Source organism: Homalodisca vitripennis, chromosome 5 (assembly GCF_021130785.1).
Source record: "Homalodisca vitripennis isolate AUS2020 chromosome 5, UT_GWSS_2.1, whole genome shotgun sequence".
Taxonomy (NCBI): Eukaryota; Metazoa; Arthropoda; class Insecta; order Hemiptera; family Cicadellidae; genus Homalodisca; species Homalodisca vitripennis.
Window position 1 is genome coordinate 180,380,670 of NC_060211.1, and position 144,179 is coordinate 180,524,848.

Genomic DNA, 144,179 nt, shown 5'->3' on the forward strand with positions numbered 1-144,179 from the left:
AATTATTCATGAATGATTATTGATTCCATATTATTCTATTTTTTTCTAATAAAATTCCATCTCATATCCAATTGAATGCTTCTAATAAGCCATATAGCAACCCTGAAACGATTGCCCGGTTTGCAAATTTATTTATAAACGAAGAGCCGATTATATGAAATAGATGGCCTTGAATTTTTCACCATAACAGCTGTAACCTTAGGGAGTGTTTACCCTTACATTTGATAAAAGGGTTTCGGGAAATGTTTTATTTTAAAGATATAACTAGTACGCTGTTATATTATATTATATATTATATAAATTATATCGTCTCAATAGACGCTTTATAAATTTTGTGTTAAGTCTACAAGAAACCCGTCGACTGAAAGTAAGGGCGTAAAACTGCATGAGGTTTTTTTATATTGTTTTAGTAGGGAAAAATTCAAGAGCATTTTATTATAGGTTGTAAGGCTCTTATTACTGTACATCCGTTACCTTTTTTACCGAAAATTTAATGGATAACCAGTTGTTTTTTTACAGTTTATTTTTATTTTATTTTCTTCTTGATAACCAGTGATTAAATTGTTTGAAAAAATATATTTATTTATAGTATAATATTAACCGTAAACAACCACTACTGAGCGAAAGGCAGAGCCAACTCAACTCGCAAATTGTATACCATTTGCGAACCTACCTTATCAAGTTCGTGTCAGGATATACGCTTCCTGAATGCATTAAACGAACGCTCGGGATCGAATAAAGCGTCTTCTAGTAGTACATGCTGGGAAGTGCCTTAACTCTGGCTCTGGGTGTGAAATCGTGTGTGACAGATCGGCTGGAAGTTTGAATGAGGACCAACACTTAAACTAAGCAATGAAATAGAATGTGCAGTTGTCCAACTCCATCAAATCATAATGATCAGTGTCTATTATTTAATGCTTAAACGTTTTTGAAAACATATGAAATCATCAGGTCGATAGTTTTCAGACCTAAGACAATATCCGTCACGTGAACAAGATATTACAAGCACAAAAGGTTCGAAAACAATTTCAATAATTTTGTTTATAATGTGATTCGATAATCATTAGTTGTAATATTTCAGAATTATGATAAATTTTCAGTTACCTCTTCAGGAGTGATGTCCCACTTCGCAACCTACAGTTTTTGTGGACCATCAGATGATGTATCACAATTATTTACAACTTAAGTGTCAGCGTCTATGTCTGCTTTGTGCGTGTGTGTGTGTGTGTGTGTGTGTGTGTGTGTGTGTGTGTGTGTGTGTGTGTGTGTGTGTGTGTGTGTGTGTGTGTTGTGTGTGTGTGTGTGTGTGTGTGATGGTGTATTTTCTTTATAAAAGACATTTCAAGGGGTTTTACACTTATATCTAGTTTTCCACATTTTCTATCTACTTTTCGCATTCTTACTTTGTTTCTTGGTTAGAATAAGTACAGTTTTGTAATTTATTTCATGTGCTTCAATACTGTATTTATGAGCACCCTGAGTTGACGTAAACTTAAACACAAACTTGTATACACTGGAAATACGATTACATAAATTTTCTAACTGTAGTGTACATAACTTAATAACCTAAATACTGATTACATGGGTGATTTCCAAGCTACAATGTATTTGATTACTGTAGATCAGATACTGGTTCTGAAGTTCCAGTGATTGGTTTTGCGAGCTAATTAATACTGATCTACTCTTGCTAAGGGATTGGTGCTTTGGTAGTAGAATGCAAGTCATTGTAGACAAGACCAAATACATTTTTTTACTTTCATAGTTTTGATATACATTTTTCTCTAAAATCTCATTTGAAATCTTGTGATTTACAAAATGGTATCTGTCAACCTTTAGAAAGAGTAAACAACATTAAATATTTGGGAATTAAATTAGACGAGAGATTGAACGACACATTGCGAATGTTCACATTAAAGTAGGGTTAGCGATAAGAAAGTTTCATTTTTTGAGAATTTGTTTGACACAAGCCTCTTAAGACAACTCTACTTTGCACTCCTACAGATCGTTGAGGTAGAACATATAAATATTTGATAAAAAAATTGAGAACAACACAACACTATTATTTACGTATGATTTTAAACAAACCGAAAAAAGAAAGCTCTTTCCCTCCTTTTCAAGTAATGCTTATTTTACCAATTCAACATCTTTTGATCTTTAAGGAACTTACGGTCTTTTTTTAACAGAAGTAGAAACAAGGGACACAATCACTCGTATTAATTATAATTATAAGTGTATTAACGCGATACCTTCTCAATAAAAACGTTTGGCTCCCCAAAGTAAATAAGTCAGTATTTCGTCATTCAGTTAACTGAAATAAAAAATAGTTTTTCTTCCAACAATTTTTGTAAAATCGCTTTTACTTGGCTGTCGTCCTATGTAGGATTTTAAGATTTTATTTGATGTTCTCTCATGATTTTTGTAACTGTCATATTGTTTTATATTATCATATTTTTACATTTTAGTCTATATTTATTTATAACTTGCAATATTTTCCTGGTAATGTTTACTTTTTAAAATACGTTACTATACAGGGCGGCATATAAGTTTATATTTTTTTCAATGTTAGACTCATAATTTTTATTATGTTCTTTTAAATACTAATTTCTTTAACTTGGTTAAGTTATTTGTAGAAGTGGCCATTAAATCTTCAAACGAATTGTACTATATTGTAAAAGATTATCATAATAGGAAAAAAAATCATTTATCATTATTTGTAAACTTTAGCTCTAAATGTGGATTCCACTCTACTTGTTCTTGCAGCTTCTCCAACAAACCTCACAATATTCGCGAGGAACTTCGAACGTAAATATACGTAAAATATTAAATAAGTCTTATTTAATTATTTTACTAGAATATGTTACATTATCATTGACTTACACTGAACTGAAGGGAAGCGATCCTCCTCAGTCATATATAGACTATTTCAAATTTTAAAACCTGTAACCGCATAACTATCTGGTCGCCCTGAACATTACTGATCATTTTTAAGTACTGTTTACGGTGTTCAGCGAAGACTGGTCTGCGTATTGTTCATATATTGTGTGCGACATATAAGCGAGCTGATCACCCCGAACATTATTGATCATTTTTAAGTACTGTTTACGGTGTTCAGCGAAGACTGGTCTGCGTATTGTTCATATATTGTGTGCGACATATAAGCGAGCTGATCACCCCGAACATTATTGATCATTTTTAAGTACTGTTTACGGTGTTCAGCGAAGACTGGTCTGCGTATTGTTCATAATATATTGTGTGCGACATATAAGCGAGCTGATGACCCCGAACATTATTGATCATTTTTAAGTACTGTTTACGGTGTTCAGCGAAGACTGGTCTGCGTATTGTTCATATATTGTGTGCGACATATAAGCGAGCTGATCACCCGGAACATTATTGATCATTTTTAAGTACTGTTTACGGTGTTCAGCGAAGACTGGTCTGCGTATTGTTCATATATTGTGTGCGACATATAAGCGAGCTGATGACCCCGAACATTATTGATCATTTTTAAGTACTGTTTACGGTGTTCAGCGAAGACTGGTCTGCGTATTGTTCATATATTGTGTGCGACATATAAGCGAGCTGATCACCCGGAACATTATTGATCATTTTTAAGTACTGTTTACGGTGTTCAGCGAAGACTGGTCTGCGTATTGTTCATATATTATGTGCGACATATAAGCGAACTGATCACCCCGAATATTATTGATCATTTTTAAGTACTGTTTACGGTGTTCAGCGAAGACTGGTCTGCGTATTGTTCATATATTGTGTGCGACATATAAGCGAGCTGATCACCCCGAACATTATTGATCATTTTTAAGTACTGTTTACGGTGTTCAGCGAAGACTGGTCTGCGTATTGTTCATATATTGTGTGCGACATATAAGCGAGCTGATCACCCCGAACATTATTGATCATTTTTAAGTACTGTTTACGGTGTTCAGCGAAGACTGGTCTGCGTATTGTTCATATATTGTGTGCGACATATAAGCGAGCTGATCACCCCGAACATTATTGATCATTTTTAAGTACTGTTTACGGTGTTCAGCGAAGACTGGTCTGCGTATTGTTCATATATTGTGTGCGACATATAAGCGAGCTGATCACCCCGAACATTATTGATCATTTTTAAGTACTGTTTACGGTGTTCAGCGAAGACTGGTCTGCGTATTGTTCATATATTGTGTGCGACATATAAGCAAGCTGATCACCCCGAACATTATTGGTCATTTTTAAGTACTGTTTACGGTGTTTACCGAAGACTGGTCTGCGTATTGTTACAAGAAGGCCTCCTAGATTTGTTACTTATCGTGACTTCTCCCGATTTGACATTGACAAGATGATACATTGTACGTCCAGTATTAGGTGGGAAGATGCTATGTCTATGAACAATGTAGATGACATTCTAGATTTTATTAATTCTGCTATTATTCAAGTTTTTAATGAAAATGCACCTCTAGTACATAAGAGAGTGACCAGAAAGAAATCTCCATGGAGAAATAAACAAATCATTCAACTAACCATAGAAAAAGATTATTATAAGAATAAAATGCTATCTACAGGAAATGAAACTTGTAAAAAAACATATTGTAAAGTTAGAAATATGCTCAACAATGAAATAAGACGATCAAAACAAAATTATTTTAGAACTGAAATGGAGAAATGTAAAAGCTCTAGAGACTTTTGGACTAAAATAAGGACAAGTGGTGTCACTGATCCATTCGATCCAGCCATACCCAACTTTGTAAAAGATTTGGAAGAAATCAATAAGTATTTCGTTAGTATGGGCTTAGGTATCATGGCAAATGATGATTGCGTACATTTCTATGAAAGAAACAAATCAGAGAGTGTCACTTGTGATTTCTATTTCAGGAGTGTTACAAGGAGAGAAGTGCAGGAGGCTTTGAATAGCATCACATCAGAGGCAGTTGGAGCTGATGGCATATCAATAAAAATGATTAAAATGATAAGTCCGTATTGTATTGATGCCATAACACATTTAGCTAACCAGTCATTGGCCACTTCCACTTTTCCGGATGCATGGAAGGAGGCAATTGTACTGCCTCTCCCCAAAGTCAAAGCACCTTCATCTGTATCCGAGCTGCGTCCAATTTCGGTATTGCCTGCCCTGTCGAAGATAATGGAGAAGCTGGTTGTTTCACAAATGGTACAATTTCTGGAGTCGGAGAATATCCTTCCAGCCTTACAGTATGGGTTCAGGAAGGACCATAGTACTGCAACTGCGCTTTTGCTCGTTTGTGACGAGTTGCTTCACGCAAGGGCGGATAAGAAAGCATCTCTTCTTGCAATGCTGGACTTTTCACATGCATTCGACTCAATAGACCACAGGATGTTGTTGGCTGTTATGCATTTTTATGGTTTTCGACCAGAGGTGGTTTCTTGGTTTGATTCCTATTTGGTGAATAGGAGACAAAAGGTTAAAATTGGGATGGATTTCTCCTCATCTTTAAGTAGAGTTGCTGGTGTTCCACAGGGAAGTTGCCTTGGGCCCATTCTATTCACCCTGTTTTCCGCCACTATGGGTTCAGACTTGCAACATAGTCGCTTGTATTCATACGCCGATGATGCTCAACTGTGTGTTTCATATGAAGCCGGAAGAGCTGACTCAGCAGTTTCCATTTTGAATGCTGACTTAAGCATTGTCCATGATTGGTCTGAGAGGCATGGGATTAAACTGAACAAGGAAAAGTGTAGTGTGTTGTCGATTCCTTCCAATGTGGGTTCGGAGACAGTGGGTGAGGTGTTGCTTGGCAGTGTCAGACTGAAGGAGTGTGAATCCTCAAAGCTCTTGGGCCTCATGCTTGATAGTGGCCTCACACTATCTGGTCATGTAAGTGCTGTTTGTCGGCGAACACTTGGTCGACTGAGAATGCTATACAAGCATAGGCACATGTTTCCTAGAGAGACCAGGCTTCGCCTTGTCCGGGCTCTTGTGCTCTCTGTGATCGATTATTGCCTCCCTGTCTATGGCAACATTGTGTCTAAAGGAGATTTAGAAAAATTACAGAGGGTCCAAAATATGTGTGTAAGGTATGTATGTGGTTTAAGAAGGTTTGACCATGTTTCGGAGGCTCGACGATCGCTGGGTTTGTTGACTGTAGCTGATACTTGTACCCTGCGCTCCTCATGCCTGGTTTACAGAATCCTGACCACTGGCAGGCCGGGATATCTGAGAGAAAAACTAAAAAGCAGGTCTCAAGTCCGATCTCGCAGTACTAGACAGGATCAAGTGTTGGAGATGCCTCGCGTTCGCCGTGAATTTGAAAGAAAGCGATTTGCGTACTTTGCTCCCAAATTATATAATGAACTGTCCTCCAGCGTAACAGGCCAGGGTGTATCTGAAACGACATACAAAGAAAATATATACAAGTATTTAATGTACAATACAAGGTGATATAGCCATATATAACTGTATGTCTAATATTATGTTTTATTTATTAATAACTATAAAATAAGCTTTTAATTTTTTAAGAACTATAATAAGACATGAGTCGTTTTGTAAACCAGCAATTATTGTTGAAAACCGCTCCAAAATAAAGTCCTTATTTATTTATTTATTTATTTATTGTATATATATTGTGGGCGATATATAAGCGAGCTGATCATCATGACCTTCAAGTGCATCATCGTAAGCCATTTATTGATATAATTCTAATCCGTAGAGAAATTAGTGATAGTATTATTAATTCAAAATTTGTTTCCATTTTAGATATGATAACAACAAACCTATTCAACTTCGTATCAGAATTTAAAACTACTTAAACAAATTACTCACCACATTTTAGTAAATTCAGTTCTAATGTTCTTATAGCCCTAACACAGTCATATGTCTTCCAGGATGTGTTTTACCTTAGCCACGTCAACTACAACGATCTCAAACCACTTTTATCAATTTCTTAAAATTATATAATTTTATTCCCAGAAAGAATTTTTACGCGGTCTCGATCCATGACGTTTTTTCTTATGTGCCCTCAGTCTTGTTCCTCCTTCTCGACATTTTTGTAATTGATAAATTTTCTGCGTTCAAAATAAAGACGTTGTGCTTTGTGTTTCGGCGCCGCCATCAGCAATTTTGTGTTCAGCTTTCTTCAGTAAAGTTTGGTCCTCGGAAGATTTGAAGCAGAACAATGGAAGTACCTTCACCAAATAGTGAAGTGGTAGAACCTGTGATTAATGTGTGCAGTGGGGGAATTAAAATTCGTCCTTTTTAGTCCTTTTAAACGGGTTCGAATGTGTAAAATGTAGCGGCCATTGGCTCTAGCTGAGGACACACTGTTTGCTGTTATTTTATTTTATTTCCAATTTGTATACCATTTTACAATGTGAGAAAAAAAAGAAAGAAAAAACCACTATCTACCACTAGTTTTAAAGTTCATGTATTTTTCTCAATAACAGTGCGAACGTCTTACAAACCAGAAAACAGAAACACCATAATTTTATCCTAATTATAGAACTGAAAAATATAACTATAATATGTGTATGAGTAATATACAGACCCAAATAAGGTAAAATATAGCAAAAAGATCTCATGTAAGTATCACAGTTTTGAAGCAAAATTTAGAAAAACAACAATAACACTACAGTAAACTCTTAAAATCGGTAACAACTTATAAATTATACAACAAGGATAGATATACTGTATATGCAATAACAATAACATACTTGAAGTAGAGAGACCGCTGTTTGAGGAACCGCTATCACCATTCGCTTCTACATCGCGCCATAATCGACTCCGCGGCAGCCACCCTGAAGGTAGGTAGGGGGCTCCATGTTGATTGTAGGACTGTAGGTCCACGCCTAATTTTGACGAAGGTGGCTGACGTCACTTTTCTGCAGGGTAGGACAGTTAGTCCACGCCGATACCCGTGGACTAACTGTCCTACTTTTCAAAACTGACCTGGCCGTGCAATAATGTTTCTACCTGCGCTCATTCTTCATTCTGTGGAAGAATGTGAGTGATACTTCCACTTCACACGCACAGCGTACTGCTTAGGCAGTAAATAAACAACAGCTTACTTAAACCAAAACTCAAGGTATCACATATGAAGTGGGTTGCTAATTGGGATTAAATTTGAACAAATTCCATACATCACTACATTACTGTCTGAGTAATTCGGCAATATCCCGATGAATGTTAAACATATACAGTAAGTTTGTTTTAATTATACCTTATCTTGGTCCATCGTTAGTATAATACGGTATATGCGAGTAGACACGTCGCTCATAGTACACGTTAATTGAAATGGATAGTTGATTGTTTTATTATTACTGTTATTAGTTAAAACAACACTTTAGATCATATTAAATACATCACATTTTTAATTGTATTCACATTGTGTACCACGGAATATTGCTCTAGAATACTCCACCAGTTCCACAAAGTCGTCTACCGTTTGATTTTGTCACTGTGAACACGAGAATGCTAGTTGTGGTGCTGAGATCTGGCACCGGACAGTTGGCCAGACTGTCGAGTGACAGCTGTTAGATCGAGGCTGCAGTTGGCACAAACAAGAGCCAGCAGTCCGAACATCGCTGTCAGTCGGATATAAATAGCATCGGGTCCCCTAACACGGAGAGGGGAAAGGCCCCGGTTAAACATTTTCCGAATTAGAAAGGCCGAGATGTGGGCGCTTCTCCATCGCGATGAATGTGCTCGGCTCGCGAGCGTGACGTCGAGGCCGCCGATTGGTCGAGCTCGGGAGGGGAGGGATATCGGGCGCTGGAGGGGGTACCGAGGAGCAGGAGGGGGATAACGGCGCAAGACCGAGGGACGGAAACGTTGAACTGAGCACTCCGTGTCAGTCGAGCAGTGGATGTGGGACGTGATGGTTGTTGTGTGTGTCCCGTCCTTCACTACAGTGATTTTATAGTGAATTCGGTTCTTATTCTGCAAACAAACTAGTGATCTGATAACATTAGGTTCTGATCGAGTGTCGGCCTAGGTGACTTAGTGAAGTGGAGTGTTGACTTTCCAAGTCGTGTGTTTGGGGGACCAACGTGGCGACTATTCAAACACTGCTGACTTATTATAGATAAAATATCTCCAACTATTGATTATAACAAGTGAAGACAAAGTGTTACATGTTAAACCTACTTTTTATGAGTGATCTTTACTATTGCCAATTTTTTAGTAATGATTCTCTGTAATCAATAGTTAAATTATTAATTTATTTTTTGAGAAAACGATAACTAATTATTTTACCTTATTAAGTAAACATCACCATTTTTTACTTTTTCAGTTAAAACACGATATTGTTCAAAACTATCCTACATGATAAGTAACTCCTTGGAGAAATTGAGTTTTTCGTGCTGTGCCCGCTTGCGTTGGTACGCCTGGCGAGTAGCTTTTGTGCGTCCCTCCCCTCTCCCCTCGCTGTAATTCTAACCTAGCCTCGGTCGGCCCTTTTGTCGAGTGCGTGTGTGTGTAGTGGAAAGTTGACATCCGGAGTTTCGTGTCGGTTGACGGTAGTGAAGTAGTGTCTGGTGATGTCATGGGATTAACTGGATAAATTTGGATATTTTGGATATTCTCTCAATCAGGTAATTGCACAGTGATTTTGAAAAATTTATTATTGTAGTTTTAAGTTATTTTTCAATTCCAGGTGTGTAGGCCTACTTTTGCAATGTTCTTAAATAAAATGACGCTAATACAATTATGTAAGAATAGTTTTAGACTCTTACTGTAATATGGAAAATTGAGTTGAATCACTTTCAAAGTTAGTAAAATTTAAAACGGTACAATAGGCCTACGGTATTTAATTGTTAACTTATAAATCTAGCATTTCTTAATGTTATTATCAAAATGGAGGAAAGTCAATTGATTATTCTTTGGAAAACATTTTCAGCAATTTAATTTCAAATACAGTACATTTTTTGTTCGATCCGTGTAAAATAATAATAAAGTAGACTTAGGTAGGCCTACTCTAAGTTTTTATCATTATTCGTACTTGTAAGTTTAGACCTGCAGATTTTTCGGTACAATATTACTATAACTAATATAAATAAAAACTGCTTTCATTCCGTTTGTCTGATCCAATCATTGATTCGTAAACGCACACTTCAAGTCAACAAACAAGACTTATTACAATCAGCTGGTGTGTTTATGCGCCGGCCCGGCGGATCAGCTGTAGTGTAAACAGCTGATTGTAAACAGGATAGGCCTTACACAGTAGTAGTCACTCTGTCGTTGTCTCCTCAAACTATATAACTATGTAATCACATGTTGTTTGAAACGATCACTCTTCTCGAAAGAACCGGTAAAGTTAATGGATATTTTTGAGTGTAGGCCTTCATTGTGTTTAAAACTTATCTCAGAATCAGGACATATACCGGTACCTATGTAAATTGAAAGCAAGGCGTAGAAACGATTTAGACAAAACCTCGGTTAGATTATCGATTGAGGAAGTTTGGACAACTATAAATTACGTGAAGCAATTTTTATCATTTACACGATCTTAAATTGTATTTAAACAATATATAACACTTTATTTATTCCTATTAAAAAATCATAAATATAATAAGCAATATATTTTATTTGTAAAAAAAAAAACAGATTGAAGATACATTTTATATTTTTTAAAACACTGTAAGAAAATATGCAAATCACGATTTGTAATGAAAAATGCTCATCACATAAAAATAAACAGTGAATGCATCATATAACCATATCGCGTGTACGCCCAGGTAAAAAAACAGATAATTTAAAAGATTTAAAAACAGATAGTATTGGCCCCCTTCATTTTCCAAGAACTGGCGTTTGGATAATACGTAGGCCAATGATAAAATATTTCTAAATCTAGTACTTAGGCCATCTGCTCGATGTTTTGTTCTTGTATCGCTTCTGCCACCGGGTAACACAGTTCCAGTACAGTCGCCCGATGCTCGCAGCTTGTGTACATTCCAGGGCCCGGTTATATTTGTTCTTGTATCGCTTCTGCCACCGGGTAACACAGTTCCAGTACAGTCGCCCGATGCTCGCAGCTTGTGTACATTCCAGGGCCCGGTTATATTTGTTCTTGTATCGCTTCTGCCACCGGGTAACACAGTTCCAGTACAGTCGCCCGATGCTCGCAGCTTGTGTACATTCCAGGGCCCGGTTATATTTGTTCTTGTATCGCTTCTGCCACCGGGTAACACAGTTCCAGTACAGTCGCCCGATGCTCGCAGCTTGTGTACATTCCAGGGCCCGGTTATATTTGTTCTTGTATCGCTTCTGCCACCGGGTAACACAGTTCCAGTACAGTCGCCCGATGCTCGCAGCTTGTGTACATTCCAGGGCCCGGTTATATTTGTTCTTGTATCGCTTCTGCCACCGGGTAACACAGTTCCAGTACAGTCGCCCGATGCTCGCAGCTTGTGTACATTCCAGGGCCCGGTTATATTTGTTCTTGTATCGCTTCTGCCACCGGGTAACACAGTTCCAGTACAGTCGCCCGATGCTCGCAGCTTGTGTACATTCCAGGGCCCGGTTATATTTGTTCTTGTATCGCTTCTGCCACCGGGTAACACAGTTCCAGTACAGTCGCCCGATGCTCGCAGCTTGTGTACATTCCAGGGCCCGGTTATATTTGTTCTTGTATCGCTTCTGCCACCGGGTAACACAGTTCCAGTACAGTCGCCCGATGCTCGCAGCTTGTGTACATTCCAGGGCCCGGTTATATTTGTTCTTGTATCGGTTCTGCCACCGGGTAACACAGTTCCAGTACAGTCGCCCGATGCTCGCAGCTTGTGTACATTCCAGGGCCCGGTTATATTTGTTCTTGTATCGGTTCTGCCACCGGGTAACACAGTTCCAGTACAGTCGCCCGATGCTCGCAGCTTGTGTACATTCCAGGGCCCGGTTATATTTGTTCTTGTATCGCTTCTGCCACCGGGTAACACAGTTCCAGTACAGTCGCCCGATGCTCGCAGCTTGTGTACATTCCAGGGCCCGGTTATATTTGTTCTTGTATCGCTTCTGCCACCGGGTAACACAGTTCCAGTACAGTCGCCCGATGCTCGCAGCTTGTGTACATTCCAGGGCCCGGTTATATTTGTTCTTGTATCGCTTCTGCCACCGGGTAACACAGTTCCAGTACAGTCGCCCGATGCTCGCAGCTTGTGTACATTCCAGGGCCCGGTTATATTTGTTCTTGTATCGCTTCTGCCACCGGGTAACACAGTTCCAGTACAGTCGCCCGATGCTCGCAGCTTGTGTACATTCCAGGGCCCGGTTATATTTGTTCTTGTATCGCTTCTGCCACCGGGTAACACAGTTCCAGTACAGTCGCCCGATGCTCGCAGCTTGTGTACATTCCAGGGCCCGGTTATATTTGTTCTCCCGGTTCCAAGAAGTGCCCGGCCGTCCGCCTGGCCGACGCTCTCGCTCGCTTCGCTCCCGGCTCCACTACCTGGCTCTGGCCCCACAGCCGTACTACACACTGTCATTATTTAACCGCATAATGAATGCTTCTGATTTAATTCCAGCCTTGTTATTCATTACGCCCCGTTAATGTCCTTATAATTCTGGGTTGTTCGGTCCTCCATTGTAACGGATGAGGACAGATGTCCTGTTCGAGAGGTTCTGGCGCATCCTTGGGGCGTGTTCTTGTTAGTATCACTTTTCTGGGCTCAAGACTGTTTTAAACAATACTTAGGAGGGATGTCCTTGTCCTGATACGCGTAAACTCAGTCAGTTTTAAAAGAAATCCCGATACATATTAATGCTTTATATAATGCTCTTTACTGCAATCCCTTGGGGAGCAATTGACAAGCTGTAGGCTTACATATTATTCTAGGCGGCCTGTAGTTAAAAGATAGTTTGTTTTAACACACACATACATTAAACAGATAATCATTACAAACAAACAGCTGTACCTTTCGTAGTTACTTAGTCTAAGCAGTAATTAATAGTCTAAGTTAAATATTTGTGTTCTAACATTCTGTAAACGAGAGTGTGTTCTGAATTGATATTTTAGCGATGTTCGGCCAATGGAATCTGGTTCTACGAGGGGTAAGTAAAGTTTTTTTTTTCATTGTAAAGTAATATATTGTTTTTGACGGTGAAGTGTCCGAGTTGGAAGGAGTCCCTTGTAACATAGGGGGTAGTAGGCCTACCATCATTGGTACAGTTGTTACTTTATCCAAAAAGTACTCAAAGTGTCTGTCCTCCACAGCCTGGATATCACATGTTAGGCGTTGATCCATAGTTGCCCAGGCAACAAGTCACCGTCAACTGATTTGCAAAATAATTTTGATACTCGAGACTGAATGTGTGACGTATATACTGTATATACATAGTCCAGTGTGGGTAGGCCTACAAGTCATCGTTCAATGTCATAATTCAACATTCCTGAATTTTATTTATGGAGGGTACACAGAACATTTCAGTTTTTGTTAAAATACTGGATGACATGATAAAAGTAGTATCCTTGGATTGAGTTTATGAAGACCCATGACGTTGTATTTTTAACCAAATTAACGTATGAAAGATTAGTAAAACATTTGTGGTTGAGAGCTTTATTTAGGCTTCAGCCTGCCTTGTTCAAATTTTGGTTCCAAGAACACAGATTTATTTATTGGGCTTATTGGGGATTTTCCACTATACTAAAATTAAGCTTGCCTTCGCAATTATGCTCCCTGTGGAATATATTGTAGGCTTATATTAAAGAATATATGTACAACGTTCTAATCAACAACACCATAAAGTCAGGTAAGAACAACTTGTAAAGCTATGGGGGAAGGGTTGATTCAATGGGAATGCTGAGTTTAGCTCTAGTTTCAGAGCTTCATCGTCGCCAACTTGTTTTGGATCTGTTCACACAAACAAGACTCCAGATACCAGACGTTGCACTGAGAGTGGAAGGTGAACTGGAGCTAAACCCAACATTCACAACTTGAAAAGTTTATACTGTAATGTGCACGTAGGCTACCTATTTGTAGGGCGACAGTCTGCAGATTGTCTGCCGACTTGTTTGTGTCCACACCAGGCAGCTAGTTATTGTCGATACGGTAACTCACTCACAGAGGACGTGGTTTAGCTGATGATGGAACCCGACAGTTTCTTGAAGAAAGATCGCTCTGTGGTGAAAGCTCACTATCGGATTTACGATTAGAAGATGTGAAGGTTTCAGAATCTTTACAAGAATGATCCCTTCAGATTTTGAGATTCTATTGAGGTTTGTTGAGCCAAAGATGACAAACAAGTGTACACGCTTGTTACTGGCAAGTGGTGAATTTGTTGTATCCGGTCTCTTATCAACAGACACGTCCACACCTGTACACTCAATATAAAATACTTGTATGGACACGTCGGTTGACAATTTTTCCGTAGACAAGTCTTACAAGTGTGGGCGATGCATAATACAATTTAAAGTTTAAAACACAATAGACCTCACATCCACATGAGGGTTGTGTAACACAAATTGTGTCAGGTGAAGCTAGTTCTGTGCGGCGATTAATAGATAGCGCGCGTTTCAACATTTTGTAGAGTTGCAATCCATTGGGATCTTGCAGTAATGATCTCCATTAACTGAGTCGCCCATGTTTTATTATTAACACGTTAATGTTAGCCGCGAGATAGGTAACAACCACAATGTCTCAGGTAGCCTCAGATATGCATTGGGTAAAACCACAAAGAGTCGTGCAAAGACGCCTTCAGGAGTCTTCGATTACTGACTTTACCCTGTCTCTTTATTTTAGAGGTTAGCCTGTACTGTCGACTCAAATGTGAGTTGGAACGGGGCAGGGATGTCCACCAGTACGGGACTAGAGGCAGGGACAACTTCCGACTCGATCAGCACAGAACGACGGCTTATGGACGCTTACCGTCCCAAGTTGGTGTCAGGCTAATCAACAGGCTCCCTGAGGGTATTAAAAATTTAAACGATCCCAATCAATTTAAAGCTCGACTAAAACACTTCCTGGTGTCAAAGGCATTCTACTCTATTGATGAGTTCATAATGGGCCGCTGGGATGAAAACATTAGAAATTAATGAAGTTATTCAAGATTATTAACACATAACCCGGTTCTGATATAGATAAATAAAGACCGAATGCCATAAAGTGATAAAGCCATTTTTGTGGTTCAGTCACTGTTTCAGAGTAGCCGGCGGGGTCGCTTTCATAGAAATTATCAGTGAATTGAGGGCATCAGTTTTACATGTTCTGTGCATGCTACTAGTCCGAGGCCTAACACTCATATTCCCACTTTGTATTAATTAGGTAGGCCTAACTCTGTTTCTCTGTCATACCCTGTATGAATCTCGCTTCACACACCGTGAAGATAAAATTGTTACGATAACGTACAAAACCACTAGCGGCACTTGGCCTGAATGATCCAAGGTAATTCTTGGTCAGGCTCTGCCTTATTTGGTCAGTTAGGTTGTTGGCTATTTTTGGATATAATAAAACTGTAGATATCCGAGAGCGAGTAGCCTACTTCTGTCGCATTGGTTCATAGCGACTGACCCTGTATACTAATTGTGTTAAATGTGGAAACCTTATGTTATAGTTTAGGGTTTTTTCAACATATGTTTGAATGACGAGTCGTAGTTATGTTGCAGTTGATTCTTTTGTGTAATAAACTTCGAGAGCACCATTCTACTAAAGACAACAATAATAGTACAATTGTATATCTAAAACGGAGACCTCATTCAGAGACTTCAAATTTTGCACGAAGTTTCATTTCTACACAGACAAGAATGTGTTCTATGATGGCGCATGTCCAACCATGAAGTTTCGCAGAGCCTCCTTTTTGTGTCAATTTCTGTTCTTTACGGTTGTGTGTCTGTCCGTCTCGCTGCATGACATTTCGAGTTAAAAAATATTAATAATTTAGCTTACAACCACCAGGAGCCTTGGTGTGGCGCAACCCTACCTTGTTATTGAAATCCGCTCATCAAATTTCAAAATATTACCTTTCACTGAAGAAACATCTGGGTGAATTTCGCAAATATATTCTGGGAACATGCAAGGCAGTACATCTATAATTGTGCCAAAGAGCGTGGTGGAAGTATGTGGGTAATTTTCTTTCTTGGGACGAAACACAATAAACACTACCATTGTAGTTGTAACTACCCTCTATCAATCAACCGGAAATGAAGCGAAGTGTACGCCCCTGGCCGTGCATGCGGGTCGATAGGCAACTGGCTCTGTTATAATGTTTAATAATACTGTAATAGTGATAGGCTGCGATTAATTCCTGTGGTTTCTCAGTTAGCAGCAGTAGCAGCTGTCATAGTCCTGCTCTCCTCTTTTACTTTAGTTTGTTGTTCTGGCCGCCACGCCGCGCTGTAATATTGTACGCCTAGGCCTTAAAAAACTTCATTTGATTACGACGAAAAAAACGTAAAGTTAAAAATTGTTCAGTTAATACAAAATTATCATATTAGGTTATGGATTAATTCGATTTTGCGCGTATCGCGTGGAAAATATATTTGTATGTCAAATTTATAGCCCTTTAGGATATTCCTGAATACAAAAAAATTTATCAATTATATTAATTGGTCACTTTACGTGATAGGCCATTTGGGTCATTTTGTTGGGACCAGTCAATCAAAAATCAAAACGAGTAAATATAAAAAGTAAAACTTGTCATTATGTGACTTTATTAAATTCTTTATGATAATATTATCTACCTACTTTAAATGTTTATAGATAAAAAGATGAAATTAATAGATTTAAAGTGGTATTTTTGTAGTGTTTTGTCAATGGCGCAGTGTAGCGGGTACGAAGGTTATCGTCAGATAACCGGATCAAGTAACGTCGAGCGTGGCTGTTGCTTGGATGGGTGACCGCTGAGCGATCCTGTCCTTGCAAGCAGCCCGTCTGCCCGGCCGTTGGTGGTGATTCGGAAGTCACCTTTAAGCCGTTGGTCCCCAGGTTAAGTGTTAGATAGACCTAACTTCGCCTGGTTAAATAAGACATCTTTACTTTACTTTTAATTTTTTCGTGCATTGGTAAAAATTATGCTTTTTGTATTCAGGAATGTTATTGAATTTAAATTTGCCTACCCAAAACCGACTACACCACCTTCGATAATAATTCCGAGGACGGCGATCGTCAACTGAGTTTCAGGCCACATCGAACGTAGACTTAAATATTGTGAGTTTCCCGATTCACAATTCGCCGACACTTTGCTAGCACAATTATTTAAAGTGTTGATCCATTTAAGAGTCTACGATGAGTCAGCATCGTATCGGTTCAACACATTTGTGCCGAAGATGAGTCACCATAAAATACCGAAGTTTTCCAATAAAGTTATTTGTCTTTGAAACGATTCTAAATTAGGTTTCACTCCTTATTTTATTACACGAAACCGATTTATCTGAGCGAACAAACCAGACAAGGAGTCAGCAGGTCAGCAGCAGACACAGATAAGATGAACAAACCTGACATGGAGTCAGCAGGTCAGCAGCAGACACAGATAAGATGAACAAACCTGACAAGGAGTCAGCAGCAGACACAGATAAGATGAACAAACCTGACAAGGAGTCAGCAGGTGAGCAGCAGACACAGATAAGATGAACAAACCTGACCAGGAGTCAGCAGGTCAGCAGCAGACACAGATAAGATGAACAAACCTGACAAGGAGTCAGCAGGTCAGCGGCAGACACAGATAAGATGAACAAACCTGACAAGGAGTCAGCAGGTCAGCGGCAGACACAGATAAGATGAACAAACCTGACAAGGAGTCAGCAGGTGAGCAGCAGACACAGATAAGATGAACAAACCTGACCAGGAGTCAGCAGGTCAGCAGCAGACACAGATAAGATGAACAAACCTGACAAGGAGTCAGCAGGTCAGCGGCAGACACAGATAAGATGAACAAACCTGACAAGGAGTCAGCAGGTCAGCGGCAGACACAGATAATATGAACAAACCTGACAAGGAGTCAGCAGGTCAGCGGCAGACACAGATAAGATGAACAAACCTGACAAGGAGTCAGCAGGTCAGCAGCAGACACAGATAAGATGCCGCTTCTGTAAGAACATTTCATCTCGCCGAGTTACCGCGCTGATACAATTGTCCCGTTGTCATGGCGACGCTGCCGACATCATTTTTTTGTCGTCCGTAAACCTATCCGGCTCAATAAGTATCGTAAATTTGGCGACAGTAAACTGAACCAGAGGCTGGACATTTTATCAACTGACCATTTTAATAATTTTCATATAAACCGATTGATACACTGCGATTTGGAACCAGTAACCAGATCAGGTGTCGATTTTGAAACAAATTTGTGTCCACCAAAGTCCTCAAATAATTCAATTATGCTTAGAATCCGACATACGGAAACCTTTTTATGTAGGTTAGGACATTACGTCTACACCCTGATGACTGTATAAGAAAGGCAGATTTGATATCCCTCTGGCAAGGCGAGTACAGTGTCTAGGTTTATAAACATGCGTAATTGTGTTTTATTGAATACAAGCAGTTACACGCGGCTTTCCATGTAATTTCGCATCTTTTGTACCTTATGTCTCTGGTTTACGTGATTTTTATTTACGATGTCCATGTTGAGTTTGCCTTGTTGCCATTATCAAGAAAATACGTCAAAGTTTATATTTATGGCCATTGTAATTTATTTTGGTTTTTAGAGTGTTTTGTCCATAGGCCTACTGATTGATTTCCCCTTGTTTCCCGATCAAGAAAATATATATTACAGTGAGGACAATGAGTGAAGCCTACTTATGTCAAAAGTGAAAATATGGATCTTTAAATTTACAGATAGTAACACTGTCTTTTAGATCTAATACTTCATATGTGATAATAATGTGAACTTAAAACTGCATTAACGATGACACTAAGCCTTTTTTCTTCATAAACTGAAAAATATTGTTAATATTTTAAAACATTTAGAGCTGGAATTGGTACATTAGTTCACAGTCCAGCGAACTCATCTAACATAGCTCTTGCCGACTGCTTCAAAGGGAGTTTTCGGTGTCGAATTCTATTTTATGCTTTAGGACATTTTCTAAGGTAGATAAGAACTTACCTAATCGCTGAAATCTAAAATGACGTTAAAAATATTTGTTATCCTTCAAAGAATTTACTCACTATAAATGCAAACAAATTGAAAATAATAAACAGTGGTTATACAGAAATGTTCTCTTTTGATTAGTATTTCACAACTTTAGAGACCAAGATGGGATCTTTCGTAATTTTAAGGCCAGTGAGGCGTAGCCCGGAGTGTTTTTCAAAATTAGAATGAGAATTTTATTCATACCATGGTCCGTAAAAGTGGCAATAGGCTACACAATTTAAGTACAATCGGTTGATTAGTTTATATGTGACAGCAAAACAAACAATCAGAGACACTTTCGCATTTGTAATATTATTAGGATAAAATTATAATATGAAACATTCGTAGTCTTTCATACATTTTAGTATTCTTTTCTTAAATTCAGAACAAATCAAAACGGTACGTAATTACAATAAAAACTGTTACAATACTACAGGTAAAATACCGATCTTGGTCCACGGTAAACTTTCCATTGTATTGGCTGAGCGGACTGGCGCATATTTATACAAGAAAGACTTGTCAGGTGATGTGTGCACCCTAGCCAACCCCTTCCCCTCTCCCCCCTCCCGTCACCGGTGAAATATGTGTTAATGACGACGTAACAGCGTAACAGCTCTTTTATAATCATTGCGTTTTGTTTCTTCATGAGTGGGCTGTCTAATCGATCCGTTGTCTTTATTATCGCGTAGTCTAATGGTATTCAACTGCCTATTACACCAAATATCTACCTTTAGTGACAGGATGGGACTTTATGTACACCTAACCATTAACAAAATTAAAATATATTCATATGTGTTTATTTATTGCAATTACACTTACGAATGTGGGTAGAGGTCAATATAGGCCTTATAACAATAATTACAAATCTAATGGTTTCTTTTAAACATTATTTTGGAATATTGCAAACCACAACACAAGTCGAAAATTTATTGTTGATTGAAAAAAGCGAAGTTCCACCATTGCGTTACGGTGAACAATCAAATTAATTTCGACTGGTGTTAATTTGAAAATATTTCATCTTATAGGATGAAAATAAACACAAAAAACGAAATAATGGATAATGTTATAAGGGTTTATTTAGATTTCAAAATTCAATAAGTATTTCATGAAGCATTCATTCATTTACCAATCCATTTTATATGTTGGAAAGTTTTTTTAATATTTACAGCATAGTGTTACAGCATTAGGCTACTACAACAAGATTAAGTTGGTTCAGACAGTTTTCTGTTTTAATTTGTTCGATTAATAGTGTATAATTGTTTATAATAAACTTCGATATATTCAGCTATTGTTTTAGTCTGGTTACATAATTACCGACACTTCTATAACTTTCTACAAACGTCTATAATTCGTAGTACAGTAATGAAATTGATTCTGTTATTCTTGTGTTCAAAGAAGTTACATTTAACAATGTTACTGTGATATTTGATATATTACATATAACAAGCAAAGACCAAATATGCCATGTTTGATTTTATGTTACTTGCCCATTGTTTATGCATTTTGAAAAACTATACTTTAAAAACAGTATTTTTTGTTTTGTAAAATTATTTACTGACATATTCTAGAGAAATAAATAATTTCAATCAAAAAATTAGAACATAGCCTATTAAAAAACCTACAATTACAGTCCACAATTATTCGAACTGTAATCCACCCACAGCGACACACTGATAACACTTGCACTTAAGAGCACTTAACAAATGAATCGTCAGCGCTTACAAGAAATTCTGCGTATCCGGAGAAGTTCCTCTTCAATTGATTGTTTAATTCATCGTCATTATTGAAACGACGAGTATAAACTTGTACCTTTAAGTAACCCCATAGAAAGAAATCACACACAGTAAAATCTGGGGATCGGGTGGCCAATCTAAAAATTCACCTCTACGACCAATCCAACGGTCATGAAGGTTGTCATTTAGTACTCGCTTGGCAGGATTTGCGAAATGAGGAGGAGCACCATAGGCCTACTGTTGGAAGATTGCTTGATCCATTTCTAAAACGTAAAATAAGGCATGATATGTGCAGATATTTCTCTTCTGTATGACAATAAATAATCTTGCAAAAGCAAAACAATTATGGTTTATAAAGTATAGTTTTTCAAAATGCCACAATTTTGGTTTAACAAATGCTAGGGACCTGAAATTTTCACAGAATATTTTTTATCCCTGTTTAATAAATTGTGTAGAGTTGAAATGTTCGATGCATAAATGGGCGAGTAATAAAAATGAAACTTTTAAACCTCTTCGTGGGACACCCGGTATATTGTGTGATAGTGTGACTGAAGAACCTGGAGTCGGCCAGCACGAGCGAGTTTGAGAGAGAGGAGTGTGAGGGTTCGGCAAAGTTCGGGCACGCTCGGGGAATGTCGGCTCCAATTAAGATCGCGTGTAACGAGCGCTGACTCGCTCGCCGCTATCGTGTCTGACTCCTCAATCGGCGATATCTTGACTGCCGTTTCCTTCCTTGTCGTTGTTTGTCACATAATAACACGTAGTTATCCTCTTATCAGGGTCAAGGCGGGAGCGTCTCATGTCGACCCGTAGGCTACAACGGTTCCACAGGCTACGCTACAATGCATAGCCTACAAGAGTGACATGGAGAATGTAGGCCCAATGTAATAAAACTGTGAAAAACTACCGAGCACGTGACTTGCTCGGTGTGTAGAATTGGAATTCCGGTTTTATTCCAAATTATGAAAATGAAGTAGAAGAAAGTAGCCATTGTTACGCAAACCGTTTAGGCTACGGGCAGTAAAGATTTACTCGAAATTCTGTTTGCTGTCGATAAAGATCTTGCAATTGTGCACAATATTTTTGTGAGTTTACGAGTTATTTGCGCAAACCTAGAGGTAACATCTTTAATGGAAAACGATGATTTAATAATTCGTAGTTCAATAAGTTTTAAATTGTGTAGTAGGGACTCACAAGTGTTTTGGCGAGTCAGTAGTCTAAACTACTCAATATTCATTTCTTAATGGTTATAGATTTCATAAAGAACCAAACAGACTATTTAATTTTTTGTTATTTCAAAAAAATATATATTGATATAGTGTCTTTTGAACAACACACAGAATACTGCTTAAAATTTGATGGAAGGAATAAACAAATATATGGAAAAATGTTCTTATGTATATATATATATAATGATTCTAGACTTTTTCAGAAAAGTTATTCTATAATACACGTCTGCTATAATGAATGTTTAAAAACATCAAATAAGTCTCATGTTACAATAATATGTGTCTAAAACCTTTATCTCTTGTGTTATAAAACAGTTTCTCCGTGTAGTTTAAATAAATAAAATCTGAAATATAAATTAGACTTGAAAACGTCCACGAAATCAGGTTAACGAACTACGATAAAGCCCGTTTAAGCTTAACGACCACAGTTATCTGGTTGTCGTGGTCCGCGTGTAATTCCTGCGGTGGTGAACGCTGCCGTGATGCCTTGCTAAAGTGATTAGACAATTTTTGTTCTTCTTCTTGTGTGTGTTTAACTACTTAATATTATCTGTAAATATTTTCTCGTTGTTAATAAATAGGTATTGCGGGGTTGTCACGATATCAATGGCACATCACATAGAATAGTAGCCTATAATTAATTTGTTCACGTTGTTAATAAATAGGTATTGCGGGGTTGTCACGATATCAATGGCACATCACATAGAATAATAGCCTATAATTAATTTGTTCACGTTGTTAATAAATAGGTATTGCGGGGTTGTCACGATATCAATGGCACATCACATAGAATAGTAGCCTATAATTAATTTGTTCACGTTGTTAATAAATAGGTATTGCGGGGTTACGATATCAATGGCACATCACATAGAATAGTAGCCTATAATTAATTTGTTCACGTTGTTAATAAATAGGTATTGCGGGGTTACGATATCAATGGCACATCACATAGAATAGTAGCCTATAATTAATTTGTTCACGTTGTTAATAAATAGGTATTGCGGGGTTACGATATCAATGGCACATCACATAGAATAGTAGCCTATAATTAATTTGTTCACGTTGTTAATAAATAGGTATTGCGGGGTTGTCACGATATCAATGGCACATCACATAGAATAGTAGCCTATAATTAATTTGTTCACGTTGTTAATAAATAGGTATTGCGGGGTTGTCACGATATCAATGGCACATCACATAGAATAGTAGCCTATACTTAATTTGTTCACGTTGTTAATAAATAGGTATTGCGGGGTTGTCACGATATCAATGGCACATCACATAGAATAGTAGCCTATACTTAATTTGTTCACGTTGTTAATAAATAGGTATTGCGGGGTTGTCACGATATCAATGGCACATCACATAGAACAGTAGCCTATAATTAATTTGTTCACGTTGTTAATAAATAGGTATTGCGGGGTTGTCACGATATCAATGGCACATCACATAGAATAGTAGCCTATAATTAATTTGTTCACGTTGTTAATAAAGAGGTATTGCGGGGTTGTCACGATATCAATGGCACATCACATAGAACAGTAGCCTATACTTAATTTGTTCACGTTGTTAATAAATAGGTATTGCGGGGTTGTCACGATATCAATGGCACATCACATAGAATAGTAGCCTATAATTAATTTGTTCACGTTGTTAATAAATAGGTATTGCGGGGTTGTCACGATATCAATGGCACATCACATAGAATAGTAGCCTATAATTAATTTGTTCACGTTGTGTTGTACAGGAATTGTTATCGTACTTGTGATTTGGCTCGGGACTTTGTTGTTGTACAGAATTCTCTCTTCCGTCAAAGCGACGAAAATTGAAAAAAATTATGTATCCATCTATCTATTAACTACACTAGCCATTTAAACTTTACTCCCCGATTACACTCCTCGGTGTCTAATTCACAGCAGTAACCCATTCGTCCCCCAATACAACCCTTTCTGGGTACGCCCCTGCTACATGCACTTTCATCGTTACATCGTATATTATAAACCGGTAACCAATAACCTAATGGCAATGTTTTGCTTGGAGGGGGGGGGGGTTGCTTATGATCGCTGTTTCAAGACACTCTCCGGAACAGCACTTCACAATTATAAACAACTCTCTATTTATGAATGAACTACTTTACACTTTACCACGGCAACAATGCAGCGATACCATTCACACCCCATTCGCCTCCCACCACTCCACCGGCCACCCTAATTAATTCCTATTCCGTTCACAGCACATTCGTCCCTTTTGCCCAACCCCTCATTGTGTGCCATTGAATCACAATTTTTTTTGTTTCTAGTTAGCAGAACCAAAAGACAGAGTTCGGAAGTCTGCGGTACAGACATGCAACTGAAAAGCTCACTTCAGGAGGAAACTGTTTCACACTTTGTCTAGACTGTAGACAGACTCCTGCAGTGCCAGACAATGCACGGACGGAGGGGGGGGAGATGTCCACTCCCCCATCCCCCCACACTGATTACATCCCCCAGTATTTTCCGGCCTCCGCGCTAGGGGAGACGGCCACTCTCCCCCCTCGCAGTTTCCTGTTGGGCTTCTCTGTCTTTGATCTGTGTCTGCTCCGAGTGTAGAGTGGCTTGCCAATATCTCGCGTCATCTGTCTATCATAGTCTGCGGGACCTCGGAACTATTGTCTTCGTGTATATAAATAACTCACTGCTTTGGTGTCTGCATCTAAATTCTCAGAACACCACTTTGCTTCCATTGACAAACTAATAATTCTACGGTATACTGTTGATCGGGGTAATAATCGACGGTATACTGTTGATCTGGGTAATAATTCTACGGTATACTGTTGATCGGGGTAATAATTCTACGGTATACTGTTGATCGGGGTAATAATTCTACGGTATACTGTTGATCGGGGTAATAATTCTACGGTATACTGTTGATCGGGGTTATAGTAAGACAAGTTAGTACCGCTTCTTGGCCCTCTTGTTAGTAATTTCTCCGCATATTTAAAAAGAACAAATAAATATGTTGTATTTTATTGAATTTAAAAAATAATTTCCTTGAAAAATATTCCTAAGTTGTATTTAACTAAAATATATAATTTTGCGTAAGTAAAAAATGAATAAAAAATTACTCCCTACAATTATACCTCGTGTTCGTACGGAAAACATTATTCCTAATGTTATCAGCAGCTGTTTTCAATCGGGCCTTGTAACAGAATTTCTCATTTTAAACGCCTGTACAGTTTCACGTGCACTCTTGGTAGTCAAAGTCACACTATACTGTTTTGTACTACAGAGAGACCGCACTAGCAGTGTGGTAGGTTCAGTTTAGAATACAATAACCATTCGGATACCGTATTTAATTACACTCACTGTCTCTCGACAACAGAGAACTGTGACGTAGCTCGAGTAGCTAGCTGTACGAGTGTGACGTCACGCACACAGCAACACGTGTGTCCGTACATTGTCGTCGTTATGTACTTGGCGTTGTCCACTTCAACAATGTGTTATACTTATTGCTGTACGGAATAGTCGCCACCAACCAAAGACAGTTCTTGTTTCCCCACAGATATTGATTTAACAACCCTTCGCTCTTTGGTAGCTAAGTAACAAGTGGCTACTCCGATCTAGGCATAACGTATTTCACAGTGAAGAAGTAAATCATGTGCAGAGGACTAGGCTACTACAAACCTCGCTTCTCCCGTGTTCATAACGCATTGACTGAGTTATAAGTGACAGCACTTGACTTTATTACATTCAGACAGACCTGACTAAGGAGATACCGGCTACTACTACTACAGAGCTGTGAGCCCAATGTATGGATTGAGTTACAGAGATACAGAGACGGTTGTCGGGAGGTATTTTATAAAGAATTGTTTACCATCACTGTTTATCTGCTTGTATACCTTTAAACAATTTAAGCACAATTTTCCAGTTCACCAACGTCTGTATCCAACCTGGATCTTTCCATCATACCGAGTCATGACACCAATATGTTTGTGAAATCCAACGCATTCTTGGGTCCAAAATATTGTAATAATCTTCCGGACAGGATTGATTAATATATTACCCTTATACTGTTAAATGTTGACCATGTCTTAAACTGTAAAAGTACTATGGACAATAAAGGTGTATTATTATTATTATTATTATTATTATTATTATTATTATAGGTCAACTGTTATAGTCCTGTCGTCAATGTCGAGTTCGGTTATCTCTCACCATTGGTCCCTTGTTCCTTGTCCTGTTGGCTTGAAGGCAGATTCACACCAATCACGAGTTGCAAGTAACTACATTGTTCTAGGACCCATCAAGAATGTTAAATTTTCGATTTATGTATTTATTTATGTCTGGATTTGCAATATCATCAAGTTCTTTTTCTGCAAGGAGGTCTGACGCACTGCTCAACGCTGAAGTAATATTGCTAAGTAAGACGAGAACCCCAACAGTCTTCGGGTCCGTATCGGTAGAGAAGTCTGCAGTTCTTATCTGGTTCTTGACGGGAAATTTTTAAATTTTATAGGTCAGAAAAAGAGAATTGGCGATATATTGGCCAAATGAATCACGTCTATGAGCCTGATGATCTATTTGGTGGGACGGCTTCAAGCAGTCCCACCTCCGCCTCTTGAGTGTATGTGCTATCCTACTGGCGTACTGGTGTTCCCACGGAACAAAAGTTGAGAGTATCTTCCACGTGAAGTGTGGACAGTGCTGCCTATCGACCTCCTAGCCTAAGAGCAGCGATCCTTGTTCAGAGGATGAAGCTGAGTTGGAAGCCCTCAAAGAGTGGTAGAGAGAGAGAGCATGGGGCGAGAAGACAAAGCCTGATGTTGAGACTTTCTTCTCGGACATCATGCCGCAGCTGTATCTGACACAAGGTAGGATCGGGTACTAAGTGACTATTATCAAATAGGCTTAGGCTTAGGTCGGCAGATCACTTTCCGAGTGTCTGTTCTGTCCTGCTGAGGTTGACAGTAGGTGATCATTTCCGCTCTGAGACCATAGTTACAGTAATGCTCCAGGAGAAGAAGGTACATCATTACGAATGAACCATTATATTCGGGTAGTGCTGAAGAGGTTGATCGTGATTGCTTTCGAAGACACATCATTACGAATGAACCATTATATTCGGGTAGTGCTGAAGAGGTTGATCATGATTGCTTTTGAAGATACATCATTACGAATGAAACATTATATTCGGGTAGTGCTGAAGAGGTTGATCGTGATTGCTTTTGAAGATACATCATTACGAATGAAACATTATATTCGGGTAGTGCTGAAGAGGTTGATCATGATTGCTTTTGAAGATACATCATTACGAATGAAACATTATATTCGGGTACTGCTGAAGAGGTTGATCATGATTGCTTTTGAAGATACATCATTACGAATGAACCATTATATTCGGGTAGTGCTGAAGAGGTTGATCATGATTGCTTTTGAAGATACATCATTACGAATGAAACATTATATTCGGGTAGTGCTGAAGAGGTTGATCATGATTGCTTTTGAAGATACATCATAACGAATGAAACATTATATTCGGGTAGTGCTGAAGAGGTTGATCATGATTGCTTTTGAAGATACATCATTACGAATGAAACATTATATTCGGGTACTGCTGAAGAGGTTGATCATGATTGCTTTTGAAGATACATCATTACGAATGAACCATTATATTCGGGTAGTGCTGAAGAGGTTGATCGTGATTGCTTTTGAAGATACATCATTACGAATGAAACATTATATTCGGGTAGTGCTGAAGAGGTTGATCATGATTGCTTTTGAAGATACATCATTACGAATGAAACATTATATTCGGGTAGTGCTGAAGAGGTTGATCATGATTGCTTTTGAAGATACATCATTACGAATGAAACATTATATTCGGGTACTGCTGAAGAGGTTGATCATGATTGCTTTTGAAGATACATCATTACGAATGAAACATTATATTCGGGTAGTGCTGAAGAGGTTGATCGTGATTGCTTTTGAAGACACATCATTACGAATGAAACATTATATTCGGGTACTGCTGAAGAGGTTGATCATGATTGCTTTTGAAGATACATCATTACGAATGAAACATTATATTCGGGTAGTGCTGAAGAGGTTGATCGTGATTGCTTTTGAAGACACATCATTACGAATGAAACATAATATTCGGATAGTACTGAAGAGGTTATTCGTGATTGCCTTTTAAGAACGATTTTAGCCAACAGTTCTCACGCGTAGAGGAGCTGAAAACAACAGTCCTGCGTCGACCGGTGCAAGCGTAATGTGACTGTCACATATGTGTCAGTATGTGATAGTCCCGTAACTGCCTCACAAGCAATATCTGCAAGTGATCATTAGTTGACATTGAGTGGTAAGCGAGTTTGAGTGTTAATTAAAATACCATTTCCCATACAAACAGATTGAGTACCAGAAATAATGAGATGTCTTATCGGAACGGAACTCTTGGAAATAAACTCGTCGTAAAATGAACAAGACTAAACCCTAATTGACTTCGTTACCGCAGTTTAATGTAGGCTAGAGCCCGAGTCTCAGGGGTACTGTTGCATTACTTACAGCCCGTTTTGTCGTAATAACGCGATGCCCCTGCACTCTGCAGGCGTCCGGTGGAACATGACGGGTCATTAGTGAAATGACGCGTAGTGTGGAGCCCATCAGCTGTCTCGCGCAGTATTGTACTAGCGTGCGGCGGCTCCACTGCCGGCTCATGAATATGCGATGGCGGAAGGTCTGGCTGGCTCTTGCGCAAATTTGGGTCTCAGCCGTCCGTAGTTTATCTATCAAGCGCGGCGCCTGACCGTCCATCGAGTTCCTGCTCGCAGCCCAGATGCGTGGTGGGGATCTCGAAATCTTGGCTTGGCCAATTTATGTCAGTTTCATGTAGTAGCGGTCGCAGGCCTACATATTATATTCATATTAATTCCGAACGAGTTGCAAATCATTACTAACCTAAACTATATTTTGTAGGATTGTGCATATTTTCTGAAAATTCTAAACAATATTTTACATCGGTTGTGTGTGTCCAGGAATGAAAAGGTTTAAGAACCGCCTGAAGGAGAAGTTGCCTGTAACTGTCAGTCAGTTCGGAACCGAAAAGAAAGTTGTCAATGGATTTACGAGCAGTCGGCACCGTACCTGACTCGGGGCCAAATTGTAAGGAAAGGTCCGGCCGATGTTTGCCAGTCCTGAACCCTTTGTGACACCTAATCCCGGGGCCCGGGCAGATGTCGGAGAGGCCTCCATCGGCAGCCGCGGCACGGGAAAGGTTACCGCAGAAGGAACGGAGACGCGAGTAAAAAGCGGAGTCGGGCCGACAATGAAGCAGTGGTACCAACTGCACGCGGTGACGGCCGGCAGCTGCTCCCCTTGCAGGCGTGCCAACTGTGACTGTCTCTCCTCGGCCTCGCCTACCAGTGTTGCCAACTACACGGCAGGATAACAGAGCGGTTCCAGTTCACTTCCTTCCTGCTCCTCTCCTTTCTCTGTAATGTCTTATCCCTTGGCAATGTTCACCTGCACAAAACGGGAGATAATAATATGTATCTCCTGCTTGTGACTCCCCCCCCCCAACATTTCTTAGTATTTAATTGATTCTTCATCAAGTGATAAGACGTATCAGTGTAAGTTACCGATAATTAGCATACTTATTATCAGAAATGTGACTCGTACATAGGCTGATACAGATTATATTTTATTAAACTTTGAAATAGTTTATTAAACTATACTAGCAATGTAGCCTATTGAAACTAAATTCTGCTTGTAATTTTTACATTCCTGCGGTCCAAACAGATAGCTTCACGTTTCATGTTCCTAAACAATGTAAAGGGACAAACAAATATTACTGTTTGTACGGGTATTACTATAAACCAATTAATTGTTATTAATGTTATATTATACATTATATTTAATATTACAGGATTAATTAGACATTCATACACGACTGTTATTATTTTATGGATTATATTACTGGGGTTGAGACGGAATCTTGCTCGTATAATGTCGCATCATAAACTGTCTTTTAAAAATAACCACTAGTACCTGTCTGTTTGTGTTCTTTTAGAAATGTCTATGTTTCAATTGAATAAAGCATACCATTCGAACATTTTATACATTTTTAGTACCATTAAGTAAAAGTGAAATGTCGTTGTTTTCAAATTGTTGGCCATAACTTAATAATGGAAGATTGTATGGAAACATGTACAAGACAGTGAAGTGTGAGGTACTACTAGACAACAGATAAACGTTATAATACCGACTTTATTTCGTTGTGATACATAATAATGGCGCAGTGAAGGTTTTACAGAGAGCCAACCAAAATTTAAGTAGTAAATTAATTTAGTTATTAATGTTGTTTAACTCCCGATTTATAATAAGGTGATAGTTACTGAAATTACTGTCTCATTGTAATTTTTATCTTTTTTTAAAGTTTGTTATTGACGGTGGAAGGTTTGAAGGATACAGGATTTTGAATATTTGCCATCGTTAAATCCTGTGGAGTGATAACGCTTGGACTGCACTCCAAGCAGATTTTGGGTTTGTTTGAACCCTTTTCTTTCCCTTCTTTACATCATTCTGGTATTTATTTTTGTATGCATTACCTAACACCTCCCCCACCTGACGAAGAGTATAGATTCCAATGCTCGAAACGTTGTGTTATACCTTTTATCGCCTATAACGATGGCAAATGTCCGAATTCCTGTTATCGTTTTATCTATTTCTATGAAATTTATTTTTATTTTTCACATTTTTTATGTACATCACTTATTATTAAACACACAGCTTATTGGTTTGTTTATACACTTGTATTATTAGCGTATATTTGATTTTACTTTGAATGAGTTGAGTTGTCTACTAAATAAAATCAAGTAAATTAAACTCGTATTACTTAAATTTTTACGGAATCATTTAATAGCAAACCTAAACATTTTGAGGAACATGAGAAAGTTTACTCCAATGATTGATCACATGTAAAATAGAAGTGTTTAAGCTACTGGAGTGTTCTTACTTGCGGCTACTCCAGTTTTCCAGAGTAATTTTCGTTGTAGTTACACAAAATATTTCCCCTGAAACAAGTCGGAACTTTGTAATACAGTTTCACAAACAATGCTAATGAAAAGATAAAAAGCAGAAACAGAACACCAAACTGAACTCTGTCAGCTTCAGCAAAAATGTTGGCTACTTCGCAACTCTCATCAAAGGGATTGGTAGATCTTGTAATACAGTTTCACAAACAATGCTAATGAAAAGGTAAAAAGCAGAAACAGAACACCAAACTGAACTCTGTCAGCTTCAGCAAAAATGTTGGCTACTTCGCAACTCTCATCAAAGGGATTGGTAGATCTTGTAATACAGTTTCACAAACAATGCTAATGAAAAGGTAAAAAGCAGAAACAGAACACCGAACTGAACTCTGTCAGCTTCAGCAAAAATGTTGGCTACTTCGCAACTCTCATCAAAGGGATTGGTAGATCTTGTAATACAGTTTCACAAACAATGCTAATGAAAAGTGCAGTAAAAAGCAGAAACAGAACACCAAACTGAACTCTGTCAGCTTCAGCAAAAATGTTGGCTACTTCGCAACTCTCATCAAAGGGATTGGTAGATCTTGTAATACAGTTTCACAAACAATGCTAATGAAAAGGTAAAAAGCAGAAACAGAACACCGAACTGAACTCTGTCAGCTTCAGCAAAAATGTTGGCTACTTCGCAACTCTCATCAAAGGGATTGGTAGATCAAAGACAGCGCCGCTGTGCTCTGCCCAGCTTAGGACAGACTGTATTTTCCTGTGCACGTTTATGTTGCATTAGGCTGTGCACACAACATCACCGAGTCGCCATTAATGTGTGTCACTTGTACATCTATACTTACCGTCCTCAGCCTTGCAGCACCCCGGCGTGACTGTAGTCCATACGCAGACGGACTGTCCTCAGCCTTGCAGCACCCCGGCGTGACTGTAGTCCATACGCAGACGGACTGTCCTCAGCCTTGCAGCACCCCGGCGTGACTGTAGTCCATACGCAGACGGACCTGTCCTCAGCCTTGCAGCACCCCGGCGTGACTGTAGTCCATACGCAGACGGACCTGTCCTCAGCCTTGCAGCACCCCGGCGTGACTGTAGTCCATACGCAGACGGACTGTCCTCAGCCTTGCAGCACCCCGGCGTGACTGTAGTCCATACGCAGACGGACTGTCCTCAGCCTTGCAGCACCCCGGCGTGACTGTAGTCCATACGCAGACGGACCGTCCTCAGCCTTGCAGCACCCCGGCGTGACTGTAGTCCATACGCAGACGGACTGTCCTCAAGCCTTGCAGCACCCCGGCGTGACTGTAGTCCATACGCAGACTGCAGACGTGACTGTAGTCCATACGCAGACGGACCGTCCTCAGCCTTGCAGCACCCCGGCGTGACTGTAGTCCATACGCAGACGGACTGTCCTCAGCCTTGCAGCACCCCGGCGTGACTGTAGTCCATACGCAGACGGACTGTAACTCAGCTGTTAGCTCTCAAAATTATTTGAACACTACAATTCAGATCATATCATTGTTGAACAGCTACTTCTTGTATTGCAAACTTGTGAAATAAAATAATCCCGTAAAAATCATTCTGTTTTTAAATTAAATTAAGTCAAGCCGTACAGTAGGTCAGCAGCTCTTGAATGCACTGACTTCTGTAATCAATCTACTCTATAAAATAATTTTTCGTTTAAAAATTGAAATTTACAATTTCTTAGTAGAAATTTATTTTGTGTAATGGGTAATTAGCAAAGTTATTGTCAGTAAAATACGAATGGCGTGTTGTACTGTTATGAATAAAGATTAATTTAATGAAACACTTATTATTTGATTTCTGCGCACTTTGTTCACACAGTTTTGTTCAGAATAAAGTTTAATACAAGTTCTATTAAAAATTTCAATCTGTTTCTTGGCGAAACAACAAAGTTAATTTGACCCAAAGATGAAAAATGTATTTTTCTCTCCAGGTTCTGGGATTTGTTTTATTACATTTATCAGGTAAAAACCCATACAAAACTATTGAATTCGCCCCTTAATCTACCTTACCAAATTTTCAGGAAGACTTTTACATGGTGAGCTGAAATCCGGGAGAAATCTTCTGCGTGCCGTAGCTCGCTAACCAAGCATTTCCAGACCAATATTTATATAAAAGTTGTTCATTATATTAACATGTAGAATGAGCTCCCACAGTTTCTGCACATCTTCGTGAATCACCCTGTATATAAACAAGAATAAGTTCTGTGATGGAGAATGCCCAAACATGGAATTTGGCTAAACGTTATTGAAGGCTATGTATGACTCAGTCTGTCTACCTGATCGCAAGGACATCGAGAATTGTTGCGAGGATTGTAGACTCTGACATTCTGTAGTAGACTTGACAATATTGCGTGCAACCACAGACAAGCCTGGTTACGAGGCGTGCTCCTGCCTTGTATCTGGCTGTGATCTTGATGTACTGAAGCGGACAATTGTTCAGATTTAATGAGAATTGTTTGTTGCTGTGGGAGCGCCTCAGTTTCAGTAGCACCTGTTAGATACTAGTTAGCATTAGTTAGTTTTGGTAAACGCAATAGAACAGTAATATTGTTAGACATCTGTAAGGACTAGATTTATTTATTTTAAATGTTGAAATAATATAGACTTTCGAATGTTGAGTTTAGCTCCATTTTCACCTCCCCCTTAGTCACACACTCAACTTCTAGATTCTGGAGTCATGTTCGTCTGAAGATATCCACAAAAAGACGCCGACCAAGAAACTCAAAATTAACCCTTTACCAGATTTAGGAGTCAAGTACTGTGTCCCTGCACCATCCTAAGGAAGGTGAACTACGAGTATAATAGCTATGCTGTGTAAAATATTAACTTAAAATTGTTATTTCTCTATTACATTCCAACTGGCTGTATGATGGCGGTTGTGCTGGCAATCGTTTTCACGTGTATTTCCACTTTGAACATTGAGATAATAAAAACCCGCAGATAACGGTAACGCTGTTTCCGTAACGCGCTGGATTCCCGTACAAATGTGTCATTGCAGTACGAAATTTCCGAATTTACGTCAGAAGCGGCCGTGCCGGCGTGGGCATGTTATGGACATTACGACAGCTGGCTGTGCAGGCGTGCCAACTGTGGCGCGGCGGCTCACGAAATTCCCTCCCTGGAGACTCGCGCCGCACCGTTTTGACAGTCAGTGATTGAATCGCCCCTCGTTCTCGCCAGAGGGTGCGCGCGGCTGTTAGCTCGTGTCACGTGACCCCTTACATCCCCGTCTGTCTGTCTGTCTGTCCCCGGCTAGCTTCACACGGAACTATTAACGGCTTTTAATACAGTTGTCTCACCCAGAATGTATAATAATTATGATCGCATTTTTTATTTTTGAATTCTATCATTAATGTAATATAATTTTGTTGTGAACACTGTATAGGTATCTGGCATTGTTAAATTACAAAATAGTAAAAAATCTATAACATTATACTTCAGAAACAGAAAGTCTAATTTACTGAGCATCAATTTAGTTTTTGAAGTAAAGCATTAATATTTTCTTAATACTTACAAAATAGGACTGTACTGGTTAGTGGTTATGGTTAATCTTCTGTACAAAAACATTTGACTTCTACTTGAGCAATAAATACAATGTCGAATGCATATTGCTGGAGGATTATGTGGTTGTATATGTTACATGGGCTTTGTTGCTCCTAATATTACGCCTCTGAAAATTAAAATCTATTTCCTCACCTGACAAGCAATTTATACATCTTACGATAAAGGCAATTTATACATCTTACGATAAATAAAGTGGCGTTGATGTAATCATATTGGCCAGCTGTATTAAAAGAAACAAAACTGGTTCCAGTACGCTTCCTTGCAGTACTCCTGGTTTTATTTTAAACGACTCTTATAATAAATCCCTGCGATCCTCTAATTTGATTGATCTACAATAAGATTTTAATATGCTTGGATTTTTTAATATTGTAGGATTTGTTATAAATAACAACAAACAGTTGTACCAAACGTTGCCAATGGCATGATCAGTTGCTAGATGTAGGCTAAGCGTGCTGCTGAACAGTACGGCTTCTAACTGATGACATTAATATTGTAGGATTTGTTATAAATAACAACAAACAGTTGTACCAAACTATCAGTTGCTAGATGTAGGCTAAGCATGCTGCTGAACAGTACGGCTTCTAACTGATGACATTAATAATAGTCTATTCCTATGTACAAAGATTTTCTTGCGAAATCCAAACATAATCTGGGATTAGTTCATGAACAGTGTTTCAAACAAATTCGATGTCATGGTACGAAGTAAAGTCGTTTGAAAGGGTCGGTTGAAATAATCTTGACCAATTGTCAAGTAAACGGATTTGGAGTTAGTGAGCGAACCGTGTACGAAAGCGTGGTTGATGTTTCGAGTCGATACAGACTGTTCGATGAAATACACACTTGAGATCACAGCTTGTATAAATATAAATGATGTCATCAGAATTTTAAGCTAGGATATGAAATTACCAGCAATGGGCCGCGGAAGTGCACACCTTTTCTTGTGTAATCTGCCTTATACTAAAAATCAAACTCGTGAAGAGGTATAAAATAACGCGGTTAAAATCAGTTATATACTTGGAACTCTTAATCTTTTTCAATACTTTACGCTAAAACAATTAATAATGACTATAGAGAATCAGTGTTATCAGTGAAACTATCAGACGTTTATCACTGTGCCGAAGATAACGATTTTGGAACTGGTCAGCCGAGGTTCGAATTTCTACTTTTTTTGTACAGAATACATTTTTGCAAATGAAATTATAATATTTGCTAACCCTCTCCAACACTTCTGATCAGACCCTCCAGAGTTTTATTTTGTTATTCTGACACGACATCGAGGGGTGTTTTTTTGTTCGTCGGAAGGCCCGGCACCGATGGTCGGAGGTATTAGTATCTGATATAAAACCTCTGTTATAGTAATGAAAACCAAAGAAACAGTCTTTATGGTCATTTAAACAATATTAGTAAGTACTTTTAGTTTTCATGAATTAAGAGCATCCTTTGAGACAATTCCTGTCACATAACAGAATACAATTATAGAGGGCGATCACGAAAGCCTGATAACACATCGTTTTAGTGTTCAGTGTCTGAATAGTTTTAAGAGTTGGCGACAATAACGGATAAACTTTGGAAGACTTTATCACCGTAAGAAGTACACAATCGTGTATCATTTGATGTCGATAAATGCCCGGACATCGTATAAAGAAATAATTAACTATCGTGTTAGTGAAGGCCTAATTAATTAGATGAGAATCAGGCCGCCCGTTACGCCGGGAGTCCACAGTGAACGAGAAGGCCCGAGAGGGCACGGAATTATCCGAAGTTGGCCGAACGTGTGTGTACAGTATGACCAACCTGCCGCCACTAATACTCATACCCGTACTATTTGCCTGTCCGCCGGTTTGTATTTGTTAACGTTACCCAGATTGGCGTCACGGTGACCCTGATTAGTTGGCATGTAACTTCTGCTCTTCCCGCCAAATTTGTCCGCCTTGTGAAACTCTCAAAGTTGGATCAATATCGATTGGAAATTGGCAGTTATGGCTTTCTTCATCGGTTTTGTATGCAATGTCCTCTTAGTGCATAAACATGTTCTAAAGTTATTTAAACGTAATGAATTAATTTCTTCATAGCACTTCACTTATTTAGAATTTATGTGGATAAGAGAAGCAGGGAGATAATAACAATAAACGCCTTCAACCATTTGGAAATTGAAGTATGCCTAAAATGATACAGAAGTATGCCTAAAATGATACAGAAGTATGCCTAAAATGATATTGAAGTATACCTACAATGATACTACAATGATTCATGTACGTCATGTTATTGCTCAACTCAACTCATTATTATTATAACGAACATTTATAGTCCGGTGTCCAGTGATACTAAGTTACCTCCAGTTTAACTCGGTATCAGTTTACATATAATGCTCCACATTTCTCTACTTCTGTTTTCACGAGCAGTTTGCAATGTCAACTCTGTCAGCTCAGTCTGATCCATGGTGTAAAATTTAACCACTTGTTTCGGTTTCATATTTTGCTCCATGGGCCAAGCGGTCTGAGCGTAAAATTACGCTATTTGGTACAAGAAAATGTAATTTTTGTGGTTTTTCGTTTCAAACAGTAGAAAAGATTTACTGAAATTCCTAACGATCCAAAATGATTTTAAATTAAGACAAAAATCTCTTGAAAGATCTCTCTGATCAAGGTTTTATATGTTAATTCAGTTAATCGACAGAAGGACAAATCTGTGATAAGAATCAGGAGTGTCGAGATATCCGCTACAATATTTGTTACTGTTTACTTCGCTCGTCCTCACGCGTGGATATGAGGCAGAATGTTTGTAAAAGTGGGTTGAGATGATTTCAGTATTGTATATTATTGTCCGGAGTTTGAAAGGTATTGAAATCTATCTTGCCACCGCATATACAAGGAGGTTGGCAATCAAGGGTATTGTTGTTAAGACCGGTATATCCCCGTTGTTCAGAATGTATGATTGCCTTTTGCCAGTATAAAAGTATAAAATCACAATTTATTTCAAGAGCTGTATTTTCAAGTATTTATAATATCGTAATGAATTATGAGGACATGCTGTATGCAGTGAGCGCCGCAGTAACATTGTCAACAATAAGGAAATGTTATAATGTTGTCTACTACGATCGGACGTGTGTGGCCGACTGTATACACAACTCCACGCTGTTTAATTTGTTTGTCAACACGGAACAAGCTGAAGTGGGCTTTAAAACCGGGGCGGCCAGTCAATTCCAGGAACGGGCCGTGATAAATGACAGGTCTAATCCCTTTTGGCCGTGAGGCCGTCTGGACCCTGGGTACTCGAGTAGAGGGGGGGGGGTGATTCACTGACGCACGCACACACGCACGCACGCTCGCCACCTGATAACGGCGATAGCTTTATCTGCTTCGCGCCAGCGCGGGTGTTTAATACTCTCGATATCGGCTACAGTCTTTCCTGTCTTCATCAACCAGATTTATTGTTTGTTTGTGGAATTCGCGTAAACGCCCGTTTAAGTTTACAATAAAAATGACTGCTTCAGTTCTCATTATTATAAAACAATACTTTTATACGGAAAATATAATTTTTAATTAGGTGAAAAACTTTAGACAAAACAATTGTTTATAAATAAATAATACCTACAAAAACGAATTTTAAAGGTTAACACTATTCCAAATTATCCGGTTCTTTTTTGTTAACTGTCACCAATTCACCCAACCTTTGATATGGTTCTGTAAGCATTATATTAGTTGACTGCTCTATCAAGCATCTGTGACCAGACTCTGTAAGTTTATTCCATTACCTAGTAAGCGTTATCTCAAGGGATGTTTTTCTCTCGTCGCCGCAGCTGCCGCCGCATTCCGCACAAGTAGATAAGATAAGATAAGAACTTTACCTGACCCCCAACCTTGTAAACAAGACAATTTATACATCTGCAGACTATAACCTCTCATTAATAAATAACAAATACAGTTTGACTGTTTCGTGTGTAATACTTTACAAGGTATGGTGTGGGCTAACAAAATTATTGATTGACGGGTAAACATATTAAGTAATTCCATGCTACTAATATTAGGATTACATTGTTTAACAGTGAATTATTATTTTTTGTTGTTTTATTGTATCTACAATGTAATATCGGTTAACACACATATTTTATGTTAATAACAGAAAATGTATTTCTAAATTCCGTCTAAATAAAAAAATCTGACTGTACAAGGTGCGAGTATAAATATTTTGGTATTTTATTTGACTAATTTAAAAATATTGTAACCCTCCTGAGATTTTGTAGAACACCGAAATACAACACAATCCAGCACCACCACGTGAAGTTTTATATTGTGCGGTGCGGCGCGGCGGGACCAGTGTGGGCGATCTCATGTGTCATCAACTCATGAATAAAATATCCCTCCCCCTCCACAGCCTGTCGTTTACTTCCCCGGAGGTTTTGTGATTGCTGCCCGATACATTATAATGTTCTACCTTCACATGTAGTAGCCTACAGTAGTACAACACAATCCAGCACCACCACGTGAAGTTTTATATTGTGCGGTGCGGCGCGGCGGGACCAGTGTGGGCGATCTTCATGTGTCATCAACTCATGAATAAAATATCCCTCCCCCTCCACAGCCTGTCGTTTACTTCCCCGGAGGTTTTTGTGATTGCTGCCCGATACATTATAATGTCTACCCCTCACATGTAGTAGCCTACAGTAGTACAACACAATCCAGCACCACCACGTGAAGTTTTATATTGTGCGGTGCGGCGCGGCGGGACCAGTGTGGGCGATCTCATGTGTCATCAACTCATGAATAAAATATCCCTCCCCCTCCACAGCCTGTCGTTTACTTCCCCGGAGGTTTTGTGATTGCTGCCCGATACATTTATAATGTCTACCTTCACATGTAGTAGCCTACAGTAGTACAACACAAATCCAGCAACCACCACGTGAAGTTTTATATTGTGCGGTGCGGCGCGGCGGGACCAGTGTGGGCGATCTCATGTGTCATCAACTCATGAATAAAAATATCCCTCCCCCTCCACAGCCTGTCGTTTACTTCCCCGGAGGTTTTGTGATTGCTGCCCGATACATTATAATGTCTACCCCTCACACGTAGTAGCCTACAGTAGTACAAACACAATCCAGCACCACCACGTGAAGTTTTATATTGTGCGGTGCGGCGCGGCGGGACCAGTGTGGGCGATCTCATGTGTCATCAACTCATGAATAAAATATCCCTCCCCCTCCACAGCCTGTCGTTTACTTCCCCGGAGGTTTTGTGATTGCTGCCCGATACATTATAATGTCTACCTTCACATGTAGTAGCCTACAGTAGTACAACACAATCCAGCACCACCACGTGAAGTTTTATATTGTGCGGTGCGGCGCGGCGGGACCAGTGTGGGCGATCTCATGTGTCATCAACTCATGAATAAAATATCCCTCCCCCTCCACAGCCTGTCGTTTACTTCCCCGGAGGTTTTGTGATTGCCTGCCCGATACATTATAATGTCTACCCCTCACATGTAGTAGCCTACAGTAGTACAACACAATCCAGCACCACCACGTGAAGTTTTATATTGTGCGGTGCGGCGCGGCGGGACCAGTGTGGGCGATCTCATGTGTCATCAACTCATGAATAAAATATCCCTCCCCCTCCACAGCCTGTCGTTTACTTCCCCGGAGGTTTTTGTGATTGCTGCCCGATACATTATAATGTCTACCCCTCACATGTAGTAGCCTACAGTAGTACAAACACAATCCAGCACCACCACGTGAAGTTTTATATTGTGCGGTGCGGCGCGGCGGGACCAGTGTGGGCGATCTCATGTGTCATCAACTCATGAAATAAAATATCCCTCCCCCTCCACAGCCTGTCGGTTTACTTCCCCGGAGGTTTTGTGATTGCCTGCCCGATACATTATAATGTCTACCCCTCACATGTAGTAGCCTACAGTAGTACAACACAATCCAGCACCACCACGTGAAGTTTTATATTGTGCTGTGCGGCGCGGGCGGGACCAGGTGTGGGCGATCTCATGTGTCATCAACTCATGAATAAATATCCCTCCCCACTCCCACAGCCTGTCGTTTACTTCCCCGGAGGTTTTTGTGATTGCTGCCCGATACATTATAATGTCTACCTTCACGTGTAGTTGTAGTACATCAGTACAACACACCACCACGTGAAGTTTTATATTGTGCGGTGCGGGCGCGGCGGGACCAGTGTGGGCGATCTCATGTGTCATCAACTCATGAATAAAATATCCCTCCCCCTCCACAGCCTGTCGTTTACTTCCCCGGAGGTTTTGTGATTGCTGCCCGATACATTATAATGTCTACCTTCACATGTAGTAGCCTACAGTAGTACAACACAATCCAGCACCACCACGTGAAGTTTTATATTGTGCGGTGCGGCGCGGCGGGACCAGTGTGGGGCGATCTCATGTGTCATCAACTCATGAATAAAATATCCCTCCCCCTCCACAGCCTGTCGTTTACTTCCCCGGAGGTTTTGTGATTGCTGCCCGATACATTATAATGTCTACCTTCACATGTAGTAGCCTACAGTAGTACAACACAATCCAGCACCACCACGTGAAGTTTTATATTGTGCGGTGCGGCGCGGCGGGACCAGTGTGGGCGATCTCATGTGTCATCATCTCATGAAATAAAATATCCCTCCCCCTCCACAGCCTGTCGTTTACTTCCCCGGAGGGTTTTGTGATTGCTGCCCGATACACTATAATGTCTACCCCTCACATGTAGTAGCCTACAGTAGTGAGTAATTTCATGTGTTGTAGGCCTACTATTACCCAGTCTAGCTGATACATTAGGAAGATGACAACCCATGTTAGAGGAAGTATTTGGCTTTCAGACTGTCCGTCTCCTTGTGCACATTCAGAGGTGGCACCGTTTTAGCGTGCAAGTAAATTTTCCCACGGACGCCGGCTGTCGGGGCAGACAATGTTCGAGGTCTCGGTAAGGGTAGTAATTCTGAGAAGTTCGCCCGAGTAGGTTCAGGCCCGCAGAAGGACCTCTCCTTGAGGTCCAACTCCTCAGACCCTCCACTGCATTCCTTTACTCAGCGGTTGTCTCTGCGAAGTTTTCTTTAGACGGCTAACGGTTAATTTTACAACTCCATGGTAGAGAGGCTTGATAGCCGTGACTCCGTCTCTTTAATAAAGGCATTTTTCATTCATTATTGGACTGAGTTTTCCTTAACGGACTAAAAGATTTGTTTTATGATACGGTACATTAACTGAAAAGGTTAAACATAAACGTGGAAAGAAGAGAGACAAACCTTCAGAGGAACTTAGACAATAATTGGTATCGATGACGCTTTTATTCCCACGTCAACCTCCAGTATTCTACAGTAGACTTCTAATAATTTTGCAATTAATTAACGAGGTACACGTCATTAACTCATTACACGATGTTGTATCGCCAATTATACCGTCTTATAGGTCTATGAGCTTTAAAACGTTCTCCGAGTTGTGAGTGTGCAGAAATAATACACAAGTCCGGTAGTTATGTCGCCTGAGTGTTGCCGACATCCAGGGTGGCTCTGGGGAGTGACTGGGAGATGCTCAGGATTGAAAACTTTATTCTATCAACTAAACCTTGGCAGATCCTGGGATTGGTGAAGTGTGCTTTGTCATTGGTACTGTAATGGCAAAATTAGGAATGCGAAGTAGATTTCAAAAGAAAACTTCGTCAAATGCCCGTGGATGGAGTTCAACGGGGTTGTAAATGACAAAACATTATGCAGATACCCCGCGTACGCCATGGTTGTAAGGAAGGGATTCTTCATTTTCTTGGACTTTTAAAAGAGTACCAGCGGATCAATTATTTGTGGTCTTTGCCAAAGGATCTCCTCTCGTTTCGGACTCGAAGTAGGAGCATCATTCAACACTGCGTATGTTTTAGTACGCGGCGACAGCGAAGTTAGCCAGTTGCAAAGTTTGTCTCTTTCCTCGCTTGACAGATTTAAGAAACTTTCTACGATAAGTCTTGGAAGTCGAACCGGGAGCGTAAAAAGTGGATGAATACGTATAATCTTGTATGGAACCCCAACAGCGCTGAAACATTTCCCCGCCTGTATAGATCACAGTTTCCAGGATGAACAACAAGATTGGGTAACGGTGTAGGCTCACCAGAGAACGCGCGTGACGGCTGGCCGAACTCTCTCTCGCATTTGTTTATCCGGCCCGGTCGATCTCTGCAGGTCGCCAAGCATTGTAGACACCATCGTCCGCTACACCAGTTGCACGTTCCGAGTTGTTGAAGAGCAATTGTGCAAATTGTCACGAGCAAAAATACATTCTCTTACTGGTGACGGTGAAGAATTGGTGATTCAGGACACTGCAAAATTCATCGGGGATTTCAACTGAATCAAAACATTTCATGACCTCAACAGCCTTCGTGGTTCTAATTCTCTTAGAAACTTTTGGGGCAAAATTTGTAACACTTCATTGGTACTCAAACCAATAAGCTCGCTACAAGAATACGTCCTGCAGAGGAAGACAACTATGGACTTGCAGTGCCGATGGTGTTTGGACAGTGTCAGTAGAGCAGCGCAACAGATGACTACTACTCGTGTCTGATACTTCCAGGAAACGGGATGACCGGACATTGTTCTCAGAAGAACAGTGTAAAACCGACGACATCCCCTCTCGGCCGAGCGTTCGTGTTCTTAAGTTAAGATTGGATCTCCCGTCTCGGCCAGCATCATCAGTATGTAGGGTTCTCCTGGGTAGCAATACTTGTCTTTTTAGATGAGCACCAGAGCAGCGCCACCGTCCATCCATCGGTCTTTCTATAACTTATTTCCTCTCTTATTCCCATCTCCCTCCCCCTTACCATTTATATGTGCTCACAAAGTAGTGACTGATCAAGAAAGTTATTTACCGGCAGCTCTCGATGGGTCTCAAGTAATTAATTAGTAAGGTCAATTGACCCTAAAATTGAGCAGTAATTAGTAGTCCAGAGCAAGCTAATTGGATGCTGCTCGGTTTCATTGATAAATTAACCATAACCAGACAATGTCTGGCCCACGTACTAAAAGAATATGCATCCTACCCACCGGTACCTCGGCGTGCATACCTAGATACATCCATCTGCATATACCTGTCTGTTGGCGGCTGTGCGTCATCACACAGTGAGAGTGTGTATTCACCCCTCAGACCCGCAACATTACTGCTGCTCCCCTGGGATTGGAAGTGAGACTGTGTTATCGCCACATATAATAACACTGACGTTTCAAGTAGTGGGAAGATCTGTCACTCTTATTTCTGTATTTTTGGTATACCAAACCTGATGTCGTCAACACGTATCTGGATATGTAAAAGTGAAGATGTCATATATTATCAGGTGAAGTTAGAGCTAAGAAGCCCTCTCTAACACTTAACCTGGGGACCAACGGCTTAAAGGTGACTTCCAAACCACCACCAAAGGCCCCTGCCCGCAGGCGGGCTGCTCGCAAGGACAGGATCGCTCAGCGGTCACCCATCCAAGCAGCAGCCACGCTCGACGTTGCTAGATGCGGTTGTCTCGCGATAACTGTTGTACCCGCTACACTGCGCCATTGGCAAGCTCCTAATTATTTCACCCTTACCTCTCCTTGAAACCACCCCTTCACCTGCTATTACAATACCCCAATTACGTTGTTTGCTCCAAAGTCCCTCCTACTTCCACTTCTTTTCACCTTATCAGAGTAGTGTAGAACGTATCAGGGTAGACGTGCGGTGTGTTGCTCGCTGTATTATTGATGGGCGAGGATGCATAAGAGATGGGCGAGAATGCACAAGAGATTGGCGAGGATGCGGCCACGGTTCAGAGGTGACCAGAGGCCGGTGAGCGGTTCGGCCATTCTCCGCTCTCCTTGCTCACTGGGGCAGATACTCCAGCGACTTTTGGGTTAGTAAAACTGAGCGTAGAGTAGCTGCACTATAAACAGTGCTATATGACACAATAGACGTGAACTTATGTTCCGGGCTGCTCTTCGAGTCCGTCAGCGATCTGTAACAGACTCAATGTGGGCTTACTGAATTCTGCAGACAGGATCACACCGTTGTATGTCTATAAACACCGTTGCGCACACAATCCTAGAGTACAACTACAAACATTTACTTGTCATTTTACTTTAGCGTTCAAGATTTTAATATTGTAACAACTTGAAAAATAATTCGCCAAATAGTGTCTTAAAATTGTAATTTTGTATAATGTTAGATGTAAAAGTGAACGAAGTCAACAGTTGATTGAAGTCATTAGTGAATGAAGAATGTAAGAATGTGATATAAAAAGGAAAATGTTATTATGCGACATGCCCGGCCCAGCGCCAGACGCAGCCGTGTCATGCAAGTATCTGGATATGCCACATAGACACATAAGTATATATATAGTTTATTTTATTCGTAAATCATGCGAGTAGCTGGATATGCCACATAGACACATAAGTATGTATAGTTTATTTTATTCGTAAATCATCCCAATTAGATTGAGGTATTACATGTAAATAATTTACGCTGGAAGAATAACTGGTTTAATTCCTATTTTTTCCTTTGATAATTTTATGTTATATAATTTAAATGTCTATAAGTATAGCCTATAGTTACGTATTATTTCGTGTCTCGACACTTTAAAAATGTACGCATTAAATGACATATCATTAACTTAACGAATTATAGGTATTGTTTTGATTTCCAATTCATAATGATGGTGTTAACATTATTTTTTCAATATAAAAAGAATTAAAATCGTAAAATTCTTCATTTTGGTATTTTGTTTTGAACAAATTTAAACAATGTATGATTTTCACAAATTACCAAAACGACGCTGCGTTACTTCCTGGATGAACGCTACAAATAAACTTGTAATTAAATGACACCCTATATTACGTTTAGTGACCATAACAAAACGCCAGTACGCCGATACTAACTCGTATGTGAGGTAAACAAGACAGTATACGTGAAAACGACTGTGAGCTGTATTTATTACTCATCCATAACAGTTGTGTCCAGCGGCCTCCTAGAGAACACGTGTTGTGGCGCTCTGTCTGTGTAATCAGCAACCGTCTGCTGATTGCTGACTCTTACCACACGTCTGCCGTATTCCTGCTCAGTTGTTCTACAAATATGTACAAGTGTACTACAAGTGTATCAGCACTCGGCAGCAGCGGGCACGGTTATCAGCTGTGTGTCAACAACCGTCTGCTGATTACTGACTCTTACCACACGTCTGCCGTATTCCTGCTGAGTTGTTCTACAAATATGTACAAGTGTACTACAAGTGTATCAGCACTCGGCAGCAGCGGGCACAGTTATCAGCTGTGTGTCAGCAACCGTCTGCTGATTACTGACTCTTACCACACACGTCTGCCGTATTCCTGCTGAGTTGTTCTACAAATATGTACAAGTGTACTACAAGTGTATCAGCACTCGGCAGCAGCGGGCACAGTTATCAGCTGTGTGTCAACAACCGTCTGCTGATTGCTGACTCTTACCACACGTCTGCCGTATTCCTGCTGAGTTGTTCTACAAATATGTACAAGTGTATCAGCACTCGGCCAGCAGCGGGCACGGTTATCAGCTGTGTGTCAGCAACCGTCTGCTGATTGCTGACTCTTACCACACGTCTGCCGTATTCCTGCTGAGTTGTTCAAATATGTACAAGTGTATCAGCACTCGGCAGCAGCGGGCACAGTTATCAGCTGTGTGTCAGCAACCGTCTGCTGATTGCTGACTCTTACCACACGTCTGCCGTATTCCTGCTGAGTTGTTCTACAAATATGTACAAGTGTATCAGCACTCGGCAGCAGCGGGCACGGTTGTTCCACAAGTCTTTACAGATCTCTTCACATGATTCAAAATTGAAGAGACCGTCTCTCCGTGTTTCGACACTTCCTTTCCTTTTAAAATTAGAAAATATTAACACTTTTCTATGTATTTTCGTGTATAGACTTCATAATTGGGCAGTAACTCCAGTTGGTTTTCCAAATTTCTAATATCTGCTTCATGTATATTTATGAAGGAAATACTGTAATGCACACGTATACAATGTACTCTTGGAAATTTAACGACGGTTTTTAACAAATTTCAAATATACACATTTATTTAAAAGGTAGTTATTATGTAGGCTGAAAGTGGAAATAAATTCTGAGTCATCTTTTAGCACATCCTAAACTACTCAGACTCTTCTATAGAAACTTCTCAGACATTTGTGATCATATTCTCTACGCTGATTGTATTCTGTTACGCGATAAGCGCTATCTCGAGGGCTGATCTCTTTCTTCGCCATCTTTGTGGGGTAGCACTTGATGCACTGATGGCCGGAAGCAGTAATAGATAAGATAAGATAGGAATGTTACCCGACCCCCAACCTTGTAAAACAAAGTGTGTTTATACTTCCGCAGAAGCCTAATCGGCAATATTTGTGTTACGAATCGAAGTACAGTTGTGTGGGAGAGCTCACCGAGCCTAATGTACTGGCGGTGTTACGGTGTTACTCTAATTGAACAATCGCTAGCCGCGGCTCGAGTCACACAGTTGGTAAACCTGTAGCCGCGACGTCACCGGCCAGTGGTGCCAACCACGCGGGTCACGTGGGCCGGCGTCGGCGCTTGTTTGTGCTCTGTGGCCCGTTCCTGTCTCTGTATCACACCGTCTCCTTGTGTATACTGAGTTTGGCTAAGTTCTGTCTCTGTATCACACGGTCTCCTTGTGTATGCTGAGTTTGGCTAAGTTCTGTCTCTGTATCACACCGTCTCCTTGTGTATGCTGAGTTTGGCTAAGTTCTGTCTCTGTATCACACCGTCTCCTTGTGTATGCTGAGTTTGGCTAAGTTCTGTCTCTGTATCACACCGTCTCCTTGTGTATGCTGAGTTTGGCTAAGTTCTGTCTCTGTATCACTCCGTCTCCTTGTGTGTGCTGAGTTTGGCTAAGTTCTGTCTCTGTATCACACCGTCTCCTTGTGTGTGCTGAGTTTGGCTAAGTTCTGTCTCTGTATCACACCGTCTCCTTGTGTATGCTGAGTTTGTCTAAGTTCTGTCTCTGTATCACACCGTCTCCTTGTGTATGCTGAGTTTGGCTAAGTTCTGTCTCTGTATCACACCGTCTCCTTGTGTATGCTGAGTTTGGCTAAGTTCTGTCTCTGTATCACACCGTCTCCTTGTGTATGCTGAGTTTGGCTAAGTTCTGTCTCTGTATCACACCGTCTCCTTGTGTATGCTGAGTTTGGCTAAGTTCTGTCTCTGTATCACACCGTCTCCTTGTGTATGCTGAGTTTGGCTAAGTTCTGTCTCTGTATCACACCGTCTCCTTGTGTATGCTGAGTTTGGCTAAGTTCTGTCTCTGTATCACACCGTCTCCTTGTGTATGCTGAGTTTGGCTAAGTTCTGTCTCTGTATCACACCGTCTCCTTGTGTATGCTGAGTTTGGCTAAGTTCTGTCTCTGTATCACTCCGTCTCCTTGTGTATGCTGAGTTTGGCTAAGTTCTGTCTCTGTATCACTCCGTCTCCTTGTGTGTGCTGAGTTTGGCTAAGTTCTGTCTCTGTATCACACCGTCTCCTTGTGTGTGCTGAGTTTGGCTAAGTTCTGTCTCTGTATCACACCGTCTCCTTGTGTATGCTGAGTTTGTCTAAGTTCTGTCTCTGTATCACACCGTCTCCTTGTGTATGCTGAGTTTGGCTAAGTTCTGTCTCTGTATCACACCGTCTCCTTGTGTATGCTGAGTTTGGCTAAGTTCTGTCTCTGTATCACACCGTCTCCTTGTGTATGCTGAGTTTGGCTAAGTTCTGTCTCTGTATCACACCGTCTCCTTGTGTATGCTGAGTTTGGCTAAGTTCTGTCTCTGTATCACACCGTCTCCTTGTGTATGCTGAGTTTGGCTAAGTTCTGTCTCTGTATCACACCGTCTCCTTGTGTATGCTGAGTTTGGCTAAGTTCTGTCTCTGTATCACACCGTCTCCTTGTGTATGCTGAGTTTGGCTAAGTTCTGTCTCTGTATCACACCGTCTCCTTGTGTATGCTGAGTTTGTCTAAGTTCTGTCTCTGTATCACTCCGTCTCCTTGTGTGTGCTGAGTTTGGCTAAGTTCTGTCTCTGTATCACACCGTCTCCTTGTGTGTGCTGAGTTTGGCTAAGTTCTGTCTCTGTATCACACCGTCTCCTTGTGTATGCTGAGTTTGTCTAAGTTCTGTCTCTGTATCACACCGTCTCCTTGTGTATGCTGAGTTTGGCTAAGTTCTGTCTCTGTATCACACCGTCTCCTTGTGTATGCTGAGTTTGGCTAAGTTCTGTCTCTGTATCACACCGTCTCCTTGTGTATGCTGAGTTTGGCTAAGTTCTGTCTCTGTATCACACGGTCTCCTTGTGTATGCTGAGTTTGGCTAAGTTCTGTCTCTGTATCACACCGTCTCCTTGTGTGTGCTGAGTTTGGCTAAGTTCTGTCTCTGTATCACACCGTCTCCTTGTGTGTGCTGAGTTTGGCTAAGTTCTGTCTCTGTATCACACGGTCTCCTTGTGTATGCTGAGTTTGGCTAAGTTCTGTCTCTGTATCACACGGTCTCCTTGTGTATGCTGAGTTTGGCTAAGTTCTGTCTCTGTATCACACGGTCTCCTTGTGTATGCTGAGTTTGGCTAAGTTCTGTCTCTGTATCACACGGTCTCCTTGTGTGTGCTGAGTTTGGCTAAGTTCTGTCTCTGTATCACACCGTCTCCTTGTGTGTGCTGAGTTTGGCTAAGTTCTGTCTATGTATCACACCGTCTCCTTGTGTGTGCTGAGTTTGGCTAAGTTCTGTCTCTGTATCACACCATCTCCTTGTGTATGCTGAATTTGGCTAAGTTCTGTCTCTGTATCACACGGTCTCCTTGTGTATGCTGAGTTTGGCTAAGTTCTGTCTGTATACGGTTTAGTTATATTGAGATTTCATTTATTCCATAGGCAATTCAATAAACCATCCTAAACAGTGACGTCAACAATAGTAAGTTGCGCTGTACAGTTCTATACGTTTCTGATGATTTTTTAATTGATTTGCAATCACCTATGGAACAATGCCCGGAAATTATACGTTAAATACGAAAAGCCGTCTTTAGCGAAAAAGGATTTATTTGTAAGGTGTGAAAGTAAATGTTATACAGTACCTGAAACCAACTCAAATAAAGCCTTTTTACTCCTATTCATTTGACTGCGAAGTCAAGAGAGGGTATGTCTTACAGGAATTGTAAGGTGTTTTGTGACAGGTACCAAGCTATTGTTTAGAAGTAACACGAAGGAACTTGGGTCTAGTATGTAAATCGCCTGAACATAGTGGCAATAGTTCACTGTGACAGATTAGGGTTTCTCATTGTTTGGCGAAAGATTCGCCTTTGTTTGAATATCTCCATAGCTGACGTAACGTACTGTCTGTAAGAGAAGTTTCAGCCGTAACTCTCAGTTCATCGTTTAGAGGTAAGCCTGTACAGCAAACTGTGTATCAGTCAAGTTCAGGGCTGAAGATCTCAGGCTCACTTTTCTGACCAAAGATACCTTCGTAAACCCTAAGGGATTATTAAGGGAAATAATCTGGCAACCCTGTATGTTTCCATAGTAGACTAATAATAAAATACTCCAACCTTTTTGTTATAATCCAAGTATAACGTGACAAACAATATTACACATTTGGACTCTCGGTGGTCGACAGCAGTCTTGGACTCTCGATGGTCGACAGCAGTCTTGGACTCTCGGTGGTCGACAGCAGTCTTGGACTCTCGGTGGTCGACAGCAGTCTTGGACTCTCGGTGGTCGGCAGCAGTCTTGGACTCTCTTGGACTCTCGGTGGTCGACAGCAGTCTTGGACTCTGGGTGGTCGACAGCAGTCTTGGACTCTCGGTGGTCGGACAGCAGTCTTGGACTCTCGGTGGTCGACAGCAGTCTTGGACTCTCGGTGGTCGACAGCAGTCTTGGACTCTCGGTGGTCGACAGCAGTCTTGGACTCTTGGTGGTCGACAGCAGTCTTGGACTCTCGGTGGTCGACAGCAGTCTTGGACTCTCGGTGGTCGACAGCAGTCTTGGACTCTCGGTGGTCGACAGCAGTCTTGGACTCTCGGTGGTCGACAGCAGTCTTGGACTCTCGGTGGTCGACAGCAGTCTTGGACTCTCGGTGGTCGACAGCAGTCTTGGACTCTCGGTGGTCGACAGCAGTCTTGGACTCTCGGTGGTCGACAGCAGTCTTGGAACTCTCGGTGGTCGGCAGCAGTCTTGGACTCTCGGTGGTCGACAGCAGTCGTACGAGCTTGTAGGGATGTTTTGTTCATAAATCTCAACCTCTGCTTTGTTTTCTAGTTAATTCCTATTCATGAAGTAAATATTTCAAACCCTTCTAAAATTCAAATCAATAAATTTAATGAAAGCTAAGACCACTTTACCGATTTCCATTTATGGATGTTAGATTTCTCAGATTGATCGCCCAACAGGCATGCTCAAGTCCGGTTACCTGTGTATGAGGAAAATACTTACCGTAACTATGACACGCGTGGAATCAATGTAAACAAGTATGAAAGATTGATCAGCCCGGTCTTGGAGGAGTCGGTGATGGTGTGGGGAGGGGGGGTAATGGCACGGTAGGAGTCGGAATTTATTTATGGAGCGGCTAAAGTCGCGTGTGCCTGTGCGTGTGCGTGCCTGCGGGGCGTTCCCCACTGAACCGTCGTGTCTGTGGTCCCGTCCACGAATTGAATATTGCGACCTCTGTTGGCCGGATTCAATTATAGAATCGTTTCAGGCATTGGGGAACATAACCGTTACTAGGTTAGGTATCAACCCACGAGACCTGATTCGAACACGTGAAACTTTGAAATTGAAATCACTGCATTTCATTTGAAACGTGATAAGTTATGCTACTGAAGCAGGACATTTGGAATTCAATTCAACATTACATTCAATGCTGACAGGGCTTATTGAAGAATCTTGTGTAGTTTGAAGGTCTGGTAGCTGAGTGTTCAGATAGTTCTTACACTGTTTCACGCCACGAGGATGGAAGAGGCCCTTTGGCACATTCACTGTAGCCGACTCTGATGGACAATCAAGGCTTACATTTTTGTAGTTTTACGAAGCAGTTACAGTTGAAACTAGAGGATCGACAGATCTGCAGGGATTAAAAAGCTAATCTTAAATTCTCAGCTAAGGATCTCTACATTTACGTTGCACCAAATTACTGTTTACTATAAATCACCCAACTGTGGTCAACAGTGTAAAAAAAAAAATTGAATAGGATCAAATCCCTTTTCATACCCACCAAACCTTATCTTTTTCTGTTTACAAATAAAAATTTAAACTATATATTCGTTATTCTACATTGTTAACGAATACTAACAACCAGTTTTACGCGTTATCAGTAAAACTATCAAAAGTCTTATCGCTATAAAGACAACAACGGGCTTGCAACTATTTCCTGTTTGTTGAGGACAAATATTTTTGTAAAACTCTCTCAGGCATTTATGGTGAGTCTCTAGAATTGTATTATGTTACGATTTAATTTATCTTCAACACACTACAATTTAAATATTATATTGTTAACTGATAACAACATTTAACACGCACCATACGAGTACAGGCTATTTCCAGTAAAATATCGTGTAGGTGTATTTGTTCCAAGAACCGAACACGTTTTATTTCAAAAGTTTCACTGTGTTTATTCTACTAATCCACCCCACACCGATCTGGAATCGTTGTCAGATTCAACTTACACGAATCTGTATGTTTTTAATACAGTGACTCACCAGTAGTAGTCGGTGAACAATGCAAGCCGGTGCAGCAGAAGAAACTGCGGCCGGCGTACCGGAAGTAGGGCTGCGTCAACGCTACGTGTCGTTATTTGTCACTTCCGGTCCGGTATCGGGGAGTCGATATCGTGTCGATCTTGTCAAAGCGGGACCACATTTATTGGCCGCGCAGAACCCGCGTCCGTCCTGCGGATTTGATCTCTATTCGAGATAGTCCCGGAGAAAAAACTCACTTCGCTTTGATGTTAATTTTATGGCGCCTTAAAGAGCCGGTATCTGATGGAGTTGGGGCCAGGAAATGCATTACATCTGGGAGGCGTTGCGTGTTTCAGATACTTACTTCTTTTTATTCTCTATAATCTACAGCGACTTTCAAAAACAAACGATTAGTGAGTGATGGGTTGTCATTTTTAATTCGGCAACTCATTTCCTCACCGAGCTGACGAGTGTTCTATATTTTCTCATGTTTCCAACATATGTATATGGACCAGTATTATGTAGGGTACGTTCATAACCTTATACATTCTTTACTAATGCAACTTAAAGAATAGGCTAATATAATAAGTTAGAAAGGTTAAGTTCTTCCATAAACCACTGCCATATCGGACAGTAGGTCCAACTACTGTGAGTTATGCCCCACAACAGTTAATACGATTTACATAGGAATCCCCCTTCCCCTCTCGACCCCCCCCCCACAAATGAAAGCTCACCTAATAAACTGTCGGTCGACATCAGATCTAGGATGATTTTCGTGGTTATTAGTTTCCGATCATTTCTAGTGGTCACACTGTAATACCCGCGGCTGTATTTACAGAGCCGCGGTCACGAAACAACCCCGACTAGAAATACAGTTCAGTGGTGCCAACCCCTTCCAACTGGCACTCCCCCGTTATTATCTGTGAGTCACCCCTCCCCCCCACCCCTGGACTCCGCAATTAATTGTAATCGTTTTACCATCCGGACAAACACAGCCAGCTGTTCACTTTTCCACTCCTCCCGCGCACATTTTTCAGTCGTTATTTAATCGGTTTTGTTTGGTTCGCATGGATCTTGAATTGTGCAGGAATTGTTTTGAGTTCCGCATGCGCGCATTTCTCGCAGTACAAACATTCTGTGATACAATTGTGGTAAGATACACACAGGAATATAAACTGTAACATGTAGAGTTACGATGTCCCATTCCTGTCATTTCAACGCATAAACGTATTTTCATTCACAAAATTCTTCCTCTTGTGTGGTCGGTAAGATAGGAAGATGCGTACGGTTGTTTTATACTCGCTTGGTCTGTAGTGAAAAATATTTAAATTTGTAATTAGAAGTATTACTTTGGCTGTCATATCTTGTTATAAACATTGACTAATAAACTAACATTTAAAGTACTTAGAATTTAAGTTAGTAACTATGCAGATTTTACAAGAACAAATATTTTTTATTGTTTTTTTTACTTTGTATTATTATCGATTTTTCGTTATGATCAATGTGCTATAGAAATCTGAACCGCGAGGTACAGTCGTGGAACTGTAATCAAATGAGCGTTAACGGTATGTAGCGCATCTTCCATCTCAACTTCCGGAATACAACAAAACTTGGCGAGCACTTAGTCTTCCCCCCCCCCACCACCACCCCCTCATACTTGCCACTCTAGGGGGAGAGAGAGAGAGAGAGAGAGAGAACGTTTGCACCGTGAAGAATCACTCTGTGAATCGGTTCCCCGTTTATCGTATTTTCACATATCGCTATCGAAGTCCTAAATTTATTCATATAAATCATTGAGTTTTGGTAACATAATTGTTTTTATAAGACTTGTCCACAAGACTATCCTGCGGGTGTTTGCACGGCGAGTATCTTTTCCGATTTTTATCAAAATTTCCTTTATAAAAGGCAAGTCATATTTTCTTCGCTATCATATATGCCTCGGCCAATTTAGTGACAGTATATTTACATACATTATTAGACGAGGTAAAAAGACAAAATTATACACTAAAAGTTATATAATAGTTGTGTAACTACGCTTTAAAATAATTGCAAATGGAAGAGTATTACGCATCGTTGCCAAAAAGCTCTACATTTCTACTTTGATTTGTAAAATACTCAACTCACACCTTCGTAATGTTAGCACATTCCAGTCCTTCACTTGTCCCAGACTGTAGGCCTACTAGTCGAGTCACCTCTTAAAGCTCAAATAAAATTATCAAATTCTCTCAAAACACAAAGCGTAAAATTTAGCAGTAAAGTTTATTAGCGTATAAAATTATAAATATATTTAGTTGATTCAATCCTTCAAGAGTTTCACTTAAAGAAGGTAACATTGCCACTGAGACCGCTAGGTTAGATTGAACCCTTTACGCGTGTCTATAAAACTTCTATGTAAGTTGTTTGGAATGATTTTAGTTCAATTTCGAGATTGAAGGAACTCATTTGGATTCAAATACAAATGTATTTACCAAAACCCCAGAAAGGCCTCAATTTACCTGAAGAACAAACTGTTAAAGTAATTTCTCTAAAAAAAAGTGACTTCCAAAAATATTAACCAATACGAGTCTTGGCTTTCCTGGGCATCTGTAACCCTACGCTTCAACGCACTATATATCGAGTGTATCGTATGCCTAACGTTTAAAACTCAAACAATGTTCTGTATTGGTCATATATTACTGCGGTTTCATTTCAATATATTTACAACTAAAAAGCCAAACAAGCTGAAATAAACAATGGTCACCAATCTGTGCCAACCGAGTGCAGGATAGACTATCCTGAAGTCTGCACGGAAGTCTACGAGTATATGATTGTACGACTAGTTCTCTATGTAAAGATTTCAACATTGGTGGATCAATCTTATCAATGATATTATGATCATTTATCTAATAGCCCTACAGTTGACAAAGTAGGTGTGTAAACGTCATACGTTGTTTGTGAAGGGTTCTTTTTACACTGAGACCTGAAACTAACGAGAAACACCGCGTCGTTACGCCCTTAGTACGCGCCAGAAATAATAATAATAATAATAATAATATTCCTTTATTGCATAAAAAACAATTTACAACAATTGCATTGCAAGCGTCAGTAATGGTACACAAAATACATCAGTTATTTGATGATTTGTCAACTCAAATTATTATTTAATGAAAGGCAATAATCAGAACCAGGGATTTTTTCTCGTTGCTCTTAATTTTCAAAATTTTCATCCCAGCGGCCCATCATGAACTCATCAACAGAATAAAATGCCTTTGATACCAGGAGGTGTTTTAGACGAGCTTTGAATTTTTCTGGATCATCGAGTTGTTTGATAACTTCAGGGAGCCTATTGATTATTCTGACACCAACTTGTGACGGCAAGTGTTCAAAAGCAATTGTTCTGTGTTGGTCGATTCTAAAGTTGTCCCTGCCTCTAGTCTCGTACTGATGGACATCCCTACCCTGCAGCAACTCACATTTGAGTCTACAGTACAGGGCGACATCGAGAATATAGAGGCAGGGTAAAGTCAGCAATCCAAGCTCCCTAAAGGAATCTTTACACGACTCTCTGGGTTCAATTTTGAAAGAATTCTGACAGCTTTCTTTTGAGTTCTAAATACTCTTTCGAATTTGTACTTAGAACAGCTGCCCCACAGTCTCAAGCCGTAAGTCAAATGTGGATGTATCAGGCCAAAATATGCCGTTTTCAATACATCCAAAGAACAAAATTTTGCAAGATTGCGCAGGACAAAAATGCCCGAGGCAACCTTGGAGCAAACCTTTTCAATGTGATCGTCCCATGTCAGTCCTCGGTCAAGGTGCATTCCAAGGAACTTAATGGATTCAGCTTCATCAAGAAGAACATCGTCCACCATCACTGCAGGCCGTAGTTCTTGGTCTTGTTGCTGCCGGAGGCAAAAATTCATGACGTTTGATTTCGAGCTGTTTGTTTTCAGATTGAGTTTTGAGAAATGCTCGATGCATGAATTCAACTCAATAAATGCCTTCACTTCGAGATCGTGTTTTGATTTTGATCTGAACAGAAAGGGATCATTTGTCGTCCTGTAGCAACGATGCCGATATCCAAGGTATAACACAACGTTTCGAGGGTTGGAATCTATCTTCGTCAGGTGGGGGAGGTAGTAATACAAACAAAAATAACGAACAGAAAGAAGTAAAGAAGGGGTAAAAAGGGGGTTCGAACATACCCAACAGCTCCAGTCCAGACGTTGTTACTGCCCGGGACGCAAGTCCCTAGCACAAATCATTTGTCGTTACAGCACCGAAAGTTCGTTATTCATGTATGTATTAATACCTCCCCCCCCCCACCTGCCGAAGAGGAACGTTGTGTTACACGTTTTATAACCTATAACGATGGCATACATGTCCGAAATCCGGCTTTCCTTTCAAACCTTCCATAATCAATAACAAACTTTTAACAAAGAACCGATATCTAGCTTATTTATACATATAATGATAGTTTATCTTTAGTAATTTTACAATTTAAAGGTGTTTTGGAGCCTACTGTATGGTTTATTTTAATTTTATTTCAGAAAGCTGAAACTAATTCAGATGTGTAAAAGAATTTTGTGTTTGAAGCAAAGTCAAGATTGAATATAATAATATTCATATATAATTTATTTTTTTGAATTATTTTATTTGCAATGAACTGCAATAACTCTGGCAGACTAAAAGTGAGGTGGGTACTAATATTGAGATAGATCAGCTGATCGTTATATCTCACTTCGAACTAGCAATCAACCAATAAAACAAAATTGTGATAGAAATAAATAATAAAGAGCCTAATAATATTTTGTCGTGTTTTGAAATGTTTATATAAACTGCGCACCAAAAAACTGTTCATAACCAATAATGTATTTATTTATTACCCTATATCCATGTATATTTTCAAAGTTGTTAAAATCACATTAAACTGTAGACAAACTTGCGTGTTTAATATGTTTATATGTTTATTAGCGTTTTTACGCGTCATAGATATTTTGTTATTTAATAGTTTCGCCTAGTTCTGTTATGTATGAATATAGACCATCTGTTTTATGTTTTAATACCTGAAGCCTGCAATGCTATGAACAGTTTTGCGTCTAAAACCGAAATGGGGTGGGATTTATTAGAAGCTCACTACAAGACAGCATCAGCGGAGGGGTGGAGGAGGGGTATCGATTGTTATCACCCCTGACTGTACCCCCCCCCTCACACACTCTCTCTCTCTCTCTCTCACTCTCTCACACCCACATGTTTCGCACTGGCGCAATTTTGTGACCTTAAGTTACATTTAACTCGGGTAAACTGCAAGCTCCACTTGTTAAGTTACATTTAACTCGGGTAAACTGTAAGCTCCACTTGTTAAGTTACATTTAACTCGGGTAAACTGCAAGCTCCACTTGTTAAGTTACATTTAACTCGGGTAAACTGCAAGCTCCACTTGTTAAGTTACATTTAACTCGGGTAAAACTGCAAGCTCCACTTGTTAAGTTACATTTAACTCGGGTAAACTGCAAGCTCCACTTGTTAAGTTACATTTAACTCGGGTAAACTGCAAGCTCCACTTGTTAAGTTACATCGACAAACTTGGTTACAGTTTCTTACGTTAGCTATTGTTTTCTTTGCTTTAGCTCTGTTTGGTTGGCATTACTGTAGGTACCTGATTAAAGCACGGGCTTTGACAAGTCCATTTTAGCAATTGAGTTGGAAAATGTATTACATAAGCTTACAGTTATTTTGAAAGTCGTTTGTAAATAAATGATTCATTTTCACTGTTCCGTTGTTACATAATTGTGAAGAAAGTTGGAATCGGACTTGCACTGTCTGACTAAACTTGCGATAAGTCAGTGCTAATTGGTTTGTTGATATTTTTTTTACAGTTACTTTTGTTGTTTCCTTGTAGAATTAGTACTTTAAACAATAATGTACTGCAATTATTTTTAATGATCGCCATTTTAACATTTAATTAGCATATTGTACCAAACTTTTTGGCAGATCTATTTAGTATAAAGAGTTTAGATAAAGTTGATCGATTAGTTCCAAAAATGTGATCTTTTTTTTTAAAAAACAAAACGCGAGTTTATTGACTGTACATTGCATGCATTTACTGTAGTCCTAAAGTTAGTACTGGGAACGTGTAACACCATGTATAATATAGACAAGGATGGAATATGTATTAGAGCGGTTGGAAGGGACAAATAATGGCAGCAGACCGCAGTTTTGTTGTAATCTTTTCAAAATACTCAAAAATCGTCAATTAGACATAAATAGTGGTACCCCCCGCGAATGTTTTGTCTGGTTACGCCCCTGAACCGGATATTTTACATGATGTACCTACCTCGACACTCCAGCCTTCACGAGAACATGTGTTTTCCCAGTTTTAATTAATTAAGCTGTAATCAAAAATTATTTTAAGCTGTTCATTTAGTAAGAATACGATAATTTTCAACTGTTTTTGTAATCTTAATTTCGACTGGAATTGTGCTTTTGTGAGTGGGAGATTCATTAAAAATAGTTAATGAAGTGTAAGATTAATTATATCAAATACCGAGTTGAAATGTGACTTAATTATGACATTCAAAAGAAATGTGAATGAAAAATGACTGTTATGTAAATGGAAATACTCTGACAGTAACATTATCAAGTGTCAGTAATCGTTAATCAAGTGACTGCAGCAAGCGAAGGAAATCACATTTTTGTGTATCTAGTGTAGATCGTAATCGCCGTGGGTATCAACAAACCCAACACCCCATGCCTGCTCAACTAACTATACACCGAAATGAGCGCGAGGCTACCCTCTGCCAAATTAAAATATCACCTTCCACCCCGTAGATAACGGCACAGGGGGATGGAATGTCAGCCCCTGCTCGACTACTCGCCCTCCAGGCCTGTTCAACTTCTCTTCGGTTTACTTCGTGGCCGCAACTTAGTTCCATTGTGACAATGTTTTAGAAAGGTTTTATTGTAAATGGGCGCATCATTGTACATAGAAGTATATAAAAATCTAGTATGTTTATGTCAAAGACTACATCTGTTCTGTAGACATGATTCTCATCTTACAATTAGTATATGAGCTGCCAATGGCGCAGTGTAGCGGGTACAACAGTTATCGCGAGGTAATCAGATCAAACAACGTCGAGCGTGGCTGCTGCTTGGATGGGTGACCGCTGAGCGGTCTGCCCGGCCATTGGTGGTGGTTCAAAAGTCACCTCTAAACTGTTGGTCCCCAAGTTAAGTGTTAGAGAGGGCTTCTTAGACCTAACTTCGCCTGGTAAAATAATCTTTACTTTACTTCATTTTAGTATTGAACAGTTAATTTTTAAACCTCTTTGAGGACATTTACATGAAAAACCCCTTTTAATTTTGTACTGTGGTTGATATTGTATTGACTATTGGTTTAATGTTTGTCTTGATAGTTTAATAAGTTATGGCCAAAATTGTGCCAAACTGGTATAAAAGAGAAGATTTTCATGTTTAATCATCCTGAATGCAACCTTTACGTTTACATGCTTGATATTTTTATTTGGAACTACTTATATGTGAAAATGAAAATTCTAAATAGAGGATAAAAGGATAGAGTGTACTTTCTGTAATAAAGTGTATATGATAAGAGAACTCGGTAAATTTTCTCATTTGACTTCGAGCAGCACCTGCAGATCTGGTCAGAAATATTGTGGAAGTACTGTAAAATAAATTGAGTAACATGTTGAGACGTGCTGACGGCACTGACGATTGATGTCGGCTCTATAATAACATTCCTACCCCTCCCTCCCCTCACCCCTCGTAGTGGGCGGGGAGGTTTATTTGTTTTGTTTCAACTAAACTCAAATATATTTATGTCGCTAGGGAACTTCTGAGGCAGCAGTTTACTGCAAGTTCTCCACCTTGGAATTCTCTTTGTTATGCAAAACGCTCGACTGTCGTTTTATCATTTTTGCAAGAAACGACAATTTGTTTATAAATGAATAGCTTTAGGGTTGATCCGAATATTTCCGTATTTTGACAACTTTTTTGTTTCCTTGTCGTTCTCTTTAACTTGAAAAATATTTGGAAAGTCCATAATTTAAAACCGCTTTTAACATATCATGTTTATAGTTGGCATGTGATGGTCGCAGCAGCAAGCCTCACACCACCGAGCATCGTACAAAGCTGAAACTCGCAATGTTTAACTATAGATTCACGATTTGTAAACAATTGCTCTCCTTTTGGAAAAATTAATTGTCAAGTGAGTGTGTTTTATAATGAAACCGTTTTTAAAATTTGTGTTTTTTGTAGGTCCAGTAGCATTTTCTCCATTTACTCCCTAGCGTTTTTACCCCCTTTTATATTATGCGCACTGGTACAACTTTGATAGAAATCAAAATACAAACTAAACTCATTATTAAGGTTTACGCTAATTTGTATATTTGCAAGTTGTAAGAGAATGGCATAAAATAAATACAAGTGGGCGGGTGTCTCGTAGTCTAATGAATTCACCAAAAGTTTCTGAGACAAACTGCTAATATCTCGGGTCCCTCCCCCCCCCCCACCAATACTCCACCCCGCAGCTACTTCCGGCGGGCGCTGCATATGGAAGTTATATGTAGCAGATCACCAGTCAAAGATTCGCTGCGCTGCATTGTTTGAAGACAAGAAATAAATTGGTAATAACGTTAGTTTTTAGTATTTTTGTAATTAAAAAAATAATCATTCATTCCGTACATTTTATCTTCAGCAAGTTTGCCACTTTTAAAATTGCAAGAATCAAAACTGACAGCAAAATTATATCACACAATGGTTATTATAAAAACTCTTCTGAAAGTTTCCATTATTTTTCTTTTAACCTTTTTTAGTCCGAGAGCGCTCTGCCAGAAGCGTACCTACTTATAGAAGCGATTGTGAGGTTTTCACCTGTAACACACACATTAGCGCTGTACCTTGCAGTGTACACCTTGCCTACAGTTTATGCGTTTCAGTGAATTATTTAAAAGCCATGAAAGATTGTAACTTTCAAATTGTTTCCACTAGTTCAATCAAAAGCTGTTCATCTAATATAATTCGTCAAGGACTGACATAAAGTAGTTAAATAACTTTAAATCGTCATTTCTCAGGTCTTCACAAATAACACGTAGAAGGTGCCGACTTCCCTCACGTCTCTGACTAACTGGACGAGCAGAGTCGATTGTGGTGACGATACAGTAGCCAGGACTGATGGAATAGTGCAGTGTGAGCGAAGCGAGCTTGTGTGCGGAAGACTCGTGGCAGAGCTGACGCGGCTCTCGCTGCTACATTTTCGACTAATTATAACGACATGGAGGGGGAGGGGGAGGGGGTAAATAAATAAGCACTCCATTACGTGGAGCCGCGCGCGTACGCACGCACGCACACCTCATTAATCGTGCGGGAGGCTTCTGTCTAGACCGCCATTGTGTAATAACCGTATCGCTATCGCCCACTCTTCTTCCTGTCTTCCTGCTTGTACCGTCCGTGGAGACGTAGGAGATATAAGAACTCATGACCAAAGAGAAACAATGTTAGCCATAGTACAATATTGAAATCTGAAAGTCAGTGTATATATAATATAATTGTTGTTAATATAATTCTAGTTTCTTCTAACTATATGATGTCCAGAAGACTATTAAGCTATACAGTATTTTTATTTTCATTTTTTTTATGTTCTCTGTAAATATTTTTTCATTATCCTTTTAACAGCCATGTTTTATATCTACTGGTGATACCCACAGGCCGGGTTTTTTTTAGCAAAATGACATAAAAACTTGTTTTTGTCTTATGGTTTTATAAAATTACATATTTACCTTGTTTGGTTTTAAGGTGTTCACTAGGACTAAATATAGTAAAAAAATGAGTTTTTGTATTTTATTTATTTATTTTTACATTGTAATACATTTTATTTTACATGGAAATTGTAACCTAACATTGATCAAAGTAAGCAAATTTAGGCAAACCTAAGAAATCTTTGTAAGCTAAAATAAAGAAGACAAATTAAACCTATTGATGAATTAGGTCAAAATGAAATAGGTACGTAGAGATATTGTTGTCATGTTCCCATGGAAACACAATCTTGTGTTTAGGCCTAGTTCTGTTAGTTTGTTCCGTTGTAGGCCTAGGTAATTGGTGAGTTTGAGTTAGGTTATGTTCAGCAGGTCTAATTGTTTCAAGGGCCGGAGAGATGTTTTCAACAATACATATGTTATTTTCAATTAAAGTGATATTATTACTTTCATATAACTTAGGTTCATTTGTAATGGATCTGTCGCCGCTTGGTTCTGGAATGATGTCAAAGTCGCTCACCTCACTTACAACATTTGGTAAACTATCTGACTCTATTTCACCATCACTGTCACACTCTCCATCATCTTCTGACAATTCACTTCAGTTATCACGACTAAAGTATTCATTTATGTCGTCTTCTTTCAGTTTTCGTGAAGACATTTTACTTTGTTTACAAACAAACTCATCAATACACAGCAAACTATGCAACAGCAGTTGTGACAGCTGGTGGACCACAAGAAAATTGATACTTGCAGTGATGCAACCATATTGAGACAAAAACAAAATATATCACGAGAATCGCCGAAATTTCCCGAAGATTTCCGTACCAAACACGAAGTATTTCCGATCGTCTATGACGGAGTAAGACGCGAAATTCAAAACCTTTACACTCGCTCGCATATATGCGGGCGTGGCCCGCGGGAAGGACACGCTGCTGTTAACATTGTCAGTGAGTAAATGTGGTTATAACTGGTTTACAAGTTGCCGAGATATACAACATTCTAACGAAATGGATGTACACAAATAATTATTTGATCGTATAATTTTATTTGAATTGACTGAATTTGATTTAGAATTTATTAACACCTTACAAAAATCGCATGTTGGCTTGTTACAAGGTTTTCATGCGTTACGTTTGATTTTATTACTTTTTGTATTGCTTTCAAAGTTTAATTTCGGTATGGAGGGAATGTTTGGTAAATTTAGAGGTCTTTTAAAGATTACTTTGGGGGCTTAGAAAATAAATTTATAGTTTCAGGAAAAGATTCTAAAATATATCAAAAACCTTTCAGAGTTGGTTGGTTTTATGGAGGGAAGGAAAACATTTAATAATACATAAATAGTACATATATGTGATAAACTCTAATTAGCAAACAACAACTAATGAATGCTGTGGAGACCACGTCTAGTGTTCGACTACACACACATGGATGGACCATAGTGTCCGAGTTAGAGGGGTACAGTGATCCTTGTGATATTGTTTCTGAACACATTTAAAATATAATTATTTATTTTTACTTAAGGAGTTGGAGGAATTCGAAGCAAAATTTTGGGGATTAAAGTTATGACCACGCAGTAACTTTTAAAGATAGGGAGCGTTATACACTTGTTATAGTATTAAAGATCACTGGAAGCAGTGATATATTTTAGTAATAAATAAATGTAACAAAATGTAGAATAGTGATTTAACAATTTGTAATTTATGAATTAGTCTTCTTAAAAACAAATAACACTTCATCCATTCATAAATGAATTACAAGCTGTAATCCGTGGACGTACTGTAACAATTTCCTACTTATATGTTCATTTCCTATTATTTAAGGGAAGGAACAACAACAATTAACAATGCGTGATGAGATCACCTAGGCTACAGAATATTATTTGTTTTGCCTCAGTTGAAAGTTAGTTTAAACGCAAGGTAATGTTTAGTATTTGTAATCAGGATTTTATCGACTAAAATAATGCATTGTTTTATTTTAAACATGAATAAAATTGAGATAGTGTAGCCTATAGTTTAAATTTCACTAAGTGAAGTTAAGTTTTGATTGTTTCATACATAATAATCTTGTACTAATTTCGTGAGATAATATTGAATCGTTCTCTCAGATCTTTGAATTGTTAAATTTTAAATTTTCTTATACAGTTTTACCATTTATACGTTCTATAAAACGTTCATCGCATTAAACATGTAAATCCTTAAGGGATGTCCGTAACCTACTATAATTATTATGACTCTTTTTAAATTAATTTTTTTGTTACACATGAAGACGTTAATGAATACTAGTATTATAAGATTATAATTGTTTTCAATTTGTTCTAGTGACGTTTGACACACGAAGCCTTGCTAGAGCCGCCTTATTCTTATTGTGATATGCGACAGACGACGATCAGACGAGTCAGACGGTGTCTACTGCTGTAGGTTTAGCGGGAGAGGTGACGCGCCTACCGCAGCCTACCGTGGACCCACACTTGTCTCGTACTATGCGTGACCATGACGGTCCATGGCCATGTTCAGACATCACTCGGCCTCACTTCACTTACAAGATCTCTCCGAGTTCATAGTGTAGTTCTTATCATCGCTGTGCAGTTGGTGGTTCCTGCTTTTAGTAATTCACTAAGCGGCTTTGTTACGACGGGAAATCGTTAAGGTTTTTACAGAAAATATTTAATAGCAAAAGTTTCGTCAACAATATGTTAAAGATGTTATTATGCGTGAACATATAGACGGATGTGCCGGCCACAAGGCGCGAGGGTGTGAAGGTGTGAGAAGTGAAGGATTGGCGCTCGAGGCGGGCGGTCGTGGCGCCATTAAAAAGCAATCAGTAAAAATGAGTGGGTCGGTGGGCGAGTATCGGTCAATCGTGTCAGGCTCGGCTGATGAATGAGGAAGCGATCGGCATCTCGTACTACTTACTATACTGTTCGCTACTCTCACTACTACTGTTACTACTACTACTACTACTGTTACTACTACTACTACTACTACTACCGCTATTACTACTACTACTGTTACTACTACCGCTATTACTACTACTACTACTGCTGCTGCTGCTGTTGCTGCTGCTGGCGGCATTATACCAGAAAGGTTTACTATCTGTGAATATAATATAAAATTCTAAATTGATTTAATTCTACAACAATTTTGCAGATATCAATATGTGGAAGAAGTTTCGTGGCTCTTATTCTTCATCCTTTTTATATTTTGCCTGTCACTAAACATTTTATTAATATATTTCGTTGTGAATCATTTGAAACCGACTAGAAAACTGCTGTGCCTAATTAATTATTTTGTAACATAACCATTATTTCAGTGACGTCTGAATTGTGGAAGCGCCAGTTCGAGGTCTTGCTTGACACATTGAGAACTGCAGTTTCTCTCGAAAACCAACAGAATAAAACGGTTCCATGTTATAATTATTTTTAATGTTGTTTTCCACTAAGGTGGTTAAGCCGGACGTCTCACAGGAATTGGTAGTACTCTGGATTATTAAACCTTCGGAGGTGTCATAATCAGGGCTAGTAGGAGTTCTAGGTCTGGCCGTCGGATCGCGCTATTGCAATCATTCCAGTGACACTTCTCAGTTTCACCTTTTTCTTTGATGTTATCGTACCGCCTACCATTTGTGGAGGCTGATATACCAAATGCAATGTCTTTTTGTTAAATGAGTGAGATTTCTGTAAGGAATAGGACTCGGTCTGAGTGGTATTCCGTGGGAATTGTAAACCGCCAGGAAGTGTAGACCGTTTTCTAGAGTCCTGAAATCCACTTTCAATGCCGAATTCAGTTCTTTCACCGGAAATTTAACTTGGTCAAATGTTTTAAGTTCACGTCATCAAAGATTAAATGCGGAAGTCCGATGATAAACACATCCGGACAGTTCCACCGGGGTTCAAAATTGGCTTCTCTCTTCATCAGAAATGAAACCTGGAACCTAACGTTTGTGCTTTATAAATAAAAAATACTAAGCACTGGTATAAAGAATATGTAATACTGTTTTTAAAACTATATGCTTAGAGCTACTTAGTATAATACTCGAACTGTGATACACATCAGTGTACAGTATACACATCATATATAGTATAATACATCGTATTTTTTCTTCTTCATCATATTATGAAGAGATTTTCTGAAAGAGAAGCTGTTTCAGATAATCGCTGTACGATCGTGTCCGACTGTTGTCCACTTTGAGTGTCGGAAGTCTGTCAAACTTCCTCACCCCCCCCCCTGCACCTCACACCACATCGCACCCTTCCCTCTGTGACCCTTCCGTTCCAAAATCCGGTCCAATTTGTGCCAGTCTGGCTGTTATTGTATACCGCTAATTGGCTGGTGATTGATACGGAGAGCCGATATTCTATGTCGCCGCTTCCCATGCTGTTTATAAGTGCGAATTATGGTGTTTTAAAAACATAAATAATTAAATTGGCAGACGAAATATTTTCTATCCAATAGGATAAATGTTATTCTTTACATGCACATGGTGTTCTTACTCTGAAAAATTGACAATCGATTGATTGGTTCATGAATTTGCGTCATCATAGCCTAAAATCTTGCAGTTTATTCTGAATTATGTTATATGATGAATGTTACACGTTCTTGACACTTTATATTATTTTTATTTTATTTTACCTTTATTACTTGATTCAAGTATAGTCCTTCAAGTATTCGCTTTACCACTATCGGAGGTTCCTTTCCTACTATATTTTTAATGTTTCGTCTAAAGTTGTAGGTAGAAGAGTAGAAAAGCCCATAATAAATTTTTCTTACCAGACGATTAGATACAAAGTTCAAATATGTTTTCCATTTCCTTGCATTGTACAGTATTTGTGTTGTGTTAGAAATTCAGCTCATTCGTTCAATGTACATCCCATAACTACAAATTATACGATCAAATAATTATTTATGTACATCCATTTCGTTAGAATGTTGTATATCTCGGCAACTTGTAAACCAGTTATAACCACATTTACGACTCACTGACAATGTATATAATGAAAAAATATTTACAGAGAACATTAAAAAAAATGAAAATAAAAATACTGTATAGCTTAATAGTCTTCTGGACATCATATAGTTAGAAGAAACTAGAATTATATTAACAACAAAAACTAGAACTATTATTCAAAAACAGATGATTAAAACTTGATATGTTAAATTTTTAAAAGATAATCACCATAATGTTTTAACATTTAATCAATAAAACAATGGAATAGCAATAGTCAATGTATACTTGCACATTGGTAACATTGTTTGTACATTCCGGCATTTGGATTGGGTTTAAGACGTTATCAATTACGCAGAAGACTAGTTGAACCGGTTATAGGCAGGACATTAAAAACATAAATACTCCGAAGTTAGGAAGCTAAAATTTGTTAAACCTAAGGAAAGCTTTCAATAGTTATTAAATTTACAGTGGAATTCCGTCAATAAAGTAACGGCTATGAATAAATTATTCATTTTCCACAGATGGGGCTTGATGTTCAAGACAATCCTCGTTCAGATATTGTTAAACAGGATTTCATGTTCAGGACTATAGATGTTTATCCGGTACTAGAGATGGGCACTGGCCAGAGGCGACAGAAGATTAGAGTAGTACATCCACCGTGGAGCGGGCAGCAGTGGATGGAGGTGTCATCATCATCAGTCGGCGATTTGGAGGAAGTGCGATGATGACGTTATTACGGCGGAACCGGAAGCTATGTGAGGCGGAAACTGTTATGGTTATTGCAGTGAGGGGAGGCTTGTCCACGCTCAGACATCTTGCTCGGGCTGTTGTCACGACAAAGGTGTTCATGAGTGTGTGAATCACTCAGGTTCCCAGATCTCGATCATCAATTTCCCAGTAAGGTTGAGAATAATTAAAACGGTTTGATCTAAACATTTTCGTATTTGAATAGAAAATTCGCAGAGAAAATGTTTCAAAAGCTGATAGACAGGCGTCTCTTATAGTTGTTTTTTCTATCGATTCTAAGAAGAGACAGGTCGTGTGCTTATACATTGGAAATTGGCCTCGGCTTGTGGTCTGTGTGGGGAGATTGAGCTTGATATTTCCCGTATATAACATCATTTCGCATTAACAGATTGGCCCTCGGCTTGTGGTCTGTGTGGGGAGATTGAGTTTGATATTTCCCGTATATAACATCATTTCGCATTAACAAATTGGCCCTCGGCTTGTGGTCTGTGTGGGGAGATTGAGCTTGATATTTCCCGTATATAACATCATTTCGCATTAACAGATTGGCCCTCGGCTTGTGGTCTGTGTGGGGAGATTGAGCTTGATATTTCCCGTATATAACATCATTTCGCATTAACAGATTGGCCCTCGGCTTGTGGTCTGTGTGGGGAGATTGAGCTTGATATTTCCCGTATATAACATCATTTCGCATTAACAAATTGGCCCTCGGCTTGTGGTCTGTGTGGGGAGATTGAGCTTGATATTTCCCGTATATAACATCATTTCGCATTAACAAATTGGCCCTCGGCTTGTGGTCTGTGTGGGGAGATTGAGTTTGATATTTCCCGTATATAACATCATTTCGCATTAACAGATTGGCCCTCGGCTTGTGGTCTGTGTGGGGAGATTGAGCTTGATATTTCCCGTATATAACATCATTTCGCATTAACAGATTGGCCCTCGGCTTGTGGTCTGTGTGGGGAGATTGAGATTGAGCTTGATATTTCCCGTATATAACATCATTTCGCATTAACAGATTGGCCCTCGGCTTGTGGTCTGTGTGGGGAGATTGAGCTTGATATTTCCCGTATATAACATCATTTCGCATTAACAGATTGGCCCTCGGCTTGTGGTCTGTGTGGGGAGATTGAGTTTGATATTTCCCGTATATAACATCATTTCGCATTAACAAATTGGCCCTCGGCTTGTGGTCTGTGTGGGGAGATTGAGCTTGATATTTCCCGTATATAACATCATTTCGCATTAACAGATTGGCCCTCGGCTTGTGGTCTGTGTGGGGAGATTGAGCTTGATATTTCCCGTATATAACATCATTTCGCATTAACAAATTGGCCCTCGGCTTGTGGTCTGTGTGGGGAGATTGAGCTTGATATTTCCCGTATATAACATCATTTCGCATTAACAAATTGGCCCTCGGCTTGTGGTCTGTGTGGGGAGATTGAGCTTGATATTTCCCGTATATAACATCATTTCGCATTAACAAATTGGCCCTCGGCTTGTGGTCTGTGTGGGGAGATTGAGCTTGATATTTCCCGTATATAACATCATTTCGCATTAACAAATTGGCCCTCGGCTTGTGGTCTGTGTGGGGAGATTGAGCTTGATATTTCCCGTATATAACATCATTTCGCATTAACAAATTGGCCCTCGGCTTGTGGTCTGTGTGGGGAGATTGAGCTTGATATTTCCCGTATATAACATCATTTCGCATTAACAAATTGGCCCTCGGCTTGTGGTCTGTGTGGGGAGATTGAGCTTGATATTTCCCGTATATAACATCATTTCGCATTAACAAATTGGCCCTCGGCTTGTGGTCTGTGTGGGGAGATTGAGCTTGATATTTCCCGTATATAACATCATTTCGCATTAACAAATTGGTTCATATGATGTAAAATAATTGAAAGCACGTATCGTTAAAAAAGCTTCAAGCTTTTTGTACTTAGCTTAACACACAGCTTTTTGTCTGACCGTTCTTTTGCTACTTTTTTCAAAACAAGTGCCATATGGAGCTCTGTCCTTGATTACAAAAAAATATTTAAAATGATTTTTTATTTTGCGTAATTGCATTTTTATTAAATTTATTTGATTTTTTAGCCTATTTGTCTAGCTACAACTTAAGCAAGTAAGGCGATTGTAATGCACGCGTAATACAAAGAGCGGAGCGTCGTGACCGTAATTGTGCGGTGAACCAAAGCTTGTTGTGTAGTTCACAAGTTCAATGTGTCACGGAGCTGGAGGGGTGCGGGGGGGAGGTCGGATGTTTAATTGATTGACCCAACAGACGGATTTGTCGCCGGGATTAGTCAAATCCTGCGGTGATGATGCTGTGGGGAGGGGAGGTGGGGGACTGTAAACTCACTTAGGGCTCGACTTGCCACTGTGAGCTGTGACTCCTGCCCTTAGATGTGTTAATTGTGCAAGGAACTGCTACAACCTCTTCTCATATCAATACAGAGTGATAGTGTTTCAAATCTGCCTATAACTACGGTCATCTCTACTCTAGAAACACTTTCAATAGACCTACATATTTTAACCAGCCAGCATCAACGGGGAAGTTGTAAGAATGTTTTAGTAGATTTAGCTCTCCTTGAGTCCTAACATAACCTCTTTCTAGGTGGAATTCCCTCGGGCGTGGAAAATTACTAATCTCTCTCACATCTCCACAATTGTTTTAAAATATTAAAATTTTAGGCATGTTTATTGTAATTTTACTAACAGGATTTCTTGGGTACCCGTGTTCGCGCCCTACACGCTATTCATAGGGTGTTACGAGTGACACACTCGTCACAGGGTGGTGAGCCTCTGACGTCATGACCCACGATATATAAACAAGACTGACTAGTTTGTGAGAGAAACCAGGAAAAGTTCACGTGGACTGCGTAGATTCCGAATATTTCAGAGCCAGGGACTTTATAACAACCGATCCTCCGGATATAACAGGTTGCGCAGACTGCTGCGCATGTGAATCGGCCTGGCATTACGTCACGACAGTGGTGGGCGGCGCATCGCTCTCAACTCTCGATGAATCGACTTCAGAGCGTGACGGACGGTGAGGACAGGTCCTCAGTACTCGCGCACGTTTGTACCAACAGGAGCACAGGTTTAAATGTTAGTTTGCTCTCCTCTCCCCCCCCCCGATATTTGATGATGACGTAATGTGTGTCACATCTAGATGTAACATTCCCACACATTACCGTCCTGGTGTGTGCTCGCTGAGATCGACTATTAATTTTGTAAATACCATACCGCTATCCCGTGTTCGCTGGCATTTCTGCTATAAATTACATTCCCGTAACCGTGACAACAGTAACAAATGGTATATTCCAACTGTACTTTAAGAGAACCCTAATGTTCTTGGATATTGTATGGGTATTAAAAGTATTTAGATATAACATTCTGCTATGCAATATACTATATGGAATTACTAAATTTGCAGAACTACGTTTTGCAAAATGTATAACCAAACTTCCTTTGTTCCTCCGTAGATTATTTCAACTGGTAGCAATAAAAGAGGTCAGTCGTACGCCAACCCCTCACTCCCGCACAATTGGAATATCGGAAATTATAATTGAGCGTTGTCTGCGCCATCGGTCTCACTTCACTTACAGCCACCACCTCCCCCTCCCCCTCCATCACTCTCCCTCCCACCCATTTACCAAATTAAACCGACCATCTGTTGTCTCTCTCTCGCTCGCTCCACACAGACACACACTCTCTCTCTCACTCTGTTCTCGCGGTCTGGGCCATGCCACTGTACAAATACACTGCGCCCCGCGCTGTGTGGTCAAAGTCCACTCACTCTCTGTGGGGGATAATACAAAGGTGTTCATCATTCACAGTGTTTTGCACTGAGAGGTGTTGTTAAAAGGTTTATGGAATTAGGGAAAATTTTATGACAGCGTATTATGAAGTTACCGGTACCGAGTAGCAATTGTAGCTTTGGTATCTACCCCGTTCTTATCGTAGGTACGAGCGGTGGGCTGGCGTATTTAGAAATTTATTCAAAAGGGGATTGAGACGCTGGGTGGCGTACTAGGTATAAAATATACCATAATATCAGTGGATTGAAAATCTTTCCCCGGGTAATGCAATTGTCTGTTATTTTCTCAGAATGACATCCCATTTCCTAAAGTTAAGAGGTAAGGATACTTGTCTTGTCTGAATTAGAATCATTTTTAAACATTAGAAATCGTCAAAATGTTCAAAAAGCAAACTATACCGTGTCATAAATTATATTAGATGTCTATAACAAATAAATTCACAAGTGTTGTTGGCTGAGCGAAGCCCGTTCCGTCATTTGTTGGTGAATGAAATTATTTCTGTCTGTGCGCACGATAAGTATCAAACATCGACCTTGACGGTTGATTAGGTGTGAAATTCTACACCTACAACCTCTAAATACGTATTCAACATGGTAAACATCGGGAGCTTTGATTATAAGACCCCATAAATATGTTCTGGCTTAAATAAAACTACTACAATTTCAACATTTCTGGGAGGGGGGAGCTTTAGCCCCCTGAGCCCCACCCTTATATACCCCATGGACACAACTACGCCACTGGCCGGAAATATACTTCCTCACTTGAGTTTCTCAATATTTCAACCACTAAAATTATGAATCACAATCATAACATGTTTTTAGATGAGTTTGTATCATTATTTGACACAATGATGTATCGTGTCATATCGCGTTGTATCGCAACCATCGATATAAACTGCACTATTATACCGATAGTCTCACCCAAGTACTCCATGTAAAAAGATCAGTCCTGGGTATCTCGCGACTTGGTAGCTACGGCGTAAAGTTATCGTAAACGTATCGATATAAACTGCACTATTATACCGATAGTCTCACCCAAGTACTCCGTGTAAAAAGATCAGTCCTGGGTATCTCGCGACTTGGTAGCTACGGCGTAAAGTTATCGTAAACGTATCGATATAAACTGCACTATTATACCGATAGTCTCACCCAAGTACTCCGTGTAAAAAGATCAGTCCTGGGTATCTCGCGACTTGGTAGCTACGGCGTAAAGTTATCGTAAACGTATCGATATAAACTGCACTATTATACCGATAGTCTCACCCAAGTACTCCGTGTAAAAAGATCAGTCCTGGGTATCTCGCGACTTGGTAGCTACGGCGTAAAGTTATCGTAAACGTATCGATATAAACTGCACTATTATACCGATAGTCTCACCCAAGTACTCCATGTAAAAAGATCAGTCCTGGGTATCTCGCGACTTGGTAGCTACGGCGTAAAGTTATCGTAAACGTATCGATATAAACTGCACTATTATACCGATAGTCTCACCCAAGTACTCCGTGTAAAAAGATCAGTCCTGGGTATCTCGCGACTTGGTAGCTACGGCGTAAAGTTATCGTAAACGTATCGATATAAACTGCACTATTATACCGATAGTCTCACCCAAGTACTCCGTGCAAAAAGATCAGTCCTGGGTATCTCGCGACTTGGTAGCTACGGCTTAAAGTTATCGTAAACGTATCGATATAAACTGCACTATTATACCGATAGTCTCACCCAAGTACTCCGTGCAAAAAGATCAGTCCTGGGTATCTCGCGACTTGGTAGCTACGGCTTAAAGTTATCGTAAACGTATCGATATAAACTGCACTATTATACCGATAGTCTCACCCAAGTACTCCGTGCAAAAAGATCAGTCCTGGGTATCTCGCGACTTGGTAGCTACGGCGTAAAGTTATCGTAAACGTATCGATATAAACTGCACTATTATACCGATAGTCTCACCCAAGTACTCCGTGCAAAAAGATCAGTCCTGGGTATCTCGCGACTTGGTAGCTACGGCGTAAAGTTATCGTAAACGTATCGATATAAACTGCACTATTATACCGATAGTCTCACCCAAGTACTCCGTGCAAAAAGATCAGTCCTGGGTATCTCGCGACTTGGTAGCTACGGCGTAAAGTTATCGTAAACGTATCGATATAAACTGCACTATTATACCGATAGTCTCACCCAAGTACTCCGTGCAAAAAGATCAGTCCTGGGTATCTCGCGACTTGGTAGCTACAGCGTAAAGTTATCGTACGTATCGTGCACTATTATACCGATAGTCTCACCCAAGCATCAGTCCTGGGTATCTCGCGACTTGGTAGCTACGGCGTAAAGTTATCGTAAACGTATCGATAATCCAAACTAATGTTTATAATATTAATAATAGTCATTCCTTCAACTACAGAGAAATGTATGAAAGTCAATTCGTAAGTTAGATTCTATAAAGACACGTCAAGTACGTCCATAGATCAGCAATAATTTTATAATTTACCTTCATAGTATTAGAAAAATAATTGCATTATAACAACGCTATGGATAATCAATTAGCCTGTGTAATAAACGAATGTTGAATCAATTGTTGAGGTATGCCAATGAACACAACGAGGCGTAGTCTACGCTGTCTCGGAGTGATGAGAAGTCACTGAATGTATTATTAATTATATTTCCTAATTAATTACGTTTAATGAAATTTAGGTTACACTAATTATCCCAAGTATTTGTTAACCCAAACAATATTTGATTCATATCATTTAATATTAATTCTAGGAATGGAAGGAAACGTCTGAATGTATATGGAACTAAATATAACTGTTTTATCCTGAAATATGCAACCAGTTCTTTGACATTGAGCACGGAGACAAATTTTGAAATTTGTAGGGGTTTTTAACGAAACTGGCTTGGACTTCCCTTGTACGTTAATACAGTAAGAAGTTCAGCCGCGAAGCAATAATATCGTCTATCTGATATTTGTATACACATTTTCATAATTTTGCGTCATCTCGTCCACACTGTAAGAGGTCAGAACAATTTAAAAGTTCTCGTTTCCAAGGTTACGCTGTCACAAACGAGGGGGTGAAGCAGAAGGAAGAAGTAGGGGAAACGCTACATCGTTCCTCAAGGAGCGGAATAAAACCGTTCTAACACAATCAGTTGAGTGGTGGTGTGCGTGAGGGGGAGGGGGAGGATCCAATCTGTGTTTAAATCTGACAGTTTCAATTCAGAAACACGTTGTAAACCGTACACAGGTTGTAAAATGCTGACCCGTTTAGCTCGTTGCCGCTCCGCGCCGCTTCCATTGTTGGCAGTTAGCTTGTTACTCGTACCTGCACACTTGCGAACTGTACATTAGTTCTTCACAATGTAATGTTTGCGGCTACCCTCTGTTTCAACGATACATTGTCGTTTCCACGGTATTTAGTGCCCACACTTTGTATAGCCCAAAAACACGTTAAAACGATCTGATTAGTTTCAATAAAACTTTTTTATTAATACTTATGGTATTTTTTTGCAATAAAGTGCTGTAAAAACACAATACTATGCTATAATTTTAACTCGCATTACCATATTCACCTTCATATATGGGACATTGTGATGTTTCTTGATTAGATTGTTTTTGTATCCGTAATTAAAACACGAATGTAAAGCTGCCAGTGTCTCTGTAGTATGGTAGTAGTGCTCTGTGTCTCTGTAGTATTTCTGATGTAAACACGTCGCGTCGTGGTAAAAGTACAAATCTATCATTACGTTATACATTTCTTTATTATTTTTTTACTTTTTACAAACGAGCAGCGGCTGCAATCTTGACATCCTCGTACATCTAGTTCTGATCGTAGTCCCTCGCGAGACGAATGCTTAATATCGCAAAAACACTCAACAGGACAATCGAGTTCGAAAAATCACACTTAGTTTAAAAACGTCTGTTTAACCTTGCCTTTTGTATTGAGATCTCGCTTTGGACAATCGATACCACACGGGCACAAATTCGGTGACAAGTTAAACGTAACTAAACGAAGTATTATTTGACTACTCGGCCGACGTTATCAGTTCACAGTCTTGGACAAACTGTAGTTTTTGTGAAGCGCGAGTGGTTTTTGTTGCGAAACTCGGCAAATCTCAGGACAAAGCCAGGAGAGCCCGGCGAGTCTCGCTAACGACGGTCATTTCCGCGTAGACGGGGAGTGCGGCAGAAAAACTGGGTTTGAGGGGAGTCTCGGGGAAAGCTTAACAAGGGCGGCCATCCTTCACACGACGTTTCAAGGACAATTGCCTGTCACGTGGGGGGGGGGGGAGGGTCAGCCTTTCTTCTTACTTCACTCGCCGCTCGATGAGATCCCGGAGGTAAACAGAAGAGGGGCGGGAAGATACCGTTTTGCCGAGAGTACACACTTCTATACTACTTAACTCTATAGAAGTCATATCCCACTGTAATGTATCCCTTTATTTAGTACTGCCTTTCATTAAAGACGATCTGCACAGAATAGTCTTTGGATCAAAACTGTGTCAAGAGTATTAAACTATAGTGCGGAATGTGTAATTTACTGCCCAAATAAAACATCACAACAATGCAAGTATAAATAGCACATTTATACATATGGGACAAACTGTGAAACTTTTCTACAGTCCTATACAACGTACTTTACTCATTGTGGAAAAGCAACACCAATCAAATTCTTTGTTTGAAGTTTATTTTTAACGATGAACTTCAAAAATTCAAACAATTGTGAAGGAAACAGGATTTTTCCGGACATTTGCCATTGTTCATTGAAACAAAAAAATCAGTAACACCACGTTTCGAGATCTGCAATCTGATGTCTTCTTCAGGTAAATAACTAACCTAACACGTTGGCACGCCTAAGTCAACAACATGTATCTGAAGAAGAGATCAGATTGCAGATCTCGAAACGCAGTGTTACTGATTTTTTGTTTCACTGAACGATGGCAAATGTCCGGAAAATCCTGTTTCCTTCACCAATGAAATAACCACAAGCGGCCAGCCGGGGCTCGGAAGTGTGAAGGTGTAGGGCGCGACCACGGAATGGTCAGTGAAACAATCAGCTAAAGCCAGAGTTCCGTGTTTTGACGAGTTGTGGGGTGTGGGATCATCCCCCTCCCCCCTCAACCCTTTGCCGCTCAGTGTGCGGGGTGTCGGATCAGATAACTCAGTAACGAATGGGGGTGGAACGTATCGCCACGGACCGGTTCAATAGTAAATGAGAACGGTTCAATTGTCGTTCAGCTACTTTTCCCTCAGTAAGTAGAAATGATAGACAGTCCCGAGTTTATCTGCTTGACTCGCTTCGATAACATTTTTGTTCACTTGGCTGAAAAGTAATATTTTATTCTGATAGCAATTTCATTACATTACGACAACTTAGATTCACTCACACGGAAACCCTCTTGAAACGTTTTTCTGTGGTAACAGTAAGATCATTTACTTGCGGAAAAGCGCTCGTCTGTATGATGAAGATGGGTTTAGCATCTGGGATCCGAATGTCTTGTCAGCACCTTACTGACATTGTCTGAGCACATTGCTTGGTACTGCCCAACGACGCGTGTACTGCTGCGTATTGTACAGTTCTTGTCTGAAGATATGGCTTTGTTGATTATTGCAGAAACCGATTGTTGAGAAAACACTTTGAACTTATCCTGCTGCATTTTGGATTGTTTTGCCGGGATTCTTGTGGAGAGACACTATCACTTTCACTTCTCATTTGTCCCATCATGATCACTGGGCACGTCGTACAAAGATATGACGAATCAATGCAATTTGTCCATTTTCAATTCTCACTGTAAGTCTTGAGATGCCCAGTAAGCTCGAGACTACAGCGGATGCATAAAACGGATGGATCAATGCAATGAAGAATATTTGCAATTTTCAATTCTCACTCTTAGTCATGTAAATGCCTAATAAGTTCGAGTCTTATGGCGAATGTATGCTACTCACTGGTGTGAAGTGTTTTTGATATTTGGGTAATGATTTGATTGCTAGATATAATTTTACTTATGGTTACTCTTAGTCTCGGTCGTACGATTTGATGGTGATTTGGTTTGCTGCCGTTGACAGAATGCTCCTGACTAACGCGCGCGAGTGTCGTTGTCTCTGGTGGTGTTTATCCCAGTCCGATGTGTGGCGAGGAAGCGCCGTAAACGCACAAACACGCTTGTCGCTCTCGAAATGGCTCCAGAATGTGATGGTGTGTACATAAACAGCTTTATTATGCTGAACACACGGACCAGTCAGGGACGGTCCCACTGTACCATCTGTCTCTCTCGATAAAACTCACGTCTCACGCACCGGTTATTGCTTCCGCGACGCGTGCGCTCGTGCCCTCGCCTGCGAGTGCGGGAACAGAACAGAACTTTCCCCCGGAATCGGTCCCTGTCCTGGAGTTTCTTCAATTTATTGATAACGGGGAAATTCATCCTGAAATTCTTGACAAAAATGTTTCGCTTTTTTATCGAAGTCACGAGAAGTCATTCCTTCTTTTCCTTAGTTGTTTTAAATTTACGTAAAAAGGAATGTCTTGTTAGTACAGCCTTTTTAAGAAGTGGAGCATTTTAGAAGAATAGATACTCGAGCATTTGCTTATTTCGAAAAATCGTGAATCTTTATGCTGCGGATTTGTATAATCTTCAATCGTCCAATTCTCACGAAGATCAATAGAACCAACTTGCATTAATTCTGGATCCAACATGTATATAGTTGGTAGATCTTGCTGAATATTTTGAGCTTCTGGGATTTTGCGAACCTTGACCAGCTTCTACTGTTCCAAGCATATATATGTTTGGTTCATGAAATAACCTTTTATACAACAATATGGGTTTTAATATTATCCTACATAAACTCACTGAATAGTTGTAAGATGACATTGACCGACCTTGTGTTGTTCCAGGATGCAGGCACCACCGCTGCCTCAACAGCCCCGAGGAAGGGTCCGCCTCACGGAGGTCAACCCCCACCTCGTCTGCGTCCTCTGCCACGGATATTTCATCGACGCCACCACCATGGCCGAATGTCCCCATTCCTGTAAGTATCGTCTGTTTCTCCGTCCTCGATAGTGATCAAGTAGTTGCAGTAACGTAAAGATCGACCCAACGTTAACGTGAAAAGTACCCATGGGATTTGTAGCGCGTGTGTGTTTCTTTTATTTATTTTGTGAAGACACCAATTTACTAACAGTGTCTGCATTCTTTGTTGTCAACGATAGTAAAAACGCTTCCTGGGAGTTACCATAGGAAAACTCTACTTTTCCGTGACTATATATTTGATACAAGAGGTTCGTTGTTATGGTGTCAGTTTGTTGAGATCAAGGATCACTTGTGTAACCGTTTAGCCGTTTAGTTTCACAAGTAAGTGACCCTTATGTCCTGTCTATACCCTGAAGCCTCACTTAAGCGCTGGCTATGTCACTCCCCCCTTCCCCTACTCCAACAGCTGAGAATGTCGTTTGTCGCAAATTGATGTACTCTGCAAGAGGTGAAGGGGAAGGGGGAATAAAAAGACCCTCTCCCCTTCTAAAATTCCCGATCTACAATACAATTAATCTTTAACAGTGGTTCAATGCAACTATGAATGTGATGGACATTTTACTATGGAGTAATTTAATATTTTTATAATACGACATTTATTAAGTGTTAGGTTAGGTGAAGGAGCAGAGATTATCAAGCGATGAACACTTTGTTGATAAAGCCAATAGTAGTGCATATTTTCCAAAATAGATATTTCCTTTACCAAGCAATTAAGAATCGGGAATTAAGGGAATTGTGGTTTTAGATTTACAATTTGGGACAAAACTGACTCCACAATTTTATAAGATGAAAATTTGAGAAATATTTAACGTTAACGTCTATTATTTGGCATACTTGAAAGTTTTGTAGAATTTCCTTTTTAACATATCAGTGGAAAAACACAAAACTTAAAAAACTGTACATTGAATTGTTATTAATTTTCTAAAATTGATGTTAAAAAAAATCTTATTTGAACATTCAAAAGTTATTTGTGGCGGATATACTGCTGAAGTTTGCAAGCGATAACCTCCCCCCCCCCTTATAAGTATGTAATTATTGTTAACCCTCTTCCAAAAAAGGGATATGAAAATCAAGTTTCTCTTCCGGATTCGACTTTCGTTTTGGAATTTGTTTTGTATGTATATTCATTCTCAACATTTTCTATACATACTTCTGTACTTGAAATGAACTGCAAGTATTTCAATTTAAGTTTGCGCCCGAAATGACATGACAATTAATAAAAGTGCATGTCTTTATTGTGCCGAATTTTGGTACTTTTCCAGTAATGTCTTCAGTCAATTGGAGGCGCTCCGTGGATAGTTTAGTTGTTTGTTTAGTTACCACAGAATGTTATTTTCTATAGCTAATTATTACCCTTCGTGTTGACGCTGCACAGCTAGCTGGGAGGGAGGGACGCACACAGCCTTGCTGCGGCCAAGTAGCTGTGCTAGTCACGTGACCCCTGGCCTCCTCACGTCCCGGAAGGTAGCACCGGCAGCTCCGGCCACACTACGTGCCGGCATGTGTCTGTCTGTCTGTCTGTCTGTCCGCGCGTGCTCACGCCCGGCTCTCGGCAATTATGTCACTAATAGCACGCCCCCCCCTCCACACCCCTCCTCCCACACAGGCGGGGGGATTGTGTCAGGTGTAAATTTCCATTTTTAATTAAATCAACGGTACGCGTTTAATTTCCGAAAGTGTGGTTATAATTCAGTGTTTGGTAATTTGCGAATCTCCTTCCACGGATTGGAATGCGATAAATTCATATTTACAGTTACATACGTTGGTCCCCGGCCAGGTATTGTGTCAGGAACGAGCGATCTGTACAGGATGTCCGTAAATTGCGCTAAACTTTACCATTTCATTTGTTAGGTCAAAGTAAATAAGAAATGTGAAATAAAGTACAGTCCTATCTTGGTTAGTTTACTGTCTGTTTGTGTATTGTATGGGGAAATTATATATTTAAACTAAATAGAGGTATCAAATTAAAAATTTGAAAATTATTTAGCCTCTTTTGAAACATTTTCCAGAAATATATCGTATTAGGTTTCAAAATGGTGGTCATAAAAATTGTTTACACTGTTATAACCCTATAACGGGAGGTCTTATAAAAGGTTTGTAAGAATAGTAAAATATGGGTCACTTTAAGAGCTTAAGATTTGTATGCCGTATTTATTGTGTCGCTACGACAAATAAAGACTGAATAGGAAAAGTTTTTCTGAGCGCCACCCCTCACTTGCAATACACTAATCGAGCTGTTATAGTTGTTTAGTGAATAGCTCGTCGTCGTCATTTTTTCACTCTGTATAAATTTTATTTCAATCCTTCAGTACATGTAATTTTAAAATTTAGGTTTATCCGTCCATGTATTGTTACCTGGGACAGTGCGGGAGGTCCGGTGTGTGAGAGTCTGCGGGCTGGCCAGAGAGCTGAGAAATTGCCAATAAAAGACGGCCCACTGGTTACATATAAAGAGGGTTTGGAGTCTAGAGAGTAATGACTTTAGTGCAGCTGTTACAGCGCGAGGGTGAGATTGCTGATGTTGTAGTGTGGGGGGAGGGGGGGAGTAACTGTGAAATACATCATTTGCTCTCCGTCACTTCATCGCTGGTCTCTGAGCCGATTGTTATGTGGCCAGCAACATTTTAGCTCAGGTTTCGTTAAATTGTGTTTCATTCTATTGTAAACGTATCCTGCAGAAAAGGGAAATAGTCCTTCCCGTCTACATTACAAAGAAGTATGTAGATTTGTAACTGAACTATTGGGATTGCACATTAAGCAACATTTATCCAGATTCACAAATGACGGAGTTCTGGTTTACTTTAAATTGCATCGGCCGCCATTTTGAAACGAAATTTCATACCAAGCGGGCCTTAGCCGCGATAATTTCTTTAAGATCAGTTTTTGTATCTACTGTAGTTCAAACTTGTCAGCTTTTTTCGCCGGTCTTGGTAATCAAAATTTCTTATTGGATTTACCATTTTATATTTTGTAATCTAAAACTATTTACTTTTTCTGTGCGTCTTTTAATAACGGAGCTATAATTCTTTTATATTTGAATGGCCGGTAACCAAAGTTAGCCCAGGTATTTCCGAGATTTACTTTTGTGCCAAGTTTAAATTTGTTTGGACAGTTATCGGTGCTATAAGCCTCGTCACGCGTATAGCGTGTGAGCTAGCAACGTGTCCTAACAATGCATGCATTTTGTGGCAAACATACTATATACCAGTGAATCTTGAACTTCCTTTCAATTATGAAAAGTATGAAACAAAACCATCTAGAAGGCAGAACTAATCTAGCTTAGTTGTGTAAACTACCCATTATAGGAAGTTCTCTGACAATGAAACGGAGCTGAACATCTCAAAGTTTGTGCAAACAAAATACTAGGCTATTTTTCTGAAAATCTAAATGTAGGCTATAATGATATAATGATACCTATACATTTATGAGTAGTGATTAGATTGTAGGTCTACGGATAATGTTCCCACACGTACATTTCTCTGGATGCTATTGGAATACGAGATAGATTTTCATTGCGATACAGTATTACATCACTCCCCACTGGGGCCACTGATTTTTCACGTGTCACTAACATTTCAATTGCCTTCTCGGCAGCTCTCAACCAACCGCTTAGTTACCGGTACACCTGACCTGACCCTAGCGAGATTGTCTCCGCGGGGCACGGCTACACCACACATCATGTATTCCCCCTCCCCGCCCCACTCAAGCGACCGGTACAGGGTTTCCGCTTCCGGTGAGACTGGGAGTAGCCAGGTGCAGTGTCCGGCCCGCTGTACCATTAGCTGGGGATCGCTTGTGTTTACTCTCCTACTCGTCATCTCCCAGCGTCTCTTCACTCTCCTACTCGTCATCTCGTAGCGTCTCTTCACTCTCTTTTTCGTCATCTCCCAGCGTCTGTCTCTTCACTCTCTTACTCATCATCCCCTAGTGTCTCTTCACTATCCTACTCGGCACCTCCCACCGTCTCTTCACTCTCTTACTCATCATCCCCCAGTGTCTCTTCACTATCCTACTCGGCACCTCCCACCGTCTCTTCACTATCTTACTCGTCATTTCCTAGCGTCTCTTCTCAAGTTTCATCCTACCGTAATCATAATCTATCGACACGAACAGAATGTGTAGGCAGCAGCGGGTTAACTGTAACAGTCGAGTTATCCGAGGGTCGGGAGACGCATCATCACTTTAATGAGTCATCAAATGAAGCGGCGTCAAGAGGCCGGGGTAATTGAAAAGCTTGACGCCCGCCGCGACACGACAGTCCTCGCATAATTACAGGGTGGATGGCTCATTTGTTATCAATTTGCTGGTGGATTACACACCCGGGGGGTGCAAGGGAAGAGAGGGGGTGACTTCTGGCCATTGTCAGGAAGGCATTGCGACGTCAACATTTCTCGTTAACGTCTAGGATGACGTTTTACAGTACTAGTAATCTTCCGTTCAACATTGACGGATATAGCCTACTGGCCAATGTGACGTAGTCAGAAAAAAATTTTGGGGGATCAAGAAGAAATTGGGGGATCTCTCCCGGAAAAAATCAACTTTAAAAAGCTAAATAATAGAAAAGTTTTGACGCCTCTAAATAACTTCCATTGACGATTTATATTCATAATTAATTGTAGAGGCATTTCTTTAGTAGGTTCTGCAGGATTAATAATTGGAATTGATTAGACTTATGTTGTAATTTAGTTACAAAAAATGTGCTCTTCTTGTCTGCATAACACAGTGCATGGTATACAAATCCACACTGAGAAATGAAAACAAGTTAACGAGATTTTACAAAAGTAAAATTCTTCTTGACTTCTGAGTCATCGTATCTAGTACTTGCTCTGGAGAAACTGATATTTTCCCGTAGTAGACAGAGAGTAAGACAAGTGCAGTCAACCGCTCACTCCCCATTTTGTTCCTTAACAAGTTCTTGACCCGTTTCAATGTCGAGAACGATCTTTCAGCAGTGCATGTCAGTAATACTGAATTATTTAAATAATAGTAATGGTTTGTTAAAATGTTGCCAAAATTGCCAATTTTAGGGTTCTGGATCCCTGGATCGCTGACGGAACCAATAATAATGATGATTTTTTAGTAATCCGTTGCACCCCTCAAAAAGGCATGTGCAGAAATGTTAAATTTTCGAATTCAAACTGTTTGTAATAGAAGCTCCAAAAATAACTTTAGTTACATAAAATGGTAATCAGTATATATACATAAACAAGGTTATATTCATTAGTTAGACAAACTGTCTTATTGCACACAAAGTAGGCTACACTGATAGAAGATAACAATGCTGAAGTGAGAGTAAGTTTTGACCATTGAAACGGGACTTTGTACAATGATTAACTTTTCACACTTTTTATTAAAGCAACTCATTTGTAATTCTCATCATCATAAGTAATGTTTCATGGAATAAGACATTCGTACCTGGCAGGCAGCAGTTCTATCTTTACAGTAGACTTATTGCTGCAGCCGCTCTGCGTGGGTGTGGTAAACAGCGACAAAAGTTGCAAAGTTCGACCTCTAGACGTCATTTATAAATTAACAAAAATGAAACCACAGTAAATAATCCTTCCCAAACGCTATGCACATTTTTGTTACTTGTAGCTAGCCGAGTGTCGAGGATAACTCCTTAATACTCTTAGTTCAGTCAGATCTAGCTCTCGCCAAGGATCGAAATCTCAAACTGGCGTGTGAGGGCTTATTTCACCCCCGTAGAAAGAAACTAGAGTAGGCCGCACGAAAGGAGTCCAGTCCCCCACTACGCCCCCCTCATACACTGTTGCCAGTTTTACGTACATTGAAAATTACTGATCCGTCTTAAGATCTGTTGCAATAAACAAACATCGTCAAATGTTATCGTAAATAGGAGAAAGTATAAATGCGACCACAGCTACGACATAGCGAGATCGGCTGGTAGTCAACAAATAGTCGGCAAGATCGCTTCAACTAGTGTCATCGAACTACATTGGTACCAGTGACTATTGTGAGATCTGAAATATAACTTTCTTTCGGTTGCTAAGTACACTAAGATTGATACTACTCAGTTTGAACACTTACTTTACGACCTCGCAGTTTACTTTGCACTGTGTTACAATTATGTTCCTGAGATGTCGGATACATTGGAGTCGCGTCGGTTGTGTTTTTAGAAACTTTAATCTCCTAACGTGTTTCGTAGTAATATTAGCCTACCGAGTGTGTTGTTAATAATTCTTGTTCACTCTTCTTCTTTCGAAATGGCGTTATAATTAGGTATATACGAAATTTTTAGCGAAAACTGTCCAAAGCATTCGCAAATGTTTGTTGAACTCCTTCAGACCCAGATTGGAAGGACTGAGAAGACTACGGTGAAGTTCAATATATTTTTGGATTCTGTTGTGAGCACTAAGTGATTGTGTCCTAGTGAATCTTGTCCAATGCTACAAGTACCATTAGATCTCTCAGTTATTCATGAAAATAAATAAAATGTCTTGAGGGCTCTTGGCAGTGTGAGTAATGACACTATTGCACTCATTAAGATTAGAGTACTCCGCACAAAAAGAGTCCAGTCCCCCCTATACACCCCGCGGGACACTGTTGCCAGTTCTACGGGTATGGAAAATTACCGCCCCGCCTCAACGTCTGTTGCAATAAGCAATCGTCATCAGCTGTTGGCCTAAACATTTATACAACGTGCAAATCAAGCAACCGTTATCATAACCGCCTCAGAACTCATCAGAGTATCTCACGTGGGTCACAGTACTGATTATTTTCCACTTCACTGTTTTGGCGGGAGTGGGCCGCCCCGCGCCGGCGGGAAGGCAGTCACAATCCTCTCAGCTGATCCATTATTCACCCCCTCCCCCCGCACCACTCCGGGCTAAGCTGCGGAACACTCCGGCCGTGTAGTATTGACTGGCGGGCCCAACAGTCGCTAAATCCACCTTTTATTGGGTTAAGGACCATTTCGACCCTTGGGATCGAAATCCATTTGTCGGGTTGTTTTGTGAGTCCGATAACCGATGCCCCTGCTTGCTCCTCGGTCCATGCTCATGGAGGCGGTCTCATTGGAATGGGTTTTGATCGGAAATTCGATCCTTCAGTACTCATTCAACCTTTACCTTGCTAATGACTCTGTCCATCATTTCCAGTAGCCCTTCGCGAATCATGAACACTCTTGTGTGTACGAGTGTGTCTCTACAATGTAGACGGAGTTGCAAGTAATTGAGACAAATTACACGTTAATTGATTGACACGATCTTGTCGATAGAGTAAGCGGACCAATTAGCCGTATGAAGGCAGTATCCAACACGGTAATTATTGTTCACACTACACCGACCGGCTCGCCCGATGAAGACATTTCGTCTCACCCTGTAATTATCCGGAACACGTCACCTTCGCTCTCTACATGAATTATGTATCACACTTGGTGGACCCTGTAACATGCTCGACTTCCTCCCATTGTAGCCACCACCTACATTTTAGAACCTTTACGGGTTTTGTGTTCCTTTTCAACGTGGCTGGTTTTTGTATTCATTTTGTAATTACAAGTTCGTTTCTTAACAGCGAGTATTGCGAACACAATACTGCAGTCGCCGCATTGGTAAAAAAAAGAAATACGAGGTTATAAAATTGTTTAGTTGTAGATTTTTAATTAGTGTGTTTAGGTTACTAAATGATTTACTTTTATCACGATAACAAACATTTTAATTAGTTTAACGAATAAATACTTGTCGATATAATGCAGGCTATGTTTTATTATTAGTTCACAATATTAAACGTGTTCATGCTTCGTGGGTTTGTTCGGGCTGTATTCACTACTGTTAAAGACTAATAAATTCAAATAGCATTAATTTGACCCTTCGCAATTCTCACCTCACTATTCTACAGGACGTTGTTTTCGTGACACGTATTCTGCAGACAACATTGACACGCAAACTGCACATTGTAAGTGTGGTGGTTACACAAAGTCCATCCTTCTCGGTACCGGTGAGGACGGTGTGGAAAGGTTGTCAAAATCGATGAAGGACGCTCTATCTCTCCCAATGGCGGAGCGCGCGAGAGGAAAGTATTAAAATATGCAGCAGGGAAAGTTTTTCCCTCGGTTTCCAATTCCTGTCGCGAAACGCTATTTCTGCCGAGTTTCAGAGGGCTCAAGCTTGCGGGGGAGGGGGAGGGGGCACCCGAGAGGGTAGAATTCTTCTCGAAGCGGGTCGTTATCATAATGTAGATAGCCTTGTCGGGGATCAGCTGTGGACGCCGCGCCGCTCGGCGGAACTGTGCTTTATTGTGCTCTCCCCCCACCCCTCACCACTCACCCCCTGAATATTTGTCAGCCTTATTCCTAGTTCAGTCTCAGTTCTTAATGTACGATAGATAGAATTCATGAAAACTAAATACTGTATTTGAATTTACTTAATGACAATACATTTTTTGATCTAAGGTTTCTTATAGCTTATAGACTTATATAAAAACTTTCAAAATGATGTCTTAATAGTGTTAAACTGTGCTTTTTTAATAGTTTGTTATGGCTTTGATGCTGTTACGAAATTTGCAGCTTGCATGCATTTTGCAAAATAAAGTGGATCTGTTTTTACTTTTCCAACTTTGAATAGAACCTTTTTAATTGCACTGCTAAATCTACGATTTAAATGCAACGTTTAAATTAATGGGTTAAAATAATAAAAAATAGTTTAATTTTCACAATATTTTTAGACCAAAAATTAATAACGTATAGGTGAAATTATTTAACGTACGATGGTCATTCAATAGGTCCTTAAAAAGATTGAAAACTACTCTTTTTGGAAACAGGAAAAACCACTGAGAGCCAAATCTGGTGAATACGCTGGATGCTGCAACGATTCGAAATTCAATTCGGCCATTTTGGCCGCCGCCCACACGATAGTTCTTGTTGTCCTCGGTTAGCAATCGCGGCACCCATCTCGCGGATAGTTTGATGCAAAATCGAAGCGACTGAACCTCGTGATATCCCTGTAGCCTCAACTACTTCGCGCACTTTAATTCATCGATCGTTCTAAATCGTTTCCCGGATCATTTCGGGAGTAGTCGCCTCGATCTATGTCCATCATTTGTATCCGAACGGCCACTTTTAAACTCGTTTACGCAATTGTAAACTGTTGTAAACACAGGAGCAGATATGTCACAAACGGCACACAAACTAGATTTCGTTTCTTTCGGCGTTAAGCCTTTCAAATAAAAATGTTTTATCTCTGCCCGAAACTAACTTTTCTCCACTATTATAAACAAACAAAAGTTGTTCACTTCAATCGACAATAGCACCGAAACTACGCGATGGATCAAGTTGAAATTTTGACAGCGTCTATTCAGTAATGCTGCTTACGAACAAATGTTTTTTTTTTCAATTCTACGAGCTCTATCTCTTGGACTTTATAAGGACTTATTAAACGATCTTCGCATGTAGTGCACTGTACGATTTATAGTATTTAACCCGAACAAAGTAAGTAATTGCGGGGCCCTCGATAGTGGAAAATCACTCGTCACTGTGTCAGGCTGTCTGCCGCGGTATCAGTTAACATGTAGACGGTACGTTACACAACTGTGTTATGTCACAGCACCGTTACTGTGTCTGGGAGATGAACAGTCCAGGCTGTCTGCCGCGGTATCAGTTAACATGTAGACGGTACGTTACACAACTGTGTTATGTCACAGCACCGTTACTGTGTCTGGGAGATGAACAGTCCAGGCTGTCTGCCGCGGTATCAGTTAACATGTAGACGGTACGTTACACAACTGTGTTATGTCACAGCACCGTTACTGTGTCTGGGAGATGAACAGTCCAGGCTGTCTGCCGCGGTATCAGTTAACATGTAGACGGTACGTTACACAACTGTGTTATGTCACAGCACCGTTACTGTGTCTGGGAGATGAAACAGTCCAGGCTGTCTGCCGCGGTATCAGTTAACATGTAGACGGTACGTTACACAACTGTGTTATGTCACAGCACCGTTACTGTGTCTGGGAGATGAACAGTCCAGGCTGTCTGCCGCGGTATCAGTTAACATGTAGACGGTACGTTACACAACTGTGTTATGTCACAGCACCGTTACTGTGTCTGGGAGATGAACAGTCCAGGCTGTCTGCCGCGGTATCAGTTAACATGTAGACGGTACGTTACACAACTGTGTTATGTCACATCACCGTTACGTGTCTGTTAAATAATACATGGGCCTGCAGTTCAGTCAGGATCCTCGTCATATCGACATTTTAAATTTTAGCTATTTACAGTCCATTATATTGTTTCGTAAATGTTCGTACCATACCAACTTGTATAACAATTTTCAACTATCAAACTAACTATTACTAACTATTTTCTAACTATATTTCTCCGAGGTAGTGTAAAGGAAAATACTGTAGCAAATTTTGCGGCTTTACAAATCCTCATAGATATCTTTATTTTTATAGCACAAGATACTAGATAAATCTTTTGCTTCCTTCTGTTGATATAGTTTTAGTTCATTTTGTGATGGACATTGATATAACTGCTCTTGAATCTTAATCCTGAAGTCCTTCACAAATCGATCATCCAAATTAGGTTTTTAAATTTTTAGTTCTTATCTTTGGAGAAGTTTTTTTTTATATTTTCCTTCCAGGATTTTTTTTAAAAACTACGAGTTCTTTTTCTTGAATCATTAAACATAGTTGTCTTTCAAAATTATTGTTAACTTGCATTACAATATAACCTCTGACATCATTGCCCGCCTTACCACTGTCATAACTGAACTCTGCTCTGTCTGTCCACAGTCTGCCGCAGCTGCATAGTGCTCTACCTGGAGACCAAGAGCTACTGCCCTCACTAAACCTCTCTCATCATACCGGACTGTCTTACCACTGTCATAACTGAACTCTGCTCTGTCTGTCCACAGTCTGCCGCAGCTGCATAGTGCTCTACCTGGAGACCAAGAGCTACTGCCCTCACTAAACCTCTCAATCATACCGGACTGTCTTACCACTGTCATAACTGAACTCTGCTCTGTCTGTCCACAGTCTGCCGCAGCTGCATAGTGCTCTACCTGGAGACCAAGAGCTACTGCCCTCACTAAACCTCTCAATCATACCGGACTGTCTTACCACTGTCATAACTGAACTCTGCTCTGTCTGTCCACAGTCTGCCGCAGCTGCATAGTGCTCTACCTGGAGACCAAGAGCTACTGCCCTCACTAAACCTCTCAATCATACCGGACTGTCTTACCACTGTCATAACTGAACTCTGCTCTGTCTGTCCACAGTCTGCCGCAGCTGCATAGTGCTCTACCTGGAGACCAAGAGCTACTGCCCTCACTAAACCTCTCAATCATACCGGACTGTCTTACCACTGTCATAACTGAACTCTGCTCTGTCTGTCCACAGTCTGCCGCAGCTGCATAGTGCTCTACCTGGAGACCAAGAGCTACTGCCCTCACTAAACCTCTCAATCATACCGGACTGTCTTACCACTGTCATAACTGAACTCTGCTCTGTCTGTCCACAGTCTGCCGCAGCTGCATAGTGCTCTACCTGGAGACCAAGAGCTACTGCCCTCACTAAACCTCTCAATCATACCGGACTGTCTTACCACTGTCATAACTGAACTCTGCTCTGTCTGTCCACAGTCTGCCGCAGCTGCATAGTGCTCTACCTGGAGACCAAGAGCTACTGCCCTCACTAAACCTCTCAATCATACCGGACTGTCTTACCACTGTCATAACTGAACTCTGCTCTGTCTGTCCACAGTCTGCCGCAGCTGCATAGTGCTCTACCTGGAGACCAAGAGCTACTGCCCTCACTAAACCTCTCAATCATACCGGACTGTCTTACCACTGTCATAACTGAACTCTGCTCTGTCTGTCCACAGTCTGCCGCAGCTGCATAGTGCTCTACCTGGAGACCAAGAGCTACTGCCCTCACTAAACCTCTCTCAATCATACCGGACTGTCTTACCACTGTCATAACTGAACTCTGCTCTGTCTGTCCACAGTCTGCCGCAGCTGCATAGTGCTCTACCTGGAGACCAAGAGCTACTGCCCTCACTAAACCTCTCAATCATACCGGACTGTCTTACCACTGTCATAACTGAACTCTGCTCTGTCTGTCCACAGTCTGCCGCAGCTGCATAGTGCTCTACCTGGAGACCAAGAGCTACTGCCCTCACTAAACCTCTCAATCATACCGGACTGTCTTACCACTGTCATAACTGAACTCTGCTCTGTCTGTCCACAGTCTGCCGCAGCTGCATAGTGCTCTACCTGGAGACCAAGAGCTACTGCCCTCACTAAACCTCTCAATCATACCGGACTGTCTTACCACTGTCATAACTGAACTCTGCTCTGTCTGTCCACAGTCTGCCGCAGCTGCATAGTGCTCTACCTGGAGACCAAGAGCTACTGCCCTCACTAAACCTCTCAATCATACCGGACTGTCTTACCACTGTCAACTCTGCTCTGTCTGTCCACAGTCTGCCGCAGCTGCATAGTGCTCTACCTGGAGACCAAGAGCTACTGCCCTCACTAAACCTCTCAATCATACCGGACTGTCTTACCACTGTCATAACTGAACTCTGCTCTGTCTGTCCACAGTCTGCCGCAGCTGCATAGTGCTCTACCTGGAGACCAAGAGCTACTGCCCTCACTAAACCTCTCAATCATACCGGACTGTCTTACCACTGTCATAACTGAACTCTGCTCTGTCTGTCCACAGTCTGCCGCAGCTGCATAGTGCTCTACCTGGAGACCAAGAGCTACTGCCCTCACTAAACCTCTCAATCATACCGGACTGTCTTACCACTGTCATAACTGAACTCTGCTCTGTCTGTCCACAGTCTGCCGCAGCTGCATAGTGCTCTACCTGGAGACCAAGAGCTACTGCCCTCACTAAACCTCTCAATCATACCGGACTGTCTTACCACTGTCATAACTGAACTCTGCTCTGTCTGTCCACAGTCTGCCGCAGCTGCATAGTGCTCTACCTGGAGACCAAGAGCTACTGCCCTCACTAAACCTCTCAATCATACCGGACTGTCTTACCACTGTCATAACTGAACTCTGCTCTGTCTGTCCACAGTCTGCCGCAGCTGCATAGTGCTCTACCTGGAGACCAAGAGCTACTGCCCTCACTAAACCTCTCAATCATACCGGACTGTCTTACCACTGTCATAACTGAACTCTGCTCTGTCTGTCCACAGTCTGCCGCAGCTGCATAGTGCTCTACCTGGAGACCAAGAGCTACTGCCCTCACTAAACCTCTCAATCATACCGGACTGTCTTACCACTGTCATAACTGAACTCTGCTCTGTCTGTCCACAGCAGTCTGCCGCAGCTGCATAGTGCTCTACCTGGAGACCAAGAGCTACTGCCCTCACTAAACCTCTCAATCATACCGGACTGTCTTACCACTGTCATAACTGAACTCTGCTCTGTCTGTCCACAGTCTGCCGCAGCTGCATAGTGCTCTACCTGGAGACCAAGAGCTACTGCCCTCACTAAACCTCTCAATCATACCGGACTGTCTTACCACTGTCATAACTGAACTCTGCTCTGTCTGTCCACAGTCTGCCGCAGCTGCATAGTGCTCTACCTGGAGACCAAGAGCTACTGCCCTCACTAAACCTCTCAATCATACCGGACTGTCTTACCACTGTCATAACTGAACTCTGCTCTGTCTGTCCACAGTCTGCCGCAGCTGCATAGTGCTCTACCTGGAGACCAAGAGCTACTGCCCTCACTAAACCTCTCAATCATACCGGACTGTCTTACCACTGTCATAACTGAACTCTGCTCTGTCTGTCCACAGTCTGCCGCAGCTGCATAGTGCTCTACCTGGAGACCAAGAGCTACTGCCCCATCTGTGAGGTGCAGATCCACAAGACCAAGCCTCATCTCAACCTGAAGCCCGACAAGACGTTGCAGGACATCGTCTACAAGTTGGTGCCCGGACTCTTCCACGACGAGATGAGGAGAAGAAGAGCTTTCTATGCCAAATATCCTAACAGAGGTAAGTTGTGACCATTTCACCGTCCTGGACTTCAGAAGAAGATTCGATTTGAAATGTCGGAGTAGTCAACAATTGAAGTTAATTGAAATAATCAATAAAGGAAAAAAGTTCAATAACATAAAATAATGATGTAACAGTAATAGCTAGTTAACAATAAGAACAAGAAAACATGGCATATGAGTAGTAAAAATCGCTTAAAAATTCAAGCATTAAAGTTCGATTTTTTTAAATTAATTAAACACTGAATGAATTATTTTTAAAAAATAAATCTCGAAAAGCTAGGAAGTCAGTCCATAAGTTTCAAGAGTTCATCAAGATCCTGCAATTATGTTCTTTTTGAAAGTTTGATGTTTTTATACTTTGTACATTATTGATGGAATGAATTATTATTATTATTATTATTTCAAACTTTCTTTACTGAGACAGTATTATTCTTCAGAGTTCTAGATTAACCTGAACTGAGTATAAGGCAATAAATGTAAAGTATCAGACATCAGGTAGATATCGACGACTCTTTTAATGCTAGGTTTTTTGACAGTATCAAATTTATTTGTAATTATTCATTAAAAACGCGGGCTTAAGAAGTACCTAGTCTATCTACCGGATTGTTTACCACCCTTTGAGCCTTCTCGTGAGTACAATATTATAGAGTCGTATGTTCTAGACCTAAGAATAGAAGATTCTTTAATACAGTCACGTTGTAAATGTTCTTAGGTCAGACCAATATTTGTTGTTGCTCTCATCTAGCCGGCTGTTGGGTCGAGTTCTACCTACCGTTGTCTAAGATGGAACCACTCTGTATTGACGCGAGAAGGTAACGAGTTCTTTTCTTTCCGCAGACTGCACTCTGAGGCGTTAATGGGGTTCCCTTGTAGGGCCGGGTCTTGCTTTCGGTGATTGATCTCATGGTGACAGGAAATGTTCTTTTAACCTTGAACCGCGCACCGCACTTTTAAATTCTTCGCTTTGCTTTTAAATATACAGGGTGTCCCAGAACACTTTACCAATATTTTCAAGTATTAATCCTGGACCACAAACTTTCATATAAAAACTCGAAAACTCAATAATTACTCGAATAGCTGCAATTTTGTTTTTTTTTTCCTTAGTTGATTTAATTTGAGAACGGATTGTTGTAATGAGTTGAACCTAAAGGTCTAATTACAAAAAAGCAATTTTTTGAAGATTTATTACCAAAATGGCGGCTTCCTAAAAACTTTAAGCATAAAATATATTAAAAAATAACATACGAAAAAGTCACAATTATTACATTTTAGTTAGACAATTTAATTATAAATCCAACAATACCAAGTTTAAGAAAATCGGTTTATAAATATGAGAGATAATTCTCGTTTAAAAAACAAAGTACTAAACAATATCCATTGTTGATTATGAGACAACATGGGTTGCGAGCCGCCATTTTGAAAATAAAGCTCTATTACCGTTAGACAACCCGTTAGATTATAAATCTATGTAGAAAATTTCAAGTCATTACAACAATCGGTTCTCGAATTAAAAATAGTTAAGTGGAAAAAGAACAAAATAGCAGCTATTCGGGTAATTATTGAGTTTTTGAAAGTTTTAATATAACAGTTTTTTTGTCTTTGAATAATACTTGAAAATATTGGTAGAGAGTTCTGGGACGTCCTATATGAAAAAAGTTGAGATTCATCTTTTTGTCCCAAATTCTCTTGCTAAATTTGTTAGTTTCGCTTCAGATGAATGACAATCATGCGAGATTGGAGTACGCGCTAATATTTTAAAACATTGTACAGAAAGTAATCATGACAAGGACGTCTCGGTGGAATGTAATGTAATACATGCCGAGAGACGGCGGGGGGGGGGGAGCGGCGGCCGACCGGGTCCGGGGTCCGGGGCATTAATGAAACGGGGAAACTGATGAAAAATATCCGTCTGTGCCTTTGGGCGGCCTTCCACTTGATCTGCCATCAAAACATCCACTCGGCTCCTGGCGTCGATTGATGCTTCATCTTCTGTCAGCTGTTCCGGGTCTGTGAATGGAAACGTTTACTTGTGATTTATCTCGAGATGTTTCATTGTTTCGCCAATGATCAACATGATCAACAATTAAGGAAACGTTTACTAGTAATTTATCTCGAGATGTTTCATTGGTTTGTCAATGATCAACATGATCAACAAGTAAGGAAACGTTTACTTGTGATTTATCTCGAGATGTTTCATTGTTTCGCCAATGATCAACATGATCAACAATTAAGGAAACGTTTTTAAACTAGTAATTAATCTCGAGATGTTTCATTGGTTTGTCAATGATCAACATGATCAACAATTAAGGAAACTTTTACTAGTAATTTATCTCGAGATGTTTCATTGTTTCGCCAATGATCAACATGATCAACAATTAAGGAAACGTTTACTAGTAATTTGTTTCGAGATGTTTCATTGGTTTGTCAATGATCAACAATTAAGGAAACGTTTACTAGTAATTTATCTAGAGATGTTTCATTGGTTTGTCAATGATCAACATGATCAACAATTAAGGAAACGTTTACTTGTGATTTATCTAGAGATGTTTCATTGTTTCGCCAATGATCAACATGACAACAATTAAGGAAACGTTTACTAATAATTTATCTCGAGATGTTTCATTGTTTCGCCAATGATCAACAATTAAGAAAACGATATTTGCTCATTAAATTCATTATTTTTATTTTCTATAACAGTTTAATAATAATCAAGAAGTAAAATACAAACAGAATATTCATGTCTGATTGTTTAAGTCTACAACTGTAACAGTTCCGTCTTAGTAATTTTGGAATATGTAACATACTGATTATTTTAACCCTTCAAGGTACAATATTGTTTATACTTATTCTTTAAAATGCGTGATCATCAATCGCTCATATCCAATTTCGGATATCAGCATGACAACCTATAACGAACGCTTGTCTCACTGCCTGATGATGTTCCAGATCTGTATTTGAGCCCCGAGGCCCGAGGTGTGGGTGTGGAGAGGATCATCTACTCGCCAGAAGACAGCATCAGTCTCTCCATAGAGTACTATGATGAGTAAGTAGAACTGTCAGTGGTCAACTCTTCTGTAGCCTCTATGTAGTCGTCTCAGTGACTCTCTTCGTAATTCTGTCGCTACTAAGACCTTTAACTTGATAGTGTAATACTAAGGGACTTGCTTGTTGTCATTAATCTAATGATTAGTATTTGTCCTGCGATCTAAAATACTTTAAATTTCTTATTGGTCCTCCGTTCGTAAAAGTGTTGCCTCAGACTTCTAAGTAGTAGTAGGCTACAAAAAGTTTAACAGCGCATAAGAATTTCCGGAAGGGAGAAATTGGTCATTGAAATTCAACTTAAAGCTCGATAAATTAACAAAAAGGAATTTTTGTTGTTCTGCTTGTTGATATTAAGATTAGAGAGGGACTTGCTTGTCAATAATCTAATGATTAGTATTTGTCCTGCGATCTAAAATACTTTAAATTTCTTTTTGGTCCTCCGTTCGTAAAGTGTTGCCTTAAACTTCTAAAATAATTAAATGTAAGCTTAGTACAACAAAAAGTTTAACAGCGCATAAGAATTTCCGGAAGGGAGAAATTGGTCATTGAAATTCAACTTAAAGCTCGATAAATTAACAAAAAGGAATTTTTGTTGTTCTGCTTGTTGGCAGAATAAGGCTGGGAAGAAAAACTTCAAAATATAGTAAAAGTAATCTTAATAGAAAAAGTGTATCAGCCCTAAGAATTTTAAAAAGGGAGAAATTGGTCATTTAAATTCAACAAAAAGCTCGACAAGTCCACGAAAAGGTATTTTGTGATCTTCCTGTTGATATTCAAATAAGAGAGAGACTTATAACCACTAAAGATAAGTATTTTTTAAGTCCTCGAGAAAAATAACGTTTTAGAAATATCCCAGGGTATACTAGCTCTGGCTGTGGCATTGTATGAACCAAGTGCTCGGCACAGGCCCAGTGAGGGTACGGAGTAGGGACGCTGTGCTCGAAGTGTTGCGGAGTGGGTTTACCAAATATTGAATGATCCTTGTCAATAAAAAACGCGTTGAAAGAGAGGAGGGGTGCAATCATGGCACCCCCTCTCACCCCCCACCGTCACAAATCACAGCGGTGTCGGGTGTTGAATGTTGAATCATCGATGAGCCCCGCTTCGCGTCAGATTACTACACCGGTTGTGCGGTACAAACAGGGACAGCTCCGATAAACCTGGCTCGTTTAGGCTCGGATTACCGCAGTCGGAGGATATCTCTTCTCGTTAATGGTTTCGACGCTGTCAATGGATTGTTCGTTTTGCTGAACGCAATTAGGACATATTTCTACATCATCGACAGTTCCTGGAGACCTTGCTGCACACGCAAGCACGGTAAAGTGTAACCCGTACTATGGCCGTAGTAACCGATACTCGCCCGTACTGTATTGTCTGTCCATAGTTCTGTTCAACTTCCTTGCACAAGCATGTACAGGAACTGATATTAAAAAGGTTCGGAGTCTAGTATTACAATTACTCGTTCTGTTTTGTGTCTTTTATAAGTTCTACAGACTGTTAACATTTACATTTGTGTTTAAGAAAGAATATCGGAAGATGTGTGCAGCCGAAGCGTAGTTATCTCGGAAAGACTGAAATAAGATCCGGTTTCAATTCAGTATTTAAAATATTGTTATAAACTCTTGATTTAGTGAGTGTGTGTTTTTTTTGTTTTTTTTTTGAGGAGGGGCCGATCCCCTTTTAAGCTTTATCCTGCCCGTCCTCATGGGCCACTTGCCTGTGCGAGGATCTTATCAAACAGAATAAGGGGGAGAGTCGATACAGTACAAGATCGATGGTACTGAAAAAAGTGCAAGGGTCACAGACAGGATTCGAACCTGCGCTATCTCTAACTCAGACTCGAACGTGAATTGTGTCGGTAAGCCTTACTACCCACACAACTTACAGCACGATGTTGTAATCTCGCTGGTGTAACACGATCCTGTTACACGTACATAACGGTTCCAAAGTGTACAACACGCACCGCTTTACATAACTCCTTCTGAGTGAAATCATATGTTTAGACGAACCTGCGCTATCTCTAACTCAGACTCGAACGTGAATTGTGTCGGTAAGCCTTACTACCCACACAACTTACAGCACGATGTTGTAATCTCGCTGGTGTAACACGATCCTGTTACACGTACATAACGGTTCCAAAGTGTACAACACGCACCGCTTTACATAACTCCTTCTGAGTGAAATCATATGTTTAGACGAACCTGCGCTATCTCTAACTCAGACTCGAACGTGAATTGTGTCGGTAAGCCTTACTACCCACACAACTTACAGCACGATGTTGTAATCTCGCTGGTGTAACACGATCCTGTTACACGTACATAACGGTTCCAAAGTGTACAACACGCACCGCTTTACATAACTCCTTCTGAGTGAAATCCTATGTTTAGGCGACCCGCGATTAAACCTCTCGACGGAGATATTGAACATCTCACAATCTTTACTTTGCGACAAAATCGGACTCGCCTTTGAAAAATTTTTAATTTAGTTTCGATATATGGGAAGCCAAAGAAAGACTTGTAGTGAGGGTACTAGAGACAGCCAGCCAGAGCCGCGTGGGAAGTATGAATGGGTAGCGGCAGGGCGTGGCCTGTATTGATCTACTACACCGTGGCCCTAGCTCGCACACCGCACTGTTTACAACACTGTCCTGTCATACCGACAGTTCTCACTCGGACTCATAATCTCATTGGATTTGGTAACAGACTAACCCAGACACGTTGGCCGACACCCAAAGGGAAGATTCGACTCTTCAAACACCCCAGTGCTTTCATTTCGGTTGGAAGTAACGAAGCTACAAACCCTGTCAGAAGTTCTCTGTCACGCCACATCTACCGACTCAGGAGTAACGAACAAATACTGACCTCGCATCCGTGGCGATGAGAATTATTGTGTACTTCACAGCTTCAGATCGATACATCTTAAATGTCCAATTGTGTTCCTTTTGTTTGTACCAATGTGTCAACTCGAGGTTGACGGTAAATGTGTAACACCGTGAACTACAGGAGTTACTCTGGCTTACAGTATGTTCCTTTATCAAATTTATGATTTTGTTTAGTTTGCAGCCCAACCTGTGTTGAAAATTCGAGTTAATCTCCTCACCATATCGCAGTGTGCAAAGTAGACTTAATCACAACTTAAAATATTATTTACGTATCTTAGTTAAGCAAAATATGCAATTCGGGTTCAAAACTCATTAAATATTATATACACATTTAGTTAAAATAACAATTTCCCTAACGACGCCGCCTGCTTGTAGACTGATGGTTAGAGGCTGGGAGCAGTCTCTTTCCCCGAAATTCCTTTTTTTACCACTTCCTGCATTTTTACTAAAATAGGCTACAACAACAATCTTTCAAAATATTTTAGAAATCTTAACTTAATTATTTTTGTAATAATATACATACACTTAAATAACCGTGTATTTTGGCAGTATTGGTATTTGGCATTTATTTGGTATTTATTTGGCAGGTTTCTCCGGAAGTGTCAGTTGGCGGTGAAACGCAGTTCTCCGGACAATGTGAAATCATGGTATCAGTCCGGCAGTGAGGTTACGGTTCCTAAGAGGAAAATAAAAATTTATGAATACCTAGAGACTAAAATCTCTAGAGAATGCACTCACTAGTCGTCGAAAAAGGCAAATGGAGTTAATTTTTCATTACGGGAGTAAATACTGTATCGTGTTGAAGATGTGCAGTAAACATCGATTTTCACTTACAGGAGTAATTAGCTGTTAATACCTTAGGGTCGACCTCAAGTTGTGGGCTGTAGGGCGCAGGGCGGAGGGCGCGATGACAGATGTAGGTGCCATTAAGGAGGTTAGATGAGCTGTGAGTTTATAGGCATTAACGGGGGAGTATATCTACACTTTACACGCCCTTGGTGTAAGAGCTCAGCTCATGGACTCTTCTTGGAGTTCATTCAGGAAGTTTCGTTTATTATCGAACTTGCAGTAATGTGTTGAAATGCTCTTAAATATTTTCAATGTAAACAATAATAAAAACATTTAATTAAAGGCGTGTACATGAAATTTGTAGTTTTGTAAATGAACCTCCACTCTATTGTAATTTTTAATTAAACTGTTCGTTACAATATTTTACATAGTTTTAAATTTACTGCTAAATCTAAAAGTGTTAAGATTTAACATTTTTATATTTAGTAAAAGTTTAATTCTTACCCCCTTAAAAAGTGTTTTACGTACATTAGTAATGTAGTCTGCAAATATCAATAACATTTTTTTAAATCACTAGGCTACACTATCAAAACTTGAACAAGAACAAATAACCTTCATTGAATGGGAAACAGTACTATCATATGACCTTTTAAAGAAATATTTAGGCATGACGATGATATAAATTCTTGTGCCTAATGAAGATAGCTGGAACACCTAGTTGAATACTAACCCAACACTAAAACAACATGAAGAACAACTTCAAGAATCCATCACACCAAACAGCTCCATCACGTGCCTAACGATTCTGTCACAAAACTATCAAATGGTGTACAACAAGAAGAATCCATCACACCAAACAGCTCCATCACGTGCTAACAAGGATAGCTGGAGTACCAGTGAGTTTCCTTAGTGACGGAGATGTCCAGGAGATTCTGGCACAAGACTATCAAGTGGTGTACAACATGAAGAATCCATCACACCAAACAGCTCCATCACGTGCTAATAAGGATAGCTGGAGTACCAGTGAGTTTCCTTAGTGACGGAGATGTCCAGGAGATTCTGGCACAAGACTATCAAGTGGTGTACAACATGAAAAATCCATCACACCAAACAGCTCCATCACGTGCTAACAAGGATAGCTGGAGTACCAGTGAGTTTCCTTAGTGAAGGAGATGTCCGGGAGATTCTGTCACAAAACTATCAAGTGGTGTACAACATGAAAAATCCATCACACCAAACAGCTCCATCACGTGCTAACAAGGATAGCTGGAGTACCAGTGAGTTTCCTTAGTGACGGAGATGTCCAGGAGATTCTGGCACAAGACTATCAAGTGGTGTACAACATGAAGAATCCATCACACCAAACAGCTCCATCACGTGTTAACAAGGATAGCTGGAGTACCAGTGAGTTTCCTTAGTGACGGAGATGTCCAGGAGATTCTGGCACAAGACTATCAAGTGGTGTACAACATGAAAAATCCATCACACCAAACAGCTCCATCACGTGCTAATAAGGATAGCTGGAGTACCAGTGAGTTTCCTTAGTGACGGAGATGTCCAGGAGATTCTGGCACAAGACTATCAAGTGGTGTACAACATGAAGAATCCATCACACCAAACAGCTCAATCACGTGCTAACAAGGATAGCTGGAGTACCAGTGAGTTCCTTAGTGACGGAGATGTCCAGGAGATTCTGTCACCTATCAAGTGGTGTACAACATGAAGAATCCATCACACCAAACAGCTCAATCACGTGCTAACAAGGATAGCTGGAGTACCAGTGAGTTCCTTAGTGACGGAGATGTCCAGGAGATTCTGTCACAAAACTATCAAGTGGTGTACAACATGAAAAATCCATCTACAAAATCACGTGCTAACAAGGATAGCTGGAGTACCAGTGAGTTTCCTTAGTGACGGAGACATGGCACAAGACTATCAAGTGGTGTACAACATGAAGCAAACAGCTCCATCACGTACTAACAAGGATAGAGTGAAGTGACGGAGATGTGATTCTGCATCACTAACAAGGATAGCTGGAGTACCAGTGAGTTTCCTTAGTGACGGAGATGTCCAGGAGATTCTGGCACAAGACTATCTGGTGTACAACACTAGCTGGAGTACCAGTGAGTTTCCTTACGGAGATGTAAGACTATCAAGTGGTGTACAACATGAAGAATCCATCACACCAAACAGCTCCATCACGTGCTAACAAGGATAGCTGGAGTACCAGTGAGTTCCTTAGTGACGGAGATGTCCAGGAGATTCTGGCACAAGACTATCAAGTGGTGTACAACATGAAGAATCCATCACACCAAACAGCTCCATCACGTGCTAACAAGGATAGCTGGAGTACCAGTGAGTTCCTTAGTGACGGAGATGTCCAGGAGATTCTGGCACAAGACTATCAAGTGGTGTACAACATGAAGAATCCATCACACCAAACAGCTCAATCACGTGCTAACAAGGATAGCTGGAGTACCAGTGAGTTCCTTAGTGACGGAGATGTCCAGGAGATTCTGGCACAAGACTATCAAGTGGTGTACAACATAAAGAAGAATCCATCACACCAAACAGCTCCATCACGTGCTAACAAGGATAGCTGGAGTACCAGTGAGTTCCTTAGTGACGGAGATGTCCAGGAGATTCTGGCACAAGACTATCAAGTGGTGTACTACATGAAGATACATCCACACCGATCTACTCCACCACGATGGAGTACGTCCTTGTGAGTACGCCCGTGCCCTTGTTTCGCACCTCTACCAGTCTCCGCTCTCCTCATGCAACTCTGGCCGGCTCAGCTCAGTTCAGCCAGGTGGAACGCAAACACCTGTGTAAATAACTCGGTAATAACCAGTGCTGCCAACACACTCCTGATATTCGTGTAATACCCTCACATTCCCCGCTCTGCCGGTCCCCGCCTTACTTTCACCCTACGGCCGGCCTAGCCTTTCACCGCCGGTTTGGCTGTCGGCCCGGCATTCCTACGTCACGGCAGGGCGTCTGGGAGTCTCACGAGATCAAGCATGCATTGACACAACCGAATGTGAATATGATTCTCTCTTAGAAATAAAATTATTTCTGATAATGAATACCCCCGTGATGCTCCGGAATAAAGCATATTTGGATTTTATTTTTATGTTACGGAGTATATGTACTCTAGGATAAAATTATATACTTTAGATCCTCTTTTAGTAGATGAATATGAAGGTTGTGTCATAAGGCGTGATTCGAAATCTATGAGAACATTAGATTCAGCTTCCTGGATAGCTATTACAACCGCTACAAGATCATATCTTTGCATGCATAGAAACTCAATTTCCCTCGCTTTTATCAAAGTTATTGATATTTTAGTTCTTTAAAAGTAGGACTCGCTCTTATTTACTGAAAACCTGGCTGCTGTAAATTGTACAACCCGAACTGAACATCGTGATACTCTTTGTGAATTGAAGAAGTCATGGTAATTGTTCAGAGATCTTTATAATCAAAGGTAACAACCGATTGCGCGGGGCTGGGGCTGTATTTCTTCGTGCTTTTAGCTGTATTGAACGTTATGAAAGTCACAGGTTAAATCTAGATTCAACCTAAAGCTATAAATGCATTTATGTGAAGGGAACCAGTGAATTAAATTTTAACCCCAGCCCTTAACTGTTGTTGCTCAGTCCACAATTTGTTTCAGGAAAGACGAACTAGGCCGGGAAGCTGTTGGCCAAATACTTCCCAAAAGCGAGACAAATACCGTTAGATCGTAAGTTCTTCTCTTTGGTGTCAACCCCCCCTCCCCCTCCCCCTTCCACTAACCGCTAACTCTGGACTCATTGTCACCGTCACTAATGTAGAATGTGAATGCAATAACCCACCTCAGCAAGCGCGCTTCACCTTCCTTGTGGCGTGTTTGTTTGGGCTGATAATCATTTCAGGATTCCAGATTTCTTTGTGTCACAGGAATGAATCTTCAGGTTTTACACTTCTACTTTGTTCTTACTGATCTGTGTCGATTATCAGTCAAAACCAGAAAGATTTAGATATCCACGCTTTGTGTTTATCGTACACAATAAATTCATACAATTGTGGATACTTGCTATTACCCGGAGGCCAATAATTTTCTTACTGGAAACATAAGAAAAGTACGTTATGGCGCCATCTATGTCCCCATCTACTTCTTGTTAATAGTCTCCTCGATAGAAGTAAGTTTAGATTAGGTTATGTTACTAGTACGAGTATTACCAAAGTTAAAGGTAACCTCTACAGTGCTCTCGTGATCTTGTGATCGTGTATTTGGGTACTATCTCGAGGGTGGGGTTTCCGGATCGGTACTTTGCCCACTAGATCACGTGAACGCTCGTTAATCTTTAATACTTACATAATACGTGCGTATATACTTACTTATAAAGCCTAAAACAAATGGTAATAGATAGGGACAGAGTAGCATCCTTCCCGCCGAAATCGCTTCGTTTTAGGGTTCTGTATAATTTCTATAGGATTACAAGTGTAAATATTTTGATTACAACTTTCATCCTCTAGTAATTATCGACGTTTTATTTTATTACTCGATTTTAAAATGTTGAGGGTTATTTAAATTGTTGTCAGAGAATTTTCAATATGACGCATTGTTATTTTTTGCATATGACCTGCAAACTTTTTTAAAGCGTTGGATACAATGTCCTCTCACCGACTCATAATGCAAGTTCATACTTAATATTTACTACACAACTCATCATAGATCTTTACTGTAATGTTTACATATCACAAATAGCTGATATTTCTTGTACTAAAACAGTAGAAAGGTTTCATGTCAGGGCTCTAAAGAACATTGTGCGTCAGCTGTTTTTCGGATCAAATTAAGAATTAAAAACAGCTGTTATTTGTGCAGTATGGTTTATTATTATTCCAACGCGCCAAGAACTAGACTTCGCTGTTCGATTCGAAGTAAGTTTTTGTTCGATTGATAATCTCGTACCATATTCCACTGAACTGTTTGTTTCTTTTTACGCGTTACTCAGTCAGCGGTAGGACTGTTTTCCACGCAGTTACTTTCTCGTAATTTTCATCAAATTATTTCCGTGCCCCGAGCAGAGCAGTTGAAAATTGTCTCTTTTCCTCTTTACCCCGTAAAAGAAGGCCTTTTCTGGAGTTTTCCAGGTGGGACAGAGCGGCGGCAGTGGTTGTCAGGGTGACGGGTGTCGGGATGGGAGGGGGAGGGGGCAATCGATAGGAGGGGAAGGGCGGAGGGGAGGTTGCAATTAAAATGTAGGTAATGCAAGCACCTATCTGCTGGGCGATGACGTCATAGACCTTTAGTTTGCGTTCTTATCTGCTTGTTAGTTGTTATGGTGGGATACAACGACTCTGTGTGACGTAGTATGTCGTGTGATTTACGTTTTGTGACGTACGTTGTGACACTTACAGTGCAATCACTTCTGCGGTAATAACCTTTCATTTAGTGTTCAGTTGCATCTGCTTCTTTACTCACTTTAGTTGTTTTATTACTTTTCATTGTAGTACTTGCGTACTCAAAACTTAATTTTGAATGGAAACTAGAACATCTTCTCCCACAAAAACTGGTGTTCACAAAAATGGATGTAGCCCATCTAGTATAAATCGAGAAGCTGATACATGTTTTTATTGCACATTATCATTTCCATTCCTGTCTCCCTCGCTTTCCTTGGTCAAATTTTCTCATATTATTTTAGGAGTTTCATTCAGTAGTGTATGTCGTATGCACATTTGGTCTAGTATTGCTGTAATTGCTTGCACTGCTTCAAAGCCTTCATAGATTTTGACAGTATATAAATCGTTCAAATTAGCCTCTAATTTATCATTTGCACCCTACCTAAACATCTATGAATACATTTTATTTACTGCATGACAACCTTTCCTTTAGACCGACTTACTATGGTGATGCATGTCTATAGCTGTTATTATTATTACTTATTTGTTGCTTTTGATCACTATGGGTGTTTTCAAATACGTAGATCGATAGAGTTCTGCTTACATTGTGTAGTAGTAGTAACCCCTGCCAGTGCTGTATCCTCCTGTATCAGACCACGGGCTCACTGTTGTCTCCTGATGTTTCAGTGACCGAGAAAGGGAAGAATGGGCCCCGACCAGACCCGGCTCTTGCTACGACGCTGCTGCCCAGCCACAGCCGGTGAGCGTAGTGTGTGTGTGTGTGTGTGTGTGTGTGTGTGTGTGTGTGTGTGTGTGTGTGTGTGTGTGTGTGTGTGTGTGCGCGCGCGCGCGCGCTGTATCAGTTGTACTAGGACTCAATGAGTCATGCAGTATTTTGTACATAGGAAACCATCACACTGTCATCGTTATTAATGAGGTTTTATATTCTGCGGAAGTATAATTTACCTTGTTTTCCAAGGTTGGGCGTCGGGTAACGTCCTTATCTTATCTTATCTTATCTAATCTACTAAACACACACTTGCTGGCCTACGCTGATAGCGACTAAAACATCCCTCGATATTGCCTACGACGAAGTAGAATAAAATTCAAGAAGGCATTGTCACAAATACTTCGGAGATGTATGAGGTATTGGAATGCATACAACCTATAGAAAGTTAAAGTGGCTTACGAAAAACACAAAACAAATTAAATGTGGTAACATCTGCATAAAGAAAAATTCACTACTAGGTTGTACGGAATTTTCGGAGCAATGTATTTCAATAAAATGTTATCGATTTAAAATTTTCTTTCGTGTTCATTTAGACTCTAGACAAAATAATGGTTTACATTATATTTAGACTCTCGGTCGGATACCATTTTATTACGTATTCAAGTAAGAATGGACTTGGATATATATGTTGTATTCTGCGATCTCATTTTCGAAAATATAACCTCATTTATCGGTTAAATAATGTAACGGTTTATTTCATGTTTTCAGAGTAAATTCACAACCTGGGGTCCATTTTGAGTTGCGAGTTTCACTTGGCAAAGACTTGCATTATTAAAAACTCAATCGGCGCGGCGCCCGACCTTAATCACAAATTTCAATATTTCAATACGTTCGATTATTGAGCTTCCAGACTCAGTGAAGCATTGCAGGTTTGCGCGGAGTCTGGACAACCCCGTATTTACCGTACGAAATTAACCATTCTGTGAAATTTGTGTGAAGGTCGGGCAAACCGAAGTGAAGCGAGAGCGCTCGGAAGAATTAAAAATGCCTGGAGGGCCGCCGCCGCCACACAGCGCCGAGGGGAGTGAAGAACTCGCTTGTTTATTAACGTGGTGCCGGTGGGGGGGGGGGCAAAAGTGGCCACTCGGGTCGACCCATTAGCTGTTTGTCGGTAAACAACGATTTGAAAAAAACGCTGTAAAATGTGAATTGAAGGGTCATTATAAGTTGGTACCGACCTCGCCAACTTCTCTACTCGGGCTTATTAAGAGGAGGAGGGCTGTGGAGGACTTCTTTACTTTCTACGCTCCTGTCGTATTAAATTTTTAATTATTGATACTGATGTGTGCATTACAGATTTCTTCGTCCTTCGTACAAATTTACATTTGAACGGTTGATAATTTTTTATCTCTTTTGGGCATATCCAATATACATGACTTTATATGGCATTTGATGGATTTAAATATCATAAGATGGAGTAGGAAAGCAGCTCAAGACAGAATAATTACTGTTCATGCAGTAGGCCTACCTCAATTTCTGACCATTCTGTCCCAAACGGATTCTGTTTGAACAATGGGAAATTTCCTACTATGCTTGATGGTGTCAACTTAAAGACCCGTTATTTTAACTCATTCTTCGATCACAATATCGGGTTACAGTCAAAACCTCGCACTAATCCCTATAAATCCCAATTGTCCGGGGCGGGGGGAGGCCATACTGTTGAACTTTCTACCTTTTGCGGATCATAGTAAAAGAAGAATATTTGTGGAAATTAAGAGGTGTTTTAGTTAACTACACCCAACAAAGTGTCCAAATAAAGTTCGAATTTTCGTTTATGAAAACTGTATCTAATTCGTAAGAAGTGGCCTAAATTACTTTTCTTCGGGTTCTTTATTTTTCTCATCAAGTTTTCCAGTTTTGGGGTACTGTACATATATGAAATAAAACGGAGGATACACTTGGGAGGAAGTTAACACTATACACAAAATTGATGTATCTCCACCCACCATTCTATTACTCGAAGGATCCTTCCAGTTATAAATTCTGAGTCCCCTCCACCATTTTGGGGTAATGGAAGGTAATTTTTGAAATTTATGGCTAACGTACAAAAGCGATGTCATCTCTTATCTCGAGGTGAGGTTTGAAATTCTCAAAGTTAAATATTGTGAGGAAGGGATATCCGCTTTTAACTGACTGTACTTGAGGAGGCTAATGAATTAACGGTGATGACAGCGGTGCCTCAATCTTGCGGTTTATTGAGTCGGTTAGAACTTGCACTATTTGTGTGGAAGTCATATTATACTCTCTCTCTGTCTCTTCGCACCAACAACAATCATTTGTATGCGACTCGGACACCCCACGTACCGCCGACGACATACAGACGGGGCCTATCTCGATGACGCTGCAATTTGACGTTTCTAACAACAACTTCTATTATTATGTATCGCTGCTGTAGTAGCGACAAGTGATGAGTATAATTGAGGAGTTGTTATGTATGTATAAACTATAAGTTAATTATAAAGACCAAGGAAACCACGGTAAATAATAATAGTAACTATTTATTGTCTCAATCATATTTATTTAAGTTGCATATAAATAAATTATCATGCACTCATACCCTGTTGTTCTTTTCTCGTTATATTATAGAAATGTAGTTTAGTGCATTTAATTATGGCGTAGGGCCTGAGGCGTAGGGATGAGCTAATTGAAAGGAGATGTATTTTGAGGGAAACTAATTGGTCCTGGTTACAACTGATACAACCAAGCGGGGCTAGTTACAGTATTACAGAAACAAAACGCTTCACCAAACCATGATAACCTGCCAGACACGGAATTGTCTGGTACAACTGATACAACCAAGCGGGGCTAGTTACAGTATTACAGAAACAAAACGCTTCACCAAACCATGATAACCTGCCCTATAGGTTTGTATAGATTCCAAAATTTGATTGCTCTCTTAAGCATTTGTGTTGAGACTCTCTAGAATGTTATCCTGTAACGTAATATCTACTATCTCGTCGGATGTTTCTCTTTCGTCCCCGTCAGTAACGACCCATGTTTGTTGCTGCCGCAGCCCCCCCCCCCCCCCCCGAGGGCCGGAGGCACCAGTAGATGAGATAAGATCCTCATTAGTAGTGAGTACAACACGGTGGTTTTGTACATGAGATTGCACTAAGATTTGTACTAACACAACACACACGTATATGTTGGCGCAGGTCAGTTGACTCCCTGTCAAATCTTTACCAGCTAGACTTGATGTTTCTCCTTTTAAATTTCTTATAACGCTCGTTTTTTGGAGTATGAGGGTTTCTCCAACCACATAAAATATACCAAAGATGGTTTGGAAACCATTCATCAAATTGTAGGCTACTTTAGAACTTCTATAGTTTCTACTAATGAACGAACTGGTAAAACTCGATTTAGAACTCCACCCGTCCCGGAAAGGGTAAACAAAGTTAATCAAGTGACCGGGTTTAACGAAAACTTCCCCCGGACCTTCCATATTTAACGAGCCTGAGCGGGAAATCCTCGCAGCGTCTGTGCGCCAGTAAAACTTCTTGTAATTAGTTCCGAACTAATTAAAATATCTCTGTTTTATCTCCGTTTGAATTTTCCCTCTTTGTACTTAATAATGTCGGATTCGTAATTTTTAAAGGCCATCCAATCACAGCATCTCTCCTTGCAATCTTCCGTTAAGTTTTCTATTTAATGGTACTGTAAACAACACGTTATTGCATTGATAACTTTATTAAAAGGGAATCATTAATCCTTTATAATCGGGACGATTGTTCCGAGTGTGGAACGTAGTGGTTAAATACACTGACTTTATCAGTCCATTGAATACACCTTCATTAGGTCTACTATATCTTACATAGTAAACAACAATATGAAGACAAACGGACGTGCAAGTGTTGGCTGAGCCGCTAACGGACGTACATGTGTTGGCTGAGCCGCTAACGGACGCACATGTGTTGGCTGAGCCGCTGACGGACGTGCAAGTGTTGGCTGAGCCGCTGACGGACGCACATGTGTTGGCTGAGCCGCTGACGGACGTGCATGTGTTGGCTGAGCCGCTGACGGACGTGCACATGTGTTGGCTGAGCCGCTGACGGACGTACAAGTGTTGGCTGAGCCGCTGACGGACGTGCAAGTGTTGGCTGAGCCGCTGACGGACGTGCAAGTGTTGGCTGAGCCGCTGACGGACGTGCAAGTGTTGGCTGAGCCGCTGACGGACGTGCAAGTGTTGGCTGAGCCGCTGACGGACGCACATGTGTTGGCTGAGCCGCTGACGGACGTGCAAGTGTTGGCTGAGCCGCTGACGGACGTGCAAGTGTTGGCTGAGCCGCTGACGGACGTGCAAGTGTTGGCTGAGCCGCTGACGGACGCACATGTGTTGGCTGAGCCGCTGACGGACGTGCAAGTGTTGGCTGAGCCGCTACTGTATTTGAGCCGAGCCAAGTTGTGCCGTCCGACAGTGTTGCCAGTTCTCTCCCCCTCGCCCCCCTCCACCCCCGACAGTAAGCTGGGCAGGCAGCCGCACGTCAACTGTAAACAGCACCCACATGTTGTTCCGTTCCGTCGTTCCCCGTGTTTTGTCCACGTCCCAGTGTTCCGGTGTTATAAGTCAGACATCTCACTTCACACCGTAGGACTGTTGTACAGAGGCGAGTGTGTGTGGTACTCGAGCTGGTGAACGTCTTGTTCCCGCTTGTAACCAAACTTACAAGGAGCATACAGTACATACACACAAATTAGTGTTAATGCTCATCACTCACTGAAACAAATGATTTACGGATTCCAAAATTGGAGACGTTAATTTCATTAATTGTATTTGTTTCAAATGCTGTTTTACTGCCAGTGTCGTAAGTTACTGTCTTCGTGTCCACTAAACCTTCCATCCTCTTCATATTTTTAATTCCAAATGACCTAAGTGTTGTAGACAGAATATGAACAGGCCCGTATTTAGAACGTGTGCTTACCCTTTCATCTGTTATTATTCTTCTATTATCCACTGTGAAGTTACAGGTTCAAAATGTAATAGTAAATCACCCCAAAAAAAAAAAAAAAAAAAAAAAAAAAAAAAAAAAAAAAAAAAAAAAAAAAAAAAAAAAAAAAAAAAAAAAAAAAAAAAAAACAATCGCCTGGTAGATATGTACACCCAATCCCTTGGCCGAACTTTGTAATTTATGAGTAATCGCGTAGAAGATTAAAATTAGTAACACACATTCAAATACACATCTTTTTAGATTTACAAGTATTTTTACGAGTGATATTCCACTGGCTATGTTAAGTATACTGATTTAATTTACTGCCTTCTATTCCTCACCTACGTCTATTTTACTTGCAGAGCCAGAGTCCAACTCCGGCATGCAAAGATGGACTGAAGAGGTATCTCCAGTGTCCTGCTGCTGTCAACATGAGACTGCTGAAGAAGTTCATCCGCCTCAAATTCGGCCTCTCCCAAGCGTGCACGGTGAGTCATCTGGTTAAACCATCAACAGTTTGGTTAGTAAAAGTTAAACAATCAAAAGTTTTGCCAGGCCAGTAAAAGTTTACCCATCAATCCATTGGGTGTTAAAAGTTAAATATCATCAGTGGGTGGTAAAATTAAACCATCAATCGTTTGGCTAGTAAAACTTAAACCACCAATCTTTTCTGCGGTAAAAGTTAAATATCATCAGTGGGTAGTAAAACTTAAACCATCAATCGTTTGGTTAGTAAAAGTTAAACAATCAAAAATTTGGCCAGTCCAGTAAAAGTTTACCCATCAATCCATTGGGTGTTAAAAGTTAAATATCATCAGTGGGTAGTAAAACTTAAACCATCAACCGTTTGGTTAGTAAAACTTGAACCACCAATCGTTTGGGCGGTAACATTTAAACTGCACCAGTGTTGTAGTTAAAGTTAAATCATCAACCGTCTGTTTAGTAAAAGTTAAACCATCAATCGTTTGGCTAGTAAAACTTAAACCATCAATCTTTTCTGCGGTAAAAGTTAAATATCATCAGTGGGTAGTAAAACTTAAACCATCAACCGTTTGGTTAGTAAAACTTGAACCATCAATCGTTTGGGCGGTAACATTTAAACCTGCACCAGTATTGTAGTTAAAGTTAAATCATCAACCGTCTGTTTAGTAAAAGTTAAACCATCAAGAGTTTGGTTAGTAAAAGCTAAACCATCAACTAGGAGTATCAATTATCCTGTGCTATTTTAACTATCAATCCCTGGTATAGCACTTGACTATTTCATTGAGCAATGATGGAATGGTATCGTGTTGTACCTTTTATTTCTTTATTATTAAGGAAAATGATAATGCTGTCTCTTGTTGAATGTTTCAAAAATACATTAATAACCTCTTGTTATCAATATCTTTCAAATGTTCGGGTTACTGTTTAGTAGTCTGTGAGCAAACTGTTGGTAGGCAGGATCTCCTACTGGACAGACATGCAGCTCGGTCTGATACTGTCTCTGACTCAAAATACATTAATAACCTCTTGTTATCAATATCTTTCAAATGTTCGGGTTACTGTTTAGTAGTCTGTGAGCAAACTGTTGGTAGGCAGGATCTCCTACTGGACAGACATGCAGCTCGGTCTGATACTGTCTCTGACTCAAAATACATTAATAACCTCTTGTTATCAATATCTTTCAAATGTTCGGGTTACTGTTTAGTAGTCTGTGAGCAAACTGTTGGTAGGCAGGATCTCCTACTGGACAGACATGCAGCTCGGTCTGATACTGTCTCTGACTCAAAATACATTAATAACCTCTTGTTATCAATATCTTTCAAATGTTCGGGTTACTGTTTAGTAGGCTGTGAGCAAACTGTTGGTAGGCAGGATCTCCTACTGGACTGACATGCAGCTCGGTCTGATACTGTCTCTGACTCAAAATACATTAATAACCTCTTGTTATCAATATCTTTCAAATGTTCGGGTTACTGTTTAGTAGTCTGTGAGCAAACTGTTGTAGGCAGGATCTCCTACTGGACTGACATGCAGCTCGGTCTGATACTGTCTCTGACTCAAAATACATTAATAACCTCTTGTTATCAATATCTTTCAAATGTTCGGGTTACTGTTTAGTAGTCTGTGAGCAAACTGTTGGTAGGCAGGATCTCCTACTGGACAGACATGCAGCTCGGTCTGATACTGTCTCTGACTCAAAATACATTAATAACCTCTTGTTATCAATATCTTTCAAATGTTCGGGTTACTGTTTAGTAGTCTGTGAGCAAACTGTTGGTAGGCAGGATCTCCTACTGGACAGACATGCAGCTCGGTCTGATACTGTCTCTGACTCAAAATACATTAATAACCTCTTGTTATCAATATCTTTCAAATGTTCGGGTTACTGTTTAGTAGTCTGTGAGCAAACTGTTGGTAGGCAGGATCTCCTACTGGACAGACATGCAGCTCGGTCTGATACTGTCTCTGACTCAAAATACATTAATAACCTCTTGTTATCAATATCTTTCAAATGTTCGGGTTACTGTTTAGTAGTCTGTGAGCAAACTGTTGGTAGGCAGGATCTCCTACTGGACAGACATGCAGCTCGGTCTGATACTGTCTCTGACTCAAAACAACATTAACGTAGTCGTTGCTTGTTGAGTGGGAGATTCTGTATCAATCGCGACTATTCTTGTGAGAGAATCTGTTGTTAGTGTCCTGCACTGTTCCACTGTTGATGACAACGTTAGGTCGAATGATCTGTCAGTAATGCACACACAGCAGATGCCTGGACTAGGAAGCCTCCTCCATTCATTGCCAATTGAACTATCGGTGCTTGTTACAAGTGTAGAAGGCTGTGAGCCTACCCGTGTGAGAGCTGGAGACCGTGACGCTCTCGGCTCAGTCACGGGCCGGTGCTCTCGGACATCTCTAAAGCTCCGTTCGTCCGGAAAACCTCTCTCAGCATCCGCTTTGGAGATAACCCATCTTCGGCTCTATTTGTGTGGACTCGGGGAAGATCCGATCGTCGGATCACCGCGAGATCGAGGCAAAAACGTGTAATCAAGATCATTAATCTGCTTAATTGAACGTCCTCAAATATCTGTTGTATTAGAATTAGGAACTTCCATCGTCCCCACTAGGAAAAATGTATTTGTAGTGTTATTCGAAAGAAAAATTATAAACGAATAATTGCGAAAACAGTACTACGATATGAAATCAATTAAGTTGGATAAGAACAAAAGAAGAATCCAAAGGACTGAGAAGAATGGACGAAATTGATTACGGCACCGAAGACTGAATCAGATAAGAGATCGGCGCGGCGCGGCGCGGCGACAGAAAGGAGAGGCCGCGGGCGATATGGTGATTAGCTGCAGAGATGCATTGATATAACCGTTGGCAGGCGGCCTTCCAGCTCAGTGGGGGGGGGGGGGCGATCCGGCAACACCGCAACGTTCTTGACCCGCTTTCCCGCCTTTCCACTGTGTATTTGACGCCATTTCATGCCTATCGACTGCTAATGAGCACCTGCCCGCGACGAATGCCGCGAGGACGCCACGATCCAAGGCCATCACAGGACTGCCGATTTTAAATTTCCTTGCGGTAATTTATGGACTACATTAAAAGAATCGAAAGTTCTGTTTTCCTCTCGGTCGAACTTCGTGATTCGAGACTTGCTATGAATGCTCTGGGAAATCAGTTGTAGGGCTACAGTTGTACAGATATTCCGACTTCAACTTTTACTTACTGACACGATATTTTCTACAGATATGTATGGCACATTTTTTGAATCGGAAATTTCTTCGATAAGAAGTACTTAGATGATGTCTAACAATTCCAAAGCGAAGCATGAAGCCAGTGCGGTGTTGTGCCAGGAGGCTAGAGGAATACGCCAACTTGGAACACGCACACGCACACGCGTGTCGCCATCTTCTAGACACAATACGGCAGAGTTATTTCCAGAGACCCCCAGCCTCTCGCCCCGGTGCCGGGTTGAGCATGCCTCTCTCCACTGTTATTACAATCTTGCCACTCCTCTTATTTTCGCGAGGAAGTTTAGTACTGAAGGTAGCTTCAACTAAATGTTTTTAGAGCTCTGCCACGAAGGATATAGCTGTTCGCATTGATTTTTCAGTGTCTGTATCTTTTTGTGCAGATCTATCTTGATACAGTCTGACATTGAACCGAGAGCAAAACTCAGTAATGTTAATACTTTGTGGGTTTTGCCATCTAATATTTAATTAAAACTATTCTGCGGTGCACTGAAAGCCAAATTTTAGCTAGTTTAAAACTCGTAGTTTGAACGACATGAAAAACCTCGGGAAAAGAAAATCCTCTCTATTAGAGTTCTTTCACTCTTCCAGAGCCCTCTCCACATAAAAAAGAAGAGCACGTCTTGAAAACCAATTGTTTACTAAGAACTTTCACACGAAACACGGGAATTCGAGAAATTTGGAAGAATTGTTTGATCGAACAAGATAGGTAACTTAACATCGTTAGGTGCGACTATAGAATCATTATCAGACCATCCACATCCTTATTACTTGCTAATGTGAGTAAGCAGGCACCACTCACGAGGCATGGCGACGTTGCCACTGCCTTCACAATCAATCAGCCCTACTCCCCGCACGAGCCCTCCGTAGTAGGTCTTGATACGTTTTTAATGAGCGGGCAAGCAGGAGAGGGCTGGACAACATGTGCCCTGGGTGCGCACCTGCTCCTACAACTGATCACTGTGACTGGGCACCAGGCGGTGGAAGTAGAGCTTCATTTGACGATGGAAGGATCGTGAAGGAAACAGAATTTTTCGGACATTTTCCACCGTTCAGTGAAGCAAAAAATCAGTAACACTGCTTTTCGAGATCTGCAATCTGATCTCTTCTTCAGGTAAATAACTAACCTGACACATAATTTACAAACTAGGCTAAAAATAAACAAATCATACCAGAGGGTTGTGACACGCCTATGTCAGGAATCACAACCACCATGTTATGTGTCAACTTCACTAACTCTAAAACATGCATGTAATAAAAATCCAAACACAACACTAATTATTATTTTTGGTTTTGTATTAAGTGCATGTTTTAGTAGAGTTGGTAAAATTGACACACAACATGGTGGTTGTGATTCCTGACTGACGTGTCACAACGCTCTGGTATGATTTGTTTATTTTTAGCCTAGTTTGTAATTATGTGTTAGGTTAGTTAATTACCTGAAGAAGAGATCAGATTGCAGATCTCGACACGTAGTGTTACTGATTTTTTGTTTCATTGAACGATGGCAAATGGCAAATGTCCGGAAAAAATCCTGTTTCTTTTCCAAATGGTCAACCAAAGCTCTATTATAATCCCTTGTGCTCAGCCGATGTGCAGATTCACCATTGCTCTTATTAATTGTATTCTCCTAAAATGTATATTTCACAATTCCTTAGACAAGCTCTGATACTCATATTGTGTAACAAGACCTTCTCTTAACTGGTTAATATTTATTATTGTGCAATACAGTCAGACAATGTATTGGCTAAGGTACTTTCCAGAAATGTAAAGGGCATTACAAAATACACACTCCACTGTACAACAGAGCTCTAATATATTTTGTTTTATGTTACACGTTTAAAACTCCGTTAAACTTATACTCACAACAAATACATCCATTAGTTTTGAACATGTGTTCCCAACCACAAAACCGCGCTTACGGGACATAAAAATATATTATCATCAGCACTGACAACCATTACTTAATTATGCAAAGTGCAAAAGAATTCTTGGTCAAAATTTTAATTTCACAGAATTGTATATAAAAATAAAAACAAAAGAAAATTTCTTCTGATTTATAACTTTATATTTTCCAATAAATTTTCAGTACACGGGTTTAAATGTGGAATCCCACAAATGCAGTATACAGCAAAAAAATTAGATGACCTATTTAAAACGAATATAAAGATTAGTAATCTATTTTATACAATTTCAGAAATGATTACTATAAATAATATAATTTTCAGTAAGATATTCTAGAGTAATAAAACATGGTAAAAAGTTAAGAACAACTAAAGTAAACAACAATGAAATATTAACAAATCAAATTTAGTAAACCCATAATTGTTGTAAACATGAATATTCTTACAGTGTAGGTACTACTCTTATGGCAGTTTAATTATGTATTAATTTAAAAACCAAAAACTCCAATAATTAAGTTTTATTTTTGTGAGCCCTCCACTTTCAAGGATGCTTTTATTAAAAGCAGAGGACTCACAAAAATAAATTTTAATTATTGGAGTTTTTGGTTTTTAAATTAACGATTGAATATTCTAATATTTTTTGTTGTTTGCATTGTCTACACTGCACTGCCATCTTTGAAATTAATAAATAACAGTCAATATATTTAAAAATAATTGACCGTTTTAGCGATAGAGTATATAAAGTTAATGTAATGTACGCGAAACCATGACAACCGCACTCTGTACATCAAGTACTGTTGTAAGAACGTATGTCGTGTGTGTCCGTGATACAGCGTCAACACGTCAGGGCGAGTAGCGACTGGTCTTCCCCGCCAGTGATGGCAGCCCTGGAGTATTGTGACTGAGGGCATAGCATATCGATCTGACCCGGTGCCCTACAAAGGGCTCACCCCATACATATACAGTACCATTGTGACATTCCTTGGGGAAATTGTGAACTTCCTGGACAAGTGGTTTGGTTCGGTAAAGTATTTACTTACCCTCATCTTCAATCTTCAAGTTGATAAAGCAAAATTAACGGTAAGATTATTAGAAATTTAAGAAGTATTAATAATTAGTCAGTCCCTCGTACTATTATCTATTACGCCAGTTACATAAGCTCACTGTCAAACAATTGTCCCTTGAAAACTGAGAATGAAAGCTTACTGTGAAGGTATCTGGGCCGTGTGGACAGCTTATTTACTTCAACAATTTATCAATGATGTACAGCCCTAGAAGTTTCTCTGGTACTCATTCGGTCTAGACTCCTGTTGAATGCACGCCAACCACCGAATCTGCCAGACAGTGGGCGACCTCTCAACAGCAATCGTACATAAAGATAAAAGGCTTGCTTCTGAAATAGACCACACGCCTGTGAATTGAATCGTTTGAAACTCTCCTTTTTCTCTCTTACTCTGTTTGGATTTGCTGTTTGATGACGTCACTGCCTACTAAGGGACCGAGCGACGTAATCTCCTTGTGTAAGTTCCGGGAGAGAACACGTTTAATACTGAATCGTGGGTTGTGTGTTTCAGGTGGAGATTCTGTACAGAAGGGAGTCCCTACCAGACTCCTACTCGCTCATGGACATCGCCTACATCTACACTTGGAAAAGGGTAAGAATAAAGTTATATTCGGAAGAAATTGTATTTTTAAAATTTAATGTAAAGGCCAGCACCACCCACTTAAAAGTTTGCTTGAATTTATAGTTATGCACATAACATCACAGTTTGATTTTGTTTAATAAAATAGTCAATAAGTTGTATATGTATTCGCTTGTTGCAGAACGGGCCGATGAGGTTTTACTACCGCATCCAAGTGCCGACACCGATGAGGACCGAGCTGCCGTGCCTGACACCGTCCTCTGAGCCGATCAGAGACTCCGTTCCCGGGAAGCTCAAAAGCCCAGAACTCCTGGATGCGGTGGGATTGCGGCCCATTCCGCCCGCCGAGGCTGTCACGATTCAGCCGATGGAAACGAACCTAGAAGTGAAGGCGAAGAAAGATGCTCCTGAAAAAGAAGGAATCCCGAAGGTCGAAGAGAGGCCGAAGACTACACTCGCCGATGATACTGCGGTGAGTCTCCTGCTGGCTCTCAGTAACGGACACGGAGGTCAAGAGCAGCAGAAGGAAGCGGTAGTTGTGGACAGTAAACAAGGACAGGCGTCAGCAGAACCGGAGACGTGCCCGCCACCTACACCGACGCGGCCGTCTAACGCCAACGGGGGAGTGTTCAAAGTGCCTCAGTCCATGACCAAGAGATTTGTCATTAACGGAGGTAAGCTAGTGGCCGTGAAGAACAAGCAGCCAGGCGGGAAGTCGAGTAAATCTGCAGAGAAGACTAAAGTCAACGGGAAGACCGTTAACGTAGAGAGTTCCTATTTGGGTGATCGTTTTACTAATCCTCTGGGTCTCGTTAGTAACGGTCCTTTAGGAGTTCAGGGAGGAAGACTACCCCCCGGATCTCCCAGACCGCCTCCCAACTCCGAGAGAGTCATGAAGACCAAATACATGACACCGTCTGGACTACTCGTCAACAGGTTGACTCCAGAAATCACCCTTTCGCAAAATAAACCGGTTCAAGAGTCGATCAAACCTCCGCAGATCTCAAGCAATCAAATGAGACCGGTCAAGACTCAGGTGAAACCGAACGGACACAACAGACCCACCTCCAACGGCCAGCCTCCCCACAGGAAGGAGACCAACAGACTGGAGCAGATCGTGCAGAACTGCTTGAAAAAAGGAGTCGTCTCAGAAGTCTTCCGAGAGAAAAGAAGCTGAAACGAAAGACGACGCTGCCGGCGGCAAGCAGAGCGGGATACTGAACGTGGAAGCGATCGCGAAGAGCGACGCGGGGAGTGAGGAGAGTGCGCGCGCAGCTCGCGGGGACGCGTCGATACAACCGGCTGACCACGTGGCGATCCCCTCCAGCAGCGATCGAGTCGATACCGACACCGAGTCGAGCATCCTGAAGAAAAAGTTAAACGATTCCCGACGAGGTGGATCGTTCATCGCGGACCCACAGAAAAGGCGACTGGTCACACCCGACGTCAGCATCGAGTTAATGGCCAACCCGACCAAGGAGAGAGAGAAGAAGCGAGAGCCCAGCGATCTGTCCACTCTGACCAAGCGTTTCCTTCACGATATCCAACGCATGAAGAAATTGGATACGGAGATGAAGATAAACAAACTGGACCACATGTGTGCTTCGACCGTGAAGATCGAGAAAGTGCCTGCGCCTCCCAATCTCAAGGTGTCGACGCCGAAATCCAGCCCGAGCGGTAATGACAGATCCAAGGCCATTGACGGCTCGGACTTTAGCAGTGAAAACGATCAATTGTTCATAGACATAAGGAATAAATGTGAAGCTATGAAAAGGAAGAACTCCGAACCTGTCACTGTTGCGATCGAAAGGGTGTCGGAGGATCCGACAGCTAAAGTATCTTCTAGTCAAGGTTCCCCGGCCAACGGGTTGGACTCCACGAGCGATCCTAAGCCGGAAACCCCGCCAAAACCTTCTGGAACTCACAAAAAACTTCCAAGACTAATCGAAATCAACGCCCCTCCAAGGCCTAAGTTACCGTCTCTCGTCCCCGATCAAAAGCAAAAAATCAAGATGACGACTATCAGAAAAGAAGTTCCAATAGGGAAAGAAGTGCCGCTTGTTCGAAGGGATTGTAACGGAGCTCTAGATCTGTCTTCGGGAATGTCACCGCCTAGCGGAAAGCAGACCACTCCCACGGGCAACAAATCCCCCTTCCACCGGCCTTGTGCCCCAGACAAAAGTCCGACGACTCCCTCATCGATGTCCCCCTTATTGGCGATGTCTTCTTTCCCGATGCCCGACACCAACAGATCATCTCCTATCCGTATCCCGACGTTGAAACCAAAATCGTCACCGTCTCCCAGACCCTCTTCCCTGTCGTCGTCTTCTCCGTCACCTCCGGCGGAATCCAAGGACATGTTTTCTCCGGCCGCCTTCCAACAACTGTACCGCCACCAGATGGAGCTCCAGAGCAGACTCTTGGCTTCACAAGTCAACAACAACAACTGGTCTAGAGATCCTTTGATGGCCAAGAAGTTCGAGGAGTGGATAAGGATGATGAATATCCCTCACCCTCTCATGTTCCCGAGTCAGGACTCGCGCAAGTGACCGCCCCCGACCGTTTGACTCTCGGCGACCGTTAGTTGATGTAAAATATCGTATTTATTAGAGAGTCGGAAGGCTCGGCGAAAGTTCCTGTTGTAACGATGCCTTGGATATGTACGTATAGTTTTAAGTTGGGTACAATGCGATTGACGAAAGACTGACTGTAGCCTTTTCCATAAGAATTTAGGATCGTCAGGGTTCCATAAAGTTGTTCTTTAAAAAGAATTTAATAATGTATGTTTAATTTGTACGTGCACTTAATATTTAAAAACACTTCAAAGTGGCTGAGTGTTATCTGTTAAACTTTCTGAATAAAAATTACTCATTTTACACTGGTTTTTGGAATAAATCGCATTGTTATATTTTGAAGTTCAAATACATGTAATATGATAAGAAGTTTTTAATCGTTCAAAAGCGTCATGCTATAATTTATTCATTGACCAATGCTCTGTGACGTTTATTTAATATATAAGTTTCCCTGACATAGTTTATTTACAATAATTGGACAAAAATGCAATATTTCTACTTACTATTATACATTTTACAGTTATTTTGTCCAATTTGAAGGATAAATGAAACCACGTTATAGAACAATACGTAACAACTACTCCCCTAAACATGTTTAAGATAGAATAATCTATGCATTGTATATTTTTAACAATGTTCTTAAATAAGAATTGCCTTAGGCCTATAACAGTTCAGCGTAAATGTGAGGGATATAATTTTAAGCATAAATTATTTTTTAGCATAATTGTTTTTTTTTAATTATGCATAACTGTTATTTGTCCACTTTGCTTGTTGATAAATATTAGCGGTGTGTTGAATGTCAGGAACCTTGTCTCACTAGCAGTAGCATCAGCTGAGCTGTTGCAACAGTTCTCTCACAACTGTTATTGCACGAATCTAAACTAAATTCAGATAATCTTCTAGTTTTCTGTGCTCAATACATCTTGAAAGCTCAAATCACTGGCAATTCATAGTCAGGCTGTGGCGGGCTGGAGTTTTAAGTGAGTTATTGTACGAGGGACACTCGGCACGCCGAGTTGTATCATTGTTCCATAAGTTCGAAGAGAAAGGTATTGGCTGGCTCCACTACAGCCATTTTCTGTGCTATATCCTTCGGCTCAACTTGTTTTCCCAACCTTAACCTTTAAACAGATGTTTCATTTGTAATGAATGGCATACGGTATAATTTGTGTAGTTTGTAGAACCATTATTTATTTGTTTATAGACCACGGTGATATAGACTATCCACACGTTGTAAATACAGAATTACAGTAATTAATACAAACGGGACTTTGTGATTGAATACTCAAGCCCCTGTGCCTGTATATTGTATATACTCTTGTACATGTACTGTATATTTTACTATGCATTTATAAATATATCGACACGGTATGAAAGTGATTTGTTTTATTTTACCCATTTCTGTTTTGTGTCATTTTCAAAGACATTTTTATTGAGCGCTAAGAGGGTAACATGAAAATATTGTTTACTGACACAAATATGAACAAAATTGCTAAACATTTTCTTATATAATCACATTAACTGTTATTGTTAACCGGGTGGTTTAAATACTTCCCTGTTGTTAATGGTATGGAGCTCTTAAAGTCGTTATTTTGGGAGTGTAATTTTGTAAACTACTGTTTTAAACGTTTACGTTTTAAAGCAGATTGAACTGAGCGGGAATACCACGCTTGCTGCCTTTGTGTGAAAGCAAAAGTTTTTTATTCAGGCAATTTGGATCTGAGATATGCTAGTAGTCCTGGTATTGAAGGGGTCGTAATTCATAGGCTGACCCCAATATAAAAAACTATTTCAATAAAGGGGGATAGTGCGCATGCGCCACTGTTTATTTTATTACACATCGGAGCCAAACTGTTTGACCTAATGGAGAGATAATGACGTAAGTAGTGTTTGATCGTGTAGTGTTGTAGTTGCTGCCTAACCTAAACAAAACTCAGCGAAGCACAAGGCACAGGTACCTACGCTGTGTTCAGTGTTGTAGTTGCTGCCTAACCTAAACAAAACTCAGCGAAGCACAAGGCACAGGTACCTACGCTGTGTTCAGTGTTGTAGTTGCTGCCTAACCTAAACAAAAACTCAGCGAAGCACAAGGCACAGGTACCTACGCTGTGTTCAGTGTTGTAGTTGCTGCCTAACCTAAACAAAAATCAGCGAAGCACAAGGCACAGGTACCTACGCTGTGTTCAGTGTTGTAGTTGCTGCCTAACCTAAACAAAACTCAGCGAAGCACAAGGCACAGGTACCTACGCTGTGTTGCGTTTCAGTGCCTGGGGGATGTGGAGAGGCAGCTTACTCACACCGTGATCGTATTACTCACAATCCAGTGGACACGCACTCACACGCTAGTGCTGGGAACTGCTCGTGGCCGTGGATCGGATCCTAACGGCCGGATCTACTTTTTGCATTATAAATTATTACTGTGGAATTCCCCATTTAATTTAAATATTTAAAATATTTGTTCACTTCTACAACTTGGGCTGCTTGTACTTTGGTATTTAATTTTAAATATAAATATGAGGACAATTTAATGTGTCAGATAATGTTATCAGTGGATAATTATAAATTACGAGAAACCGCACTTGACCCATGGAGATGTTGTTTTCGTGACTACAGTTACTCGGTAAGACCGTTAAACCTAACAAGTATTCATACACATAAACCGCCAATGAACATCGAAAATAGTATCGATTACAATCGATACTATTTTTGATTATTACAATAATCGGATTACATCTTGGGTTGATATCGAGACCTGTCACTCGTTAACCTGAGCGTGAGGCCCCCCATCCACTTACAGTTCGAACTGCAGTTCTTGACTGCAGTCAGAACTGTGAACGGTGGACTGTGGACTGTTGAAAAATGTTCACGTCAGTACGGACTGCAGTCGCGGACCGCAGTCCGTTCGGTGGCGTGGTTGTCGTGGTCAGTCTTTCCGGTGTTTTGCCGTAGGGTGGTGTACTTTGTAGTTATTATTCGTTATATTATTTATTATATTTTTAGTTATATTATTCGTTTTGTGGCTGTAGGAAAAGTGCATTCTAAGTTCTTATCGTATGTGAAGTTAAAGTGCAATGTCTACGTTTGAAGATTTGGCAGCATACGCTGTAATAGCGGTAGCTATTAAAAAAACGCAAGAAAACGAAGGCATCAAATGTGGAAAAAAGAATGGCTTCAGAGGAAGAGATTTTAACCCACGTTCACCTTCTTAGGGAGCTTGAAGCATATCCTAGAGACTCGGAAAAAACTACTTAAGAATGGACGAGGGAAAACGTACTTTGATTTATTACGTTATAGTAACACCATTGATTACCAAACAAGATACAAAAATGAGGGAAGCCATTACACCACATGAAAAACTGACTGCGACATTGCGGTATCTAAGCACTGGCAGAACAATGGAAGATTTAAAGTTTTCAACGAGAATTTCCCCCCAAACATTAGGAAGAATAATTCCAGAGACCTGCTCAGCTATTGTCAAGGCCTTGAATGACTATTGCAAAGGTTAGTAGCCTAATGTGTGTTTCAAGTAGTTTTGAAAAATCCAAAATATGAAACCAGATAAAAGTTAGAAAAAGAAATAAAGTATGTCTTTGTTGTTTTCGAATGCCAACATACTGTTAAGAAATTACAATATTTTTTAATCTGCTTATGGATTTGTTAAGGTACATAGCCTACACATTGTATTATGTCACTACTTTTTGCTAATTTTAAATTACAACTCCAGTATCTCTAACGATTACGAGTTCATTTCTGTGTGCACACAACATTTAACCATTTTTATAAAGTAGTAAAAAGGTAATGAAACTCATACAAAATTATTGTAAACATTATATTATCCATACTTGTATTTGTTGCGTTGTACAAACCAACACATTTACTTTTTATAACTAAGGAAGAAAAAGTAAAAAATCAATTTAATTAATGTAAGTTATAAAAGATAAAAAGTAATACGTACCTATGGTGTATGTTTAACCACAAATGAGTAAAGTAATAATTATAAAAACTATGACACTGTCAAACATAACATTGCAATCTAGTATTACAAACACATGGCAGCTCACAACAGTACCGCATATGAATAAAGATTAAAGTGTAATTTTAATTGAGTGCAAAATATTTTCACCACAAACAAAAAAAAAATAATAAATGTAATTTGTTCAACATATAACTCTCAATGTACTCAACTACTGGAGTAGGCCTACTAAAAAAACCGCCACAGCTTGGGTTGTGAAAAGTTTACAGGTTTTAAGCCTACTTGTTAATAATAGAACACTTAATTTAGATTTGTATAGTTGGACACTGAAGCCAGACATTGCTGTATCATCATACATTGGTTCATAGGTTGATCTACCTCCTGAACTTGGGGTAACACTAGCTGCCGATGGTGTTGGTGTTGTGGAAACTTGAGTAAAGAATACCTGGGTTAACTGTAGCAAATCGTGTTAGTCCACCTAGTTCTGCTTCAAACAGGGCATCATTAATGATTTTCTGCGCATAAATCCTTTGCTCATTGTTCAGCAATCTCAGCTTTTGAGCAAACGTTCTTCCCAAAGGCGTCGTAGTGATCTTCTTCTTTTGTTGTTTGCCAGTCGTTGTCCAATATTAACCAAGACTTGATCACACCGGGGACAATTTTTTTTGCCGTTTAAAAAGAATCTTTAGGTTCAGGTGTTGCAGAGGTAATATTGGAAGCGGTTTTCGAGCAACTTGAGGAGGATTCTGTAGAGATTGGGGCGCTGGTACATTTTCCTCAGCATCTAATGGTTCTTTTTGTGAATCGTCCAGCATCTCCTGTAAAAAAAAATGTTTGAAAAAAAAATGTCAAAAATCCGTGACTTTCGCGGATTTCCTTTATTTCCCGTGCCCGGTAGACACCCTGTCATTACTTAATAATGAACCACAATATCCAATAATGATTCAGTTATCACCACAGTACATTCTTAACTACTTATTTAATTACTTCTCAAAATATTATATTGAAAAAATTACAGAGGGGGTGGCGAACGGAAAAACGAGGGGTGATACGGTTCTCGATGGGTTTGATTTCATTAAAATTTGTTCCGTACAAAAACGCTGGTCTGAAATATGACAGCTGACAGTTTATGAATTGTTTTCAGGTACCGAATACAGCCGAGGAGTGGAAACAAATTGCACAGGAGTACGGGGAAAAAATGGAATTTCCCCAACTGCCTAGGCAGCATGGATGGAAAGCATATAGCCATAACACCACCACCTGGAAGTGGTTCTTACTTCTATAACTATAAGGGTTTCCATAGTCAGGTACATTTTTCTGCATTGCTAGTGCAAACTATGAAATAATTTATTTTCATTTTGGTGTTAATGGCCGGTATCTGATGGAGGAGTTCTGAAAGAGACAGACTTCAACAAGAAACTAACAGATAAAAGCCTCAATTTACCTGAAGAGGGGCATTGTAGACGGCGAAGCTCTTCCATACGTATTCATTGCAGATGACGCCTTCCCCCTAACTGAGGTCATATGAAACCCTTTTCCTATAGGGTTGCAAACAAACCTAGAAAGGTATATAACTACCGACTCTCAAGAGCACGCCGAATGGTCGAAAGTGTTTTTGGGATTCTCGCTGAGAGATTTCAGGTTCTACAAAAAACCAATCACCTTCATTGACTTGAAGAAAGTGAATAGTGTTGTTGTTGCGTGCTGCTACCTGCACAACTATTTGCGTAGGACAATCCCTCAAAGGTACTCACCTAAAGACTGGTTGGATTTAGATGACGACGAAGTTGGTGTGTCTAAGCCTGGGACCAAGAACCAGCGATTCACATGGCATTACAAGTAAGACAAACCGATCGCCCAATGGCTAGTGCAAAAGAAGTAAGAAATAAATTTGTTCATTATTTTAGCAACAAAGGAAAAGTGGAATGGCAAGACAGATACATCTCTTAGTTTATAATGATTATTTGAAAACAAAATACCTCCGATGACAAACTGTAAGTTAGTTGTAGCATTGTGAATACATTATTTAACCGCCAAAAAACTAGTAATTTAATTCTCTTACCTCGTCTTCACTGACTCTTCCTTCTCCTAAGTTTGGAAGTCCCTCCTAGACATTCTTCCTGGTCAATAAGAAACAAAAGTTCTCTGTAGTACCACAGCTTTGGTACATATATATCGTCTGTACCACTGCCAGAACGTTGAGAGGCTGTTACCTTTCTTTGTTCCTTACGAAATGCACTTCTGAATATTGTTTATCTTCTTCAACACATCGCTTTTTGTTGCAGTACTGTCAAACCCTTTCACTACTAATAGTAAACTACGGTGGGCTGCTTCCTTCTTTTCCCTATTGTGATAGTCTTTTGGACTTAACCTTCCATACACATTCATGTTTCCTAAACTCCTCTATAAAACTGTAAAAGATTATCCTTCGACCAACTGGCCCATGATTGCCGCGTCACAAACAAAACAATGCGCAAACCACCAAAACGCTCACCACTCAATGACGCATGAGGCCGACACGGAGCAGCTGAGCTAGCGCATGCGCATATCTCGCAGCTTGGGACTGTCGACTGTGGCCTGTCACGGGAGCCTCCACTAACTAGCAGTTCCGCCTGCAGTCCGATCGTTGAAACTGTCGCACCGTGCGACAGTTGACAGTCCAACGATTCGCCTGCCGGATTCCCCATCCACTTACAGTTCTAACTGCAGTCCCCGGACTGTCTCAGTCCAGGACTGCAGTTAGAACTGTAAGTGGATGGGGGGGCCTGAGAACTTGAAGCAGTAAAACATACATTCTCATCTCATATAAATTAACTGAGCGAGGGATGTTCCCTCGACTGACAGACAATCGACTCAGAGTGCCTGGCCACCCAGTGTTTGCGACGTATGCCGTTAGAGGCGGAATACACAGTTGGGTGAACGAGAATTTGCATGATGCTTTTATGGGCAAGTGTACTAATTATACAAATGAAAGGTTAAACATCTCACTTGTTGCACTATACAGGGTGTAAATTAAGTCCTGATACGCCTGTATGTACTCCAAGTTAAGATTAAGATATCGATGTACAATCTTCACCAGACTTATTAAAATAATTTTTTGGAGTATAAAAATCCTCCCCCTCCTTTTTAAAACAGGGGTAGGAAGGGAAGAGTAACTTTACATTTTCAAATTGCAACCCTTATCCTGTGACCTGTCATTTTAAAGGTATATCCAACTGAAACACAGTGACACCAATAAGACATCTCTACGACGAACCTAGAAAAGGTTATGGGTATATAACCCCTTACATGGCACCTAGAAAAAGATACCTCTTAGCAAAACTATGCACACCACAAACGTTAAATACTAAGAAAAGGGATAAGCTGGGCCCCTGACAGTCTTACTGAAAGACATCACGCATGCATTATGTTGATATGCGCAAGACATTAGCATTGGCACAGCAGATTATTATTTATTTGCGGTATTTGGCCATAACTTTTGCTAGAAGGGCTGTAGAGGTGTTTTCTTGGTGTCATTGTGTTTCTTTTTAATTTCCGTTTATCGACATGTTACAGTTAGGGGTTGGAATTTGAAAATGCATCAGCCCCCCCTCCCAGGGTATTGGGTACTCCCCTTTAACCCCAGTTTGAAAAGGGGAGTTAATATTTGTATCCTCCAAAAATTCCACAACAGTATTTTGATAAGTATGGTGAAGGTTGTACATCGATATCTCTATACGTTTAGAATATGTTCAGGCGTATCATAACGTAATTTACACCCTGTATAGGCCTACATCACCAAATGGAGATTTAAATGTGTTTTTTTGCCATCTTGAAGAGCTTCTGATAAGTTTAGTAAAACAGAAAGTAAAACTCTTTGTATTCGGGAATTTGATATTAATTTTTTGTTAAATTCCAACGAAGCCAAGCAGATTAGCAGATTATTGATTTAATGAAGTACTTTACTCGGGGTTGCTCGGCCGAGTGTTGCCCAGCTGTTTATCTGATCATGAGGCTCAGAATATTGATACCTTGTATCTGAAAATTAAATGAAAGTTGAAACTCTTCAGGGATGAAGTTGAAGTGTTTTCAGGATATTTGATGAAGGAAACTTAACGGAGTTCACGAATTGTTTTACACTGATTCTATCTTTTTGAAAATTCTGTTGACGAGCTGTATATACAATCCCACATCATATTAATGCAAAACTTTTAGCCGTCTTCCTGTTGTTAGAAAACAGATATCAAAACTGGTTTAATTAGGCACTTAAGACACGTATAAACATGATAATCAAATAACTTTAAATTAATTATTACACTTGTACATAACATAAATTCTTCATGGAATTCTGATATATTTTCGTGATAAATTTATTTCTTATCTTTATACAATATGTTTGATACTATTAACCTAATTTGATAGAGTAAGTCCTAATTTTAGTCGTAATTTTAATAGCGGCTAATTTAGTAACAGTTAAAAAATACAAAATTACGTTTACGGCAAACTCCATGTTGTAATCTTACAACGTCATACATTTCTATTTTCTGATATGGTTGTCACATCTTTAAAGGGGTGAAATATGGAGGAGAATGACTTAAATTAATTGTTCTGGCGATTCAGAAAAAAATCTCAAATTTTTTTGCCTATAACTCGGGAATGCCGATGGGCGAGTGGTCTAAGCCGCTGGACTTTCAGTCTGAGTTAGAGATAGCGCAGGTTCGAATCCTGTCTGTGACCCTTGCACTTTTTATCAGTACCATCGACCTCGTAGTGTATCAACTCCCCCTTATTCTGTTTGATAAGATCCTCGCACAGGCCAGTGGCCCATGAGGACGGGCAGAATAAGGCAAAAAGGAGATCGGCTTCTCCTTAAAAAAAAACTTAAGTACGAGTATAACGCTTTACAAGAAAAACTAGAAAGAGTTTGAATATATAATAATTTATTGTTAATATGAGACATTCCCCATAATTCAAAAAGCGATAAAGTATTAGAGGTGTAATATTTTTTTCTTATGCGGGAGACTCAGGTTATATTCATGACAAGCTTGCTCTTAAATCAAGTCTGAACAAGTGCTGGACGACCTTAAATGAACTTACTTCCGTAGGATGGAAGTGCGAACTTGGGAAAGCCTTTTATGTCATCGCATCAAAAGATTTCACGCCCCTCACGTTCGTTCAAATGTTGAAAGAAACCCATTTTCAGTCGATAAAGCATAAGCACCGAATGTGGCATTTTGTTATTGTAGCATTTCAAGAGTCGGCAGTGAAACGAACTTTATACATTCTTCCCAGTAGAACAATATTAAATACAGATACCTTTACGTCCTTATCTGTGGACATAGAGATAGAACTATGGAAGGGGTCTCATTTCAAAGATATGATTAATACGCCTCCAAGCGCTTTTTCCCTTTTTTTAAAATATTTTTAGGCATTTAAATTATTATTTACAAAAAAGGTTTGATATTTTACTGTGTGCTTAACCAACAAAATATTGAAAAAACTAAAAATTATTTTATTTCTTATTGATTTAATCTTTAAATTGAAAGTCTTTCCCATGACTATAAGACAAAAATAAAGTCGTAAAATTTAACAGCAGGCTGTTAACTATTTAATTTGTCTTTAACAATACCGTTATCCTTTTCTTTTAGTTAGTAAAGGAAGCCACTGTCGGTGACAACATCTCAACCCGATCAACGAGGGTGTATCAATGACTGTCAGTTTCTGCTACACTATCTCCGCATAGATCTGCACCACGGGACTACACATACAGCAAATAAGTTACAATGTGGCACGGTAGGCACAAGAATGGGGGAGGGGGAGGGAGATGCACCCTACGCGGATTCACATTTCTGAAGACTTCTTTTCCCACATATACTCGTACATGAGTCATACTATAAAACTGGCTTCTTCACTGTTTATTTAGTTTTAAATATATTTAAAGATTATATGGGAAACTTTATGTCTCAAATTATGTACGCAAAACCAACAAAATGGAAATAACAAACTGGTGTGATATTTTGTTAGCGTACTTGTGACACATAGTCTAATAATAACAAACAGTTCATTGTTATAATTTGATGGATTACAAATTCATGTGCAAAGATGATACAGAAAATAGTTTCTAACAAATCGTTACATTAAAGGTGCACTTATATAACAACTTATACTTCACGGTCATGTATAAGGTCATTTTAATTACTTACAGAACAAAACATTTGATAGATAATTAATAGCAAGAAATTCCAATTAAAATACAAAAACAGTAGTTTAATTTATTATAATTAGTGGGACTCAGTGCAAAGAAAGGGCACTCCAACCCCCGTATCGGTAACTTTACCGCCTCCTTTTTGGAACTAAGAGCGAACTATGGCTCCCATCGCCCGCCACTGACACTCAGAACTAGGAGTTGTAACATCTTCCATTATACTTGTATGGTACACATTGCTTTCTGCGACCGCGTTCTAATTCCGATCAAGAATAATTGAAACCGCCATGTATTGTTGCATAGAATCCGTACTAATAGTAAAATTCTATCGTTACGTTCAGTTTTGATACCGTTTACGAAAATGTACTGAAAGTTATGAAATCAAGGTAAAAAACACCCCCCCCCCCCCGAGTAAACATTTTAGAAAATTTATTGGGCATTTTATATTGACCAGTGATAAAAAAAAGTTTCGAGATTTACAATTTGATCTTTTTTTCAATTGGGTAACTAACTTAACCAATAACTACAATCTAGGTAAAAGTAAAGAGATTATTTAAAGACGTTGAGACACGCATAAGTGAGAAATGACCAGACACGCGTAGCGTGACAAATCCAAGCACATTATCTTTCAGACTTACATTAGAACAAACGCTGATCGTTATAAATCGAACTAAACAATTCAGCTGACAAGATTTCTTCGTGTAGAAGTCTACACTGTCACTGACAGCCGACCAATGGGGTGGGAATTTTTCATTGGTCCATTCTAAATTAATCATACTGTGACTTCGCATTGATTTATTACAAATCTTTATTCTCCAGATTTTCTCTCTCGTTCGTGTACGATGTTGGAAACCGAAGCAGCTAAAGTTTTACTGACGATTTACAAATTAGTTGGTCGATTAATTTAATGTATGAAGATTCGATTTGGGAGAGACGGAGAAATGAAGTTACCGATGAATTTATGTTGGCTCCGTCCCAAATCCGTACGATGCTCTTCTAAGCAATTTTGGATGGTTCGGTAATTTTCTTTATCGTATTTTCTTTTACTCTAACGTCTAATGATATATTTGTCTCGTCTATGTAATCCTTGTTACAGCTACTTTAAGCAACTTGTTTATGCAATCTACATTTTAGTATATCTGATAATTAAAGTATTTACCATAGATCTCCATCAAATTATAGTTTAAACTGGAGTAAAACCAAGGCTTTTAAGGTCAATGCCTCCATGACCCTCCAGTGCCTCTTTTTGTGTATTATTAAAGATAGGCAAAAGTGTAGATCTCATTTTTATTCCTCATCTTCGAGGTGCAGTTTACCTGCAACAGAAAATGATGAAATAGAATGTAGTTCCATAATTCCTGGTATGGGAATAAGTACTTTAAATTGATGTATTTAATTTTTCGATTCAATGATTTCGAAAAAGAGTATCTGGATCGGCTGTCAAACTAAAAACTTATCAACCTATCGGTTTCAGTCTACAAATTTTGACTTCTCTAAAGTCCTTAAAATCCTGATAAAAAGTTTTGTCCCGCCAGTGGTGTTAATGTGCCCAGAAAGACTTTACACAGTTCCCGTCAAGGTGAATCACAGTTTTTGACAGAAATTCAAAGGTAATCCATAACTTCACAGTCGACTGTTAATGGTTTTGGCTGTTCTAGACAGCTGACATATAAGCTTTAAACTAGACTCCGCACGACGAGACGTGTATTGATCATAAGATCGTGCTCTAGTGTTTGTCTGCATCCTCCTGCTGCGAGTCCGCTGAACACCCAGGGATGACTTCCATGAACCAGGGCTCCACTGCCCTCCTGCCCTCACCCTCTCAGAGACTCCGCACGACGAGACGTGTATTGATCATAAGATCGTGCGTGCTCTAGTGTTTGTCTGCATCCTCCTGCTGCGAGTCCGCTGAACACCCAGGGATGACTTCCATGAACCACTCCACTGCCCTCCTGCCCTCACCCTCTCAGAGACTCCGCACGACGAGACGTGTATTGATCATAAGATCGTGCTCTAGTGTTTGTCTGCATCCTCCTGCTGCGAGTCCGCTGAACACCCAGGGATGACTTCCATGAACCAGGGCTCCACTGCCCTCACCCTCTCAGAGACTCCGCACGACGAGACGTGTATTGATCATAAGATCGTGCTCTAGTGTTTGTCTGCATCCTCCTGCTGCGAGTCCGCTGAACACCCAGAGATGACTTCCATGAACCAGGGCTCCACTGCCCTCCTGCCATCACCCCCTCAGAGACTCCGCACGACGAGACGTGTATTGATCATAAGATCGTGCTCTAGTGTTTGTCTGCATCCTCCTGCTGCGAGTCCGCTGAACACCCAGAGATGACTTCCATGAACCAGGGCTCCACTGCCCTCCTGCCATCACCCCCTCAGAGACTCCGCACGACGAGACGTGTATTGATCATAAGATCGTGCTCTAGTGTTTGTCTGCATCCTCCTGCTGCGAGTCCGCTGAACACCCAGAGATGACTTCCATGAACCAGGGCTCCACTGCCCTCCTGCCATCACCCCCTCAGAGACTCCGCACGACGAGACGTGTATTGATCATAAGATCGTGCTCTAGTGTTTGTCTGCATCCTCCTGCTGCGAGTCCGCTGAACACCCAGAGATGACTTCCATGAACCAGGGCTCCACTGCCCTCCTGCCATCACCCCCTCAGAGACTCCGCACGACGAGACGTGTATTGATCATAAGATCGTGCTCTAGTGTTTGTCTGCATCCTCCTGCTGCGAGTCCGCTGAACACCCCTTCCATGAACCAGGGCTCCACTGCCCTCCTGCCCTCACCCCCTCAGAGACTCCGCACGACGAGACGTGTATTGATCATAAGATCGTGCTCTAGTGTTTGTCTGCATCCTCTTGCTGCGAGTCCGCTGAACACCCAGGGATGACTTCCATGAACCAGGGCTCCACCGCCCTCCTGCCCTCACCCCCTCAGAGACTCCACACAATTACCCTGCAACACATCAACATGCACGATTACCCTCTGTCCTCCGTCATTTTGCGGTCGTCACGCTTTGTTAGGGAAATCCAATATTGATTTAGTTTCCTATCTCGAAATATGGAAATTGGGGGGCAAATCCATTTGCTGCAGCTCATCAATTCGATCCCTTCTCATAATAAATACGTATCACACACATCTGGTGATGTAAAGTTGTTGAAAATAATTCAAAACCTTGCTACTAGGTCTCTTAGAGCAATTATAAGCTTATAGATGCTCCTTTCTTGTATTTAACACATAGTACATGTGAACGGTAACTTATAGTTTTAGGACGTTATTTATTTAGTATTATCTTAGTTCTCTCCACATTATTTGATTCAAAAACTTTATTGAATACTAACTTACCTATATAAGAAAGATATATCATTTTATAAAACATTGTTTATTAACGTATTAGGCTGTACTCAATTTTAACTTTCGACGCTGATAGTGTGAAATATGTCTTTTTAAGCGCTGGAACTCGAAATCAGACTAATTCTGTAAAGCCCTGTCTTCAAACAGAAAAATAAAGCTTTTTAACTTTGATAGGTACCAGTAACCCCAATCATGATTATGTCTTGCTTATTTTCCTGTTTAATCTATGCGTAGGCTACATTTGAAGGATATAACGTGTTATATTTATAATATATCTAATTCTGTAAGTATGACGTGATAAGTATCTACATTCATGATTGACGTGATAAGTATCTACATTCATGATTGACGTGATAAGTATCTACATTCATGATTTGGCTTCATTCTGTTTGATAAGAAAACGTTTTTTTTCTTTCTTTTTTCTGTGAGTTTGGTTTTGAATTTTTACTAAATCAGGAGATAGTGTAAATGTTATATTTAATGTATCCTCGGCCCACGGACAGTGCGGGAAGTGAACGTAACTAATCTGGTACTCGAGCTGATTTCATGTTGCGGCGTTGTGTTGGTAAACCTGTGAGCGGTCGAAACCGCTGTCGATGAGCTGCCATTAAACTCAACTCAACACTTCCGACTTTGATATTACAAGTGGTTTGGGATCTCTCAGCCGCTATGGTGCTGTATCAGCTGTTGTTCATCACTGTGTGTATTATATGTATAAGTAAACAAATTTGCACTCAACTCAACACTTCCGACTTTGATATTACAAGTGGTTTGGGATCTCTCAGCCGCTATGGGGCTGTATCAGCTGTTTTTCATCACTGTTGTGTCTATTATATGTATAAGTAAACAAATTTGCATTTCGTCAAAAATATCACTCAGTATTTATTTTGCTGTTACTATTTGAAAATGCAAAATAATGAGCTGTTATCGAAGCGTCATAGAACAATTTTTCACTTAGGTGTGCAAAACCTGTTACTATTTCAGAATGCAAAATAATGAGCTGTTATCGAAGCGTCATAGAACAATTTTTCACTTAGGTGTGCAAAACCTGTTACTATTTCAGAATGCAAATTAATGAGCTGTTATCGAAGCGTCATAGAACAATTTTTCACTTAGGTGTGCAAAACCTGATAGTATTTCAGAATGCAAAATAATGAGCTGTTATCGAAGCGTAATAGAACAATTTTTCACTTAGGTGTGTAAAACCTGTTACTATTTCAGAATGCAAAATAATGAGCTGTTATCGAAGCGTAATAGAACAATTTTTCACTTAGGTGTGTAAAACCTGTTACTATTTCAGAATGCAAAATAATGAGCTGTTATCGAAGCGTCATAGAACAATTTTTCACTTAGGTGTGCAAAACCTGATAGTATTTCAGAATGCAAAATAATGAGCTGTTATCGAAGCGTCATAGAACAATTTTTCACTTAGGTGTGCAAAACCTGATAGTATTTCAGAATGCAAAATAATGAGCTGTTATCGAAGCGTCATAGAACAATTTTTCACTTAGGTGTGCAAAACCTGATAGTATTTCAGAATGCAAAATAATGAGCTGTTATCGAAGCGTAATAGAACAATTTTTCACTTAGGTGTGCAAAACCTGATAGTATTTCAGAATGTAAAATAATGAGCTGTTATCGAAGCGTCATAGAACAATTTTTCACTTAGGTGTGCAAAACCTGATAGTATTTCAGAATGAATTCAAAATAATGAGCTGTTATCGAAGCGTCATAGAACAATTTTTCACTTAGGTGTGCAAAACCTGATAGTATTTCAGAATGCAAAATAATGAGCTGTTATCGAAGCGTCATAGAACAATTTTTCACTTAGGTGTGCAAAACCTGATAGTATTTCAGAATGTAAAATAATGAGCTGTTATCGAAGCGTCATAGAACAATTTTTCACTTAGGTGTGCAAAACCTGATAGTATTTCAGAATGTAAATAATAATGAGCTGTTATCGAAGCGTAATAGAACAATTTTTCACTTAGGTGTGCAAAACCTGATAGTATTTCAGAATGCAAAATAATGAGCTGTTATCGAAGCGTCATAGAACAATTTTTCACTTAGGTGTGTAAAACCTGTTAGTATTTCAGAATGCAAAATAATGAGCTGTTATCGAAGCGTCATAGAACAATTTTTCACTTAGGTGTGTAAAACCTGTTACTATTTCAGAATGCAAAATAATGAGCTGTTATCGAAGCGTCATAGAACAATTTTTCACTTAGGTGTGTAAAACCTGTTACTATTTCAGAATGCAAAATAATGAGCTGTTATCGGAAGTGTCATAGAGCCTGACCAAATGAATACAACGGAATAACACTTATTTCATATCCTTATAATCAAGTAACAATCGTGATGTTCATTTCCAACAATTACGTATGCAATTATTAATGACATTATCTAAGCTTCAAAATCGTTACTATCTTTACTACTTAAATAATTATTTGTGCCCTTTTTAGGTACATTTCCAAAGGTGAAGATCCGGATACAAAGAGTATGAGGCGACCTTGACAACCCTTTCTCGCCTTCTTGTTGTAGAAACCTAGAATTTTGCAACAAGACGCTGACGGGAAATAAAATAATAAATTCCTCACAGCTTTAGTGTCAGAAATACTAATTATTAGAAGGTTGTCTTGTAATAAGAATGTTGAGTCCTCAAGGTTTAACAGAAACAAGTGCATCTTTTTAGGGTCCTGCGGTGTATTCATGACCAATATGTTAACCAAATAAGCGATTGACATTAAAGCTACAATGTTTTGGTGGCGTGGGTCTACGACACGACGTTTTCCACTGTAAGGTGCGTGTATTACCGGTAAAGGAAGTGAATCATGAAATAAAATAATAAAGGGAACAGGCGAGATGAGATGTGGAGGTAGTGAAGGGGTAACACCTGCCCCCCCTGACCCCCTCTCCCACCAAACAGGGGTGACACGGCGTGAGGCGGCGCGGCGCTACAACTGGCAACACTGCAGTAGAGACAGCGGGATCGGGTGCGGAAGTGATCTCGCAGGCTTGCCAACTGCGCAGAGCGATCAGCTGACTGACCGTCCCTCGGTTCTTGGCATGGAGCAGACAAGCACGTTCATGTTCTATAACCGGTGATAAATATGAATACACTGCGAGTGTTGTGGCTTTCCTCCTTAGTGCAATTGTGCACCTGATAACAACGTTCATGTTCTATAACCGGTGATCAATATGAATACACTGCGAGTGTTGTGGCCTTCCTCCTTAGTGCAATTGTGCACCTGATAACAACGTTCATGTTCTATAACCGGTGATAAATATGAATACACTGCGAGTGTTGTGGCCTTCCTCCTTAGTGCAATTGTGCACCTGATAACAACGTTCATGTTCTATAACCGGTGATAAATATGAATACACTGCGAGTGTTGTGGCCTTCCTCCTTAGTGCAATTGTGCACCTGATAACAACGTTCATGTTCTATAACCGGTGATAAATATGAATACACTGCGAGTGTTGTGGCCTTCCTCCTTAGTGCAATTGTGCACCTGATAACAACGTTCATGTTCTATAACCGGTGATAAATATGAATACACTGCGAGTGTTGTGGCCTTCCTCCTTAGTGCAATTGTGCACCTGATAACAACGTTCATGTTCTATAACCGGTGATAAATATGAATACACTGCGAGTGTTGTGGCCTTCCTCCTTAGTGCAATTGTGCACCTGATAACAACGTTCATGTTCTATAACCGGTGATAAATATGAATACACTGCGAGTGTTGTGGCTTTCCTCCTTAGTGCAATTGTGCACCTGATAACAACGTTCATGTTCTATAACCGGTGATAAATATGAATACACTGCGAGTGTTGTGGCCTTCCTCCTTAGTGCAATTGTGCACCTGATAACAACGTTCATGTTCTATAACCGGTGATAAATATGAATACACTGCGAGTGTTGTGGCCTTCCTCCTTAGTGCAATTGTGCACCTGATAACAACGTTCATGTTCTATAACCGGTGATAAATATGAATACACTGCGAGTGTTGTGGCCTTCCTCCTTAGTGCAATTGTGCACCTGATAACAACGTTCATGTTTTATAACCGGTGATAAATATGAATACACTGCGAGTGTTGTGGCCTTCCTCCTTAGTGCAATTGTGCACCTGATAACAACGTTCATGTTCTATAACCGGTGATAAATATGAATACACTGCGAGTGTTGTGGCTTTCCTCCTTAGTGCAATTGTGCACCTGATAACAACGTTCATGTTCTATAACCGGTGATAAATATGAATACACTGCGAGTGTTGTGGCTTTCCTCCTTAGTGCAATTGTGCACCTGATAACAACGTTCATGTTCTATAACCGGTGATAAATATGAATACACTGCGAGTGTTGAGTCCTTCCTCCTTAGTGCAATTGTGCACCTGATAACAACGTTCATGTTCTATAACCGGTGATAAATATGAATACACTGCGAGTGTTGAGTCCTTCCTTCTAGTGCAATTGTGCACCTGATAACAACGTTCATGTTCTATAACCGGTGATAAATATGAATACACTGCGAGTGTTGTGGCTTTCCTCCTTAGTGCAATTGTGCACCTGATAACAACGTTCATGTTCTATAACCGGTGATAAATATGAATACACTGCGAGTGTTGTGGCCTTCCTCCTTAGTGCAATTGTGCACCTGATAACAACGTTCATGTTCTATAACCGGTGATAAATATGAATACACTGCGAGTGTTGTGGCCTTCCTCCTTAGTGCAATTGTGCACCTGATAACAACGTTCATGTTCTATAACCGGTGATAAATATGAATACACTGCGAGTGTTGTGGCTTTCCTCCTTAGTGCAATTGTGCACCTGATAAGACAATAAGGATGACTCTTCACCTAGATTGCACTTCATTCTGTAGTCTAAGTGTGAAAACTCAAAATTCTCTGCTGGTAACAATGTAAATTGCATAACAATTGTCAGTACAGAAAATACTGTAACTAAATAAAATACCTCAGATCCAAAATCTTTTATCAATTAAAAAACAATGGATGCTGTAGAATTCTTTTAAAATTAGAACTTTTTAACTTGCTCCTAAAAAGGGTTTAAAATTAGTGGCCTCTTTGAACCTAGGGGCAAGTTGGTACGAAGCTTGATGTAGGAATAAAGCGTATGTTTTTCAACGAAGGATGTCCTACGTTTTGGAAGGGCCAAATAATTATTTCCTGGGGGTTTATAAGTTGTTTGTTTTATTGAAAACAAATCTTTATTTTTAAATACAAATGTCAAGCATTCCAAAATGTATATCACTAGGAAAAGTAAGTAAATTATTTTCTCAAAAACACCTTGACGTGATTGAGATCGGCGACATAATTTAGGATGTGGACTGAAGCTGGACTCTTCCCTCCATAGCTACGTTAAAAACCTAAGCTTACTATTGCTTTATAAGCTTTGTATTGCTTTTAAATCTTCGTCACAATATGAATACAATATCTATGTTGAACAACGTGTAAAAATTATATAATGATCTCTTCTATAATTAGATGTCATTGTCATTTTCATAAATGCTCATTCACCCTAATCAAACTGCCCTTAGCACGATGATCAGTCAGCAAATTAAGCATGATCGATTTCCAGTTGTAGATCATTTTACACTTAAAACGCCTGTAATGTTAGAAATAGTTCCAAGCAAATTTTGGATGTATAGAAAATTATGGGATTTTCTGGAGTTATGAAAATTTAAGGGACTATTGACTAAGTTGGGTATAGGATTTTTTACCGTTCTGTCTACCTCCATGTCACTCCATGGTGTGTTTTACTCTATGTGGGCACTTGCTGTACAACTTGTTCTGTTATCAACCAGATATTGATTAGTTTTTAATGTGTGTGGACTCAACCTTGTGACTTAAGAGTTTTTAACTCCTACAGAAGAGAACAGTAGTTCCATTCCTCGTATATACCGGGTGTCTTAAAAGTCCCTCCCTCTCCTATTAACATTCTTATGAATAGATATGGAGTGATTTACTTTGGGGGATGTTTATATGATTAAATGAGGAGTTTTTGACGTACGAAATTTTTTTTATTTCGTTATCTGCCTCAAAAACCTGGACTTGTTTCTATAATGAGAGCCTTGTTTTCGCTTCTCGCCATCAGTACTGGGCTGCCAGAGACCTAGGTTCGGCCCGGTATCAACTATGACTAACAGTTCTGAACACTTTCTAATCACAAAAACCGCTTTATTTAGTTTTCAGCACTCAACGGACTTGTGTGCGCTGTTTACATTTGGTGTCCAGCTAATTGTCTGTAACATAAATACGTTTAGAGTGACATGTCACAGTCTAGGGGACATTGAGACATGACTCTGCCTACTCAGCTCAGCTATTCGTTTCCAAAATGCTTCATATCCCTAACTGCTCTGTCTCCTGTACTGCAAGTGTGAAGCGATACTTGTCACTAAATACGTTTAGAGTGACATGTCACAGTCTAGGGGACATGGAGACATGACTCTGCCTACTCAGCTCAGCTGTTCGTTTCCAAAATGCTTCATATCCCTAACTTCTCTGTCTCCTGTACTGCAAGTGTGAAGCGATACTTGTGACTAAGACAATGTCATTTTTGTACGTTTCGGAAAGTTGAAGTTCTAAGCAGTTTTACCAGATTACACTTTGGTTATTTTGCTCATATTGTCAAATTATGCTTCTTTCTGGAGCATTGATCACACACACATTTTGCTGAAGCACATCTCTGACCGAGGGTCGGTGGTCAGGATGACTATTTACATAGTACATATTATTTTTTTGGAATCCTGATACATAAGCAACAATAACCTTTTATTGAGTACCAGTTTACAAACTGTATAACCTGCTTGAACAATTAATTCTGGATCCTATTCCTATCGCTAAGTGAAATGTAAAACTTCAATGCATTTAAGTACTTGAAAATTACTTTTTAGTTGGCACTAAAAAAATATTAACTATACATAGCTGTCTGTAGGTACAAGAATATAACAAGATTAAAATATACAGCAAACACCAAAAACATTTACAATAAAAGGATTAAAATAATTTCAAGTGGATAATGAACATGACAGATGTGTGAAATTAATATATGCCCCTTTCAATAATTCTTAGACAGCGGGTTGTTGTAACTCCAATAATTCACACACAGAGTAAGACATTTTGGATAATAAGTACTAGGCTACATATTTGCAACACATACGTTGAAACATTTATTAGTTTTAGCGTAACTTGTGTCGAATAGCAGAAATGTTACAAACAATAAAATGTTATACTCGACTGTTGAAGTAGAAGTAAAGGTAGGTTAGATTATAACACACTGCGGAGTAGTTAGGCCCGTGTACACAAGGTTATCAGCCGTTATCAGTGATCCATTGTTATGGCGCGGAGAGAGAGCGGCCCAGTCTGGCCAATCTACTTGCTGCAGACGCTAAATATCCCACGGGTATGGTCTGCATTGTAAAAGATGAATTCATTTCTGTATTAAGTCAACGTTATTGTGCATGTTGCGTAGAAACACTATTGTGGTTCTAAGTAGCTGCTAGGCAGATATAATTGATAAAAAGAAAACAATTAGATTGAAGACGTAACTATACTACATGGAGATAATTCAAACTATAAACTATCTGTTTCTATTGTAGATAAACTTGGGCAGGTACTAAAAAGTTTCCACTTTAACCCTTTGGAGACTAACGTCCTATACAGGGTGTCCAGCAACCATTCGAACAAACTTTGCAACATTGTTCAGCAGGCCAAAACTAACAAATAATGCAATATAACAGGTGCCCTATTTCGCTTCGTTTAGCGTCTGTCTGTCTGTATGTGTTTTTTGGGAAAAAAATTACTACTCAAAAACCACTTAAGATACAGAATTCAAACTTAACAGTTATGTTAACCTAGTGTTGGTCCTTTTCAGTGAAAAAAATAAAACAAATATCTCATTGCATTTCAAAATGGCGGCCGTTCAAAATTTTCAAATTGTATTAGCTTTGAAACGGCTACTTTGACAACAAATTCACCAGGATAACTTTTTTAGCGTATTTTATTACCAATTCAACAATTTTTGTTTCAAAAAGATTGAATAACAAATAACTGAGTTACAGCACCAAACGTAAAAACAGGTTAAATCCATGCATTGCATGTACATACAACAATGTAGTGGATTTTTACGAATAAACTTTTTAAGGTTCTTTATTAAAATACTGAACAATTATTATAACCTAAAAAAATATTACTATCATTTTTGTTTCATTTACAGTAATCAATGTGTTACACACACACAAATAAAAAAGAAACAAACTATTCACAATGCTCTTAAAAAAAACAATAGCATAATATTACATGAAAACAGCTGACCAACAATCAGCAACCAAATCAGGTGTTTTAAATGAAGAAAACCTAATAAACAAACTATCAAGACATTGTTGAGCAAGTCTATGTTTTGAACGTGATTGTCACTGTTTGAATGTTCTGTTCTTCTTTGTAATTCCTGTTAGTTTTTCCTGTTAATTTAAATTCCTTTTATTACTCTGTTTCTTGTACGATATGAACCGTTTTACTTTTGAAGAGTATGCTGATATTCACTTTGTGTACGGACTTGCTGGAGGCAATGCCAGATTAGCTAGCAGATTGTACAGAGAGCGCTTTCCAGATAGGCTGCACCCAGTTCATAGCGTCTTCTGTGCCGTTCATATTCGTCTTAGGGAAACTGGACATTTGAAAAAAGTTGTAGAACGGGTTTAAAATCCGTACGGACTGTTTGAATTTGAAGAAGAGGTTTTATTATTCGTAGAAGAAAACCCCGTCCACCAGCGTTCGCGCTATTGCTCATAATTTGGATGTATGCAAAAGTTCTGTGTGAAAAGTATTAAATGAAGAACGTTTGTGCCCTTACAGACATCAGAAAGTACAAGCTTAGAACCTGCAGATTTTCCTCTCAGGGTAGACTGCTCTCGTTGGTTCCTTCACAAATTAGTTGATGAACCCGATTTTTTTAAGGTATGTTCTCTTTACTGACGAAGCGTCATTTACTCGAGAAAGTATATTTAATAGCCGAACAAGCCATTTATGGGCTGAAGAGAAGCCTCATGAAATTGTGCAACGTAAGTTTCAGCACAAATTTTCTGTCAATATCTGGGCTGGAATAGTAGACGGATATTTGATTGGGCCCACACATTATACCAAACAGACTGAACGGACCTACTTATGAAGTTTTTTTTGAGGGAAATCTTACCTGAGCTGTTGGAACATGTTCCTATTGAAACTAGACAAAGAATGTGGTTCCAACACGATGGAGCACCGGCCCACTTTTCCCTGATTGCTAGACAACATTTGAATGAAGTGTATGGAGATCGTTGGATTGGACGTGGAGGTCCCGTCCCTTGGCCTCCACGGTCACCTGACCTCACACCCATTGATTTTTACTTGTGGGGAACACATGAAGCATATTAGTGTATACCACTCCATACAGAATGAAATGGATCTAGTAGCTAGAGTTGTTGAGGCTGCTGCAGTTATTCAAGACAGTAATCCTTTTGAAGGGGTGAGAGAATCGTGCTTACGACGCTTCAGAATCTGCAACGAGTTACAAGGACGCCACTTTGAGCAAACGATTATGAAAGTTTTTACAGTAATGTAATCATTGATTTCTTAATAAAAAATATCATGTTCAATAAAATTTTTCAAACACATTGAATTAATTACGCTGTTTCACACAATTGCCTTGTAAGTAAGAAAAACCCTATACCCAACCATAACGTAGCCCTAATAACATTTTTTTTTAAGATTTAAAAACCAGGATTCACAATTAGTTAAGAACTTTTTTTAAAATTTACCTTAAAACAAATTTAAAAAATAAATATTAAATTTCAGTTTATAATATTGTTCACTATTTTAATTAAAGAAACTTAAAAAGTTTATTCGTAAAAAATCCACTACATTGTTGTATGTACATGCAATGCATGGATTTAACCTGTTTTACGTTTGGTGCTGTAACTCAGTTATTTGTTATTCAATCTTTTTGAAACAAAAATTGTTGAATTGGTAATAAAATACGCTAAAAAAAGTTATCAGGTGAATTTGTTGTCCAAAGTAGCCGGTTTCAAAGCTAAAATACAATTTGAAAATTTTGAACGCCCGCCATTTAGAAATGCAATGAGATATGTTTTATTTTTTTCACTGAAATGGGACCAACACTAGGTTAACATAACTGTTAAGTTTGAAATTCTGTATCTTAAGTGGTTTTTGAGTAGTTTTTTTCCAAAAAAAACACATACAGACCAGACAGACGCTAAACGAAGCGAAATAGGGGCACCTGTTATATTGCATTATTTGTTAGTTTTGGCCTGCTGAACAATGTTGCAAAGTTTTTTCGAATGGTTGCTGGACACCTGTATATCAAATCGGTAATAGTAGCGAATACAACGAACTTACGATATATCAGAAGTCGGGTAATAGTA

At 40.0% G+C, this 144,179-nt stretch overlaps 1 protein-coding gene across 2 annotated transcripts; it reads left to right on the top strand.

Moving 5' to 3' along the window:
• Positions 1–8,834: 8,834 nt before the first annotated feature.
• LOC124363255 (polycomb group protein Psc-like) lies at positions 8,835–118,827 on the top strand. 2 transcript variants are annotated; one of them, XM_046818458.1, is made up of 9 exons: positions 8,835–9,564; positions 78,428–78,561; positions 92,337–92,537; positions 95,486–95,582; positions 102,931–102,999; positions 105,330–105,402; positions 110,720–110,845; positions 117,573–117,653; positions 117,823–118,827. In XM_046818458.1, exons 2-9 carry the CDS (start codon positions 78,429–78,431, stop codon positions 118,816–118,818), a joined length of 1,776 nt encoding a protein of 591 aa, XP_046674414.1. In that variant the 5' UTR covers positions 8,835–9,564; position 78,428; the 3' UTR covers positions 118,819–118,827. The 2 variants fall into 2 exon arrangements, with proteins under 2 accessions (XP_046674414.1, XP_046674415.1); XM_046818459.1 differs by lacking the exon at positions 102,931–102,999.
• Positions 118,828–144,179: the final 25,352 nt, after the last annotated feature.

Coding starts and splice junctions, on each gene's coding strand:
- LOC124363255 (XM_046818458.1), top strand. CDS start 78,429: ATGCAGGCACCACCGCTGCCTCAACAGCCCCGAGGAAGGGTCCGCCTC. Junction 103,000..105,329: donor GAGACAAATACCGTTAGATC/GTAAGTTCTTCT, acceptor CTGATGTTTCAG/TGACCGAGAAAGGGAAGAAT. Junction 117,654..117,822: donor ACATCTACACTTGGAAAAGG/GTAAGAATAAAG, acceptor CGCTTGTTGCAG/AACGGGCCGATGAGGTTTTA.